General features: G+C 49.5%; 2 protein-coding genes across 3 annotated transcripts; both read left to right on the forward strand.

Moving 5' to 3' along the window:
* The first annotated feature begins 23182 nt into the window (after positions 1-23182).
* Positions 23183-82496, forward strand: REXO1 (RNA exonuclease 1 homolog). The gene is made up of 16 exons (XM_039515636.1): positions 23183-23311; positions 37510-39302; positions 44039-44140; positions 46489-46690; positions 51252-51415; positions 53852-53989; positions 55323-55446; positions 57107-57220; positions 58856-58993; positions 62310-62423; positions 64417-64490; positions 74284-74394; positions 75584-75699; positions 76745-76883; positions 80812-80932; positions 82340-82496. The coding sequence occupies exons 1-16, from the start codon at positions 23269-23271 to the stop codon at positions 82426-82428; spliced, it is 3582 nt and encodes a 1193-aa protein (XP_039371570.1). The 5' UTR covers positions 23183-23268; the 3' UTR covers positions 82429-82496.
* Positions 82497-97879: 15383 nt separating this feature from the next.
* On the forward strand, positions 97880-103024 carry LOC120391880 (diencephalon/mesencephalon homeobox protein 1-like). Of its 2 annotated transcripts, none has more exons than XM_039516104.1 (4): positions 97880-98159; positions 100829-101011; positions 101842-102017; positions 102445-103024. In XM_039516104.1, the coding sequence occupies exons 2-4, from the start codon at positions 100870-100872 to the stop codon at positions 102814-102816; spliced, it is 690 nt and encodes a 229-aa protein (XP_039372038.1). In that variant the 5' UTR covers positions 97880-98159; positions 100829-100869; the 3' UTR covers positions 102817-103024. The 2 variants fall into 2 exon arrangements, with proteins under 2 accessions (XP_039372038.1, XP_039372039.1); XM_039516105.1 differs by lacking the exon at positions 97880-98159 and adding an exon at positions 100415-100468.
* Positions 103025-124670: the final 21646 nt, after the last annotated feature.

The following is a 124670-nucleotide window of genomic DNA, read 5'->3' on the forward strand; positions in this document are numbered from 1 at the left end:
TATCTTTGAAAAATCATGGCGATCGGGGGAGGTCCCGGATGACTGGAAAAAAGCTAATGTAGTGCCCATCTTTAAAAAAGGGAAGAAGGAAGATCCAGGGAACTACAGGCCAGTCAGTCTCACCTCAGTCCCTGGAAAAATCATGGAACAGGTCCTCAAGGAATCAATTCTGAACCACTTAAAGGAGGGGAAAGTGATCAGGAACAGTCAGCATGGATTCACCAAGGGCAAGTCATGCCTGACTAACCTAATTGCCTTCTATGATGAGATAACCGTCTCTGTGGATGAGGGGAAAGCAGTGGATGTGCTATTTCTGGACTTTAGCAAAGCCTTTGATACAGTCTCCCACAGTATTCTTGCCAGCAAGTTAAAGAAGTCTGGGGTGGATGAATGGACAGTAAGGTGGATAGAAAACTGGCTAGATGGTCGGGCTCAACGGGTAGTGATCAATGGTTCCATGTCTAGTTGGCAGCGGTATCAAGTGGAGTGCCCCAAGGGTCGGTGCTGGGGCCGGTTTTGTTCAATTTCTTCATTAACGATCTGGAGGATGGTGTGGACTGCACCCTTAGCAAGTTTGCAGATGACACTAAACTGGGAGGAGTGGTTGATACACTGGAGGGTAGGGATAGGATACAGAGGGACCTAGACAAATTAGAGGATTGGGCCAAAAGAAATATGATGAGGTTCAACAAGGACAAGTGCAGAGTCCTGCACTTAGGACGGAAGAATCCCATGCACTGCTACAGACTAGGGACCGAATGGCTGGGCAGCAGTTCTGCAGAAAGGGACCTAGGGGTTACAGTGGACGAAAAGCTGAATATGAGTCAACAGTGTGCCCTTGTTTCCAAGAAGGCTAATGGCATTTTGGGTTGTATAAGTAGGGGCATTTCCAGCAGATCGAGGATGTGATCATTCCCTCTATTCAGCACTGGTGAGGCCTCATTTGGAGTACTGTGTCCAGTTTTGGGCCCCACACTACAAGAAGGATGTGGATATATTGGAGAGAGTCCAGCGGAGGGCAACAAAAATGATTAGGGGGCTGGAGCACATGACTTACGAGGAGAGGCTGAGGGAACTGAGATTGTTTAGTCTGCAGAAGAGAAGAATGAGGGGGGATTTGATAGCTGCTTTCAACTACCTGAAAGGGGGTTCCAAAGAGGATGGATCTAGACTGTTCTCAGTGGTAGAAGATGACAGAACAAGGAGTAATGGTCTCAAGTTGCAGAGGGGGAGGCTTAGGTTGGACATTAGGAAACGCTATTTCACTAGGAGGGTGGTGAAGCACTGCAATGGGTTCCCTAGGGAGGTGGTGGAATCTCCTTCCTTAGAGGTTTTTAAGGTCAGGCTTGACAAAGCCCTGGCTGGGATGATTTAGTTGGGTTTGGTCCTGCTTTGAGCAGGGGGTTGGACTAGACACCTCCTGAGGTCCCTTCCAACCCTGAGATTCTATGATTCTATGATTCTAAGTCACTTTGCTTCTCTGTCAGTCACCAAGGGGCAATGAGCATGCAGTCCCACAATGCCATTTTTTCCATAGTCACTTTTTGGAGTCAGACTGTATTGTGCCTCAGTTTCCCCATCTGGACAATGGGTGTAATGAGTCTGACTCGCTGCAAAAAATAAGCCATTCATATTTATTACTAACCATGACTCGGTGGAAATTAATTATGTACAAATCATTCCATCCTGCTTCTCTCAGAGCTATTCTCCCTAAATACAGTGCAAGCTATCCAGGGCAGGAATCAAGGCTTCAAACCTGTCCATAAAATGACTGGCCTAAGAATGGTGCTATACAGATAAAAATTAATGAAGATAACCAGTGGCTTCATCACCAAGTTTTCATTTTATTACTATTAGGAAGTATGTCCTAATTACTTTCCAAACATTAATTAATGTAAGTGATATTACCCCTTATTTACAGATGGGGAAACTGAGGCATGGCAAGGGGTGTTTGTGTGTGTGACTTTTTGACGCAATCTGATTAAACTGTGGAACTCCTTGCTGCAGGAATTTGTTGATGCCAAGAACATCATAAGATATAATTAATGGCAACAGACAATTTGGAAGGGATATTGAGCCTCATGCTTCAGGGCTTAACCCAAGCTCTATTAGAGAGCAGGATGAGGTGGGTGGGTGGCAGATTCGCCGCATCTGCTACTGAGGGGTTCTTGCACCTTCCTTTGAAGCATGTGGTCAGAGACAGTACACCTGGGTAGATGGACCCTGAGTCCGATCTGACAAAGCAATTGCTTTGGTCCTATGACTTTTTCAAGGTCACAGACAGAGGCAGCACTGGAGGAGGAAGTAGAATTCAAGGTTTCCTGGCAGTGGGCTCAGACCATACTTAAGTCAAAGCCAAAATGTCTGCCAGGAAGTTCTGCTTTTCCTGGAATTTTGGTCTGAGAAAAATGATTAGAAGGAAAAGTGGAGAATGGGGAGAGAAAAGGGAAAGAAGGAGAAATGAAAACCCAAAGAGGAATTTAGGCATTGTTGCGAGGAATTTGACTTACCACCGTTTGAGTGTAAGATTGAATGGTAGTTTGGCTCTTTCTAGAGCTTATTTTGGCCAAAGTGCCTGACTAGAGGCACTTTAAAGGACCTGATTTGCACTGGAGCGGCACCCAAAAGCATTCGTCCTTCTTGAAAATCTAGGACCCAGTATGCTGCACACTTCGCTGATCTGGCCTGGAAGAACAGGGACACAAAATGGCCACATGTGATCCAGACACTGATGCCCTGATCACCATATCTGGGCACCAAGGATGGGAGGTTTTTTTTCCTTTCTTCAGAACATCTGGCAGCGGCCCTGGCTGGAGGTAGGATGCTGGACTGGATGGTCCAATGATCTAACCCAGAATGGCAAATCCTCATGTTTCTCCGCTCCTTGGAAAGGAAGCAGTAGAAGGCCAGGCATCCTTGATTGTTAAATTTCGGATAAACTTTCTGAACTGGAACCAGTATAGGGTAAAATATTGTGGCTTAGGTTAGCTTTTTGCACGGTGCCCAGTTAGCTAGCGGCACGCCTTGCCAAAAAACCTCCCTGAAGCCAGGAGCCTAGCAGGGTTCCAAAAAGGGGTTGATATGAATAATGAGGACAAACAGAGCTAGAACTGTAAATATTAAAAATAATCAAGAATGTGGCAGGGAGATTAAACCCTCCTGCTTCAGGGCACGAACTGACTTCCAATTAAGGGATGTCAGGAAGATTCTTCCTCTGGGGGCAGGTTACCCCCTAACTGCCACTACAGGGGTTTTTGCACCTTCCTCTGGTCTCAGCCGGGGACAGCGTACAGGACTGGATCCAGTCTGACAACGCCCGTGTTCCCATGAGAACAGCCCAGGGATGAGGAAAACCGCAGTACAGACCTGGGAACGCTAGAGGGCGCCGATGGAAAGGTACAGGAGCAGACCCGCAGGTGGGAGCTGTGACATTGGGTGTATCTGCTTGAGTGAAGAAGACACTTTAATCCCTCTCACCGCTGGCTTCCTTTGTCCACGATCCAACCGAAACACCCACCGCGCCCCTCAGAGCTGCACCCCGAAATACAGCTCTCAGCGCACGGCCTAGCACCACTGCCCCCTCCTGGACGGAATCAGAACCGATGGGCTGCTTGGGGTGGGCTAACATGCTGCTCAGAGTTTATGGCAGGGCCGGCTTTAGGCTGATTCCCCCGAATGGGGCCCCACGCCGAAGAGGGCCCCGTGCCCTAAAGACGAGCGCTTAACTTAGGCGCCTTTTTAATTTTTACTCACCGGCAGCGCTTCGGCGGCGGGTCCTTCACTCGCTCCGGGTCTTCGGCGGCACTTCGGCGGCGGGTCCTTCACTCGCTCCGGGTCTTCGGTGGCGCTTCGGTGGCGGGTCCTTCACTCGCTCCGGGTCTTTGGCGGCGCTTCGGCGGTGGGTCCTTCGCTCGCTCCGGGTCTTCGGCGGCGCTTCGGCTGCGGGTCCTTCGCTCGCTCCGGGTCTTCGGCGGCGCTTCGGCTGCGGGTCCTTCGCTCGCTCCGGGTCTTCGGCGGCGCTTCGGCTGCGGGTCCTTCGCTCGCTCCGGGTCTTTGGTGGCCTTTCGGTGGCGGGTCCTTCACTCGCTCCGGGTCTTCGGTGGCATTTCGGTGGCGGGTCCTTCACTCGCTCCGGGTCTTCGGTGGCACTTCGGCGGCGGGTCCTTCACACGCTCCGGGTCTTCGGTGGCACTTTGGTGGCGGGTCCTTCACTCGCTCCGGGTCTTCGTCGGCACTTCGTCGGCGGGTCTTTCACTCGCTCCGGGTCTTTGGTGGCATTTCGGTGGCGGGTCCTTCAGTGCCACGGAAGACCCAGAGCGAGTGAAGGACCCACCGCCGAAGTGCCGCCAAAGACCTGGACCGCCGCCAGGTATTTGAATCGGGCCCCACACTTCCTAAAGCCGGCCCTGGTTTATGGAAGTGTCTACCACCCACCTGAGTGACTAGGGCCTGTGCCGTAACAGCAGGAGTATTTGTTGTGTTAACTGAACCATTCATCTAGGTTCCCAGCTAGGTTCCTGAATTCTCTGCACTGATTAGGCCTCAACTGGAGTTGTGTGTCCAGTTCTGGGGGCCACATTTCAGGAAAGATGTGGACAAACTGGAGAAAGTCCAGAGAAGAGCAACAAAAATGATGAAAGGTCTAGAAAACATGACCTATGAAGGGAAGATTGAAAAACCTGGGTTTGTTTAGGCTGGAGAAGAGAAGACTGAGAGGGGACATGATAACAGTTTTCAAGTATGTAAAAGGTTGTTACAAGAAGGAGGGAGAAAAATTGTTCTTCTTAACCTCTGAGGACAGGACAAGAAGCAATGGGCTTAAATTGCAGCAAGGGAGATTTAGGTTGGACATTAGGAAACGCTTCCTAACTGTCAGGGTGGTTAAGCACTGGAATAAATTGCCAAGGGAGGTTGTGGAATCTCCATCATTGGGGATTTTTAAGAGCAGGTTAGACAAACTCCTGTCCGGGATGGTCTAGATCAGAGGGACTTGAGGTCCGGTCCAGTTCTGTGATTCAATGCCGGGCGCAGCAGGAGAGCCTGGGATCCAATTAATTGACTCGGTTTTAAACCATGTGAATTCTGCCCAGATACGGAGGTAATGGCTGTAAATGCTTGTGAGAACAATTTGAACTGTTCCCATGATCATGGAGACAACTTGATGGCCCTGTAAAAAACTCCTCTGAACCCCCGTCAGTCATTCTTTGCCTACCAAGGGCAATATGCAACACCCTTTCATAGTGTACAGCCCTGCCTTCTACTGGGTAGAATCTGAACCACTCGACGAGGTGTCACAGGTTCTACCCCACTAAACACTAATGGTGATTCTCCTTCGGCTCCTGAGGCCTCTGTTCGCAAGCCAGCGGGATCTGGATTCGATTGCCATGACTGTTGTGTTGTTCCGGCATGCAGCACAGCGACAACCAGGAAGTTGGTAGGTGCCCTGAGATGTATCACTGTGTTGTGTGTGTGAAGAATGGCTGGCCACAGTTTTAAGACTTAAATATCTGGGATGTGGATGTGCCATTGCAGGTATGTGCCCGGCAAAAGCAGCAACTATCCCAAACTTTACCCTGTATCTGAGGGAACATAACCCACGAGGGAAAGCCCACCCCCCCAGTGAGAAAGCAGGAGAGAACTCTCTAATCAGCATATTAACTGAGATCACCTATTTCATATGTTCCACCCAGCCCAAAGGAGAATGGAGAACAGTACCACTGTATGCAGGAAATGTCTGTTATACAAGCAGGATGTATCTATTTTTATCTGGTGGCTCCAGACGATAAAGGAACTGTCAGGTCCACCTACACACGCATTGTGTATTCAGCACCACTTCAGAGAGAGGCTCTGAAATCTCTGGCTACTTCCTGGCATCTCCCACCTCGCGGAGGATTGCCGGCTGCCACAGCTGCAGAATACCAAGCAGCGAGCCGCGGTTTCCATTGCTTGGGAGCAAGATGCCCTGCGGTAACTAGGGTTGCCAACTTTCTATTTGCAGACAACTGAACACCCTTGCCCCGCCCCTTCCCAAGGCCCCGCCCCTTCTTTGAGGCCCCTCTCCCCTCTCACGCCCTCTGTTGTTTGCTGTCCCTCACCCTCGTTCACTTGCGCATTTTCACGGGGTAGGGGGTTGGGATGTGGGAGGAGGCAGCCGAGCTGAGGCTGGGGATTATGGTGCAGGAGGGGGTGAGGGCTCTGGGCTGGGGGTGTGGGCTCCAGAGTGGGGCCAGAAATGAGGGGTTCAGGTAGCAGGAGGGGGCTCCGGGCTGGGGCGGGGGGTTGGGGCGTGGGAGGGGGCGAGGGGTCCAGCCAGGGGTGCGGGCTCCAGGGTGGTGCCAGAAATTAGGGGTTTAGGAGGGAGCTATGGGCAGGGGCAAAGGGTTGGGTGTGGGCTCCAGGAGGGGGTTTGGGTGCAGGAGGGATCTCAGGACTGGGGCAGGGAGGGGCGTGGGCTCCAGACGGCGCTTACTTCAGGCACCTCCCGGGAAGCAGCAACATGTCCCTGTAGCTTCTAGGCACAGGGATGACCAGGGAGGCTCCGTGCGCTGCCCCCGAGTGCCGGTTCCGCAGCTCCCACTGGCTGAGAACCGTAGCCAATGGGACCTGCGGGGGTGGAGCTGGGGGGAGGGTGTGGAGTCCCAAGCACTGGATCTGCAGCTCCCATTGGCCCAGAACCTCAGCCAATGGGAGTTGTGGGGGTGGAGCTGGGGGGAGGGTGTGGAGTCCCGAGTGCCGGCTCTGCAGCTCCCATTGGCCCAGAACCGCAGCTAATGGGAGCTGCGGGGGTAGAGCTGCGGGGAGGGTGTGGAGTCCTGAGTGCTGGCTCTGCAGCTCCCATTGGCCCGGAACCGCAGCCAATGGGAGTTGCGGGGGTGGAGCTGGGGGGAGGATGTGGCATCCCGAGTGCTGGCTCTGCAGCTCCCATTGGCCCGGAACCATGGCCAATGGGAGCTGCGGGGACGGAGCCAGGGGCAGGGTGCAGTGACTTCCTGGCCACCCTTGCCCTAGAAGCTACAGGGACATGTCGCTGCTTCCCAGAAGGCACCTGAGATGAGTGCTGCTTGGAGCCCAATCCCCGAACCCCCACTCCCGGGCCCCAGCCTGCCTGGGGCCGATCAGACTTGTAACGGCCCGGTCAGCTGTGCTGACTTGAGCCGCCAGGGTCCCTTTTCAACCAGGCGTTCTGGTCGAAAACCGGACGCCTGGCACCCCTAACCCAGGCAGCCTCCTGAAGGATAAATGTCCTGTCTGTGTCCGGGGTAGGGAGATTCATTTTCTTTTGCAGGCGGGGGCGAGGTGGCGGGGGATGAGGTAGAAGAATGAATAAGAGAGGGCCTTTCTGGACTTCACCTGCTCAAAGAAGACAAAGAGGCCTGGTAAGCATACCCCTGCTGCAGGAGGAGCTAGGAACAGGGGGCACATTTGGACCACTGGGCGGCATCTTTTAACCCTGTAGTCAGCCCGTAGACGCCCCATGACCAGTGCTTTAGGAACACTGCCCGGCCAGACACCAACGGTGGTGGTGCATGATATAAAAATACAACAGTCCAAGTACAGAACCCCATCTGTTGATTCAGCTCCCCCAAAACTGCCTGGAGGACTAATGTCCTCTGGTCATTCCCAGAGACAAGCGCAACATGGTGCGTGCCAGGGTGCATTCATCCCCGCCGCCCCATCCACGTGCCTCCAACCTGAGCTGGAGGCAATAGCCCTAAAGGGGAGGAAGGATGGTCCAGTGGTTACAGCACTAGTCTGAGCCCCAGATTCAATTCCCTGCTGTGCTGCAGACTGTCTGTATGACTCTGGGCAAGTCACTTTGTCACTCTGTGCCTCAGTTTCCCATCTGTACAATGGGGATAATAGCCCTGACGTGCCACACAGGAAGGTTGTGAGGATAAATACATCACAGGCTGTCAGGTGCTCAGCTACTGCAATAATGGAGAACCATGTAAGATACATACCTCTGTCTCTCAGGAGTCGAGACTGCAAATTAGTCTCCATTCGGGGATGTTTTTGTGCTATGCACTCTTGGGAAACTGAACTGATGCAGCCAGCTAATGACACACAAGCCACTTTAATGAACAACCAGTCTGGCCACACCTGAGTTGGATGCAATCTGAACTAGCAACTTCGCCTGCGTGCTGAGTAGGGCTAGTCAACATTTCTCATCAAAACAATTTTTCAACAGTATTTGCAGAAAATGGTCAGTTTGCTTGATATTTTATTTTTTAAATGAAAATCAGGGACCTGGGACATTTTTTAGTAAAAATATTTGTCTTTTGGGGAAAAAAATTGGTTTTGGGGTTTTAAAACTGATTATTTTTACTGATCACGGTTTTTGAAAACCAAACATTTTTGGTTTCATTTTTAATGAGGGATAATGAAACATTTTCAGGGATTTTCTTTTTGAAAAACAAGTTTTTTTTGCAAGTTCCTGTGAAAAACAATTGGTGGGTTTTGACCTGCTCTAGTATCGGGCGGGCCCATCTCACAATCTTGGACTTGAAGACCCAGAAGTGGAAATAGGGGTGGGCCTCCTCGACACAGCCCTAAATGGTAGCAAAACATCACTATATTGAGAGTGCTGATTGCGTGGACAATTTGATGGCACTTTACTCAAAATCCACTGACAACCCTTAAAGCACCCACACTCCCACAGAGACTCAATATTTCCAATAAAAGGATGAAAAGAGAAAGAATTAACAGAGAGCTAAATTGTAGTTATTAAGCTTCAGAGTAAACACCCGACTGATATGAATGAGGATAGTTCATGTCTCTCAGAACTCAATCTCTGTAGACTCAAGACAACGGCACGGCATCAAGTCACACACAGAAGCTCTTCCTTGCAACCATATGGGGTAGAAACAGGATCCCATCTACACTACAGGACACCTGACTGAAGATGCTTTCCCCCAGCTCAGCTACATCCAACACACTTTGTATCTGTAATGTGGATGGGACCGTACTGAGTTCCCGTAACTGGGCTAATGCTGGTGCTGGCTCTTAGTTCTCATCTAGAACAGCGAGTGCACAACAGAACTTTCCCCGCCTGCGGTGCGTTCGTAGCTTCTCTCCCACGTGGACACACCAAGTAGGCGCGGTGGTTGAAGCTTTTCCCACCGTCAACACACTTGCTCACTCGAGCGGAGCCTCTCATGTGTAATAAGGTTGGAGATGTGACCGAAGCTTTTTTTCCCCCATGCGGGTTGTCCGATTACCATCAGGGGCCACGCTGGCACAGATACTTCTCCCACACTCGGGAGATCTCCCTCCCCGTGTGCACTCTCTGATGTTTTCAGAAAGCGCAACCGCCCGTGAAAACTTTCCCCGGTCGGGGCAGCCATCGAGTGTCGCTCCTGTGGGATGTTCTGATGTGCAGGCTCTGAGCTCTGACGGAGGCTCTTCCTGCAATTGGGGCATTGATGGAGGGTTTCTCCTATGGGGATGCTCTGAAGTTCTTTTGGAGGATTTCCCCACATCTATAGGATCTCTCTCCATCGTGGGTTCCCTGACATGTCACTGCCAGCCCCGTCCACTTTCAGTGCTTGCATTTTCTGTCTCTCCGTTGTACTTCTCCTTAAGCACTAAGACCTCTTCAAGTTCCTTGAAACTTCCTTCCTCCGGAGTGGATTTATCCTCGCTCTTCCTGGGTGAGTTTCCCTGCTGCTTCTCCAACCTTCCCTGATTTTTGCAGCTTTCTTCCTGGCAGATGTTCCCCTTGCACCTTCCCAAGACTGTCCTGTGTGGTTCTGCTGGCTCATGCTGTCCTGGCTGGGGATTTCGCCGTCCGGTCACCTGCTGCACTGGTGCCTTTCAGGATCTCCCTCCCCCCACAGATATGGGAGTCATGGCTTGTCCCCTTGCTCCATGAGTGAGATCAAGCTGGGTTTAGGGATGGGGGATCCCAGCGAGGCCACAGTCACATAATTCTCCTGCATGACTTCCCTGTAAAGGGCTCAGACCAGGTTCCAGCCCTGCCCTGCGGGGAAATACACAGCGACCTCAGGGCTGCTGCAGTCATGTCCCTTCCCCATCCTGTGGGAGGACGGGACGATCTGGAGTGAAACTTGGACACTGTTGTGCAACTGGCTGGAGATTTTAGTGGGTTCTTGTGCAGCTTATGCTCCAAACCCCCATGGCTGGGGGGATGGGAGGGGGAAGATGCTGCCTGGCTCCTAGTGCCCCCAAACTTGGGGGGAATCATCTGTAGTCCTTGATCCAGAGGGGTGCTGTGGGGCTCATTTCCCCTTTCCCCCCCCTAGTGCAGTAGGCCCTGCTTTGGCTGCTTCTGATCCTATGGGCTGGAGACTCCCCCTCCCCCACTCCAAACCCTTAGCCTTTTGCCCCTCTCCCCTCTTATCTGCCTCCTCTTCCTCCCTGTCGCTCCCTGCCCTTTGCTCTGCCTCTCCCTCCCCTTCCCAATTGCACTGTCCCGTTTCCTTCCCCTCCCCCTGCACCCCATCTCCCTCCCTTCCCCTCCCTTCCCCTCCCCCTGCACCCCATCTCCCCCCTTTCCCTCCCTTCCCCTCCCCCTGCACCCCATCTCCCTTCCTTCCCCTCCCCCTTCCTTCCCTCCCCTTGCACCCCATCTCCCTCCCTTCCCCTCCTCCTGCACCCCCATCTCTCCTTTGCACCCCTTTCTCTCCCTTCCCCTCCCCTGCATCCCATCTCCCCCTTTCCTCCTTGCACCCCATCTCCCCTCCCTCTTTCCTGTCCTTCCTCCCCTGCACCCCATCTCCTCCCTTACCCTCCCCTGCACCCCACATCTCCCCTCCCCTTTCACCCTCTTTCCTTCCTTCCCCTCCCCTTGCACACCTATGTCCCCTTGCACCTCCTTCTCCCTCCCATCTGAGCTCGCCCCAGGAATTGGGGTGTTCGAATTTACAGGGGGGCTGGTTGGTGAGTGTGGGGGTGGATGGGGGAGTGGTAGAAAATCCCTGTCACCCTCATCTCCCCCCGCCCCGAGCCACTCCCCCGGGCGGGTTTCCAGTCAGGCGCGCCGCGGGCAGCCCTCTCCTGGCAGCGGCGTCGCCGGGGTCCTCGGCCGGCCGGGCCCGGCTCCCCAAGATGGCGGCGCTGGCGGGGCCGCGGCCCGGGTTGTCCGTGTGAGGCGGGGACGGAGCCGCCCGGCGCCCCGCGGAGCCGGCGCGATGCTGCGACCCAGCGGCTACTTCCGCGGCATCGACTGCCCCTTCCTCGGCGCCGGCGGCCGGGGCCCGCCCTGCAGGAGGCCGCACTGCCACTTCCGCCACCCGCCGGCCGCGCGGCGCCGCCCCGGAGCCCGGGGCCAAGCTCGGCGCAGGTACCGCGACCCCCCCGCCCCGCCCCCGGGCCTCGCCCCCCGGGCCTTGGGCCCCCGAAACGGAGCGACAGGCGCCCCCCCCCCGGATATGTACTGACCGGTCCTTCCTCCCCTCCCCCCCCATATATACTGACCGGTCCTTCCTCCCCTCCCCCCCCATATATACTGACCGGTCCTTCCTCCCCTCCCCCCCCCCGATATCTACTGACCGGTCCTTCCTCCCCTCCCCCCCATATATACTGACCGGTCCTTCCTCCCCTCCCCCCCCATATATACTGACCGGTGCCTTCCTCCCTCCCCGCGATATGTACTGACCGGTCCTTCCTCCTCCCCGATATCTACTGACCGGTCCTTCCTCCTCCCCATATATACTGACCGGTCCTTCCTCCTCCCCATATATACTGACCGGTGCCTTCCTCCCTCCCCGCGATATGTACTGACCGGTCCTTCCTCCCCTCCCCGATATCTACTGACCGGTCCTTCCTCCTCCCCATATATACTGACCGGTGCCTTCCTCCCCTCCCCGCGATATGTACTGACCGGTCCTTCCTCCCCTCCCCCCCGCGATATCTATTGACCGGTCCTTCCTCCCCCTCCCCTGATATCTACTGACCGGTCCTTCCTTCCCCGATATCTACTGACCGGTCCTTCCTCCTCCCCGCGATATCTACTGACCGGTCCTTCCTCCCTCCCCATATATACTGACCGGTGCCTTCCTCCCCTCCCCGCGATATGTACTGACCGGTCCTTCCTCCCCCTCCCCTGATATCTACTGACCGGTCCTTCCTTCCCCGATATCTACTGACCGGTCCTTCCTCCCCTCCCCACGATATGTACTGACCGGTCCTTCCTCCTCCCCTCCCCGCGATATCTACTGACCGGTGCCTTCCCCTCCCCGCGATATCTACTGACCGGTGCCTTCCCTCCCCGCGATATCTACTGACCGGTGCCTTCCCCTCCCCGCGATATCTACTGACCGGTGCCTTCCCCTCCCCGCGATATGTACTGACCGGTCCTTCCTCCCCTCCCCGATATCTACTGACCGGTCCTTCCTCCCCTCCCCATATATACTGACCGGTGCCTTCCTCCCCTCCCCGCGATATGTACTGACCGGTCCTTCCTCCCCTCCCCGCGATATCTATTGACCGGTCCTTCCTCCCCTCCCCTGATATCTACTGACCGGTCCTTCCTTCCCCGATATCTACTGACCGGTCCTTCCTCCTCCCCGCGATATCTACTGACCGGTCCTTCCTCCTCCCCATATATACTGACCGGTGCCTTCCTCCTCCCCGCGATATGTACTGACCGGTCCTTCCTCCTCCCCGCGATATCTACTGACCGGTCCTTCCTCCCCCTCCCCTGATATCTACTGACCGGTCCTTCCTTCCCCGATATCTACTGACCGGTCCTTCCTCCTCCCCACGATATGTACTGACCGGTCCTTCCTCCTCCTCCCCGCGATATCTACTGACCGGTGCCTTCCCCTCCCCGCGATATCTACTGACCGGTGCCTTCCTCCCCGCGATATCTACTGACCGGTGCCTTCCTCCCCGCGATATCTACTGACCGGTGCCTTCCCTCCCCGCGATATCTACTGACCGGTGCCTTCCTCCCCACCCCGCGATATCTACTGACCGGTGCCTTCCTCCCCGCGATATCTACTGACTGGTGCCTTCCTCCTCCTCCCGCGATATCTACTGACTGGTGCCTTCCTCCCCTCCCCGATATCTACTGACCGGTGCCTTCCTCCCCTCCCCGATATCTACTGACTGGTGCCTTCCTCCCCTCCCACCCCACGATATCTACTGACCGGTGCCTTCCTCTCCTCCCCGATGTCTACTGACCGTGGCGCCTTCCTCCCCTCCCCTGCGATGTCTACTGACCGGTCCTTCCTCCCCTCCCCATGCGATATCTACTGACCGGTCCTTCCTCCTCCCCGCGATATCTACTGACCGGTCCTTCCTCCCCTCCCCGCGATATCTACTGACCGGTCCTTCCTCCTCCCCAATATATACTGACCGGTCCTTCCTCCCCTCCCCTGCGATATCTACTGACCGGTGGTGCCTTCCTCCCCTCCCCTCTGATATATACTGACTGGTGCCTTCCTCCCCTCCCCCGAAATCTACTGACCGGTCCTTTCCCTCTCCCCTCCACGATATCTACTGACTGGTGCCTTCCACCCCTCCCCATGATATATACTGACCGGTCCTTTCCCTCTCCCCTCCCCTCATGATATCTACTGACTGGTGCCTTCCTCCCCTCCACCTGATATATACTGACCGCTGCCTCCTTCTCCCCCATGATATATACTGACCTGTGCCTTCTCCCCGATATATACTGATCGGTCCTTCCCCACCCCTTGCGAGCTATATTGACCGGTTCCTTTCTCCCCCGACCCCGACATATACTGACCGGAGCTGCCTTCTCCCGAAATATACTGACCGGTACCCCCCCTGCGATATATACAGACAGGCGCCTCCCCTTCCCCGCGATATACTGACAGGAGCCTTTCCTCCCACCCCTGAAATGTAGTAACAGGCGTGCCCCCCCGTGAAATATACTGACCAGTTCCTTCCCCCCCCTCCCGATATATACTGACCGGTGCCTCCCTCCCGATATATACTGACCGGTGCCTTCCTCTCCCTACCCCAAAATATACTGACGGCTGCTGCCTTCTTCTCCCCCCTGTGATATATAGTGATAGGTACCTCCCTCCCCCGAAATATACTGACAGGTGCCTTTCCCCTCACCCCAGAAATATACTGACAGGCATCTCCCCCCCCCCCCAACCTCCCAAAATATACTGACCAGTGCCTTCCTCCTCTCTTGAAATGCAGTGTTTGGTGCCTTCTCCTCCCCGTAGTGACCGATGTTTTCCCTTCACTGCCCTGAAATATAGTGACCGGTGTCTGCCCCCCCAATATAGCAACTGGTGTCTTCCCCCCAAAAATGTAGCGACAGGTGCTTTTCTTCCCCCCCGAAATGCAGTGACAGGTGCCTTTCTCCCGAAATGCAGTGACAGGTGCCTTCCTCCCCCCAAAAGGAGCGACACGTGTTTTCCCTCCCCCTTCCCCAAAATGTAGTGACAGGTGCCTCCCCCCCCCAAAAAGGAGCGACAGGTGCCTTCTCTCTCTCCCCAAAATGTAGCAACAGGTGCCTCCTCCCAAAAAACGTAGCGACAGGTGCCTTCCCTCCCCCAAAAAGGAGCGACAGGTGTTGCAACATTTCGGGGGGGGGGAGGCAAGTGTCTCCCCCCATATAATGACAGGTGCCTTCCTTTCCCCCACTAATATGTAGCAACTGGTGCCTTCTCTCACCCCCCCGAAATACAGTGACAAGTTCCTTCTCTTCCCATCCTCCCTCAAAATGTAGTGGCAGGTTCCTTCGCTGCATTCCCCCCAAATAGTGACAAGTTCCTTGTCTCCCCAAAATACGACAGGATCCTTCTTCCCCCTCTCCTCCCAGCATAGGGACAGGTTTCAGCTCTCCCCAGAGTGACAGCTCCGTTGACCAATCTTCTTCCCCCCTTCCCAGCCCTTGCTCCTCAGTGAGAGCTCCATGTATCCCCCAGCCACAGTCACCCTGTCCTTAATTACAGGTCAGCTGAGGGGACAGTTTTCTTTCACTTCTTAACTGCAGCCCCACTCAGGGTAGCCCCCACCCTGTTATGCTCCAAGGTCCTTTATTAATTATCACACAGGTGATAAGCATAGAGGAGACCTGTTCGTCCTGCTGCTTTTGTGACTTTTCTATATACCTAGGCTTCGCAGAAGTCAATTTTTATTTTGTTATAATTTCAGTGGATACATTTGAGGTTGATTTTTAAGCATCTTCTTTGATTGTCATCAATTTAAAATTTCCCAGTTGTGCAGAATTATGGGTTTGAAGCATTTTTAAAATTAATTTAAATTTTCACAGTTGTGGGAAATTATGGGGGGCGGGGTCAGACAGTAATTATTTAATGCCAGTAAATGTTGAGATTCAAAAGATTAAAGCTTTATAACAGTTAAAAAATTAATTGCCGACATCACAATGTGCAAAAAAAAATAAAAATCCAGTGTAAATATTCTTAAATCAAACTCTAATAAGTTCTCAAGCAGCATTTTTCTTTCTTTGTCTATCTGTACATTTTGATTATTATCGTTGGAAATATTTGTCCGTCAGTTTGTGTGCATTTTCAAAGGAGCCTAACTGACTTAGGTGCCTGGGACCAACTCTCTGCTCTCCCCCCCACCCCCCCAATCCAGACCCAACTTTATTCAGGTATTTGTGCAGTGGTATGTGAAGCAATTTTTGTAGTACATACAGCACTTAGAGTTCCTTTTGGATGATAGAGGATCTGTACATTCATGTAGCATGATGTTTGAAAGATAACCTTACTTTTTTGATCATTCTTCTTGTGAGGGATTCTTTTCAGCAGAACCCTTTTATATATGTGGATTTGGGTTGAGAAGTGAGAGTAATTATAAATCGACTCCAAGGCGTTACCTTAATAGGAGGCTGCTGGTACTGCTACTGTTTGCGTGTGTAATGCCTTTAAGAACAAAGTACTCTATACTTTTAAAATCTGGGGGAGGGAACAACCCTTTTGTTTTAGCTCGTTTGATCGGAGATGGATTTAGACTAAAGAGACTATGCTTTGATTTAGTAGAGAGGTGAAAACATTAGCTAGTTTCCTTTCATGTGCAGTATTGTAGTTCCCCTGATCTGTGAGGTTACATTTAAAATTTACACTAGAGGGTGGTGTTTTCTCTGTTGTATTCTGACTTTCTTTAGCAAGCAACCATCTTTTTGAGATCAGACAGTTTCTCTTATTCAAGATGAGTTGCTGTCTGTCAATTAAACTGCTTGTATTCTAAAGGAGCCTTACGAAAGATCATGAAAACATGAGGCCAGACTCAGTATCTCCTTTTATGCCCATGTCATGATGTTTACTAAATAAAATGTAAAACCATATATTTTGTAAGCCCTGGGCAAGAAGAGCAGTGAAAAAGCAGCCTGCAAGCAAATAGTTTTTTTCCCAAGGGTGCTATCAAGGATAAAGAATAATATGCTCTAACAAATCCAGCGTATAGAGGGTGTTTGCTTCTGAGGTTGAGGTCGACCATGATGCCCAAGGAGTACACTGGGCCTGCCATTACTATTGTGCCACCCAAAAAATATTGGGTAGTTTATCCAATGCAGATCACGGTGTGGAGGGAGGAAGAGAGTGAGTCCGACTGACTGACTGCAGGCAGGTCGCTGAGCTTTTAAAAGAAAGGGTCAGATCATCTTAGTAGAAGATATGAACCCCAGGCAGACTTAGGTGAAGGGAGGGCATACGAGGGAATGCCTGCTTCATGGCATCGTTCCCCTTCCCTCTTCAACTACAGGTAGTGTTGTGTTCCCCTCCCCCCCGAATTGTTGATGGGGATAACATTAAAATATCTGTAATTTACACAGCGCACTCCCAGTGGGCTGGACTCCTGCCCTCTGAAGGGTGACAAATGGAGGAGCCTTGGCCTCCAGAAGAAGAGCTTCTAATATCTGCAGGTTGTAAGGGTAAACCCCCTCCAGTCTTGCACAGAGCTTGCAAATGCCAATCGTTCCCTCCCTGATGTGAAAGCACCCCAGCAAATGGAAACGTGGGGAGTTTCCTGTCCCCTTACTTGTTGGGAAAACGCACCTATGATTTCTCACCGAGAAATCTTCGTTGAGCTTAAACACAAAAAGGAAGCTTACAAGAAGTGGAAAGTTGGACAGATGACTGGAGAGGAGTATACAAATATTGCCTGAGCATGCAGGCGTGTAATCAGGAAGGCCAAAGCACAATTGGAGTTGCAGGTAGCAAGGGATATGAAGGGTAACAAGAAGGGCATGTTAGCAACAAGAAGGTGGTCAGGGAAAGTGTGAGACCCTTACTGAATGGGGGAGGCAACCTAGTGACAGGATGTGGAAAAAGCTGAAGTACTCAATGTTTTTTTTGCCTCAGTCTTCACAGACAAGATCAGCTCCCAGACCGCTGCACTGGGCAGCACAGTATGGGGAGGAGGGTGCCGAGGCAGTTGGCTGATGTGATTGCAGAGCCATTGTCCATTGTCTTTGAAAACTCATGGCGATGCGGGGAGGTCCCGGGCGATTGGAAAAAGGCAAATATAGTGCCCATAGTTTAAAAAAGGAAGAAAGAGACCCTGGGGAACTAAGGATCGGTCAGCCTCACGTCAGTCCCTGGCAAAATCATGAAGCAGATCCTCAAGGAATCTGTTTTGAAGCACTTGGAGGAGAGGAAGGTGATCAGGAACAGTCAGCATGGATTCACCAAGGGCAAGTCATGCCTGACCAACCTGATTGCCTTCTGTGATGAAATAACTGACTCTGTGGAAAGCAGTGGATGTGATATACTTTGACTTTAGCAAAGCTTTTGATACAGTCTCGCACAGTATTCTTGCCAGCAAGTTAAAGAAGTATGGATTGGATGAATGGACTATAAGGTGGATAGAAAGCTGGCTAGATCGTCGGGCTCAACGGGTAGTGATCAACGGCTCGATGTCTAGTTGGCAGCCGGTATCAAGTGGAGTGCCCCAGGGGCCGTTTTTGTTCAACATCTTTATTAATGATCTGGATGATGGGATGAATTGCACCCTCAGCAAGTTTGCTGATGACACTAAGATGGGGGGAGAGGTAGATATGCTGGAGGGTAGGAGTAGGGTCCAGAGTGATCTAGAAAAATTGGAGGATTGGGCCAAAAGAAACCTGATGAGGTTCAACAAGGACAAGTGCAGAGTCCTGCACTTAGGAAGGAAGAATCCCATGCACTGCTACAAGCTGGGGACCGACTAGCTAAGCGGCAGTTCTGCAGAAAAGGACCTGGGGATTAGTGTGGACGAGAAGCTGGATATGTGTCAACAGTGTGCCCTTGTTGCCAAGAAGGCTCACGGCATATTGGACTGCATTAGTAAGAGCATTGCCAGCAGATCATTCCCTCTATTTGGCACTGGTGAGGCCACATCTAGAGTATTGCATCTGGTTTTGGGCCCTCCACTAGAGAAGGGATGTGGACAAATTGGAAGGAGTCCAGCGGAGGGCAATGAAAATGATTAGGGGGCTGGGGCACATGACTTATGAGGAGAGGCTGAGGGAACTGGGCTTATTTAGTCTGCAAAAGAGAGGAGTGAGGAGGGATTTGATAGCAGCCTTCAGCTACCTGAAGGGGGGATCCAAAGAGGATGGAGCTCGGCTGTTCTCAGTGGTGGCAGATGACAGAACAAGAAGCAATGGTCTCAAGTTGCAGTGGGGGAGGTCTAGGTTGGCTATTAGGAAACACTATTTCACCAGGAGGGTGGTGAAGCACTGGGAATGGGTTACCTACGGAGGTGGTGGAATCTCCATCCATAGAGGTTTTTAAGGCCCGGCTTGACAAAGCCCTGGCTGGGATGATTTTGTTGGGATTGGTCTTGCTTTAAGCAGGGGGTTGGACCTCTTGAGGTCTCTTCCAACCCTAATCTTCTCTGATTCTATGATTTGGCCCAGTGAAAGGAAGTTTGAACTGGATGCTGAACTATATGAATAGTTGGAGTAGAAATATTAATTTCTATTTATTAACCATTAGGGTCCATTTGTGCAGTAATAGAAATAGTGCCTGGTTTGAGGGGAGTATCTCTAAAATATTGTCTGGAAGGTGGGTAAGTTACTGGGGGTGATGTGTAATAGACTTGAAATAGTATATCAGATATGCCTCTTGGGAGAAGGCATTGTGTGAAGGATTGAGCGCAGGATTGGGAATCAGGAAATCCTGCGTTCTAATCCTGACTTTGCCATTGACTAGCTGTGTGACCTTAAGTGAAATGATTTGCCCTAACTTTTCCATCTGTAAAATGAGGGCAATATCCACTTGGCACATTAGGGGGCGTGTGAGGATTAATGAATGTTTGTGAAGTGCTTTGAAAATGTAGGAAGCAAAGAACTGTCTTTTTCCCCAAAGCATTGCTTTCTATAGCTGTGGTTTGGGGGAACCCCCCCTCCCCGCAGCTATTTGTTCAGTTTTTCTGTTTTGTGAAAGTCTAGAGCTTGTGTGAGCTGAAAAGACATAAAGCATAACAAAGATTTTGCTTGTGAACATTTAACAAAGAAAACTAAACCTTATTTTCTACTTGACTTTTTTGATCAGGCCAAGACCATGCTCAGAAGACTGGTGCTCTCTTTCCTGGGTTCAAAACCAAGCTACAATCCAGCTATGGATTTCTAAGGTTCTCATCACCTATGCGATTCTGCTATCAGAGTAGGATTGAAAGAGCAGAAGTTTTAGCATCTAGCCTGGAAGCAGTTACATTAGAACAATACATATGGATAGTTACATTGTGTAGAACCACTGTATGGTAGTGGACCAGGCTAAGCCAAGAGAAAGTCTCTTTGCTAAACAAAGATCAAAAACCTGTGGTGGTTTCTTGTGCTGTGTGGATTATATATTTAGAATGCTTCCAAGGATTTTGCAAATTGTTTAGATAAAATATGCATCCTTGAGAATTCCTTTAAAGGAGGGAGTATAGTCTAGTGATTAAAGCTGCGGACAGTAGGAACCAGGGCTGTTGAGTTCTTTTCTTGACTTTGTCACTGTTGCACTGTGCCCTTCACTTCACGTCTGTTCCTCAGGTTCCTTATCTAAAACAAATACTTACCTCACGTGAAAGTTGAGGGTTAATTATAAAATGCCAGAGGCTTAGATTGTAGAAGTGCAGGGTAATAATAAAATACAGGAGATAATTTAAATATTTAAACAACTTGGCAGTCTCCCTTTAGGAGATGCTGCAGAACTTTCCATTTTGGCAAAGCCTTTCAGTCATCACAAGAATGACATAATAACCCCTCCTTCTGCCTGCCCCTTCTCCCTGAAACCCCCTCCCAAACACAAGAACAGACACCCAAAATTAATAGATCAACCAACCAAAAACCTAACCATACCCCAAGCAGAAATTTTAATAAAGCAAAAAGGGATTCATGAAGTTGCCTAGAAACTCTGCTGTTGCCAACCAGTTTTACATAGAAGGTTTGCAGTTGCTATGGTGATAGAAGCAGCATATTACCAAACTATACAAAATATTAAAGGATAAAACTATTAATAGAAATATTATTACTACATTTAAAGAATGTCCATGAAAATACATACACCATTTCCTGCAGTGTGTGTACTGGAAACTTTGTAGCATTTTGCTAAAGTAAAAACCAAGACGTTAAATTAACCTGGTTTTAGAGACCTAGCTCAGTGAAATGAAGAATTGGAAAGAGAGAAATAAATTTAAATCCTTTATTTTAATAATTGATGTGTTAGTAACACAAGTGAGAAATTTAAGACCCTTTACTTATATCTTTCAGTGGGATAGAGAGCAGGGAATTAGCTGCTGCTTGCATGGACAAGCTTGATGACACACCTTTGCATTTCTTTCCTATACATTTAAATTAAATACTTTTCTTAAACCTGTTATAAACTTTAGGAAAGAAGTGAGTGAAATGCACACATTTAAAAACAAACAGAAAAACTTGTATTCTTTGTGGAGGAAAAAACATGAATAGTGAGAAAATCCACAAAAGCATGCTGCGAAATGCAAAATATTTTCCTGATTCTGGAGACGCTTACATATGTGCTTAGCTTCACTTGTGTAAGTAGTCCCAAGCACATGCATAAATGTTTACAGGACTGAGGCCTCTGTTTTATCTGTCTGATCTCTCTGTTTTCTAATATATCACATATTGCAATGGAATCTGAATTAATACTCTGTGGGCTTATTACATTCAGTAATGTATTTTGGGAATGCCCTCTTTATTTTTCCTAGGAAACTTTTTTTTAGGTGCCATATGGAAAGGGAAATAGAATGAACAGAAATGGTAAACTTTTCTCTTGCAACAAACGTAGGCTGCGTCTTCACTACAAGCGAGGGGTGTGATTCATCTGCTTGTGGACACATACTCGCAGTAGCTCTCCTCAAGCCGTAATGAGTATAAATAGCAGTGTAGCCACAGTAGCACGTTTGGCAGCAGCAGAGGCATGGGCGCTGGTTTTAGGTGGGTTTGAACTTGGCACAGCTAAGCGTTGGTTCTGTTGCCCGTGCTGGTGCTGCTGCAGCTACGCTACTGTTTGTACTCCCACTACCATGTGGACACGAGCAGGGGAATCACACCCTTAGCTCGTAGTGTACATGTAGCTGTAGACTAGAGTTCAGATCAATTAAATGCAGGCTTTTATTGTGGATGTTCATACTTACGTGGATTCCAAGACTGGGTAGAATCTTTTGACAAGGCTCTCTAAAGACTAGAAAATCATGCTGGCTGGTAGCTCCAAAGGCTTAGTATCTGTCAGCATTCAAGAAAGTAGTTCAAAAATACTGTCAACTTAAGATAGGTGATGATTACAGCTGTGATTTGTGAAATGAAGACTGGAAAAACCACTTGACAGACCACTTGATAGCAAGGTCAAGAGCATGTCTTTTCATTTAATAAACTGATCTTAATATTGGTCTTCCAGTAGTCAGAGATTTCTTGTCATTTCATTATATTGCCAGACAGGGTAAATTATGTAGCAATGTTACATGGCAAAACAGTTGCGATTTCAACATGTTACTTGCCCCTTGGAATGTTTTATTCTTTTGTAATGTCTCTCACTTCCCCCTGAACGGGGAATGTCAAGGTACGGAGCTTTTAAAATACCTCACTTTTCAGAGTGGCTGCATGTAGTGCCCTCATTTGGTAAAGATGCAAAACAATTTCCATTCAAACTTCTGTTTTCACATGTTCATAGCTTCCTAAACTGTTTATTTTGGGGGGATGAAATCTTCCATGTTTGATCTCTGCTAGAATGTGAAACTTACTTGAAGCAAAATTTCTTCAGCTGGTACAGACATGATGCGGTCTGCAGTTCCTGGAAGCATTACTACTGTGCCACCTTTTGCAAACGTGCAATACGTGCCCCCCCAGGGAAGTCTCCACTGGTGGAGGCAGATCCCTGGCTCTCCCCACCCACTTGGGAGAGATTTGTCCTGCTGTCACAGCTAACCTCATGAAGTCCTTGTGCTTAGATTCATGCAAGGACCAGATTATGTGCAGCCTCTTCTCAGGGCTGTAGGGCTGTGGTGGAGAGGAAGGCTCATTGTGTGTTTTTCTCCCTCATACCTTCTCCCTTTTTACACTTGCATAAAACCAGGCACAATCCAGCTCTGATTGTTCTAAAGACTTTTTTTGGCAAATGTTCATTTGGAAGCATTTATTCAGTACTATCAGGGGTGTTATCCTAAATTTATTTTATGCATTGTAAAAGGTCCATTAATTAGCCTCCAGTCCTCCAAACACGTACATGCATCCCATAGCTTTACTTAGGCAACTAGTTCCATTAAACTGAATAGAACTGTGTTTACATTTTGTAATTTTGTTGTCAATTGAGACCTGCCTGTATGATGTTAAATGGACACACTTTCAGGTAATCTAAGCTCAGTAATTAGATTTTGTGCATGTTTTTTAACAAAAAGGCTTTTATAGATCCCTCTAATTAGAAATATTTTGCTTCATACTTAAATGGTTCCCGTGTAATTTTCACAGATCAAACCTTGCCACATTGCATTAATGCATGACAACCAAGAAGTGAAATTGACTAGTCAATTTTCAGTGTCTAAGCTGAGTGACATAAAAAGTAAGTAGAGTAAATATTGAAAATAAATTAGATTTTTAAAAATTCCGCTAGGTGATATTAATAACACTGATAAGGAAACCAGGGGGCTGGGCAGGAGGCGGGAGAAACTGTCGTAGAAATGATAATTTTGCTTTAGAGTAAATGAGGGTGAGGGCGGGACTTCAGCAAGTTACTATGTCCTGCCCTCCTGCCACAATTATCTTTGCGACCCAGAAGGTGCTGTCAGTACACTGGTCAGCAGCACATTGTGACATAAGCATTAGTTTAAGTGCCTTGACTATACAAAATAGATATTAAAATCCTCAAGCAAAACATGAACAAATATCTTCATTATTTATTAACCGTGGAGAAATCAGGTAATTCTTTGACATTTTTATTATTGTATATTTGGAGTTGGCTTGTGATTTGATGTGGATTTCAGTACATGAAGCAGTTATAGAGAAATGCTTTCTACGAGCAAACTTTTGTCTGTTGAAGTATTTTTGTGTATTAACATCATACTTCTATCACTCAGAATAGAATCACGTCTAAATAAATAACTACCCAAAACCTCAGTCCTGTTCTGGAGGTTATAGATATATAATATTTCCCATATTTTTTAAGATCTGACCCTTTTCTTAGAAACTAACTCATAGGTTCCATACTTAAAACCACTTGAAGAATGTTGTACTTACTAATTGTGGTATCTGGAAAGTTTGAGCTGCAGGTGTTTGAAAATTGTAAATCAGTTACGTTGTTCTAATATAGGCTTTGAGTCAGTGAAACATGTGGTGTCTTTTATACAGTTTGAGTTTTGTTTTTAGTCAGACTTTTTCATAGATACATTTTTAAAAAAATCAAGGTAACACTTTCAAGTTTGAAAACTGCTTTTTTAATATGTCAGTTAACTTTAGTTCTGCTCTTCTAGAAGTCTGAATAACTGACTTTCCACTGAAGTACTACATCTTTTTAATTAAGTGCTGCACAAAACATAGAAAATAAGGTTGTTTATGCCGTAAAGAGTTTAAAAAATAAAAAGCAGATACTGAGAGGAAAGGACATAATGAGAAACCCACAGGGAGGAATTGATTTTGAAGATTAAACAGAGAAAAAATTGTTGCTTCTGGTGGCTGTTGTGGCAAAAATGAACTTCTAGGAGATACTTGAATGAGAAGAGAGGATATCAGAATATTTAAAAGATCCTTATTTTGGTTCCTCTAATTGTAACGTACTAATAATTATTTGAAGTAGCTGCTTTAAGTTGACATGCCGTTTCTGTAGTGGGCTCTGAAAACTTTACAGGTGCTTTTGTTTTCTGGAATCGGAGAAAATTACTCTCAGTTCATGCTTTTTCAAAATAGTTTCTTTAAACTTTAGTTTTTTAATACTGGAGGGAAAATAATTGTTTTTAAGCCAGACTAATTGGAAGTCTTTAGATTTGCTTTTTAAGAATGTAAACCTATTTAAGATCCTGTCACAGGGCGTAAAAAAGTTACCAGACAACTGCTAGTCTGTCTGGTACGAAAGATTAGGGTAGGAAGGCCACTTTGATCTAAGGGCAAAAGTCCCAGTATTTACTTGTCTTCCCTTTGTGCACTCTTTTTCTGTTAAGTACACTAGCACTCTTCAAATATAGTTTTATATTTAAATGCTTTGTGATGTTCTATCCCAACTTTGAAAATTTCCTTCTTACTGTGAGTCTCCTCTTTGGAAAGATTTTTTTCCCGCCATAAAGCTTGACATTAATCTGGTGGGTTTTGTATACTTGTGTCATTCACATCACCACAGCTCAGGGACATTAATAACTGCTGCAATGGAAGGAGCATAAACTATTGTTTTGTATATGCCTGACAAACAATGGAAGCTGTCAGTTATTTTTGTATCTGTTATTTTGACCTCTTGCATCTTTTAGCAATAAAGATTTAGCTGACATTGAGGAGGTCTGTGTGAGGCAGCGTAGAATGCAGCAGCCTCTTTCACACCAGTATTATCTTTGAATGTGCCACGAGAGTAAAGCAAGCACTTGGTTAGATATGCCCTCTCGTGGGAAGCAAAAAGAGAACTGTCACGGAGATGTTCTTGGTAGAGACTGTTGCCCGTGCTCCCTTTGGTGGCTTCTTAGGCCTTATCTGCACTAGGAAAAAAGGTGGCTTTTTACCACGTGTTAGTGAACGTATGGTAAAATATAACGTTTATTTTGACCTGCTAACATGTTAAAACCCTGCCTTGTCCACAGTAAGTTAACTAAGATGGGAGGAGGAGATGCAAACTAAGCTTTTTCTAGTGTGGCTGCTGTGACACTGCACCCCATATTCTTCATAGTGATACTAGTATGATTAATTATATCATAATTATGTATTTTATTCAAGGTCAGGCATGTGAGGTGTCATTGGAAAGGTTATGGTTTGCTGAATATGATAGCCTATGTCTATGCAGGTATCATTTTTGTATCTGAAGTTATAAATATTGTCTGTGTATCTATTTCACATGTAGCTATTCCTGGGCAACGGCCACTAGGCAAAATGCTCTCACTCTAGATGGCTGGCTGGGAAGGGCCCATTCGGGTTAATGAGTCATTAGGAAGAAACAATAGGCCTTAGGAGAAGCTTAGCTCCCACCTGGTGAGCCTTCCTGTGAGTGCTCCAAACAGCCCATGGGGAATGGCTGTGGGACATGTGACCAGGTCACCTGGTGCTGGACTCCATCTTGGGATGTCAGTATTTTTCCACTACTGGCGTGGGAACCAAACTTTGAAACAAAGAGTCCCTGCCATTTGCAAAAGCTACATTAGGCAGGGGAGTGACATTATCTTGGTTGTCCACTCACTCCCCACCCAAGAAGACTCTTGGAAATACCTGAGGAACAAAGACTGAACTGGGGGAAGTGCTGGACTCAGGCTAATGGGATTTTTAGCCTGTGACTGGAACACCTGGGGATTCCAAGCTGTAAGCAAGTGTAGCTTCCCCCTTAAGAATCTGCAGCCTGCTTGTGTCACCACTTAGAGTGCGGATCTGCTCTTCATATCCAGTCTGTTTAGTATATTAAGCTTAGTTTGCATTTTTGTTTATCTGCTTTGATCTGTTTGCTATCCCTTATAATCACTTGAAATCTATCTTCTGTAGTTAATAAACTTGTTTTTGCTTTATCTAAAACCAGTGTGGGAATCATAACTCGGGGAGAAAGCTGTTGCATATTCCCTCTCCACATTGAGGGAGGGGGCGAATGTTATGAGCTTACGCTGTACTGTTCCTGGTGCAGCACAAGATAGTATAATTTTGGGTTTATACTCCAGAGGGGGTGTGTTCCTTAGGAACTGAGAAATGCCCTAGCTAAAACCTTCCCATGCAGGGGCTGGTTAAAGAACCTGTCTGCATGTACTGTAGCTGGGTGTGTCCCTACCTGTATGTATGCTGGTGAAAGTGCAGGCTGAAGCCTGGAAGGCTTGGCAGCTTGTCAATAGCAGTACTGTACAGTGAAGAAGGGAGCCCAGGCTGGTGGGTTAGGGGGCTCAGTTGTACCCCAGTTCCAGGTGGCACCCTGGGGGGAACCTGTCACAGATGCACCCTTGAAGCCTGAGTTTAAAGGGGGCGCTGCCACTTTGAAATCTACTCAGTTTAAAACATAAGTTAAATAAATGAGATACTGTGTCTGCCCAGACTCCCCTGCCAATGATTTTACAATTACACTTTGCCTTTTTAAAAAATAATTGTGTTTCTCTGTTTCCTGTTGCTGTGTGAAAGAGCCACACAAACAGGAGAAACTGCTTGTCTATACAGGAAAAAGTATGGAACTTACAATACACTAAGTGCTGTCAGATGGGCTAGGTAAGCAAACTTGAAAAAAAATATAGCGATATTTCTCTAATCTTTCACTTAGACACGTTCGGTGTTACTTATCAGAGGGGTAGCCGTGTTAGTCTGGATCTGTAAAAAGCAACAGAGTCCTGTAGCACCTTATAGACTAACAAATGTATTGGAGCATAAGCTTTCGTGGGTGAAAGTTATATATACACTCCTAGGTTGCCTTTAAACAAAGCATCTATTGATGCAGAATGATTCATTGTAAAATAAGCTTTTAAATCAAATAGGCGACATTGTACTGGCTGCATTATGTTTAATAAATAATGTCAGTCTTTGTTTAGTATCTTCATCTGTGTTGCAAAAACTAGAATGACCATTATACTGGAGAAGATGCTGCAGCCTTTTGCTCCTAGCCTAAATGAAGCTATTTGAATAACATTGCCATTGCAGAATTGGCATCCCCCCTAACCCTCCTCCCCCCCCCCCAAACCAACAACACCATCATTACTACAACTAAAGGGAAAAAAAACCCCTAACTTTCTGTGGAAGCCTGTTCCATATTTTCTATTCTTCTTGTCCAGAAAAGCTGTTTGTTTTAAGCGGGATTCATTTCAGAGCACACTAGTTTCTTCTGGAATATATCTGAGTTTAGTACATTTTCTGGTTTTAGTGATAAGCATTTATATAGGGCTATAACATGGTTTTTAAAAGGAATGATTTTTTTTTCTGTTTTACTTTTGATGCACTGGAAGATGTATTTTAATATGTTCATTCTAAGATGTATTTATTAAAATAATTTGATTTTTTTTTAAAAAAGTGTCTTGATCATAATTAAACTAACAGTCAGACAGGGAGTTGCTATCTCAAGTTTGGTTGCTCTGTGATATTCCTGGGAGGAATCTCTCTTTGTCTCATCAAAAAAGAGAAATTTCGTTAAGTAATACCTTTAATCTGCCAATTTTGTTTTAACAGAATTATCATAGGGTTATTGTATAGCTGAAATAGCAGAAACGAGATAACTGCAAAATAAGTTATCTTTCTTAACTATAAAGATTTTTCTTAAATGTTTTATGTACTGAACTGAAAGTAACAAATACAAAAGCAAATGAAGATTTTTTTTTTCTTTTTGCATTTAATACAATGTCCAAGATTTTTAAGCATCTAAAGTTAGGTTCCATATTAAGTCTACAGTATGGTGCTTAAATAAGGGCTTGTCTACATTACCCGCTGGATCGACAGGCAGCGATCGACCCAGTGGGAGTCGATTTATCGCATCTAGTCTAGACACGATAAATCGATCGCTGAGCACACCCGTCGGCTCCGGTACTCCACTGGAGTGAGAATTGGAGGTGGAGTCGACGGAGTAGCGTCAGCTGTTGACTTACCACAATGAAGACACCAGAGTAAGTAGATCTAAGTATGTCGACTTCAGCTACGTTATTCATGTAGCTAAAGTTGAGTAACTTAGATTGATTTCCCCCTCCCCCCGGTTTAGACCAGCCCTTAGTGGCCTGACTTGAGGCAGCTTATTTAGTTTGCCTTACTCTAGACATTCACTCTTAATGCACTAGAAATACAAGCAAAGATTTTTTTATCTGCAAACACATCACGACTGAAGGTATCAGCCCTAATTACTATAGTGGAGCTCACTTAAGCAAGTGCCTTATATAGGACTAAAGCTGATCAGATACCACATTTTCTGTGTAATCCAATCAAACCATCCACCAACACACAAAAGAGCTCTTTTAAGAGGAAATCTCACAAGACCCTTGATATTTTCAGGGTTTATTCTCTAGCTCACAAAGATCGTTCCAGTAAAGTAAAATGTGTAAAAAAAAATAAAATAAACTGATTTGTACATTAGAGTATCACAATACAAACTGCATTCGTCGAAAACCTGGTCGACATGTAGATTTTTGTACTGGTGTAACTGTTTCAGTTAAAGGGGTGGTTTTTACTTATACAGTCCTGATGTGGATGAGTTATCCTGGCATAAAGCTGCCTTATGCCAGTCTAGCTTAGGGCATGGCTACACTTGTGAGTTAGAGCACATTAAAGCAGCCCCGGGCACCCTAACTCACGACGCGTCCACACTGGCAAGGCACGTGGAGTGCCTGGATTCCATGGCTGGAGCGCTCCTGGTAATCCACCTAGACGAGAAGCATAACGCTTGCTGTGCCCCGGGTAGTGCACCGAGGCACCAGTGTGGATACCCTGTCTATTAATGCACTCTGATCGGCCTCCAGAAGTGTCCCACAATGCCTGTGCTAGCCACTCTGGTCATCACTTTGAACTCTACTGCCCTGCCCTCAGGTGACCAACCGTCAGATCTGCCCTTTAAATTCTCTGGGAATTTTGAAAATCCCCTTCCTGTTTGCTCAGCAAGGTGTGGAGTGGTCTCAGCGAATCTTTCCAGGTGACCATGCCTCCACGCGCCAGACGATCCCCAGTATGGAGCAATGGCGAGGTGCTGGACCTCATCAGTGTTTGGGGGGAGGAAGCTGTCCAGTCCCAGCTGCGCTCCAGCCATAGGAATTACAGTACCGTTGGGCAGATATCAAGGGACATGATGGAAAGGGGCCATGATCGGGACGCACTCTGTTTCAGGTTTAAAGTGAAGGAGCTGCGGAATGCCTACTGCAAAGCCAGCGAGGCAAACGGCCGCTCGGGTGCTCCCCCCGCGACCTGCCGATTCTACAAAGAGCTGGATGCGATACTTGGGGGTGACCCCACCTCCACTTGGAGGACCACCATGCACACTTCAGAGCCCAGTTCAACAAGGCAGAAGGAGGAGGAGGAAAGCGGGAGTGAGGGTGCTGAGGAGGAGGGAGACAGCCCGGCATCCCTAAATGCATGCAGCCAGGAGCCGTTCTCAAGCCAGGAGGAAGGTAGCCAGTCGCAGTGGATGGTGCGTGGGGAAGGACAAACACCAGAGGTGGTGTCTGGTAAGCGGCTTTTATTTTGGGAAGGAAGTCGCTCGGTGTGGGCTCTTGGGGTGAGGAGGATTAGGGCTGCATGCGTGCCTAGATGCGGAATAGGGCGTTGATGTGCTCTCTCACATTGTGGTAATCGGCCTCACTGATCTCTTCAAAGGACTCATGCAGAAGCTGGGCAATGCGCTTGCGCAAGGTCCTTGGCAGAGCTACTGTGGTCCTTGTCCCAGTCAGGCTAACAGTCTGCATCACTGTGCCATGAGGGGCGGGGGGACCATTGCTGCACACAGGCAAGCTGCATATGGGCCAGGGCGGAAGCCGCATTGTAGTGGAAGATTCACCCTTGCTTCCCAGGTCACCCTCAGCAGCGAGATATCTTCCAGGACAAACTCCTGTGGAAAATGTGAGGACAGTGTTCAGTATAGGGGCCCCCTGCAGCTGTTAGCTCTCCCCAAGGTACAGAAACCCAGAGGACAGTACGGCTGTGAAACAATCAGTCCCCCTTGCCCCTGTGCTTACCATTTTGGGGCTCTTGTGGGTTATGTGCGCTCGCTTTAGGATGGACAAATTCTCTTATTGTGTAGACTGTGCTTGTCTTTAAGTACAGGTGAATCATTGCTCTGTCTGGTGTGAACAATGCTGCTTCTGTTAAGTGTTGCATTTTGGCTTTACAGATGCAACCTTGAGATCTCAGCCGTCCGTGTTATCACCGGCCGAAAGACTCCAAAGAATTAGGAAGAGACCACGTAGAAGCAAAGAGGAAATGCTGCATGAAGTAATGCAGCAGTCACGTAATGAAAATAAAGCACAGGAGTGGCGGGAGAGTAAAAGGAGGGTCTGCCAGCAGAATGTGGATTGCCGGCACCAAAGCAAGGAGCGGCTGCTAAGCATTATGGAGCGCCAAGTGGACTCGATACAGGCACTTGTAGCAATGTAGGCGGAGCACTACCACTCCCCCTCCCCCCGGCAGCCCTTGTCCCAAAACTCTTTCCCTTGTGCCCCCATGTCACCTCCAACCCACTTTCCCCCACATCCGGGTTCTTATCACCACCAGCTGCCTCCAACACCTGTAGCTTCACCACCCAGCCCTGCAAACTATCACCCTTACCCACAGCACTCAACCCCCATCACCATGCAGTACAGCCAGCCTGAAGTGCAGCACTCATTGCACAGCACTCCAGACAGGAAGGCTGAGTATGATAACAGGACATACGCAAATCTGTGATTGTATCGTTCCCCACCCCACCCCCTTGCCCTTTCTGTTTCCCAAGCAATTGTGTTTCTTTTCAATAAATTAATTTTTTGGCTTTGAAAACATTCTTTATTATCGCATAAAGTAAGATACCTTAGCTCAGGAGAGCAACAGGCACTGCAAGTCAGCGGAGCAAACAGAGATTCCTACTAACATTGGAACCACTGCACTTCACTCCCGTGCAGAGCACCAGACATTACTGGTGGCTTTCTGCCTCAAATTGCTCCCTCAAGGCATCCCTAATCCTTGCAGCTGCGCTGGGCCCCTCTAATAACACTGCTCTCTGGCTGTTCAAATTCAGCCTCCACGTGTTGAACCTCCGAGTTCCATCCCTGAGTGAAGCTTTCACCCTTTCCTTCGCAAATGTTATGGAGGGAACAGCACGCGGATATAACCGTGGGGATGTTGTCATTGGTCAGGTCCAGCTTCCCATACAGAGAGCGCCCGCGGCCCTTTAAATGGCCAAAAGCACACTCCATAGTCATTCTGCACTGGCTCAGCCTATTGTTGAACTGCTCCTTGCTGCTGTCAAGTCTCCCTGTGTAGGGTTTCATGAGCCACGGCATTAAAGGGTAAGCGGGATCTCCAAGGATCACAATGGGCATTTTGACTTCCCCTACGGTGATCTTCTGGTCTGGGAAGAAAGTCCCGGCCTGCAGCTTCCTAAACAGGCCAGTGTTCCAAAAGATGCTTGCGTCATGCACTTTTCTGGGTCAGCCTGTGTTAATGTCAATTAAATGCCCACGGTGATCCACAAGTGCCTGGAGAACCATAGAGAAATACCCCTTCTGATTAACGTACTCGGAGGCTAGGTGTGCTGGTGTCAGAATTGGAATATGCGTCCCATCTATCACCCCTCCACAGTTAGGGAAATCCATTTGTGAAAGCCAGCCACAATGTCATGCACGTTACCCAGAGTCACGGTTCATCTGAGCAGGATGCGATTAATGGCCCTGCAAACTTGCATCAACACGATTCCTACGGTCGACTTTCCCATTCCAAACTGGTTAGTGACCGATCAGTAGCTGTCTGGAGTTGCCAGCTTCTAGATTGCAGTAGCAATCCGCTTCTCCACTGTCAGGGCAGCTCTCAATCTCGTGTCCTTGGGCCGTAGGGTGGGGGCGAGCTCCTCACACAGTCCCATGAAAGTGGCTTTTCTCATCTGAAAGTTCTGCAGCCACTGCTCATCATCCCAGGCTTGCATGACGATGTGATCCCACCACTGAGCGCTTGTTTCCCGAGCCCAAAAGCGGCGTTCCATTGCGGTGAGCATGTCCGTGAATGCCAGGCAATCTCGTGTCATATGCGTTATGCGAGTGTACATCGTCAGACTCCTCACTGTCACTTTGGATCTTAAGGAGTAACTCGACTGCTATTCGTGACGTGCTGGCGAGGCCCATCAGCATATTCCTCAGCAGTTCGGGCTACATTCCCGCAGACCAAAAGGGAAGACAGAGCGTGCAGCAGAAAAAAGTTGAAAGATGGCGCCAAATGTGGACGGAAGCACAGGGATTGCTGGGATGTGAACCGATGCATCAGGGGGTGTTGGGATAGGACCCAGAATGCCCCGCCCTCTTCCCACAAGCCACAGCGCCAGAATGGGAAGAGGTGATCTATGGGATAGCTGCTCATAATGCACCGCTCCCAGTGTTGCTGCAAGTGCCACAAATGTGGTCACGCCAGAGTGCTGTCAGCTGTCAGTGTGACCACACGGCAGCGTGTTCCCTGCTGCGCTCTCCGAGGGCTGGTTTAACTCACAGCGCTCTACATCTGCAGGCGTAGCCATGCCCCAAGTCTCTTCCCAGTTTTTTCTCTTTAGACTGTGGCCTGGTCTACACTTAAAACGTATACTGGCATCAGGGGCGTGAACCGTGCCACTCCCCACCCGCCACGCAACATAGCTATGCTGACCAAACCCCCAATGTAGATGCAGCTAACATCGTTTGGGGAAGTGGTGTTCTCTGCTGGCAGAAAAACTCCTTGTGTTGGTGTACGCTGCATCTCCACTAGGGGGCTATGCCGACACAGCTAGGCCAACATTAGCTATGCTGGCATAGGCTCTGTAGTGTGGACAGAGCCTGAGAATTTGGTCTCTGTCTATCTTTGGTTTTATGTACTACCTCTCTCTGAGGTGTCTTCTGCTTTGGAGAAGGGGACACTCAGGCCTCATCTACACAGAAAAGCTACATCAGCTTAGCTGCGTCTATCGGGGTGTACACAGCACTAGTTCGATGGCGGAGTTGTTTTGCTGACCTAGCTACGACTTCTCGGGGAGGGGAGAACCCCTCCCGTTGCTGTAGTGAGTGTCTACACTGAAGTGCTACAGTGCTGCCGCTGTCGCATAAAGTATAGTCTTAGCGTGAGACTCTCCATAATCACCTTTTAAAATCCCCATAGGGCTCACTCAGCCCTTCCTTCTCCCGAGGAAGATAAATTGAGTTCAGTTCACGTGGTGTAGCTGTCTTCTCAGTTACGTATTAAACACAGAAGTTCTGTCCACCATGTGTGGACGTGAAAGATTTTACGGCTGGTAGATTGCCACCCTTACCCAAAGCTGGCTGCGTTGCAGAAGTGCTGCCTCTATTTGGTTTGCAAAGCACTTTGGGATCTTTCAGGGGGGAGGATGCTATGTAAATGTAAAATAATACTCATTCTTTCAAAGTAATGCCTTGCGTTCCTAATGCTGAAGACAGTTTGAGCTGTCACTTGGATCGTAGTGACATACCGCCTTTGCCCACACAGTCCCTGCGCTTTCAGACTAATTATTTTGTAAAAAGCTTTGAGAGACTTGGAGTGTGAAAGGCATTTCATAAAACTCGTCTCTCTATTCCACCCACTCGTGGGCTCATTCTGTAAGGTGCTAAGCACCCTCAGTTCTTACTTTCAGTGGGAGATAAGGGAGCTCAGCACCTTTCAGAGGAAGCACACAACCTTGTATGGTTAGGCTTGTAAGCGTTTGAGGAAGAGATGGAAATTGCCCATATCAAAAATTATTATTTTTTTTGATTCTGTGATTCCTTTGCATCACTATTAGGGCCCTGATTTTCACCTCCTTTATGTACCCACCCGTGAGAGCCAGCTTTGTTACTGTCCCTCTGGTGAAGGAGAAGAGGACAGGGCTGCTTTAGAATAAGAGCATCCAGGTTTCACAAGAGAAGCCACAGTGGCGATTTGTCAGCAGCCAGAGGGCTGCACCCAATTTGCGTAACTTACCTGCAGCTTCAAGTAGTCTGTAAAATTGACTGTGTTTTTTATTTATAGTAGCAAGTTCATCACAGCTAAAATTGTGAAGCTGTGTGCCAAATGTAGTATGCCGAACCTGCCACTGAAAAGTGTGCCAAATTTGGATCCCCTGGTTTTGAAGGGGGACGGGGAGGGGAAGAGCACCTATGGATTTGCCAATGCTGCCTATGTGAAAGATATAAAACCTCATCTTTCCACAGGGGATGGGATAGGCCTGTGGGAGTGGCTGGAGAGGAATGTGTGTTCCTGTCATTGAAGATCTGGCACCGAGGAGAGGCGTAGGTGTTTGACAACCATCTGTGTGTCTTCCTCTGTCCTCTGGGTTGCTCCTCCTTCCTCTGCTAGAGCAACCCCGTCCACTGGCTGACCTGTCATTTTGGAAATGTATTGTGTTGCAAAGGTTACTCCTGTTGCCATGTTTTCATAGGGTGGAACTGCACTTTCCAAAAGGAAGTGCTGTGCAGGACAGTCAGAAGTAACAATACGACGTTGCCAAAATCCATTCAGTTTCTAAGGTGCACAGTAGTAAATGCCATCCCTTTTCCACGCTGCCTGAGAAGCAATGTCACATTTGCACATGCTGTGAGCAATATGACTAACTTGGCAATAGCCAGCAGAAAACGTGTATAACAGGACTTTGGAAACAGATTATTACAGGGGTGGGCAAACTATGGCCTGGGGGGATGCATCCAGCCCTTCAGACATTTAATCCGGCCCTTCAGCTCCCGCTGGGGAGCAGGGTCTGGGGCTTGCTCCAGTCGGGGAGCGGGGTCGGGGGCTTGCCCTGCTCCTTGTGTACTGTAGCTCCGCGCAGCTCCCGGAATCAGCGGCATGACCCCCCTCCGGCTCCTACAAGGGGCTTGCCACGCTGCCCTTGCCCCAAGTGCCATCCCTGCAGCTCCCATTGGGGCAATGTGTGCAGAGCTGCCTGGCTGTGCCTCTACGTAGGAGCCGGAGTGGGGACATGCCGCTGCTTCTGGGAGCCGCTTGAGGTAAGCACTACCTGGAGCCTGTACCCCGACCTCCTCCTCCCACGCCCCAACCCCCTGTCCCTCCTGCCCTCCGAATCCCTTGATCCCAGCCTGGAGCACCCTCCTGCACCCCAAACTCTCATCCCCACCCCAGAGCCAGCACCCCCAGTCAGAGCCCTCCCCCCACACCCCAACCGCCTGCCCCAGCCTGGAGCCCCCCCCCCCCCCCACTCTGAACTCCTCATTTCTGGACCCACCACAGAGCCTGCACCCCCCCATCCGGAGCCCTCGCCCCCTGCTGTACTCCAACCCCTAATTTCGTGAGCATTCATGGCCCTCCATACAATTTCTATACCCAGATGTGGCCCTTGGGCCAAAAAGTTTGCCCACCCCGGATTAATAGCGTGAGAGTAGCTGACAAATTTTGATCTTTCAAAGAGTTCATTACCTAGGATTTGCCTCCATCCTATGCTAGGGATTAAAAAAAGATGATTTATCCCGGGAGTGGAAAGCATAATTGCCCTGTTCTGTACACTCCCCTGAAACTCTGGTGTGGTATGGTATCGGATACAGGATACTGGGCAAGATGGAGCATGGTCTTATAATTGGCCATAAACAATAAATCCCATGAAAGAAGTTTCTGTCTCTTTTAGTTTTGAGTCAGTTGACAAGATTAAAACCTAAGTTAAGTCTTCGCATTCATGCATTTTCAGTTTTTGCCGTTTGTTTTAATGGACTGCCTTGAGTAGCCCTTGTTCAGGAAGCAACGTGAAAAACCATCTTGTTTTTCATTTCTGCAGAGCCCTGAGCTCTAGCCATGTTCTGCACAAAAGCTTAGCCAGTGGTTTCTTAATGTGACCAAACTCATTATTTTTATTGATTTATTTTTAAAATACATCCTGCTTTTGGTATAAAGTAGTAAGTTTTTCTTAAGTTAATGTCGTGGGTTCAGCAGAATCATTTTGATTGAGATCTTGGTTCTTTTTTTAGAAACGTATGGGGATGAACAGGCCAGTTTAGTAGCACTTAGTGGCCCTGAATCATGATTGTTATCATGAACTTCTGTTAATTACAGAGGAGAAAATTATCTTTCTCTGTGCCTGGTACTTAGCAAGGGAGCAAGTTGCTTGCTGACTACATAATTGCCACAAGATTATGTACACTGGTTAGAATACGGGTGCCTTGTGATCAGATTAGACATCAGGCTGTGCTTTACTGATTTTCTTTGACTTTCATGTCTCAGCTGAAAGTTGCTATCTCCTACTTGGATAAATAGATGTAAAATTTTCAAGTGATGTGCAAACTACTTATACAGCAAGAGTAAAAATGCATTCACCAAAAAATCTCCCCAGCAATTCTTTCGTCTCTATTTCTATGTAAAAGATAAAATGGAGTGGTAGGATGTCGCTGCAATTAGTCTAAATGCCAAGGTGGATTGTGCAGAGTCCGCATGCTCCAAGATTCTCACACAGTTTTAATGTTATAATTATCTGAGGAAATTGCAACATCTGAAAAGAGATTTGTGGAAAGACAAATGTCAAACATTTCTGGTTATCTTTTAAATTTTGTGAGAGTACTTAATACACCTGTCTTAATATCCTTGCTCCATGAAATTGAAGTGTAGTTTTACCTTTCTAAAGGACCCGTTAATAGTGGTACTTTGTTCCATTTCAGTGACTTCTGTGTCACATTTGCTCAGTTTATCAGCCAGGGTAAGGTTTTCTCCCTCCCAGTCACAAACCTCAGTGGACTACAAGTGAAATTGGATATGTTTGATGCTTCAGACACTGGCATCATCGGTAAAAAAAAATTAAAACTTGGTTGGCAATTTTTGTCTCAATAAAATACAGTTCTTGTGCAACCATGTTCACTCTGCAGTGCTTACAGTAATAAAAATAATTTAAAAACTCATTAAATTAAGTAGATAGGACACGGAGAAATAGAAGGAGCAAATATGTGCAGTAACAAGATAGTTTTAGTTATCATTTTGATGACAACTGAACTTTAAATTCACAAATGAAAATTTTACCTATAGAGCTTTTCAAAACCGTAGTAAGTAATAAAGGCATTGGATTCACAACGGTGCATTATTCATAGGCTTTAAGACCAGGAGGGACCATTGTGATCACCTAGCTTGACCTCCTGCTTCACACAAGCTGAAGAATGTTGAGCAGCTAGTGTGTCCCATTCCGCATGCAAGAGCATGCTTTTGGTTTGTTTTTTTGTTTGTTTGTTACATGTCTTTCCAATGCTGGGTTCTGATGATAGTGGAACTTCTCTTTTAGACTTTAACAGACATTTCATACATAATCAAGGATAATCTTACTTTAGAAAAATTGCTGGATCTAAGATACTTTTTTTTCCCTCCCCTTACAGAGCTTGGTTATGATCCATATAACCCTGAGCTTCCCAAGCCTTCGACCCAAATAGCGAATGGTGCTTTGGGTGACATTACAGTGTCAACCCCTAGCATTCTGCAGCTGGAGTTGGTCAACAAGGCCATTGAAGAGGTAAAATATGAAGTCGAGAGAGAGCAGAAAAAGTATGAGGAGCTATTGGAGACAACAAAGGAATACAGCACATCTGAGGCTAATTCGCTTATTTCCAAAACACCTGTGTCAGCTGCTGTGACAAAAACAGACTCTTTAGAATATAACCCAGGTAGCTATAACTTGAATAATAACACAGACTACAACCCTACGCCTTTGGCTGCTGCTAGTTCAAGTAAATACACCTTGGATACTTTTGATAATGCAAAATCCAAAGGTAGTTCATTGGAATACGTTCCCAAAGTTGTGGCTCAGCCTAAAAAATACAGTAGCATTGTCACGAACAATAAGTATGTGATTGATGACTCCAAGCCTTCTACGGACTTGGAATATGACCCTCTTTCAAATTACTCAGCAAGGCTTTTGAGCAAAGCCAGCACAAAGGAGCAGAAGGGGACCAAAAGGAGAAAGGTCTCTAGTCGTGGAGAATCTTATTCTCCTTCATGCAAAAAGCACTGTAATGTATCCAGTAACTACGGAACGTATGCCAAATTCTCTGACTCTGAAGAGGATGCTGACTTGGAATATCAGCCAACCTCTGTTGGCCGTTTACAATCTAAAGTCAGTTCTGAAAACGAATCAAGTGATGGGTTGTCCATCAAAGAAAAGAGCACCAAACTGGAAGATCTAAATTCCCGGGAGATGAAAGAAATGGCAGTGCAGTATGACATGGAAGATATTGAAAGTCCACGGAAAAATCTTGTCAAAGACTTGTCGGAGAAGAATACAAAATTGGCAAAGGCATCTTCTGGCAAGAATGATCAGGATGCTGAAGAGAGAGACAGCAAAGAGATTGCAAAAGACAAAATGAAAAAGAAAAAAACAGATGGAAGGAAGCCCCCTTGCCACAAAGAGATGGGCAAGAAGGAGAAAAGTAAAAACACAAAGAAAGAGAGTATAGTCAAGAAAGAAGAAAAATTAAAAATTAAAAATGGAGAAAAAAACTGTAAAGAGAAAAGTATCAAAGCAAAACCAGACGGGGATTCGAAGAAATCTGAAAAAGAGAAATTGGAAAAAGTGGCTAAGAAAGAGAAGTCTAAGTCCACCAGTTGTGCAGCCAGCTCAGGGAAAAGCAAGAATGAGGGGCCCTGTAAGGGAGCTAGCACAGAGAAGCTGGAAGGTAGCAAGAAGGACTCCATGCCAAAGGCAGCTGATCTGAAGAATGGCAAACAAGCCTCTAGTGATAAACACAAAGACAAAGGGGGCAAGACTTCTGCCTCCGATCGTCCAAAAAAGAAGGCAAACCCTGCGAAAGTGGGGAACTCAAAAGGCAAGTGTAAGCCAAAACAGCAGACGTTGAGCCATGTTGACCTGTTTGGAGATGAGAGTGGGGAGGAGGAGAAGGTGGGCCAATCTCTGGCTCCATTTCCAAACATGAGCTCAGACTCCGATGGAGATGATGGCTCCTATGGTTTTCAGAGTGATAATGAAGGGACAAAGACCATTCAGCGCTCCAAGCTGTGCAAGTCATCTTCATCCTCCTCAGCCTCTGATGACATTGATTATTCCGTCCTGGAGAAAGATTTGGATTATGACTCTGACCCCATGGAAGAGTGCCTCAGAATTTTTAACGAATCCACGGATGTGAAAACGGAAGACAAGGGAAGGCCACGGAAGCAGGTAATGCTCATTCTGAATTCAGCACTAGTCAGTCATTCCCCTGCCTCCAAATCTAGATGTTAAACCAACTGGCTTTAGAGTCATTATTCTATTTTTGTTACCCATCCCAAGGAGTTGCGGGGGAGGGGAGAGTGGGGATTTCCCCCCCCAAAGAGTTTAAATTGCTGTTCCATTTATAATTTTGACCAATGCTTGAAAGTATTTATGGCTTGAGTGTGCTATCTATTTCCATTTCCATCCCACCAGTAGTTAATTGGGTATCGGAAGTATTATCTAGTTACTATTTTTCGGTGTTTTGCTATACCAAACCAGAACTTTGGGAGATGGTTCCTTCCTGCCACAAGATGGACACAGCACTGGAATCTGAGGGCTGGTCTACACTGGGGGCGGGGGGGGGGAAATCGATCTAAGATACGCAACTTCAGCTATGCGAAGTCGAAGTATCTTAGTTCGACTTACCTGGTCCTCCTCACGGCAGCAAGTTGACTGCCATGGCTACCCCGTCGACTCTGCCTACTCCTCCTGCCGAGGTGGAGTACGGGCGTTGATTCGGGGATTGATTTATCGTATCTAGACGAGATGCAAGAAATCGATCCCTGATGGATCGATTACTACCCACCGATCCAGCGGTAGTGTAGACGTGGCCTGTGTTTTGACATCCATCAGTTTTGATGTGCCTCGCCCTAGCAGAATTGGCAGGTGTTTGGGTCTCCAGCAAGTGTAATGACAACCCCAGCTGTCTAGCTGGATACATCAAAAGTTTCAGAGAGAATTTCTGGGCCTTTCAGAGGTAACCCAGGCCAGCATCGTTGCTGTTAGCCAGGAGACCCCCACTCCTTCATGCAACAGGTTCCACTGAGTGCAGCATGACCAGAAACAGCAGGGCAATCTCTAAGGCAATAAGTTGATGGTGAAAGTAGGCTAGTGTGGCTGACGCTTACTGAATTGAGTGGAGGACTGAACGAAAAAAGAGCCCTCCTTAGTGAGGAGGCAACTGGCCAGGTAGGGATTTGGTGTGTAGGAAACCCAGGGACCTAGACAATTCAGCCAGGTAGCCTACTCCCTCCTATAGCATTTCCTAGCCCATAACCAATATTTAATTGGATATTGGGATATTCTCTAGTTCAGGGATTCTCAAACTTCATTGCACTGTGACCCCCTTCTGACAACAAAAATTACTACATGACCCCAGGGGGAGTGGGGCGGGCAAAGCTTGAGCACGCCCGAGCCCTGCCACCTCAGGGGGGGAGACAAAGCTGACCCACTGTTTGAGAACCACTGATCTAGTTGATACTTTTAAAGGGAACCTCTGAAAGCCTACATGTTTGCCATTTTAAACTCTCATAGTTCAGTTCCTGCATAAGGATTCCCATCCATCCATCCATGAATAGTGTAAACTCTTAAGTGGCGGGAAGAATTACTCAGCATGAGACACAAGGTATTTGGAGGAATAAAGAAAAAGAACATTTCTCTTAAAAGCTGCATAACAGTGAGATCCCTATGGTTGTGGCATGGTCTCTTAATTAAGTGTAGAAAGCCCCATCCATGGAGACATTTAAAACTAAGTAGGGCAAAGAACTAGAAAACACGCTGTCAGTAATAATCCTTTAGTGGCCTCTGGGATGATAGGGTAGAAATAAATTAATCTTATCCTCTATCTTTTTGACATCTGAGTTAACGAGACAATGAGAACAAACCCTCAGCTAAATGTGTGGCTGGCTGTAAATGAACAGAAGCACTTGATTTCAAGTCAAACATAATGCTGTTAAGTTTTCTATTGGGGATCACTTCATTTGCACCATAGCAGGTGTTTCTGGAAATCAAACTGGGAATAGACTCTAGAAAAAACCTGACTTCCTTTATTCAAAGAAACCCCGAAACCCTTTATTGCCAATATTATATTTTAGGCCCATCTGACTGCAATGGAGAGTACCAAAGAGTTGCATTTAGTTGAGACAGGTGTATTGTATGGGCTCACTGTGTCCGGACTAAGGCTTTGTAGATGAAGTTGAGATGATTAGATGCATTCAGCATGTGTTGAACAAAGCATGATATTAAAAGACAAATGCTCCTAAGCACCTGAAAACTTGCTGATTGGCTTCAACTGAAGCCACAACTGCTGTATGGAGAAGAGACTCTTGCCCCATGAAAGACTGATTGGCTAATAAAGCTTCTGATTCTAGATATTACTTGCTGTAATGGCACTGTTCAGAGCCTAATGTTCTCTCTTGCTGACAGGTAATGACATTTGTGACACTGATGTTAGGGCCTTGGTGGAAGAAATTATAAAGGAGGTTTCCCTGTTACTTGATTCTGCTGGTTTAATAGTTCAGAAGAAAATGATGACTGCTTAAACACAGGCGTTCTTTTGATGGTATTTAGGAAAGGGTAGGTGAGAGTTGTTTAATTGTCTGTGTTCCCATTGTCAAAAGCCTCACGCTTTAATAAGAAGGTCCCAACAATAGCAATAAACTTTACAGTGCCAATTTTAAATGAAAGGAGTTTAACAACCTGCCAGTTTGTTTATAGCAAGGAAGGTTTATCATCTTCTTCGAGCTTTCCAAATGTTGCATAGTGCAAAAATGGTGGCGTTCTTATAACTCTTATTCCCTTGAAAAAGTACTGAAATGAGGGCTCTAATTCACGTCAATGAAACTGTGCAAATGCAGTGTTATGGCGCAGAATGGAAATGTTCATAGGGCAACATTCTCACAGCAACTAACGGGTCCTTGCACACACAGCATTTTATATTCCTTCATCAAGGCTTTAATTTTCCCTTTTTGGAGAAGGATTCCTTCCCTTGCACCCCATAGCTATTGAAGATTAAGAGGAGAGAAGATTTGTCTTTTAAGAGAGAGAGATACCTCTGAGTAGGTGCTTATTTAGGTGTGTTCTGCTTTAAAAAAAAATCTATATATCTATGTATCTATATATATACAAGTATCAGAGGGGGAGCCGTGTTAGTCTGGATCCGTAAAAGCAGCAGAGAGTCCTGTGGCACCTTATAGACTAACAGACCTATTGGAGCATGAGCTTTCATGGGTGAATACCCACTTCATCGGATGCATGCCGACGAAGTGGGTATTCACCCACGAAAGCTCATGCTCCGATACGTCTGTTAGTCTATAAGGTGCCCCAGGACTCTTTGCTGCTATGTATATACATTATATCTATATGTAGTATGTATGTAAGATTGCACACTGAAATAATACCTATTTTTATTTCAGGGGGTGGGTGGGTTCTGGCTTCTAAAACCAGCCCAGAGCCCCATATCTCAGTGAGTTGTTAATTTTGAAGGTATTTATAGGGCCAGTTTTTTAAAAGAGCTCAGCACTCAACAGCTCCTATTTAGGAATCTAACAGGATCATCCTGCTGGGATTATCTGCGTGTATCTCATCTAATCTGTTCCTTGCCATTGCAGGGGCCTCAGGCATAGGTCTTTCCTGTTCTCTGCCTGTGGCACACAGTTTAGTCTCTCGAGGACTGAAATGCTTTGGTCTAACTCAAGTATTTGGGCTTAATATAGGGGTATCTGGATGAAATGTAATGGCTTGTGATATGCAGAAGGTCAGACTAGATGATTTAAAGGTGTCTGCTGGCCTTAAACGCTGTGGAACTCTAAGTGGTCAGATTTAAGAGAAAAAATTAATCTCCTCTTGAGGCCCCTAAGTAATTAGGACCTGACCAGTTTTGAAAACCTGGTCATAAATGTCACAGTGGGAACTGCTGGGTGCTGAGCGCTTTTGAAAATCTGGCCCTTGTTTAGATGCTTAAGTGAGAACTGAGCTTTTCCTAAGATCACGTCTATAGCTTTGTCTAAACTAAATTTTCTTTGTAAATGTCAAACTTAGCTCCTTTGAGAACTCTGCTAGTGGCACTTTTGGAGTGTTAAAAATAAGAGCGATCAGAGCATGGTTACGGCTCTAAAAAGTTAATCTGTGCAACACTCATTGTACATGCCTGTAAAACTCAAACAGCTAAAGTGAGTTTTATCAACATTTCTAAACAGGTTTGTTTGTTTGCTGGGATCAAGCCTGAGGAGTCAGCCCAAAAGTGGCTTTTTATCGATCAAATCAAGCGTCTGGAAACAGCAGCATTAAAAAAGCATCTTCTCTACTGCAAAGCTGTTGTTCTATCCTGGGTTTCTGCCTTGTGAACAAAGCATCTCTGCCTTTGGCACCCCAGTCCCTCGATGGATTAGTCTTGTATGTAGCTGCAGGGGTGCATTGTTTCTTAAATGCAGAATAGTGACATTGAGGCTCAGTGCTCTGCAGCTTTTCAGGGCCTGCTCTGTGAGAGATCATTATGTGGACCAAGAAATTAACTAATCTAGAGTTTAATTAAATTCCTGGGCTTTAAAAATGTTGCTAACACATTGAGGTATGTAAGCGGTTGGCAGGTAACCAGCACTGCTGAAGCATTCAATCTTTAAGGGCGGCCAATGGAATAGTGTCTGTAATAGATTATACCAAGGCATCCTATTGTAAGGTCCGTGAATGGGCTGCATGGGTGGGAACAGTAATGCTGTTATTCATTTGCTTCACTGGTGCCTCTTATTTTGAAAGCTGGTTCTCTTTCAGTAGTTTAGCAGCTGGTAGTAGTTTGTATTCACCTGCTGTCTGGAAGCAATTTCCTTTTATGATTCCATTATCCCAGAGGGAGGCTTTCCAAACATCCCCATGGAGCAGAAACTTGAGTCGATTCAATTTTGGAAGTTTGCTCTTTTGCTTTGTAGCCACTGAAAGAAGAGGCAAGTGAAGAAACGGTGGATGACGCTTTAACCACTCTATTTCCTGGCCAAAAAAGGAGGATCTCTCACCTTGCCAAGCAAGGAAACGTAAGTGTAAACCTCATTAACAAGAATACAATTTGGCGAAAGTGTTAATAAGATTTCTTTCCCATCATATGACCACAATGTATTAGGAAACAGCACAGGCTGTAGGTGAAACAACCAAAACATAGGGAAGTTGACTGATATATTTGCAGTGGAACCCTGTTACGTGGAAGTTCTTTCTTTTTCCCCCTGAATAACTTTGCTCTGAAATACAGTTTGACTTCCAGTAAAGTTAATGGCAAAACTCCCATTGGCCTTCAGCAGAAACAGGTACCAGCCCTGTAACTGGAATTGCATTCTGCATGTTGTGATGCACTGACACAGTCTAAGATTTTTCGTGTTCCGTCAGCATAAATGTAGCTTCATTAGATCAAAGTTAACTGTACACAGGTTACCCTGGGTATTTAAGAAAGCTTATTAAGTTTTTGTCCTGCGAAAGCAAAAGGGTTAACATAGCATATTTGCCTGAGTCTGAAGCACTGCAAATCTGAGGGGTTGTTTTCCTTGTTTGTATTTGCTCCATTTTAACCAGCTGAGTATCTCATTTTACATCTCTTTTCTACACATCTGAATTTAAAGTATCTTCAGAAAACAAGAGAATAGGCCATAAAGACATCATCGTTTTCTTTCATTCAGATTTTTCATTTGTTTGCCATAGTTTTTCCCTCCAGCTGCTGAAGACAGATTATTCAGTTTTATATTGCAGCAGGAGAAGAATGAAGGTTTAAGCGTTGATCTAACCAGGATTTCCAAAATGAATTATTTTTCCTTTCCACGCAGTCTGGAAAAGGGTGTTTTTTAACCTTTTAAGCCCTGAGGTCAGTGCAATGCGTTTTAGTTAATTACATATCTTCAGCCAGTTCGCTTGTTTGATCAGGCTCTTTTTTATAAACTAAGGAGATAAGAGATTGAAGTAAATGGGTTGGAAATTCATTAACTCAAATATTCATTGTAAATATGTACACGTTAGGCAGTTATGTATCTTTAGATAAATGTTCTTAATGCAGCTTCTGACCCAAAGCACTTTTCAGAGCCGCGAGGTAGCCATAGTGCAGTCACTGTCTAGGCAAACAGCAGTCTTGGTGTGCTCAGCAAGGGTTTGCACCCAGACTTGGACATCAGAACCTGATGTATAAAGAGAATGTCGACTAGGAGGTGGTGTTATTGCCTGCTGCTTTCATGTCATGCCATAGGATCCTCAACTTCTCCTGTTAATGTCAGAAAACATTTACTATGTGTATGCATGCAGAGTTAGATTCCTGATATTGCTACATGCATCCAAATGGCCACTTACATCTCAAGAACTTAAGTAGAAACAGAAGAAAAAGGGGGTGTCTTTTAGTTGAGTTTGAGTGCAGAATGAAGGGACTGGTGAGGAGGTAGAAAGCCATTCACATCCAATTCAGTAGTAATCTAAAGTTATCATCTATTCTCTGTTTACTCTGACACCAGTTTCCAGAAGACACTAATTTGCTCCCTAGTTTGCGGTCTCCGCAAAAAGGCCAGGTAATTAATGGGTTGTAGAGACTGCCCTTCCTTCTGAAAGACACTAGATGTGGACACCGGGAGTCAGGTTTGAGGTCCATTGGCTGGGAGGTGTGGGGAAGTTTGCATTGCTACTGCCTCTTTGGTATTTGTTCTCTTGCTAGAAGGTTTCGGTCTTCACTGCTGTCCATTCTGGCACCTTTCCTGCATACTGAATTCCCGCATCAAAGAAAATGCATATATAACTTTGTTGTACATGAGTATTGTTTTTCAGAAGGGTGCTGTTCCTATGTATGAACAGACCTCTGAATTCTAGTTGTCCTGATGCTGTAAACACAAGTGAATTGGGTTTTGAAATAAACTAAAACTGAAGGGAGCTGCCTGTAATGATAACTATTCTGGAAGACTACCATGACCTCCACTTCCATCAGCTGACACACACAAACCTTTATAAACAAAATAAGGCTATGTACACACTACTGCTTAGGTTGGTATAATTTATGTCGCTCAGGGGTGTAAATAAGCCACCCCCCTCAGCAACGTAAGTTACAACAATCTAAGCGCCGGTATGGACAGCACTATGTCGGCAGGAGAGTTTCTCCTGTTGACATAGCCACCGCCGCTTGCGGGGGCTGGAATAATTAAGTCAGCAGAAGAGCTCTGTCCCGTTGGCTTAGAGCGTCTACACTAGCAGCACTACAGTGGTGCAGCTGCATTGGTGTAAGCTCCATAGAATAGCCATAGCCTAAATCCTGGGACCTAGAGTTGTAAAAGAGCTTCTACCCTTTTCTACTCTGAATGAAGGCCAGGGGTCTGGACTTCAGCGGGCAAACAGATTGATTTTAGAATACTTTGTATCTGTACAGGCAGATGTCCCAAGCAAACCAGTCATCCGGCCGTACCGCCCACCAACTGCCCAGGAGGTCTGTTACCGGCGGATTCAGCTGGCACAGCAGCAGGCGGCACAGCTGGCTGTGGCAGTCCGAAGGGCCTCTCTTGCCTTGCCAGGAGAAAAGAAAAGGATTGCTCACGTGCCAAATGTAGCGCTTTCCGCAGCAGCAAAGCAGAGTAAGTCACCGCTCGCTCCATTAACCGCTGTCCTTTCCCTTTCTCCTATTAAAATGACACTGTCTCCTTAAGAGAATGTGCTAAAGATAATAAAAGCGCCAGGTATTTTGCAGCGAGAATACAGGAAAACGGAAACATTCCTCCATTTGAGGTAGCATTAGCCAAGTTCAGATCTGTGTGTGCTGGGCCAGAAGTCAGGAATGTTGTGATTTTTTCCTTTCCTTTCCCCTCTCCTCCAAACTGAAAAATCCCATTTAACAGGGTTCAGAAAAGAATTTCATGGAGGATAGGTCCATCAATGGCTATTCGTCAGGAATGGGTGACAGGGGATGTCACTTGAGGATTCCCTGTTCTGTTCATTCTCTCTGGGGCACCTGACATTGGCCACTGTCGGCAGACAGGATACTGGGCTGGATGGACCTTTGGTCTGACCCAGTATGGCCATTCTTATGTTCTTATGGTCATTGTTGTTTTCTGAAAATTAAAAAACTTTACGAAGCGCACACACGTTTTATGAAATGAAACAAAATGCATGCTACGTGATCCATGTCATAAGTGTATTTATTCCTCAACCATGTTGTCCAAAAGAAAAAGCTTTGCTATTCTCTTAGCAAAACAAGAATGCTGTTAGTAACTTTCCGCTCCCTTGACTAGTTAGATCTAATGCACTTTTGTTTCTGCCCTTACATACCGATACATTTTTACCAACTTATTTGCTTTTTCAGTATCTAACACAGGGGTAGGCAACCTATGGCACGTGTGCCGAAGGCGGCACGTGAGCTGATTTTCAGGGTCACTCGCACTGCCCGGGTCTTGGCCACCAGTCCAGGGGGCTCTGCATTTTAATTTAATTTTAAATGAAGCTTCTTAAACATTTAAAAAACCTTATTTACTTTACACACAACAATAGTTCAGTTATATATTATAGACTTATAGAAAGAGACCTTCTAAAAACGTTAAAATGTATTACTGGCACGTGAAACCTTAAATTAGAGTGAATAAATGAAGACTCGGCACAGCACTTCTGAAAGGTTGTTGACCCCTGATCTAACATACAAAGTTCAAGACAATTTGAATATCCTAAAAGCATGCTGGACTCATGCTAAGCTGGTTGAACAGGAGTTCAGATCTTCTAAAAATTGACAAAATTCTGAATGCAGTTGGTCCTGTCTTCTGTGACTTTACTTCCTCAGTTTTCCATCATTTTAATTCAGTGACCAGTGGTACTATTGCCTTCACAATCATAGTTACGGGGTAGAAATCTGGATCTTCAGTTTTAAATGCTGGAAGAGAAGGAATGAACTTACGTTCCACCTGCCATGATTTAGCCACGTCTCCTGTTCAGGGGTTTAACCTATAACCTTTGTATTTGGGATCAGTAATATTGGCAAAATAATAAAAAGGTTCTGTAATTTCTCTGAATGGCTTTTTGATTTTATTTTTGTGTAGTTCCAATTTTTTTTTATTTGTTCAAGCCAAATTTTCACTGAGGCTCTGACAGTGGTATCATCCGCCTGTAGTCTCCCAAGCCCCCCTGAAATATCTACTTTTAAAAATGTAGTGCCTTTCTGTTGAGTCCCTTGTCTGCATAAAACGTGTATTATGCGTTGTTAAGTTTTCATGCTCATTGGAAATGTCAACATACTAGTTCTAGTTGCATGCCAGTGTATAGAGTTCCACTAGGCAGGGCATCTGTCAGTGTGACTCTTTCTAAAGCTAGTTAGCAAACCAAGCTTCCAAACAATTCATAACTCCACCTACTACATTCTCTTCAACATTCAGGGATCATTGAATCCTCCCGCTAGATACTCTTCTCTCTCCAGTCACAAATGACTTTGTCCATTCCATGTTCACATAAATACTTCAGAATGGCGCAAGTTCAAAAAGTAGAAAAATCTGAGTTGACTTTTTTTCTGGATAAAAGTTTTCATAGCACTCTAAGCATTACTTTCCCATTGTAAGACCCTCCTGGGTATTGTCAGTACTACAGATATCCTTAGCCCATGCTGACTGCAAAGAAGATCTGGAGATTATAATCTAGAATCCTCTATTTAGGATTTTTTGGATGAGAAAAGATGTTTTAAAAATTATTGGGTTGTTTCTTGGAAAAACAAACTCTGACATCTGTATTTCCTTCTGCCTACAAAATCTACCCTGCCATGTGTGAAAAGAAAGCCAGCCACTTCTCCATGTGTTGTGTGAAAGCAACATCCTCAAACAGCATTTTAAAGGGGGGAAAATTGCCCCAATATATTGGTGGCAAGACGCTCTTCTTGCAGATGTGTTTTAGAAAGGCTGTTTTTGGGGAAGAGGAACTACAAAACAATCTTCTTAGTCCACTAAGGATGTTAATAAACTTGGGGTTAAGAGGGATGTTGGCATATATTTTTTTTCAAGACTCAAGTCATTACACATGTGAGATATAATATGAAATGTGCTCAGCTGAACATTGCCAACTGGATTTAAGGGAATACAGAAGGTGGAATTCTGGCCCCACTGAAGTCAATGGGGGGTTTGCCATTGATTTTGTTGGGGGAAGGTATTTCACTGCCAGTGTGTTCACCCTATTGCTTTTCTGTTACCATAATATTGACTCATCATGAAGTGGTTTCTGCTACCTAGCTTTCATGTTGCAGATGTCAGGGTATTCTGTGTCCTTCCTCTCCTGCATTTGTTGCATCATTGTAATGGCTTTTCTGGTATCTGAGTGTCCATGGTAGTGACTGAGTCCTTAGCTTAGCCTCTCTGAGCCCGTCCCTCTTGCTGTATCACAGAAGGCATTATTTCAGGACGTGGACAGGTACTTCCAACAGCAGCCAAGAACTCTTCTGGTTAGGTGATGAATGAGCCCACCTGAGACTCTTCAGAACACCTTCCGATGCTGTTAGGGCTTATTCACTGGCTCTATGGATATGGGGAAAGCGGTGGATGTGATATATCTTGACTTTAGCAAAGCTTTCGATACAGTCTCCCACAGTATTCTTGCCAGCAAGTTAAAGAAGTATGGGCTGGATGAATGAACTATAAGGTGGATAGAAAAGTGCTTAGATTGTCGGGCTCAATACGTAGTGATCAATGGCTCGATGTCTAGTTGGCAGCTGGTATCAATCGGAGTGCCCCACGGGTTGGTCCTGCGGCTGGTTTTGTTCAACATCTTTATTAATGATCTGGATGATGGGATGAATTGCACCCTCAGCAAGTTCACAGATGACACTAAGATGGGGGGAGAGGAAGATACGCTGGAGGATAGGGATAGGGTCCAGAGTAACCTAGACAAATTAGAGGATTGGGCCAAAAGAAATCTGATGAGGTTCAATAAGGACAAGTGCAGAGTCCTGCACTTAGGAAGGAAGAATCCCATGCACTGCTACAGGCTGGGGACCGACTGGCTAAGCAGCAGTTCTGCAGAAAAGGACCTGGGGATTACAGTGGACGAGAAACTGGATATGAGTCAGCAGTGTGCCCTCATTGCCAAGAAGGCCAACGGCATATTGGGATGTATTAGTAGGAGCATTGTCAGCAAATCGAGGGAAGTGATTATTCCCCTCTATTCAGCACTGGTGAGGCCACACCTGGAGTATTGTCTCCAGTTTTGGTCCCCCCACGACAGAAAGGATGTTGACAAATTGGAGAGAGTCCAGTGGAGGGCAACAAAAATGATCAGGGGGCTGGGGCACGTGACTTATGAGGAGAAGCTGAGGGAACTGGGGTTATTTAGTCTGCAGAAGAGAAGAGCGAGGGGGGATTTGATAGCAGCCTTCAACTACGTGAAGGGGGGTTCCAAAGAGGATGGAGCTCGGCTCTTCTCAGTGGTGGCAGATGACAGAACAAGGAGCAATGGTCTCAAGTTGCAATGGGGGAGGTCTAGGTTGGATATTAGGAAACACTATTTCACTAGGAGGGTGGTGAAATCCTGGAATAGGTTCCCTAGGGCGGTGGTGAATCTCCATCCTTAGAGGTTTTTAAGGCCCGGCTTGACAAAGCCCTGGCAGGGATGATTTAGCTGGGGTTGGTCCTGCTTTGAGCAGGGGGTTGGACTAGATGACCTCCTGAGGTCTTTTCCAACCCTAATCTTCTATGATTCTATATTCTTAACTGCTCTTCCTGCCCCATTTTAGGACATCACATTCATGCATTCCTTATTAAATAAAAGTGACTATTTTATCACATCAGGTAGTGTGGAAGAAGAAAAACCCAAGAGCATTTACACGGATCACAATGAGTAGGAGTGTGACTGGATTTAACTTCTGCCACTGCTCTTTGCACTGGAACCAAGATGTCTGTAATTCTGACACTAACTCCCAAATCAAAGACTAACTGTGTAGCACATTGCAGCAGAAACTTCCACCGCCATCACTGCACGGGTTGGACACATCACCTAATTTGACAGACCCACTGAGTTCTTTCTCCATTGACATGGCAGATAAGCACAAGGAATGAAACTTGCGACCATTCCTGGATCCCAGTGTGCAGTGCAGTCTTTGAGCTCTGTGTGCTCAGTCTGACAAGTAAAAATGTGGATGGAATTTCTGTCTAAAATCATATTTTCTGTACCTTGTAGTCACTGTGGGCATTAAGAAAACCATTCCAGTCAGCAGCGTTACAGCCCGCAATGGCTCTGAGGCACCTGCTCTTACTCTGAAGGCCCGTACGCTAGCTGGCATGACGTCTAAGACCACTACTACTGCTTTACAGAAAAGAATAGCACACGCTCCCAGTCTACAGGTAAAACAAACTCTTGGCATATCAAACCCATCTCCATAGTATGTTTTTTCCCTCCATTCCACACTGGTTTGATTGCATGTAACTGTGTGCTGCTGCAGGCTCCTGGAGCAGTGAGATTCAGCTAGCTGCTTCCATGTTCTAACTGAGTTTCCCACTCTTACTGTGTTTGCCCTACCCAGGATTACGTAACTGCAACATTTAGTGGGGTGCAACGTATAAACATACAAGTACTTCAGCAAATGCTTCTCTCATCATTCAACTCAGAGTGACATTGAGGGCAGAAGTGGTTTCTGTCCTAAAAATAACCTTTTGAAAGCCACCTGGATGTATCTGCAACCGAATTCTAATGTTTAAATATACTGTAACCTTATACCAATCTCTCATCTTGTGCCTGTACCCTGCTTGTACTGTCTGTGTAGATTTGTAGCTGTTTGGGGCACGAACCTTGTCATCCTGTGTGTTTGAAAAGTGCCACTTATGCTGCAGCTCTCTGTTGTTGGGCAAAAAAGGTGCATTTTCATCTTGTTAGCTCACTTGAGTGAAGTCTACACAGAAAAGCTTTAGTGTTTTTTAGTTTTACATAAGGTGTGAATTTAAACTGGACTAGTTATACCGGTATAGCCCTTTTTGTGGACACTCTTATTCCAGAATAAGAGTGGCTTTTTTAAATTTAGCTCAGGCTGTCTCTACACTGCCACTTTCAGCGCTAAAATTTTAGACTTTCAAGGGTGTGAAAAAACACCCCCCTGAGCAACGAAAGTTTTAGCACTGAAAAGCGCCAGTATAGACAGCACTTTATCGCCGGGAGCTGCTGGTTCAGGATGGTTATTTTTTATCGCCAGGAGAGCTTTCCCCCGGCGATAAAGCATGACTACACTGCCTATGTCACAGCGCTGTGTAGACATACCCTCAGACTCCTTCCCAAGTGACATCAACTAAATTGGAAAAAGGCACATTGAATGAGTGTCCACACAGGAAGTTATACTGGTATAACTACATCTGTTGAAAGTTATACCTTAGGTTATGTTGGAAAAAGTTTCCTATGTAGATAAGGCTGTCACTTAACTAGCAGTATGAGTGATTTTCAGTGGTGTTAAGTTAACTTCACTGAACAAACATGACTGACAGAAGCACCCTTTCTGCCTATCAAGACAGGGCCAATGGCACTCTGTAAAACAAACTTTCATCCTCATTGGAGCAATTGTTGCTGCAGGTCCTTTTCACCCCCCCAGTCTCTCCTGGTGCACCTCAGCGTTAACTTACAGCACATGGGCTATTATGTTCCTGGGTTTATGTTGGGTGGTGGTGTGATGTGGGCATACAGTTTGTGGGAAGAGACTAAAAGCATATCACTTGTGATGTAAGCTGGCATTTAGAGTGTGTCTACATAGCAGTTATTAGGTGTGATTGCAGCACAGGTTGGCATACCCAAGCTCGCTTTGATCTAGCTGGCTCGACCAACAATAGCAGGGAAGCCATGGCAGCACAGACTAGCTGCTGGCAGGATCCTGGGCAGGGTTGTACCCAGGTAACTAGGCTGTGCCTCTGCTCATGCTGCTGTGGCTTCTCTGCTATTGTTGTTCAAGATAACGAGCTCAAAACTGGCTTGGGTGTGTCTGCCTGTGCTTTAGTCACACCTCTGATTGCAGTGCAGACGGATCTTTTTAGGAAAACGGCAGTGGTTGGTTGTACCCTAGTCAAATACAAAGAGTATTTTTAGTCAGTATTCCAAGACAAAAATCGTTAGGCCATAGAAAGTGCAGATCCGTTACTTAAGGGTAAAAGTCCTTACAAGCACGTTGTAGTTGGCACACACAAAAATGTACAAAGACAGGAAATTCAATGGCGTAATTAAACTTACGAGAACCCCAAATTGCAAGTATGGAAATTCAGTTAGGTTGCCAAACTATCTGAATTCAGCCCCTTAGCGTGTTGCCAGCCTCCCATTTTCCCTTCTTTGCAGGTGGAGTATCGGAAATGTGCACCACAGACCATTGGTTTTATGTTTGGTTTCATACAGTCATGTCTCCGATACGAAGTGTGATGCTTTGTCACCACACTAACCTTGACTCTTTTAATGTAAGTGCTACTATTTTAATGGTCTGGGAAGCTTTTCTATGTAGACATACTAGCTGTGTGTCTAACGCCACTGAGGCTACTTGGCTGCCTTGTGGAATCTTAAGGCCCGATTCCACATGGCTGTAACAAAACATAAAAATCTCAATACCTCTTTATAATAAAAATACTGTGGGGGACCAGAGCAGTTGCAAGTGTTATTTTTGCGACTGCAAATGACACACGTTGTATTGGGGTTTGAGAAGGTTTTCAGAAAGGAAGTCACAGCACTATTAATAACACCTGGGAAACATGAGATACCCAAAGCAATTTGTTTCTCAAGCCCTGCACAACCTTTTATTCCTTTCTTTTTCTCTTTAGAGCGCTAGTTTAAAGAGGCCCGTTATTCCCACTGAGTTTGGTGCCAAAGTCCCAACCAACATTCGCCAAAGGTACCTCAATCTCTTCATTGACGAGTGCCTGAAGTTCTGCTCTTCCTCACAGGAAGCGTTTGACAAGGTCTGTGTTGGCATTCGCTTTTCAGTATGAAGTTTAGAGTGGGGGATTTTCTTCTGTTTGTCATAATCATTTTGGGTTTTGTTTTCTAGCTGTGCTGCAGCCAATGCTACTTATTCGGGGTGAAGTAGGTTAAAAACGCATGTGATCCATAGAAAAATGGCAAAGATTACAATTCCAGTGGAATTTCACCTCGCTCCCTGCTGGGAGATCAATGCATAGAATCATAGGGTTGGAAGGGACCTCAGGAGGTCATCTAGTCCAACCCCCTGCTCAAAGCAGGACCAATCCCCAGACAGATCTTTACCCCAGTTCCCCAATTGGCCCCCTCAAGGATTGAACTCACAACCCTGGGTTTAGCAGGCCAATGCTCAAACCACTGAGCTATCCCTCCCCCCATGCATGGTCCCAGGGAAATCTCTTCCAGGTTTCTGGCCGAGACTTTGAAACAACCAGAGCCAGACTAGAAAATCCTTCCCAAGTTTTATCCTGAACCCAGAGCATGCTGGTAAAGGCCTTCTGGAGATTCAGTCTGTACAGATATGCATATGGTGCAGACATGATCTGTAAAGCTCATCATTCATGTTACCTTACTATTGAGTCTCAGTGCCTTGATTTTAAGGAGCCTCACAGTGACCTGCTAACATATCATCAGCATTTCCTGAGGCAGAGTTGAGAAAATCATGTGCTTTACTTTGAGAAACCCTAACCACTGAGGTCAGTTGGGTAAATTCAAAATAACATGCCCCGCGTGTCTGGTGCAAAACCAACTCTGTGAGGATTTTTCTTGTGGCATCTCTCCTTGCCCACTCTCAGTAGGAAATGTTCCTATTGCAACCAGGGCGTGGCTCTGAGGTGAATGGGTTCTTATCTGCCGTTCTGGATAACCTCCCTTTTTGCCTGCTTCATACCTCTGTGCTTTCATGCTGCTGCAGGAGGACTAGTGAGCAAAAAACGAAGACAGCCTGTAGGCGGTGCTGTGAATCTAGCTGTGAATGTCTAGAGTTCAAATGCATCCCCTCCATGACCTGCTGTTAACACTGTTACCCCACAAGTAGGAGGACCCAAGACAGTTTCTGAACTAGTGTCTCTTGCCTTGTATCTTGGCACATTGCTTCTGAAACCCTTTGTTGGTGCCAGTTGCATGGCCACTGTCAGTAGACAGGATACTGGGCTAGATGGACCTTTGGTCTGAGCCAGTATGGCCGTTCTTATGTTCTTATAATCACCTTGCTATCACAAGAGGGTACTGTGTTCAAGAAGACTCACGCTCTCTCACGCAACTAAAATCGAACACGTTAAAGGAGCAGGTGGTAACAGACTACGTTATTTGCAGGCTCTATCAGAGGAGAAGGTGGCTTATGAACGCAGTACCAGCCGGAACATCTACCTGAATGTGGCAGTGAACACATTAAAGAAGCTAAGAAGTCTAGTGCCCAATTCCCCGCCTTGTGTAAACAGTACGTACTGCACTGTGGATTTTCAGATCCAAAACCATGATGGGATTAGAGCCAGCAGAGTGAAACACATTGAAAAGACAGAGCTATTTCTCAGATGCATTAGGCTTGAAAGGCAAGCAACTCGAGTTAGCTTTTATAGCCTTGCAAGCTGTAATAGATCTCCTCAAGAGGAAAATCCTGCAATGCTTTGTTGGCTGTCTATACCTAAATGGAGATAATGCCAGGAGGATGGGTGGTTTTTTTAGCACAAGTTCTTTAAAATGAAAAATCCTGCTAATGGAGTAACTTTCACATGGTGCCTTCAAAGTGAGAGACTCGTCCATCACCAGAAATCTGTTACACGCATTAAGCTTCAAGAGAGAAAAGAAGAGGGTTAAGACATTTCATTATTGGCTCTCGAGAGGGTACATTAAACAATCAATTTGTGCTGTTCTTGTGAAAAAAATTTCTGATCTCAGCCCCCTCCCTTCACTCCCCCCCATTACTTTCACAGCCATTAGTCAGCGAGGCTGAACTTTGGGAGGCTGTCCTTTTGGAGGGCTGCCAGTTAATGATTAGTAAAAAGCACCTGTGAACCATTATCTAATGTGTTGCACATATTCCCAAGCGACGAGGTTCTTTTTTAAGAAGGGTGAAAGATTCAGGCCCTGTCTACACTACAGGGGAAATTCGATCTAAGCTACGCAATTTGAGTTACGTGAATAGCGTAACTCCAGCATAGCTTAGATCTACTGACCGCGGGGTCCACACTATGCGATGTTGACGGGAGGGACTCCCCCTACTCTTCTCGATCCGGTGGAGTACAGGAGTCGACGGGACAGCGATCTGTTGTTTATTTAGCGGGTCTTCACTAGACCCGCTAAATCGACCGCCAATCCATCAATCACCGCTCATGGATCCCCTGGTAAGTGTAGACAAGCCCTCAGTGTGGACGTCTGGTCAGCAGGGACTTGGTGGTGGAGCAGCCTTGGCCCTCTTGGTGGGCCATGGCGATGCCGTTTGTCAGTAAAGGAGGTGGGGGGTGTCTTTGGCAGAAATGCTGCAGAGATGAATTCTTCCTCTCCTCCCTGCCCGGGAGCTTTTCCAGGAAACAGCCTCACTTTCCTAGCTACACAGCCGCTGCAGTGCGTTCTCCTCCGCATTGCCCCCTTTCACTCGCGGCGTGTTTCTGCCAAATGGGAGTGCTGTGCAGCAGCAGAGGTCATGGTTCCCAGGGCTGAAATAAAGCCTGCAGCGTGGTTGCAATGTCCCCTGTACGCGAACAAGTTTGTGCTATCCTGTCGCACAGGATTGTGTGGTACAGAGCAGTGAGCATGCGGCTATCGGTGGTATACTGTAGAATGGTACAGCTATCCTGGCTGCCCCTGGGAAAACCACAGTAGGCTGACAGTATAGGCAGCAGTTTTCCTGTGACAGATAGGAATATTCCAATGAACAGGCCAGCCCTGAAAGCATCCAACAAATTCCAGCTCCTGAAGTAGAGAGAAATTCCAAGAGAGTAAACCGAACCATCCTTTCTCCAGCTACCCAACCTGTCTGTACCCAAGCTTCCCTCTGTGTTGTGCCCCAACCCCCAGAATAAAGACTCTACTGTCAAAAGGTGGCAGCTGCGGATTTGATCCTTTATTGTTCCTGTTTCTCTTCTCCCCTCTCACGGCAGAGACCAGTAACAGGAAGGTGGTGTCCCATGAAGCTGTGCTAGGAGGGAAACTCGCTGCTAAGACGAGCTTTACGCTAAACCAGTCAGGGAACTTGCGGGCGGAGGACTTGACGGGTAAGTCCCTTTTTCTCTAGTTCCATATCTTGCAAGTCAGCGGTGAGAGTATAACATAGCTGGAATAGGGGAGGGCGGCATCTTGCCGATCCATGAAGCAACGTGACTTCATCGTCGGGTCAAAGCTTTGCACGTTATCACTTACCGAATGGTGCAAAACCTAAACTGGGTGCTGAAGTCCATATAAGAGCTGCAGGCTTGTTCGCGCCAGTGGCATGTTTGGCATCCACCCCCAGCCCTTGAGGAAAAAGGAATCCACCTCTGGCTGATGTGCACTCTAGCTGCCCTCCCTCTTCTGGGCCGTACTTTTGAGGTGAGTTCATTAACCCTGTCCAGGTGGTTTTGATGTAACATCGACAGGTGGTCAGAAAACTTGTTTGATGTGTTTGGATTTGCAGATGCCTTTTGGATGCTCCATATCATCCATTTCCAGCACTGGGGGTTGCTTTTGCCTTCTTGCCCCAGAAGGTGTGCTTTGCATGTGGTTATTTTGGGTCCATCACCGTAAGGGGAGATTGTTTGTATTCAGTGTTAATATGTCTCCATATGTTCTGTAGGGGCTCTCTTTCAAATGGTTTACCAACATTGTACTAAAAGGCCCAATTGTATGCAAAGGATTGTGCCACTGGCATTATCGTTGTTGGGTCGAATCGGTTGTGCACATCTCGGTTGCCAAGAGATGTGCAGTAGACAGGCTGTTGGGGAAAGCCGAGAAGAGCCACAAAAACTACTAAGGGGCTGGAGGGATTGACATATGAGGAAAGCTTAAATGGATCTGTGTAGCTCAGGTAAGCAACAGAGTGTCTTCTTTGCTAAGAAGGCTAACGGCATATTGGGCTGCATTAGTAGGAACATTGCCAGCAGATCGAGGGAAGTGATTATTCCCCTCTATTTGGCACTGGTGAGGCCACATCTGGAGTATTGTGTCCAGTTTTGGGCCCCCACTCCAGAAAGGATGTTGACAAATTGGAGAGAGTCCAGCGGAGGGCAACAAAAATGATTGGGGGCTAGGACACATGACTTATAAGGAGAGGCTGAGGGAACTAGTATTTGAAGGGTGTAAACACAAAGCATAGAGGGGAATTACTGAGTTTGGTACAAGGAGTTATATCTAGGCATAATAAAATGAAATTAACGAAAAGAAAACCTAGGCTGAATATAAGGAAAAAACTCCTGAGAGCAAGATCTTAAATGGCTGTGCTTAGCCTCCCAAGGGATGTGGTGGAAGGCATGTTGCTTGACACACTTAACCATATAATGGTGAAAACATTTTAAAGATTGAAATAATGTATCAAGCTCCCAAGTGTACAATCTAGCCACGGAGATGTTCTGCAGTCAGACCCTTTTTGAAATGCCTTAACAGTTCTAGGCCAAAATTTTGAGACCTAGGTGCCTAAAATTAGTTGCTGAAGAACTATACAAATCAGGTCATATATGTACGTGCCCAGTGTTGCCTTGGAGTCTATTTCCCTGGACTTAGAATGGTTTAAATGCTGAATAGAAGACGTAGAAGCAAGTTTGAGACAATGGGACTCTCTATGTGAGATGTGATGAGTAGCACAGCTGCTGCATAGAAAATGATTAGTACTCCTGCTGCTTCAGTGTTGCGACATCAGCATTTCCTTTGGTACCTAGGAGCTGCTTTGTACAGAAGACTGAAGGAGTATCTCCTGACAGAAGAGCAGTTGAAGGAAAATGGTTACCCAATGCCACATCCAGAGAAAGCCGGCCGTGCTGTCGTTTTCACGGTGGAAGAGAAGAAAACGACTGACTGTAAGCTCCGCTGGCTATTGTGGTCAGGTTTCTTAGCCAAAGTACAGCCTGTACGCCCCATGCCGCCTGCAGCCACCCTCGAAGGTGCAGCCCGAGGACACTGCAGATCACAGCGTGTGGTCATTCGCTTTCATCAGGATAGAACTTCGTATGCTGGGACCAGTGTCTCTGCAGGCTGCCCCTTCATACTGAAGATGAGGGTGGCTGCAAATGACTCCCTATCTTTCTGATGCACCAGAGGTTCCTAAGGCTTCATGTCCTCGAGAGCTATTTTCACTACAGGGTATATGCCCTTTGACCTCACCACAGCCTCATATGCCTTGTATGGTGGTTCTAGCTGCTGTCAGCGGCAAGAATCTTTTGGTATCCCTTCCTAGGCCTGCTGACTCTCACGTCCTCAGAGGAGATGGCCAGGATTGCAGTCACTTGTTCTCCACTGCGTTGTGGAGCCACTACTGGGTTATAAACCTAAAAAATTTTTTTAAATTGTTCGCTCCTCAGGGGTTAGCATATGTAGGTGTCTGATTTGATATCCAGCTTTGGCTGCTGTTTTGTCAATCCTGAGGGCAGCAAAGGTTCTGTGTTTTGGGGAACAAGTATCTAGATCTCAGCATTAGGGGGGAGCACATTTTAATTGAGTTCCCACTTGGCCTTCCTCTCGTCCCGTAGGTCCTCTGAGTACCTGTCTACTTCCCACTCCAGAAATAGTGAGCATCGCTGGTTGGAATTCAAAATATCCCAGAGCTTGCAGGCCATCCCTGAGGAAGGCAAATGACAAAATTGTTTCACAAAGAGCCTTTCATGGAGCTGCTTAAGGGGTTTCCATGCGGGCATTGAAAACCAAGTTCATGTCCAAGGGAATTGAGGGAGACATACTCTGGTACTCAAACAGCTGTAGCTCCCATGAACTGCTATGGTGGTTTAATAAACTGCAGGAGGTGCCTGATTGGGTTCCCAATAACACTGCAGCATGATTTAGAATAGTGCAGTTTTCAGTTCTGACACTTGGGTGCCACTACACATAATTTTAAAGGCCCTTTAATAAGCGGTGGATCTGATTTTCTGAAAAATGGTGTTCGTTGGGAGGACTTAAACTTCTTCTTTTTAAACTAAGAGGAGACCAAAGTCCTATAGATTGAATAAAATGTCAGGCTAAAGTGAAAAGTATAAATGCATTATCAGAATGTACAAGAGCAAAAAGGGGACTTGAGGTATCTTGTTCAGTGGAGTCAGCCATTTGGTTATGGAGGGATACTTAGTGTTAAGTATTCATCCATTTAACACCTTGCATCCACTTTTGTACTGTGAATATTGTTGCATCCTGCATTGAAGTTTGTTGGCTTTAATGCTGTCAGGTACTGTATTTGTTAAATGCTTTATCTTCTGAGCTGACCAATCACCTACCCTCACGTAGCTCAGAGTTCATAGTACCTAGTGTGTGTCTGCAGTTTCTTGTAGGTGTATTGGGAGCTTTGGTTTTGATGCTGTCAGTAACTTAAGCCATTGGAAACATACATCATTGTTATTACAACCTATTGAGTGAAAATATAAAGTAGATAAGTAGGACACACAGGCTGTACAGACCTGTTAGCTAAAATGATATTATGCTTTTGGGAAAATTGTTCAGACTAGAATGCAAGGAATTATTGTATGGAGGTTAGAGGTCCTGCTATCAACTTTTTGGTTTTGGAATCTCCCTTGTAGTCTTTTAATAGTGAACAATGCAGAAAGCACAACAGAAGATCACCCAGTACTCTGGTTTTGGGCATTCTTCCTTTCAGGTGATGCACAAAACCGATTTTTTTAATCACTTGTGGTCATTAACGATCCTATGGTACATTTTTGGAAAGAGCAGGGGTAATATTTCAGGGATTTGGGCCAAGTTCTAAATGGTGAAATTAACGTTGTGCTTATCCTATATACCCTGTGAAGTTCTATTCTGGTGTTAGTTTGTGGTGTGCTGTTAGTGTCATGTTTCACCCCAGAGGGAGCTGCATTTCCCTATGCCTGCAAAAGTGTTACAGCATTTTTAGTAGGAAATGCAACAGTTGAGACTGTTCAAGTTTCCATTCTAAACCTTTTCTCTCCTCCACCCCCCTTTTTAGTTTAACTTTTTCAAATTCCTCTTGAGCTGAAACTTACAATACTTAGCCTCAGTCCAAAATTAATTTTTTTTTTTATAAGTTTGACCCCCTTTGGATTGATGAGACCAGGGTGGGAGAAATACTCATTTTTCCCTGTATATTCTAATTGGAGACTGTGTGCTTTCAAATACACCTCTACCCGATATAACACAAATTCAGATATAACGCGGTAAAGCAGCGCTCCGGGGGGGGCGGGGCTGCGCACTCTGGTGGATCAAAGCAAGTTCAATATAACTCGATTTCACCTATAACGTGGTAAGATTTTTTGGCTCCCAAGGACAGCGTTATATCGAGGTAGAGGTGTACCTGTTACTTAGAAGATTCAAACAAGGCTTGTTTTAAAGTTTGCTACAAGGGAACAATGCAAGCTGAGTTTGAGGAAAATTGGTTCAATATTTATAAAGTTTTAGGAACTTCAGAATCATGATGTTCACGTGTTCTCTTACTACCTTTCTCCATCTTTGTGCTATGCAGTTTCTAAAGTGTTTGGCACGTGCTTTGGTTTTGAGTGCTCATACATACTTATGGCCATCTGAACACAGGCCATGGTACCAAAGCGACATTTTTCATGTTTACATTTTTTCTTTTTTGTGAAATCAGGGAAATTAAATGCAAAACCTAAACATTAATGCAGAGTTAAGGTTGAGAATTCCAGCAGGCAAGATTCAGGAAAATCGGTTAACATTTCAACTGCAAAGTTGGCTTAGCCATGGGGGTGTGTGTGTATGTGTATATCTATATCTATATCAATATAGATATAGATATATTAAAAAATAGTATTTTCTAACCCTGTATTTCCGTGGTTGTATAGCTGTCTCAAAATACACAGGCTGTGTGTGTACTAGGCCAGAACTGAGAGTTCAAAGCAATTAACAAACATTAAGCCTCATTAACATCTCTAAGTTGGTATGTAAGCGGCACTATACCCATTTTATAAATGGGCAAACTGAGCTCTAGAGACTGGATTTCACAAGGTCACCTCCTGAGTCTTTGATGGGGCATATGAATTCTGGCATCCTCATTCCCAGTCTTCCCTGTTCTAAACACTAGGCAAAGCTGTCTCCTGTTTCTTTTTGACATTGGAAATAGGAACAAGTTTAACTTACTGATTGCCCTGTTTAAACTGGCTGAAATGTAGACTTTCCAGTGAGCTAACTCCCCTTGTTTTAAAGCTTCATGCAGGGTTTGCTGCCGCTGTGGTACTGAATACATGGTCTCAGCATCTGGAAACTGCATTCGCAAAGAGGAGTGTCTCCATCACTGGGGAAGGCTACGCAAGCAGCGAGGTAAGGGCTCTGATGAAGGTATCAGCAAAACATTAGCTGCACTTTGCCATTTAACATCTGACCTATTATTAAACTTGACTCACTACAAAAGCCAATTTGGTTTTGTGCTTTGTCATTTTTTTTTGTTTTCTGTGGGTTTCACCAAAGTTGTGCATTGTAGCTGCAAATTGTCAGTATGTAATTTTGCAACTTGGTGGCGGAACACATTACAAAAGAGAGGACTTGGCAAAACACCATGGTAGCAGGTGGTGGTGTGATCCATGAAATGTAACGTTGCAGCTGTAGCAAAGATTTAATTTAAAGAAATACTACTTCTACTCTACTCAGCACTGATAGGGCCTCAAGCTGGAGTACTGGGTCCAGTTCTGGGCACCACACTTTGGCAAAGATGTGGACAAATTGGAGAAAGTCAGAGGAGAGCAAGAACAGTGATTAAAAGTCTAGAAATCATGATCTACAAGGAAAGATTATAAAAATTGGGTTTGTGGGGGGACTTGATAACAGTCTTCATGTATGTAAAAGGTTGTTATAAAGATGAGGGTGATAAATTGTTTTCCTTGACCGCTGCCACTGGGCTTAAATTGCAGCAAGGGAGATTTAGGAAAGACGTTAGGAAAAGCTTCCTAACTGTCAGGGTAATTAAACACCAGAACAAATTTCCACAAACTCCCTAGGTATCCTTGGAGGTTTTTAAGAACCAGTTAGACAAACACTTGTCGGGAATGGTGTAGATAATACTTAGTCCTGCCTTAGTGCAGGACTAGATGACCTATTGAGGTCCTTTCCAATCCTACATTTCTATGATTTTGTATTACCCTATGGCAATTCTCTCCCCTCCCCCACCTCCCTAGGTCTCATGTCTTCCTTTATTAAACCCATTGTCCTTTTAGGATAATGGCTTGTGGGCTTTCAAAATAGGGTCAGGCCAACTCTAAAAATGATTTCAATCTGTTTGGAGTCAGTGCAAAGGCATGTACTGTACTGGTGGGGGCAGAGCTGACTCGCTCGGTCAACCAGCTGATCCTTATTGTGCGTGGGATTCTGCGTTTAAGCTAATTTCCTTTCTAGAAGGCAGCTGTGGGGGCAGTGTAGCAGAAGGATGCACTAGCCGGGTCTAGAGATAGTTATATCTCTAGAATGAGTAACTGTTGGAAGGGGAACCGATGGGTGAAAACAGGATCTGTTAAGAAATAATGCTGGTCCCTGACGGATTAATTGTATCCACTGAATCAGTCTTACTGTTATTACAGTAGCTTCCTGAGGCCCCAGTGGGGCTCCTTGTTTATGAGGCGCTATGTGAACGGTACAGAGTAGTGGTCGCTGCCCCAAAGAGCACAGTGTTTTCAATCGAATTCTTTCCCAGAGAGAGGCCTTTCTAATTTAAATCTTTGCTGTAGCTTTCAAAATACCCCTTTGCACACAGAGCCTTCGTCATCCATGCCTCTGTTTCGCAAGCCTGTTTGCTAACCAGATCCACAACAAAGCTCCAAAGCATACCTGCCGCTCTCGCACCCTGCTGCTGAACTTGGTTCGGACTGGCTGGGAGGGGAACACTTGAACCCTCTAGGTTTGGGGACTTTACGCCTCAATCTTTTCCTTTAACTGCTCTAGAAATTTTAGCAAGTGACCCTGAAAGCGTTGGGTCGCGTCTACACAGCAGCCGGGAGGCCTAATGCCCAGCTGAGGTCGACATGCACACTCTAGTTCGGCTACAGCTAGTGCCTAAAAATAGCAGCGTGGCCACAGCAGCACCTCGAGGTAGACATCCGAGCACGTGCCCAGGGGGTCGTGTGGGATTGTACTCTGGTGGCTACCTCGAACTGCCGCGTACCACTGTGGCCAAACCTTCCTTTTTAGGCACTAGCTCGAGCAGATCTAGCATGTCTGCCTCCCCAAATCGGGATTACGCCTCCTGCTGCTGTGTAGATGTACCTTTAGCTAACAAGGTTCCCTGCCATCTCCGATGTCTGACTCTTGTCTCTTGCCGTTTCAGTGCCGGGGGGCTGGGAAACGCACTACAGCTGCTGTTCAGGAGCTGTGGGTTCACCAGGATGCCAGGTGGCCAAAGTAAGTTGTGCTTCTTTTCCTCTCCATGACCCTGATCCTCTGTCGCTTACTGTCTTGTGTGCGCTTTCAAAAGACTCACCGCTTTCTTTGGGAAAAGCGATTATACATTCAACCTACTCGGTTATTAAAAGGTTGGAAATGTTCTTTAAAAAAATCATGAGGCGAGAGAGGGGTTTCTGCCTGGAATTTGACTGACTGATTCTAGGCAAACCATCATGCGTGACACCCTCAAGGAGTTACGATCTGGTCTGCTTTTAGGGTGTGTTAGAGCTAGAGTAAAAGGGAGCCCAAGAAGGTTGGTGCACTCGAGCTACAAGTACAATCACTGCTATTCCTGATGCTTGGAAACAGCTACGTGGCACAAAGCAGCCTGGACAGAACTAGTGTGTCTCTCACACAGATTTTCCCTTGGCCTTCCCTTCCTCACACACCTATAAAAGCCACTCTTGGTTTGAGGAGGGGCGGGAGTGGGGGGGGGGGGAGTATGCGGTTTTCTTCCCTCTACAGGGCACTTCCATTACCCTGGCTTGTTCTGTCCTCCTCCATATCAGTGCTCAACGCTTCTTCCCCCCCCCCCTGGAAAAGTACTGGATGGGAGAGTCCCTTTGGAACCCATAAATGCTGCTCAAATCTTGGGGGCGCAGCAACTGAAAGTGGTTCTAGCACCTGAAATCCAAGTGGGTAAGAAACCAGCTCAGGAATCGAGCTCTGGTCTCTTGCTCCAGGGAGCAGAATGTTGCTCCCAAAGGCTTAGTTGGTAAAAGGTGCCTCTTTCCATGTGCAACTTGTAAGTGGAATCCTAGCCCTGGCATAGGACCAGTCTTGGGAATGAATGACTGTCTAAAGCGAGCACCCCTGTCCCATCAGCTCCTCCCGTTGGGTCTGCTGAGCTGCTTCTCAGTCATCTGCTTCACTGGCTTCTCTGTACTTTCTTGTTGCTAGATATTTTGTTTCCAGACAAAGAAACGTTGTCTAGAACCAAGCAAGAGGAAACACAGAAGGAGCTTATCGAGTTTTATTGGGCCCCAAATTTAATCAACTTCAAAATGTCTGACGTGCCCCATGTCTTTAAAAATCTGTAGCAATAGAGCTCATTTTCTCTCGCCCTGTTTTTGAGGCCCTTGGCTGGCCCAGTAGCAATGATGAAGTAATGACTGGAGAGGTCTGTACATCCTGTGAACCTGATTCTAGCGCTTGCAAAGGAGAAACAAACAAAAGGCAGCCATATTTGATGGCAGGAAGTACGAGGGCAGCTGTAAAACTCAAGGTTTTGCAAAACAGAAAAGGCTTCAGGGGTGTGTACTGTACAGAATTATCCTGCCCTGGCCCTCAGGGCAGAGACTGGATTTACTAGGCTTTTGCTCTTTCTAATTTATTATTACTCACATAGTAGAAAAGAGACAATGTTTTTTAATCATCAGTTATATCTGACAGTGTTCTAAGGAGAAATACAGTGGGAGGAAGTCATAGAATCACAGAATATCAGGGTTGGAAGCGACCTCAGGAGGTATCTAGTCCAACCTCCTGCTCAAAGCAGGACCAATCCCCAACTAAATCATCCAGCTAAGCCAGAAGACCTTGACAAGAAGTTATAGAAACATGACTTCTGTGAAAGCTTCTGTACTGTTGTTTGAGGCCATCTTAAGCCATAAAAATTCACAGCCTTTCAAGAAATATTCAGTCTCCCTAGTAGCCTTTTATTCCCATGAAGCCTGCTGCAAGGGCTCTCTGGGGTTGAGGCATCCTCCTGCAACCGCCATCTCCTGGTTGCTATTGCTACACAACAATCATCTCTTTTCTGTTTTCTAATCAAAGTGGGTGAGTTTTCACAGCATCCCTTGACTGCAGAGCCAATATCCGTGATCCCCCAGCAGGCGTGTGATGAGGGAAAGTAGAATGGGTGTGTTTGGCAGGAGAGGGAAGAGAGCTGTTCTCAGCAGCTCTGAAGGCAGGCATTGTAAACAACAAGTAGCTGTAGGCAAGGCCTTATGAATGGGATATTTGGCTGTTCTTTGCCCTGGTGAAATTTCTACATCTTTTCCTGCCAAACATACTTGAGATGCACAGGCCATGAGCTGCATTGCAGTTAGCAAAGCTAACAGCAGATGGCAGACTGTAGCTGCACAGACAGGTTTAGCTTTCCTATGAATGTGCATCTGGAACTGCTGTACTTCACAGTAACTGTTGAGGGCTGGTTCTCCTCACCATCTAAACACTGGAGATAAGAGAGCATGGGGCAGTAAAGTCCCACGTGACACAGTCAGACAGCCATTAGCTATCAGTGGTCCCAGCATATCTGCTAGGTTATTTTACTGACCCCAGTCATATTGCAGCCCTAGTTGAGGGAGAAAAAAACCCACTTGATACCCAATGACCAGTCTTTGTAAGTATCTGCATCCTCCCATTTCTTAGCAAAAGAAACCTGATATGTGTGCACCGATGCAGTGCTGGCAGGTCTGGCCATCGACTGCGTGGACATGGTTGAGCTATTGTACACAGGAATAGTGTTGGCTTTGAAGAAACAGATACTGAGGAGAAATTTTGGTAACGCGAGGTTGCTGTACAGTCACTGATGCACAGCATAGTTCATTTCCATTCATGCGGTTTCCTGCGCTGTGGGCGTGTCTGATTTGCAGCAATCACTTGTTTATGCAAACATGCAACTCTGCCTTTATTGGGTACTTGTTAAACATCTGCTTTGATTAGCCTACTGCCTTTGGATCTCTTCATCTGTGCGGCCACCTTGACTTCTAACTCTCTGTACCCAGTCACCAAACCTAGTGCCAGGCGTAATCTATTTCCTTATGGGACAAGGAGGAGCCAGAGACAAGTGAGGTGTGTTGGTGTATGGAGGAGATGAGGTATTGAGGCAGCCGTGTTGGTTGTGGGCATGTAGCTGGAGAGTTGAGGGTGGTAGCCAGGCAGAGCTTAGTAAATTACAGAAGCCAACCGAGAATGGGAAGAACATAGATGAGAGTTTCCAGGACGCAGTAGAACAGTCCCACTCCTGGTCTGACAGCCTCTGTGCTGTTGAAGAGGATGAAAGGGAAGGAGACCATCCAACTGGAACAGAGGGAAATGATCCCATAGTTGGGATCATCCTTCCAGATGATGTCATGGTATCCTCTCACACTCTGGGGCAGGGAACTCCAGTTAATAGGACGAGACAGGTAATAGTTATGGGGGGGATTCGATCATTAGAAACATAAATAGCTGGGTTTGCGATGACCAGGAGAACCTCATGGTGACTTGCCTGCCTGGTGCAAAAGTTGCGGCTCTCTCAAGACATCTAGATAGACTTTGTGTAGTGCTGGGGAGGGGTCAGTGGTCGTGGTACTTGTATGTACCAATAACATAGGGAAGGATAGGAAAGAGGTTCTGGAGGCCAAATTTAGGCTGCTACATAAGAGATTGAAGTCTAGGACCTCCATGGTAGCATTTTCTGAAATGCTTCCAGTTCACGCGCAGGGTCACTTAGACAGGCAGAACTGCAGGGTCTCAATGCGTGGATGAGACAATGTATAGGGAGGAGGGGTTTAGATTTATTAGGAACTGGGGAATCTTTTGGGAAAGGGAGAGCCTATACAGGAAGGATGGGCTCCACCTAAACCAAAATGGAACCAGATTGCTGGCACTTAAAATTAAAAAGGTCGTAGAGCAGCTTTTAAGCTAAAGGCTGGGGGAAAGCTGACAGGAGGAGCACATAGTTCAGACAGAGACATCCTTTAGAGGAGGATATGTTAATGGAGATTCTCTACGTCCTAGTAAGGAGGAGAGGATGGAAAATGATAAAATATGGGTAGGATCTGATGAGAAACAGTCAATTAAAAAAGAGGCCCATTCAGTTACATCATGTAATGGCTGGCAGCTAAAAAGTGACAAGTTTTTAAAGTGCTTATATACAAATGCTAGAAGTCTAGATAATATAGGTGAACTAGAGTGCCTTGTATTAAATGAGGATATTGATATAATAGGCATCACAGAAACTTGGTGGAATGAGGATAATCAATGGGACACAGTAATACCAGGGTACAGAATATATCAGAAGACCAGAACAGGTCGTGCTGGTGAGGGAGTGGCACTATATGTGAAAGAAAGCATAGAATCAAATGAAGTAAAAATCTTAAATGAAGCAAACTGTACCATAGAATCCCTATGGATAGTAATACCATGCTCTAATAATAAGAATATAGCAGTAGGGATATATTAGCGACCACCTGACCAGGATGGTGATAGTGACTGTGAAATGCTCAGAGAGATTAGAGAGGCTATTAAAATAAAAACTCCCCATATTGACTGGGTACATGTCACCTCAGGACAGGATGCAGAGAGTTTCTTGACACCTTAAAGGCCTGGTCTTGGAGGTCTTTGGAACCCACACGAGGAGAGGCAATTCTTGATTTAGTCCTAAATACAGCACAGGATCTGGTCCAAGGGGTGAATATAGCTGGACGACTTGGTAATAGTGAACATAATATAATTAAAATTAGCATCTCTGTGGTGGGGAAAATTCCACTGTAGAATTTAATTTCAGAAAGGGGGACTACACAAAAATGAGGAGATTAGTTAAACAGACATTAAAAGGTGCAGAGCCAAAAGTGAAATCCCTGCAAGCTGCATGGAAACTTTTTAAAGACAGCATAATAGATGTTCAACTTAAATGTATACCCCAATTTAAAAAACATAGTAAGAGAACCAAAAAAGTGCCATTGTGGCTAAACAAAGTAAAAGAAGCAGTGAGAGGCTAAAAGGCCTCCTTTAAAAAGTGGAAGTTAAATCCTAGTGAGGAAAGTAGAAAGGAACATAAACTCTGGCAAATGAAGTGCAAAAATATAATTAGGAAGGCCAAAACAGACTCCAAAAGTAATAGCCAACATTTTTGTAAGTACATCAGAAGCAGGAAGCTGCTAACCAATCAGTGGGGCCACTGGATGATCGAGATGCTAAAGGATCATTGAAGGACGATAAGGCCATTGCAGAGAAGCTAAATGAATTCTTTGCATCAGTCTTCACGGCTGAGGATGTGAGAGAGATTCCCAAACCTGGGCCATTCTTTTTAGGTGACAAATTAGAGGAACTGTCGCAGATTGAGGTGTCATTAGAGGTGGTTTTGGAACAAATTGATAAACTAAACAGTAATAAGTCACCAGGGCCAGATGGTATCACCCAAGAGTTCTGAAGGAACTCAGATGTGAAATTGCAGAACTACTAACTGTAGTTTGTAACCTATCATTTAAATCAGCTTCTGTTCCAAATGACTGGAGGATAGCTAATGTGACACCAATTTTTAAAAAGGGCTCCAGAGGTGATTTTGGTGATTACAGGCTGGTAAGCCTGACTTCCGTACCGGGCAAACTGATTGAAACTATAGTAAAGAACAAAATTGTCAGACACATAGATGAACATAAATTGTTGGGGAAGAGTCAACAAGGTTTTTGTAAAGGGAAATCATGCCTCACCAATTCTTTGAGAGGGTCAACAAGCATGTGGACAAGGGGGATCCAGTGGATATAGTGTACTTAGATTTTCAGAAAGCCTTTGACGAGGTTCTTCACCAAAGGCTCTTAAGCAAAGTAAGCTGTCATGGGATAAGAGGGAAGGTTCTCTCATGGATCGGTAACTGGTTAAAAGATAGAAACAAAGGGTAGGAATAAATTATCAGTTTTCAGAATGGAGAGAGGTAAATAGTGGTGTCCCCCAGGGGTCTGTACTGGGCCCAGTCCTATTCAACATATTCATAAATATGGAAAAAGGGTTAAAAAGTGAGGTGGCAAAATTTCCTTGCAGATGATACAAAACTGCTCAAGATAGCTAAGTCCCAGGCAGACTGTGAAGAGCTACAAAAGGATCTCACAAAACTGGGTGACTGGGCAACAAAATGGCAGATGAAATTCAATGTTGATAAATGCAAAGTAATGCACATTGGAAACGATAATCCCAACTATTCGTATAAAATGATGGGGTCTAAATTAGCTGTTACCACTCAAGAAAGAGAGGTTGGAGTCATTGTGGAGAGTTCTGTGAAAACATCCGCTCCATGTGCAGCGGCCGTCAGAAAGGCGAACAGAATGTTGAGAATCATTAAGAAAGGGATAGATAAGAAGACAGAAAATATCATGTTGTCTCTCTATAAAGCCATGGTACGCCCACATCTTGAATACTGTGTGCAGATGTGGTCGACCCATCTCAAAAAAGATATATTGGAATTGGAAAAGGTTAAGAAAAGGTCAACAAAAATGATTGGGGTATGGAACGGCTTCCATATGAGGAGAGATTAATGAGACTGGGACTTTTCATCTTGGAAAAGAGACGACTAATGGGGGGATATGATAGAGGTTTATAAAATCATGACAGGTGTGGAGAAAGTAAATAAGGAAGTGTTATTTACTCCTTCTCATAACACAAGAACTAGGGGTCACCAAATGAAATTAACAGGCAGCAGGTTCAAACAAAAGGAAGTATTTTTTCACACAATGCACAGTCAACCTGTGGAACTCCTTGCCAGAGGATGTTGTGAAGGCCAAGACTATGAGAGGGTTAAAAAAAGAACTAGATAAGTTCCTGGAGGATAGGTCCCTCAATGGCTATTAGCCAGGATGGGCAGGGATGGTGTCCCTAGCCTCTGTTTGCCAGAACTGGGAATGGGCGACCGGGGATGGATCACTTGATGATTCCCTGGTCTGTTCATTTCCTCTGGGGCACCTGGCACTGGCCACTGTCAGAAGACAGGATACTGGGCTAGATGGACCTTTGTTCTGACCCTGGCTGTTCTTATGTTCATGTCAATATAATTTGAGGGAGGGTGTTTCCTACTAACTCAGTAATAACTGTATTCTGGGCTAAAACTCCTTGATCTTAGAGCTTTAGTTCAGAATAAGGTTATTGCTTCATAATGGGACAATAATTTAACACTTTGGAAATTTGCTCATAAGGCCAAGAAGATAAATGGAAGGCAGTAGCTCTTTGCTTTTCACATGGTCAGTGTTTCTGTGCGTTTGTCTGCATGGCCTGGTTTTGAAGTAAGGTAACTTATTTGCACTGACTGAGCACAGTATCTTGATTTCCTTGCACTCCCTTATACCTGGAATGATGATAAATGGCTCTTTATATGTTGTGCATAGCTTTAAATCGAGACGGTAGCCACCCAAGATAGGGATATGATGCCATAGAAGGGATTCTAGGGATGATCTAATGAGCCTGAAGCTGGAGTGGTTCAGTATGAGATGCTCACTATGGAATTTCCCTGCATAACTCTTTTTCTTTAAGAAGAAAGAGCAAATGTTATTTATTAGCATTTTCTCCTCATTTTATACCTGTTCCCGAATGTGTAACTTGTCTCTCAGGCATGAGCTACGGATGTGATGCCTGAACTTCTCGATCCATGTGGATGTGAGATTCTGGTTGTACATGGCCAGGTTTGCCATCGGTGGTAAAGTTGTCAGAAGCAGTGGATCACCATGTGGTGTGAGACTGCAGAATACCTGCATTTTTCCAGTCTGTTGCTGCCCCCATGCCTTCAGCTTTGTGTATTTGCTGTAGTATAACAGCACTAATTGTTCATAGAATCTCAGGGTTGGAAGGGACCTCAGGAGGTATCTAGTCCAACACCCTGCTCAGAGCAGGACCAAACCCAACTAAATCATCCCAGCCAGGGCTTTGTCAAGCCTGACCTTAAAAACCTCTAAGGAAGGAGATTCCACCACCTCGCTAGGGAACCCATTCCAGTGCTTCACCACCCTCCTAGTGAAAAAGTTTTTCCTAATGTCCAACCTAAATCTCCCCCACTGCAACTTGAGACTGTTACTCCTTGTTCTGTCATCTGCCACCACAGAGCACAGCCGAGCTCCATCCTCTTTGGAACCCCCTTTCAGGTAGTTGAAAGCAGCTATCAATTCCCCCCTCATTCTTCTCTTCTGCAGACTAAACAATCCCAGTTCCCTCAGCCTCTCTTCATAAGTCATGCGCTCCAGCCCCCTAATCATTTTTGTTGCCCTCCGCTGGACTCTTTCCAATTTTTCCACATCCTCCTTGTATGCAGGGCCCAAAACTGGACACAGTACTCCAGATGAGGCCTCACCAACGCCGAATAGAGGCGGAATGATCACGTCCCTCGATCTGCTGGCAATGCCCCTACTTATACAGCCCAAAACGCTGTTAGCCTTCTTGGCAACAAGGGCACACTGTTGACTCGTATCCAGCGTCTTGTTCACTGCAGCCCCTAGGTCCTGTTCTGCAGAACTGCTGCCTAGCCACTCAGTCCCTAGTCTGTAGCAGTGCATGGGATTCTTCCGTCCTAAGTACAGGACTCTGCACTTGTCCTTGTTCAACCTCATCAGATTTCTTTTGGCCCAATCCTCTAATTTGTCTAGGTCCCTCTGTATCCTATCCCCGCCCTCCAGCATATCTACCACTCCTCCCAGTTTAGTGTCATCTGCATACTTGGTGAGGGTCCAGTCCATGCCATCCTCCAGATCATTAATGAAGGTATTGAACAAAACCGACCCTTGGGGCACTCCACTTGATACCGGCTGCCAACTAGACATGAAGCCATTGATCACTACCCATTGAGCCCGATGATCTAGCCAGCTTTCTATCCACCTGATAGTCCATTCATCTGGCCCATACTTCTCTAACTTGCTGGCAAGAATACTGTGGGAGACCGTATCAAAACCTTTGCTGAAGTCAAGGAATAACACGTCCACTGCTTTCCCCTCATCCACAGAGCCAGTTATCTCCTCATAGAAGGCAATTAGGTTAGTCAGGCATGACTTGCCCTTGGTGAATCCATGCTCACTGTTCCTGATCACCTTCCTCTCCTCTAAGTGCTTCAAAATGGATTCCTTGAGGACCTGCTCCATAATTTTTCCAGGGACTGAGGTGAGGCTGACTGGCCTGTAGTTCCCCGGATCCACCTTCTTCCCTTTTTTAAAGATGGGCACCACATTAGCCTTTTTCCAGTTATCCGGGACCTCCCCCGATCGCCATGAGTTTTCAAAGATAATGGCCAATGGCTCTGCAATCACATCCGCCAACTCCTTTAGCACCCTTGGATGCAGCGCATCCGGCCCCATGGACTTGTGCTCGTCCAGCTTTTCTAAATAGTCCCGAACCACTTCTTTCTCCACAGAGGGCTGCTCACCTCCTCCCCATACTGTGCTGCCCAGTGCAGTAGTCTGGGAGCTGACTTGTTCGTGAAGACAGGGGCAAAAAAGAAAAAAAAGGCATTGAGTATATTAGCTTTTTCCACATCCTCTGTCACTAGGTTGCCTCCCCAGTTCAGTAAGGGGCCCACACTTTCCTTGAGCACCTTCTTGTTGCTAACATACCTGAAGAAACCCTTCTTGTTACCCTTCACATCTCTTGCTAGCTGCAACGCCAAGTGTGAATTGGCCTTCCTGATTTCACTCCCACATGCCTGAGCAATATTTTTATACTCCTCCCTGGTCATTTGTCCAATCTGCCACTTCTTGTAAGCTTCTTTTTTGTGTTTAAGATCAGCAAGGATTTCACTGTTAAGCCAAGCTGGTCGCTTATTGCTTTATGAAACATTTTCCTGTACAATTGTATAATCGCTGGCTGTTGTGTAATTGCTGCCTTTCTACAGGGTACCTGCTTGGTTGAAACCTTTTGCCAGCCAATCCTATTCTTCATTTGTAATTGTTGGAAATGTAAAGAAATTTGAATCTGAGATTTGATCTGTTGGAAAGTTAGTTTTGAGTTTTGTGTCTGGCTTGTGATGGGATTTCAGGTACTTTCTTTTGTCTTACAAGTGTGTGTGGATTTCTTTTTAAAGCAACATGTCCAAGATGGCCGGAAGGAGAACCTGGAGGGTTTTGTGAAAACTTTTGAGAAGCTGCCTACTACCAATGGCTATCCAGGGATCTATGCTTTAGACTGTGAAATGGTGGGTATCCGGGAGCAGAAATCCTAACTGAAAGGGGAACATGCATGAAATAGGGCTGGTGGGAAGCTTGGGGTGGAACAGGGCAGCTCTCTGCAGTGCTCTCCTGTAGAGATCTGTTTCCGCTTGTCAGTCTCCCAGAAGAAGAAAAGCCGCACTTGGGATGCTGCATGTTGTTCAACAGTTACTCTCTGAGTGGGAGTCTTATCCATCAGCAGTGGGAACAGTACATTCTAATCCATTTGCAAGAGGAGCCAGGACTCAGGATGTAACTGATCAGGACGATCTAATCCAGTGCTTTCAAGCATCCTTTTGATACCGTTTATTAAGAGCAAGCCTGTTCAGGATCACCGCGTATCAAGTTATTTTAAAAAGTGGATTATGAATTGTAGATATCCTCTTTGTGGAACTCTTATTAATATTTATACCAGAAGGTTCCCTTGCTGTATGAATAACTGATTCTCCCCTGATGCTGTGCTCCAGAGCTCACGTACTGTAGACCTGCCTGTCTATAGGCCATGCTGTGGCATACATATACAACTCCTAGATACTTTTCCTTCATCTGCCATAGTTAGCATCAAAGAAGACTCTTCTTTTTTTCCTTTGGCAGACGGTGTGATTATCTGGCTGTATGATGTCACAGCACATTCTGGGGGTTAGTGGGAGATGTATTTTTAATTGGTCAGCTGCTGTTCATACTTAAGATGATAAATTTCTTTTAAAAAATAGCATTGTTCAGGGCTGCCCAGAGGATTCAGGGGGCCTGGGGTCTTCGGCAGTGGGGGCCCCCTGCCATCGAATTGCCACCGAAGACCTGGCACTTCGGCGGCGGGTCCCAGAGCGGAAGGACCCCCCCCACCGCCGAATTGCCGCTGAAGAGCTGGAGCGGAAGGCGCTCCGAGGGCCCAGGCCCCGTGAGAGTTTTCTGAGGCCCCCAGAGCGAGTAAAGGACCCCCGAAAAACTCTCATGGGGGCCCCTGTGGGTCCTGGGGCAAATTGCCCCACTTGCCCCCCCCCTCCCCCCCCCGGGCGGCCCTGGCATTGTTAGCCAATGCATGCCAGCCAGCCGTGCAGCAGCGTAACTGTCGTAATTCAGGACATGCTAGTGCTAACATGTATGGGTGGTACATAAATACCTGGGCTGCAAACACCATGCTAAGACCAGCTCTCTTTGCTTGTTTGGGGTTGACAGTGTTACACCAAGCAAGGACTGGAGCTGACGAGAGTAACTGTGATCAGCTCTGACCTGAAAGTGGTCTATGACACCTTTGTCAAACCTGACAACAAAGTGGTCGACTACAACACCAGGTAAGAGCAACCCCTCCCCTGGATGGAGTGTGGCCAGAGCCATTAAAAAGGCTTTTGACTCTGCTTTCTGGGGAGAGTTTTTAATAATAAATGACTTCAGCAGCCCAACACTGCTATCTCGGCATGGCTTCTCCCCCGTAGCCTGTCAGCACCGCTCTGTAGCTGGCTCGAGAAGTGATGACAAGGCATTTCTCAAGTCCCCTCCAGCTATTCCTCCCCAGCAGCTGAGTTCGCTGCCTCTGCAGCGTGTGGCTTATGATTAGAATTTGAAATTGCAAAGCTCATTTGTGGCTGCTTTTCCTCTCGTACGGAGGACATGAAGACTTCCCCTCAAGCCCAGCCACTTACTTGCTATGCCGACTATTGTGGCTGCCACTCAGGTGAAGCCCTGATTTCAGTGGATCACGTTGTCGTAACAGACCAGCAGCTGTGCTGAACTGGCCCAGAAACCATGAGTGAGGCTACAATTTTATCCACAAAAATTTTACTGCATTTCATGGCAGAGGTGTGGGAAAACAAGCACGTGTCTTGGAAAGCGGAGGAACAGGGGTCCTGCACGGGTGTGGAGAGTGAGCCCACCCTGCCACAGCAGCTCCTGTCCTGTGGGGCTGCACCTGGCCCATGAGGTTGCAACGTTACTCAGGTTTGGTGCATCCGCCTGCCCATCTACTTCTGGGGGGTGGGGGGGATGCACCAAACCCGAGTGGCCCAGTGATCACGTGGGCCAAGTCGCAAGGCCTTGAGGGCAAAGGAGCTGCCACTGTGAGCGTCTCAGACGTGAATCACAGTTAGCACAAAGACCAGGACCGCCGCACCAGACCTGCAGTCTTAACCAAGAGCCGTTTCAGTAATGGGGGCAGGTGCCAAAAGGTGCCTCTGTCACCATGTCGTGCTACAAATCTCAATGGTCTGAATCACTTGGCTGAAAGCTTCTTGAGAACTTTGAGAATGGAAAGTTTTCATTGCCTCAAACATGTGGGTGTTGCTAGGGCGTGGCAGGTTCAGCCTCAGTAAGGAGAAGTCCTCTGTTGCTGTCGCACTGCAGGTTTTCAGGTGTGACGGAGGAGGACCTGGAGAATGCAAGCATCACCCTGCGAGACGTGCAAGCTGTTCTATTAAACATGTTCAGCGCAGACACGATTTTGATAGGACACAGCTTGGAAAGTGATTTATTTGCACTAAAGGTAACAAAGCCTGTCCCCTCCTTCCTTTCCTTGAATCTGTGTTTACCGTTTCACCATTACAGAAAGAGTTTGCCTTCATGAGAGCAAGAAGATCACAGGACAGCCTTGTCCGAGCCATTGAAGGCTGCCAGATCGGTTGAGCAGGGGCACAAGCAGTGTTTCAAGTCACTAGTGATCTGTACCAAAGGATACCATCTAGCTCTGTCTGACTGGGGTTGCTTTGCGAGTCTGTGAGCTATCCATGAGGCAGCTTTGTAGTATGGCGCAGTGGTTAGAGGCTGGAGGGGATTGGTTGTATGCCATTAAGCCCCTGAGTGAGCTCTAAGTTGACAGGCATCGTTAGAAAGGAGAAACACCATCCCCAGGGGCCCAGATTGTTCCCTTGTTGATGCGCTCAGCAGTGCGGTCAGGGATTGGATGAGCCGTGGAAAGAGAACCCCTCTTTTACTGTCATGGAACCACCCCAGAGAAGGGCTGGCCTGTCAAACTGTCTCCTGAAACCAAGACTGCATTCACATGAATTATTTAATTTGGTAAGAGTTTTGGGCAGGAGGGAGAGGACTGGCTACTAGAACTCCTGGATCCTAGCCCCTGGTTTGCCACTGACTTCCTGTGTAACCCTGATCAAATCATTTTAGCCGTTCTGTCTATCTGGGGCCAGGTCTATGCTAGCAAATTAAGTTGGCTTAACGATGTCGCTCAGGGGTGTGAAAAATCCGCACCCTGAGTAGTGTAGTTAAACTTCTCTACCCCCAGTGTAGACGGGGCTAGGTTGACGGAAGAATTCTCCTGTCGACCGAGCTGCTCATAGACTCATAGACTTTAAGGTCAGAAGGGACCGTTATGATCATCTAGTCTGACCTCCTGCACAATGCAGGCCACAGAATCCCACCCATCCACTTCTATAACAAACCCCAGCCTATGTCTGAGTTATCGAAGTCCCCAAATTGCGGTTTGAAGACATCAAGCTGCAGAGAATCCTCCAGAAAGTGACCTGTGCCCCATGCTGCAGAGGAAGGCGAAAAACCTCCAGGGCCTCTGCCAATCTGCCCTGGAGGAAAATTCCTTCCCGACCCCAAATATGGCGATCAGTTAAACCCTGAGCATGTGGGCAAGACTCACCAGTCAGCACCCAGGAAAGAATTCTCTGTAGTAACTCAGATCCCAACCCATCTAACATCCCATCACAGACCACTGGGCATACTTACCTGCTGATAATCAAAGATCATTTGCCAAATTAATTGCCAAAATTAGGCTATCCCATCATACCATCCCCTCCATAAATTTATCAAGCTTAGTCTTAAAGCCAGATATGTCTTTTGCCCCCACCACTCCCCTTGGAAGGCTGTTCCAGAACTTCACTCCTCTAATGGTTAGAAACCTTCGTCTAATTTCAAGTCTAAACTTCCTAGTGTCCAGTTTATAGCTGCCTGTCAGGGAGGTGGGTTGCCTATGCCGATGGTTAGGCAGTATCGGCGCAGCAGTGCTGCTGTAGCATTTTGAGTATAGACAAGCCCTAAGGTGCTTCTCTGGCCTTCATCACTGTAGCATCTGGAATGGTTCCCTAGGGAGGTGGTGGAATCTCCTTCCTTAGAGGTTTTTAAGGTCAGGCTTGACAAAGCCCTGGCTGGGATGATTTAGTTGGGGATTGGTCCTGCTTTGAGCAGGGGGTTGGACTAGATACCTCCTGAGGTCCCTTCCAACCTGAGATTCTATGATCTGAGCTCCTCAGTCTTTCATCCTCACCACTCCCCTGTGGGGCAGGGCAGGGCCGGGCCATTGCCCCACTGTACAGAAATGGAAACACAGAGAGACTAAGTGACTCCCCCAAGGTCAGGGGATTGGCACTTGGTTCAAGCCCACAAATCACAAAACCATCCTTTATCCATGTAGCCCTATTTGATAAAGGGGTAATAGTTACTGACTCATGGGGGCGTTGGGAAGTTTACTGCATTCATGCCTGTAAGCTCTTTGCCTTTCTATACCACCCTCCTTCCCAAGATCTCAAAGTATCAGTGATCACAATAAAAAAATCATTTACGGTCTCATCAGCACAAGATGACGGTGTTGGCCTCTTAAAGTCATTATTTTCTCTTAGCATCGCAGAAACTGCCAAGAGAACGAACCCAAAAGCAATATAGCAAAGCTTTACAGGCAGTGCCGTGCAAAGTCATAATCTCTAAAGGCTCTGGCAGTAAAGAAGACATCCCAATAATGGCCACAGCAAGCTTCAAATAGCAATAGCATTTCAGTTTTATATTTAAAGCTGTATTATCCCCTTTCCTCAGTCTCCCTGATCTACATAAGTAATTATTCTGCTTGGGCTGATGCCAGACTTGACTGTGCCAGAGAGGAGATTATCCATAATGTTTGGCAGTTTTACACTTCAAAGAGCGCGGCAGGTTGTTTCCATTAAACTGCAGCTGTTCTAAAGCATTTCCATAGCTCAGCTATGAAACGATTAACGAGTAAGTTGCAAGTTGTCACGCAACATTAGCAAGCGCCTAGACAAAGTAAGGGGCAGGCGGGCGGCTGGTGAGTCAAAGGCCCGTTCAAGTCATCCTGTCTCGTGAATCAGAAACCTAAAGAAGAGAGCCCTCCAGGAAGTGCCCTCGCTGGCCAGACGTACAAATTAACCTGCACTGTCCCTATGATACTTAACCTCTCTCTCACCCTGGCTTCTTCATAGCCCCTGTTAAACACTCCTCTGGCCAGCACAGAGACTGAACGTGGGAGCTCTCCAGTGCATAGCAAACTTGAGCACGTGCTGTTTCAAAAGCACATGGGCTCTGTCATGCTGGATTGAACCACTCATCCCGCTATCTAGCCCGGGGGTAGGCAACCTATGGCACGGGTGCCGAAGGCAGCACACGAGCTCATTTTCAGTGGCACTCACACTGCCTGGGTCCTGGCCACCGGTCCGGGGGGCTCTGCATTTTAATTTAATTTTAAATGAAGCTTCTTAAACGTTTTAAAAACCTAATTTACTTTACATACAACAATAGTTTAGTTCTATATTATAGACTCATAGAAAGAGACCTTCTAAAAACATTAAAATGTGTTACTGGCACGCGGAACCTTAAATCAGAGTGAATAAATGAAGACTCGGCCCAGCACTTCTGAAAGGTTGCTGGCCCCTGATCTAGCCATTATCCTGACTCCAGCTCTGGCCAATGCTTGATACTAGAGGCAAGTGAACTCTCTGCTCCTGTTATGTATGTGAGTGGCAGGAAATTCCTTCCTGGCCTCTGCAGTGATTTGCTTGTGCCCTGCCCATAAGATCTGCTCACCTTGTCTCATCCTACATTAACTACAAAAGACACATGATCGGAGTATCCAGCCCTCTTCAAATCCATCTGCAGATAGAGCAGGAACAGAACCATTCAAGCTAATATGAAACTCTCAGAAGTGATTCCCTTGCAAAGCTCCAGCCCCAACTTAGAAATCAATGGACTTGTCTCTAAAAGAGGCAAGAGTCTGCTTGTGCAGAGGTGTGGCGGGTAATGGGTTAAGTCCAAGTCTGTTCCGAAGCACAGCTCATTCTGGTTAAAAGGGCCCCTCTCAAGGAGCTGCTCTGACTGTGTAACAAGCTGTGAAAAGACTCCTCTGGAAGCGTCTCTGGTGCCAGGCTAAGTGGACTAGCTGCCCTGTTGCTCGGAGGAGTTTTAATGGCTGAGTTGGATAGAAGCAGCTTTGCCTGTGGAGAGGAGTTCGTGCATTGGCCGGGCAGGCAGTCTGGCTGGCAGAAGGTGCTGTTCAGGACACTTCGGTTCAGCTCAGAGCCGCCTGGGGAACTGGTTTGGTGGGAGCGTTGTGGAGGTGGCACCTGAGGGTGTTCAAGGTCTTACCTGTGGGGTGTGGTTAATCTCAGTTAATGCACTGACTGCTCCGAGGAGGAAAACAAACCACCCTGTTTTCCCTCCCCCAGCTTATCCATAACACAGTGGTGGATACTGCAGTTGTCTTTCCCCACCGGCTGGGTTTGCCTTACAAACGAGCACTCCGGACGCTGATGGCCGACTACCTCAAGCGCATCATCCAGGACAATGGTGAGACTTCAGAGACGGGGGAAACGGGAACGCTGCTTCCCATCTAATTCCACCTCCACTGCGAGCTCCTGTCTCCCCTTCTGCCCTTACCACCACGTGTGTCCCACCAAGCTGCCTCTGCACAGCTGAGATTGGGGCCTCGCTGTGCTAGGTGCGGTGCAAACTCCTAGTCAGACAGTCCTTGCCCCAAACACCTTTCACTGTTACAAGGCAATACAAAGGGTGCGAGAAAGGAAGCGTTACTGTCCCTCCGTTACAGATGGGAAATGAGGCAGAGAGTAAGTGACCTGCCCAAGGCCAGTGGCAGCCTGTAGCAGGGCCGGGACTCAATCCCACGTCTCCTGAGCCACCCTTCCTCTTTGTTCCCCCGTCTCGAAGCTGCAAGTCATGTCCCCATTCACACGGAGACCAGCCTACTGACTAAAGCACAGCAGCGCCTCTTCTGAAAAGCCCCGTAGCGAGCCTGCTCGTGAGCCATGTTCACAGGTCCGTCTCACTGCACGGGAGCCATCGGGGTCTCTAGACTGTCAATCCCTTTGAGTAGGGATCAGGGCTGGCAGTTGCTAAGTACTCTGTATGTTTTCAGCACTACATAAATAACCTTGCAGGGCAGAGCAGTAGGACGTTTTTCAGAGCGCTCTCTTGATCTTTCAGGCAGGGGAGAATTGAGGAGCCAGGGGTGAGATCTGGTCCTAAATTACCCTTCCCACTCCTCCGCTTTTGTCAGGCTCAGAATGCCTCAATCTGAGCCTTGTTCTGGTGCCAGAGTCAGGCCATTCTGATGGGGCGGGTGCAGGCTCCAGAGGGCGCTCCTCCTCTGAGATGTCTGCCGGCCCCACATCCAGTTTCTGTAAGGCAAGTGTCAGCGGTTGCCTTCTCCTTGTGCGGAGGGGTCTACCGAGCTGATGGTGGTGCTGAGATGTCAGGGGAATTCAGTTGCGTGAACCACATACCCACCCCCCTGTACTTCTGCCCTGCTCTCGGGTGTGTGAAACTCCTGCTGGCATCTCTCAGCTCAGAGTTTCCCCTGAGGAGTGTAACTGTGTCTGCTGCGTTTTGCTCTGGACTCCTCCAGGAGACCGTCCTGAGGCCTCCCTCTGACACGAGGTGCTCCAAGGATGGGCTAGCTCAGCGTAGAACAGCTGTCACTCAACAATGTTATTTCTCTGTTTGAACCATGGAATCTGGCCACCCCCAGTGCAACTAGAGCAATGCTCATGATGTAACTGCAGGGGCTTTTGAGGCCACTAGCTCCCAGTTAAGTGTCTCTGAGTTAATCCCCCAACCTTCTCATAGAACCTGGACCCCTAATGTACTCTAGAATCTGTGCCCAGGAGCCGGGCCTAGGACGCCTGTCCCTTCTGTCCCGCTGTGGCTAACTGTGGCACTTGTGTCTCTCATTCCCAGTGGAAGGTCATGACTCCAGCGAGGACGCCAGCGCTTGCATGGAGCTGATGATCTGGAAGATCAAAGAAGATGCTAAAGTGAAACGATGACTTGCGCTCGTTCTCTCTCCTGTTCTTCCTCCGCCTCCTTGAAGCAGTGCAATAAATACTCAGAGTAACACTGCTCACCTGTACCCAGCAGCATGCCATCTTCCAGATCCCCTATGCACTCGCTGGTATCTATGGAACGTAGAGACTGCTGCTGGCACAGCTACAGGGTACAGGCTCTCAGCGGGCAATGGTCACGTGGCCGGGTAGTGGCTCTGAGATCCTCTCGATTCCACCAGAGAGATGCTCTGTGATGTGGTAGTTGCCTTGTAGGCATGGCAAGGCTGCTTTGAGTAGTACAGCCAGAGAGAGGCTCTTTATTCTCTAGGAGAAGCGTTCAGAGGCACGTTGGATACATCTGAAATGATCTTTTCTATGAAGCTAAAGGTAGACGACTCTCTCTTATTTCTGATTTAGATTTGAAGGGTGGCACAGCATCTGCCTCTGTCTTCTGAAGCAAACAGCTGCCCCCAGTGGCTGGACAGTGGGAAACAGACAGAAAAGTTGGGTAAGAAGGGTGTGAAATGGGAAATGTTTGGTAGCTGGCATGTGAATTGCAGACAGGCTGGTGAGTAGAGAATTGGGTCGCCCAGAAGGGATCGTAGCAAGAGCCCGCTGCAAGGGAGTATGGCATGCCCCTGAAAGGCAGCGAATAGAAACAGCCACGCTGGGCAGAAGAGGAGGGGTGGTGATGACTTTCACCAGACTCACAGTTGCTGTGCCCAGATCCTTCTGAACAAGCGCAGGGCTCTGTAGATCCTGGGTGGCAACAGGTGAAGAAGCCAGAAGTGTCTTATGCTCCATGGACAGCTAGGAAGCCGTCACCACCTGCTGCTGCAGTCAGTTTCAGTGCTACAGCAGGAAGGTGGACAGGACTGTGAGGAAGGCTCTGAAGCCATATTGCAACTTACAGCTGTCAAGGACAGGAGGAACTTAGACTTATTGACTGGGTGGGTGGGCAGGTGATGTTAAAGGGGCTGATTTACACTCTGGCTGGCTAGGTTGTGGCATCCAGCAAGTGCTCCTCATTGTATCCTCTGGGTGACTGCAGGATGGCAGGAGTTGGGCTTCCTCCAGGGTCACCCTTTGAGCTGCCAGAGCATCTCCATTGTGTTGATCAGAAGCAAGGCTCAGGGGTTGCCAACGGGAGCTGGGTGGTGGTAGCACTGGCTGTTACTGGGTAGGAAAATGTTCAGGGGTCCCTGCAGATTGATCCCTTTAGTGGGAGACTGACTTAGCAATAGGTGAAAATAGAGCTTTTAAAACTGGTTTTCACGGAAATTGGGGTGTTTTTTTTTTAAAAACCAAATCCCCCAGTTCACTTTCTCTTCCTCTCTCTCTCCTCTTTTACAGCCCTCCCCTCCCCATCTGTCTCTATACTCGCTCAATACACTATCAATATTTATTGATGAATAGTAACTCTAAACCAATAGTGCACAGGAATAGCAAGGGCTTTGATGGCTTGACTTTAAATGTACCATATTCATGGCGCCCCCTTTCTAGTCCCTTTGCATTCAGGGCTCAGAGAGAGAGAAACGGTCGTTGGCTCAGAATCTTGTCTGAGCTGAGGTCGGCGCAGCAGCTGAGCCCAGCCAGGGCTGGCTTTTCGACGGGCAGAACGCTGCCTTGCTTTCCCCGCCTCCGTCAGCGACCAGAACGGAAAATCGCTTCCACTAGCTGCCGTCCGTTTGTTCCAGGTCTCTGCAGCCCCGGGGGGTATGTTCTAGAGTGAATACCGCACACCCTCTCTTCCCCTAGTTCTGCCCACGCTGGGCCTTACCCGAAGACCGTCTGCTCCCTGGAGGCCATAGCACCGCGGGCGTGGGGCGGGAGGGGGATCAGGCTGATGTGTGGGACTGCGTTACTACAGTACATCCTGCTGCATTGTTCCCTTTATAGAGTGGCTTGCTGTGAATACGACAGATGAACTCTGTCCGAAGGAGTAACTTGCCACCGATACATTGTGAGATGTATTTCCACCCCCCCGCCCCATGTAAAGTCTCTCTATTTTAGCTTCAGTTACCGTTCATAGATTATAACCTCACTGCAGACTGTATAACCCTGCTGCTTCCCTGCGACTACAGCAGCCTCGGCTGTATTTCCCATATCTTCCCCACGTCCTTGCTTGCAGTGGGGGTTGGTTGGGGTGACAATGGTTCTTCGTTTGCAGCATTGCCCTTAGAAACCTGCAATCCTGAGCAAAGCCATCAGCCAGAGGCTCCATCACTTCCCCACCCTTCCCAGCTGCTTGTGGTGGAAGCAGGCTTACGGGGCTTGAGCCACTTTCTCTGAAGATCCTTCCCCAAGTGGCTCAGCCAGTCCACTTTGCCCATCTCCCCTGTCGCTAACAGGCCGTGTCCCAGCCCCTCCCTCAGCGCAGACCCCTCTGCTGAGCACGGACTTGCTGAATTGGGTTCTTGCTGCATTTTGGGAGGCATATGTGTAAAGGGGTGTCCTCAGTCCCCCGCCACTCTTCACAGCAGGGGACCTTGGCTGTCCCCCGTCCCTGCCACCTGCTATTCCAGACTCTGAGGCATTGGCAAGGCCTGTCTTTTGCTAGTGGGTGGGGACGTGTAGGAAGTTACTGGGGAGGAATGGATTTCACTACTCCAGCCCTCTCCCCACCAGAGGTACTTCCTAGGAACTGCAGCTTAGGTTACACCATCTTTACTGCTAATGAGCTTCTCCTCTGGATTGCCAGTGCGAACTGTTACCCGTCTGGTTCTGTTCTGCTGGCTCTAGAAAGGGGCGAGCATCACAGCCCCCGTTACTGCCGGGAACCGCACTGTTTAGCAATCAAGCTTGGAGCAGTGCAGGATTTGAGGCAGGTTCTTGCCTTCAGGACGTCTTTCCAGTCAGCTTTTCCTTTAGGCTGGAACACCTCCGCTTTTCGTTCACGCCCCAGCTGCTTTCCCCCCGAAAGGCCCAAGTGCCTTTGTTCCAGAGCAGAAGTGGCCCGGGCAATGGACATCCCCACCCCTCAGAGGACGCCGTCCCATGCGGGCAAATGGCACAAGGGGTGATTCCCCAACTGGGCCGGCTGCACAGTGTTTGTGTGGGCCCATGTAGCAGTGGGGGGTGGGGAGAGGAGGGGTAAAAGGCACATCTGCTGGGCTGAGCTGCCCTCGTTAATGGCTAGAGGATGGAGTCCTCGGGCCTGTTGCGCCAGGTTTCCAGCAGCAGAAATCTTCCCTTCCACCTTCAATTTTCAGTCCACCGTGATGGGCTTCAGTTGTAAAGTAGCCCGTGCTGGACGCTGGTCTAAAATGAGGTTTCTGGCTGTGTTCGTTATAGGGGCTTGGAATAGTCCACATTGCTTTATATCGTTTGCAGTCCCTCTTTCCTCCCTCCCTCCCGCTCTGTCCATTTCAGGAAGCAGCTCTGGGGTGCCAGGCATCACTGTGCTGATTGAAACCAGGCCTCTTGTTCACTGTATTGTTACTAACCCTATCTCTTCCCTCCCCCCCATCTGTGTTCTCTGCCCCCCCACCTCCCGCCCGGAAACGTGGCATACTGTAGATGCTGCTGCAGGTAACCAGCTGGCATGGGGGTCTCCCCCCTTGCCGTAATGCTTTGAAGCACGTGGGACACTGGAACAGCAAAGGGGATAGATTTTTGGACTGTATATAAACATTGTAACCTGTTCCTTTTTGTAATTCTTTTTAATAAAAAGGTGTTGAATAGACCTGTGGGCTGATTGCTCTGGGGCTCCCGGAGGGTATGTGTTCCCCAAACTGAACTGTTCCTCTGCCATTGCTGTGTTCTTGTCAGTTCAATACCATGGGTGGGAGATGCCCAACAGCCCCGCCCATTGCTCGCTGAACTTCTCCTGCGGCGCATCCCTGGAGGTGATCCGGTCACGCAGTTGGCACCACTGCATATTTGAATAGCATCTGTCATCTCTTGGGGTTGCAAAGTACATTGCAAACAGTGTCCTTTCAGCACCACGCAGAGCAGTGGGTGCAGGGAAGGTAACCAGCATGTATTGCTCTGGACAAGAGGGTAAATTTTGACCAAGGCCACTAGGCTAAGTATGTCTAGGGCTCTCGGTGTCTGTAGCGAGCACCTGTTCTCATGGGTCCTCTGAGAGACTGTCCACCCCATAAACTGCCTGGAGTTTAATTTCTTTCTTGCTGAAGTATAAAAGGTGACGTTAGCTTTCATCAGGCACCCCCAAAACACTAGGCGAACTGTATGGAGTGAAGGATTGTTTCACCCATGACTGAAATGCAGCCAGCTCTGGGGTGGAACGTCCTTTCTCAGCACAGCACACAACAGGTTCGGCTAAAACGCAAAGAACACAGAGTCCAATCGAAACTCCAGGCATGATATTTAGTAAACAGCAGAAACTGCCCGTAACCCCCCTGTAGGCTGTTTGGTCAGCATGTCTTGTCCCATCCAGCAGAGCGCCCCCTCCCCCTCTCAGTTCATACCTCAGGCCCCGGGGCTACATTCTGTCATTAACTCTCCCAACAGCTTGATTTTACTTCTACCTCTCACATCGGTCTGACTTGTGGCCAGTGCTGCTACCTTCTGAGCCCAGCTGGAGCCGTTGGGACTGCGAGAGAGGCGCTCCGTAGAGCAAGGGGTCCGGCGATCAGGGTTCTGTTTCAACAGGACCGTTGGCTGCATTACAAAGAGTGTGGTGGCTCTTCCACCTGCAGAGACACTGGGCCTTTAGGTCCAGCCTCGCCCTGGCAGTCAGGACTCCTGGGTCCCCCTCCCAGTCCTGCCCCAGGCCGGCCGTGTGGCTGTGGGTAGCCCCATTGGTGTCTGTACAATGGAAGGGGTGATGACAGAGGGCTGGGAGGAGGAGGAGTGTTTGGAAAGGGCCCTGGCTCTGCGGTAAGGGGGAGGGACTGAGCTGCAGTCGGCAGTGACCAATGCTCTGAAATCCAAGGGTGTGATTGGCCCAGGGGAGCTCAGCAGAGGAGGATGCTGGGAAGTGGGGTGTCTCTGACCTCACCATCAAACTCCTGTTTCATAAGAGGGGACCACAGCCGAAGTGATGCGCTCCAGCATGAGGGAAAGGCTCGGCTGTGCACGAGGGCGTCATCCTGGGCAGCACGGGGTGGGGTGCTCTGCCAGGGGCCCCGATCCTGTATTAGTGGGAGTGCTGCTGTCCTACCGCGTGGGCGAAGGGAGGGTGGAGCTCAGTGCAGCCATAGCATAAGGCTCCTGCATCACCCCCTGGTTCCTCAGATGCCCCTGGCCTGCACTTAGGCCCTGTCTTGATTTTACCCTGGGCCATAGGGAGACCGGTGTGCCAGGGCCTTGAGACTCACCCACCCGGCACTGGTGCCTGTGTAACACAGGCACCGCACCACACCCTGCAGCATCACAGCCAAAGGAATTGCCCCCATCAGCCAAAGATCTCAAAGCACTTGCTGGGCCATTAGCCCTGCCTGGGTCGCCAGGCCAGCGCACTGCCTCCCAGGCCTCTGCGTCTCTCCCAGATCTAGGGGCAGAACCCAGGAGCCCGGCCTCACTGCCTCTTCCTCTAAGCTGTGGGCCAGACCCTTTCCCAATGCAGGGAATGGAAGCCAGGACTCCGGCCTGCCAGTCCACCCCCCCTCCCAGGTCCCCTGTGCTCACCGCTCGCTCACACCCAGTCCCAGAGCTGGGCTGAGCAACCAGGAGTTTTCACCCCAGAGCCCCTGCCCCTGTTCTAGCCACTCGACCACGCTCCCTTACTCCTGCCCCATCAATCTTCCAAATGGGGGAGAAATTAAAGTGCCGGCTGGGGAGGCTGATTCAGCGCTGAGAAAAGGTTAAGGCAAAAAGTTCAAATTAAAAATAATAGGCCATTAGATGACCTCACCGGCAATGCGTTTTATTGAACACGCTCGTTATGGCTTTGATAATCTCACTGGTTACTTAGGGTGCCATAAAAGTCACGGCTCACCTCGAGCTCGGCCCCCCGTGTCTGTGTCTTGTCCCGTCTTGTCAGCCTTCATGGGTCTGGCATTAAACTCTCCGGCTCCCCTAGCTCCTCCGGAGAAGCTTTTCAAGCCCAGGCCGGGTCTGTACTTTGCTCTTGGCTGTTGGCTGACTCTCCAGGAAGCCGATTGTACGGAAGGGTGTTTGCCTACCTAAGTGTGAGACCGAAACCGTGTCCCTGGGGTGACGGCGGGTAGGTCAGGGTTACAGGTGACCTGCAAAACCCAAGTCTGCTTCTTTATATATGACGTTGGGCAAATGGAGTGGGTCACCCTCCTGCGGTGGATAACAGCCTTCTATTGCTGTTAGCTCAAAGGCAGAGGCTGGTGCTTTAGAAGCTGAAGGTCCCTGGTCCTGTCAGCAGGGGTCATGAGGAGGATTGGGACCATCGCCCAGCCCCTCCAGTAACTCCTAGAGCAGAAAAACAGCCCGTCCTGCTTTACAAACGGTCCGTAGGCTCTCGTTCTCGCTGGGGGTTAGAAACAAGCCTGGTCCACCCTGTCTCGTGCTGGAACTAGCTGGGTGGTTGCAAAACCCAATTAAGTGGGCAGGGGAGGGGGAGCTCACTCAAGCTGTTGAAAACCCTTTGTCGTTCTTTGCTTGTTTTTACCCGAACTCCTTTAACTCAAAATACCTGAGTAACAGTTGGGAGCAAGGGTCTCTGTTACCCATCCAGAACCCCCTCTCTCCGTGAAGGATAAAGGCAGCTCCCAAGATGCATCTCTCTGGGTCCTCCAGTGAGCTCTCCAGCAGACCCGGGAAGGTAAGGCCTGACCTCCCTGCTGTTCTTAAGTTCAAAAAGCAGGAGCAGATATAGTCAGGGGTTCTGTATTCTTCATAAGACACCAACAAAAAGACCTAAATCCAGCAGTTCTATACCCAGGGGCGGCTCCAGGCACCAGCGCACCAAGCGCGTGCCTGGGGGGCACCCTGCCAGTCGCCATGAGGGCGGCAGTCAAGCTGCCTTCGGCGGCATGCCTGCGGGAGGTCTGCTGGTTTCGGCGGTGGGTACGCTGAAGGCACGGGACCAGTGGACCTCCCGCATACCACCAAATCCACGTTACCAGCCGAGCTCCTGCAGGCACGCCACTGAAAGCTGCCTGACTGCCGTGCTTGGGGCGGCAAAATACATAGAGCCACCCGTCTTTACCCTCCCTTTTCCAAGTCACTGTTATAATAATTTATTATGTGTCTTGCAGCAGCCGCTAGGCAAGCCAGGCCCTGCCCCAAAAAGCTGGCTGGCTGAATAGAGAAAGGAAAGCTGCTTCTTCCCATTTCGCTGGTGGGCAGCTGAGGTGCAGAGATTAAAAGACTAATACAAGGTTATGCAGTGAGTTTGTGTCACAGCTGGGAATTGGACCCACATCTCCTGAGTCCTGGCTCTGCGGTTAATCACAGGAGCAACCTGCCTTGTTTTAAACTCACGGCCAAACAGCACCTGCCAGGATGAAGACACAGCACAGGGTCTCGGAGAAAGGATTTGTGTCGTCTTCCGACAAGAGGTGCTAAAACAAACCTACTTGTCTCCCGTGTCTGTGCCTGTTGATTGTGGCATCAGGGCTCCCTCTGAGGTCAGAGGTGACGGAGCTGATCAGGCCGGCTAATAGGGAAGCCCCGGCATTAACCTCCCATCCCTTTGTCCTGTCGTGCCGGCGCTCCCAGTGCCTCGCCGTGTGCAGAGTATCGATCAGGGAGGCTGAGCCTGTCTTAAAGCCTGTCTTTAGTTAATTTCCCAGTGTAAGCTCTTTACTGGCCAATTCGTGCCACTGGGAGCCCTCTGTCCGCGGGGTTGTCACGGATGCAGCGACCTGCTGGGGGATTGATCGTGCTGTCAGGGCTCGTCTCTGCGGTGTCAAGTGTGTGCGGGTGGGCGGGGGGCTGGCACATGATCCAAGGGGACAGTGTCCCTTACTGAAAGGATCTGGGATTGTCATTAACCCTCCTGCCTGGTTAATCACCGTGCATAGAGAATTAATATCGTTTTAAAGTGTGTCTGGGAGGAGAGTTTCCAAAGCACGGATGAAGCCAGGAGCCCACAGCCTACTGGCTTCAGTGGTGGCCGAGCTGCTGTTTGTGTCCATGGAAAGCTAGGGACTTGGGACTGGGTTCGAGGCCCTGCTCTGCCACCGATTTCTGGGTAACCTTGGCCAAGTCACTTTGCCTCTTGATGCCTTAGTTACAGCCCTGCTCTACCTCCTGTGGGGGCTGTGAGGATAAACACATCAAAAGCTCTAAGGTGCTGGATATCACCGTGCCGGGGGGAGATCAATACAATCTGACCCTGGCGAGCTGAGGACAAGTGGCCAGACAGACGGAGCTCTCCTCAGCTGCAGCATAAACCGCCCCGGCGCAGCAGCCTCTGGATGCTGTAGTGACGGGTGCAATACAAGTGACGCAGGTAAGGGGAGGAGGGTTTTCGATTTCCACTCGGCTCCTCGTTTAAGGAACCCAGTGGGGTCAGTGCCGCTCCCCTTTCGTGGTGCGACTGCTGCTCGCTGAGCCCCAGCAGCTCGGCACAGCTCTAGCAACCAGCCAGCGGGACGCGGAGTCTGGTTTCCTCTCGTCCTGCACCTCGCGCGGTCGTTCACACCAGAGCAACCGTCGGCTGGGAGTCAAATGCAGCACCGGGTGTATGACTATGTCTATATGGGCGGGGGGGGGGCGGGTGAGAGAGAAACACGCGGCCCTCTACTGCCTGGCATTGGAACCGATCCCGTGTGTCACTGGCCCTTTACCGCTAGCAGCTAACGGTGGGATGCCACCCACTAGATGCTGCTTTAGCTCAGGCAATAGCCACTCGCCGCTCTGGGGCTGGACCTTGGGCGTGCGCTCCCTCGCGATGGTGTACACGACTGGATTCACTGGTTCTGCCTCTGAAGCAGGGGGCTGGGACTCCAGAGAGCTCGGAGATCAATGCTTGGTTCTACCAGCGTCTAGCCAGGTGAGCCTAGGTGAGTCGCGTCCTTTCGGGGTCCCCTCCGTGAAATGGGGGCAGCATTGGATTAACAAGTGGATTATAAAGCAGAGAACGTTTGCCAAGTGCCTTTGGCTGGCAGGGAGCAGGGAGCACTTCCCGGGGCCCTTGTTACACGCGGACGGACGCTGCTGTCACCTCCCTGGGTTGGTTAATTGGGGGCGGGGGGTGGGGGGGGTGTCGTTTCTCCTTTGGTAAAGAAAGAGCTGGCCTTGCTGGCTCAGCGTGAAGCCGGATTCCCGCCGCGCTGCTTTCACAGGGCGTCTGTGCAGCTGACCTCCTTCCATAGAGCCAACCGGCTCCCGGGGTCAGAGGTGAGCGGGGATGATCGATCCCATCTTTAAAAAGCCTTCAGCTCGTTTTGTCCGGTCCCTTAAGAAGCGCGAGCGGCTGGAAGGGCCCCCGCTAACGCCGGGGCGTGAAAGTGACAGAAGGGGAGGGGGAGACGGGAGAGTATTGATCAGAGATTGGGGGGGCTGGTGAGAAATCTGCTCTGCCCTGCGTGGCGGAGAGGGTAAGCTCTTTACCGAGTGACACCGGTGTGTCATGGCCCATTCTCCCATTGATTGGGAGCCCCAAACCCATCTGCTGTCCCTCCTCGCAGCCAGGCGAGCTGCTGCGTCCACCCTCCAGCCCAGGCAGTCGTCTTCCTCCGGCCCTTCGTTTTCAGTGGGTCCCCCCCCCTCCTCCTCTAAAGTCTGGCTTTGTTTTTTCTAGTTCAGAGGAGGAAGGATGAGTTTAGTGGACTGGGCCCAGGGATTCATTGTTTCAAAGACTCATAGACTTTAAGGTCAGAAGGGACCATTATGATCCTCTAGTCTGACCTCCTGCACAAGTTTTAAGCCGGAAAGGACCATCAGCCCATCTAGTCTGGCAGCCGGTATAACACAGGCCATTGGATTTCACCCGGAGCCTCTGTATTAACCCCGAAGCCTTTAGTCAGACCAGAGCATTTCCAAGCTCCCGGCCAGTCTGACCCTGGGGGAAATCCCTTCCCGACCCCAGATCTGGCCATCAACATGACCCAGAGCCTGTGAGCAAGACCCAGCAGCCAGGTCTCTAGACAGAGGGTTTTGTGTCCCACCTCAGAGCATGGGTCCACCCGCAGGTGTCCCGTCTCCAGCTGTGGCCGATCTCTGATGCTTCAGAGGAAGGCGACCCAGAATATGGCTTGCCAAATGTGCATCTGGGACAAAACATTCCTTCCTGACCCCTGCAGACAGCCCTGAAGCCTGAGATTGATTATCACCAGTATTTTTCTATTCCTGGCTCTGTCACAGACTCCTAGTCACTCCAGCTGCCCCGTGCCTTGGTTTCCCTCAGTAAAGTGGGGGGATACTTCCCTGCCTCCCAGGGTTGGGTTACGCAGCTCAGCCCCATCAGGGCCTGGAGGTGTTTGCATGCTGTGATGCTGAGGGTGCCAGAGAGAACAGCACAAGGGCTGCTTCTTATACTCCTATGGTCCCTTTTAAGCTGACCCCTAAGTACAAGGAAGTGGGGGAAAGTCCTGGGCGGCAGGTTACCCCATCACGGCACCTTCCTCTCCAGCAGCTGATGCTGGCTGCTGTTGGAGACAGGTCCCTGCGCTGGATGGACCCTGCTCTGACCCAGTCTTGCCATTGCTATGCCCAGGCAAGGATCTCAAAGCGCAGTGCAGCCTCCTTCGCCTGCCCCCTGCGAACTCTGCCATTGGGCAGCCACTCCAGGCTTGTATTAAACTCCCAAGGTTTCAGCTTCTCTCTGACCTTGGCTTGGTAAACGCTGCCACCACCCAAATGCGAAAAAAAAAAAACCCTTTGAAGCCTGGAAAGAGCATTTGGGAATTCCTCCCTGTGGGTACCCTCAAGCCCTCACCCCCTCTCGGGGAAGAGCTGAGAAAGAAAACAAAGGAAATTAGCTGTGGCTACCAGCTAATCAGAAACATGCACAAGCCTCTTAGGGCACCAAAAATCCAGTCCTGTTCTTAAAAAAGGTCAATTTTATTAAAAACAAAAAGGGGGAAAAAATACAGCTGGAACTTAGGCTTTTTGCTAGATCTTAAAAGAAACAATTACAAAACTTAAGCTCCCAAACCAGCTTTCTTGGGGGTTCAGCTTAAAGGTTACAAGCAAACAAAAGCATCTGGGGTGAGCACAGAGGAATCCACAAGCCAAAATAAAGAAAATAAACCTGATCGCGTCTAGCTAAACATCCCTAATTTATTTGCATTTTTGAGGGGGTTCAAGTCAGTAATTCTAGGTCTGAGCTGATGAATTTTCAGACCTGGTTCAAGCCTTACACAGCATTGCTGCTCTGTGGCTCCTACTCCTGAGAGCAACAGACAAGGGGAAAGTTTCTTTTCCAAATTTAGAAGTTCCAGCCTTCCCATTGGCTCTTCTGGTCAGGTGCTCACTCCTTTTCTTTTACCTGTGGGCTTGTTAACCCTTTGCAGGGAAAGCAAGCAGAGACCAGCCCCCAGGAGGGGTTTTACAGCTAACTGGCTGGCTGGGTGTCCATCAAAGGGAGCTCCCCCCACCGTCATTGGTCACAGGGACACTGAGGTACAGAGGGGTGGATGGTTAAAGAAGTAGCAGGTGAACTTTTCCGAAAGTGGGGTCTAATGTTGGGTCCCCTACGGGGCTCTGAAGCGAGGCCTTGTCTACACTAGAAGGGGTCACCCGTAGAACCAGGCCGGGCAGAATTTAGGTTCTATCTTTTACCATTTTGGCAGATAGAAATGTTCGGTTTGAAGCTTTTTTTTCTGATTTAAATGTTCACACTTGTGCAAAATTATGGGGTTCAAGCACCCGCGCCCTGCCCGATTTGTATTGATTTTAATTTTCGCAGTTGTGGGAAATTAGGGCGGGGTGGGGGAGGGTTCAGATTACTAAGGGGGCGGGGCAGACAATCATGATTTAATAACAGTAGATGTTGATATCCAAAAAGTTAACACTGTAGCCACTAAAACTCAAACTGTCAACATCACATGGCAAAATATACAAAGCAAATGCCCTTCAATCAAACTCCCCTAAGTTCTCAAACAGCATTTTTCTTACTTTGTCTAACTTTTGATTGTTATTGATGGAGATATTTGTGTGTGCGTGTTCGGTGAAATCGACATTTCATCGAATCCTGCCAAGCCGGTGGAGCGCTAAAGCGACAAGCAGTCCTGGGGGAGATGCAGCTTCTGCCAGTGTAGCTCAAAGCAGTTCCCTGAACAGACTCATCTATGCCGACAGAAGGACTCGTTTGGCTGGTTTTGCTGCGTCTACGCTGGAGCTCCTGCTGGCGTAGCTGTGTCGGGCAGGGATGTGGAGTTTTTTCCTGCTCCTAACAGACATAGTTATGTCGGGAAAACGTTGAAGTGTGGACCAGGCCTTTCTGAAAACGTGGGTGTAACTGACTAAGGTCCTGGAGCGTCAGAACCAGGATTAGAACTCAGCACTTCCTGGCTCCTAATCCGTACAACTCATGTACCTCAATACAAAGCAGGTACAGCTGGTACCCACCTGTTTGTGTGTTCTTCACGCAGCGCACAGTCAACTTGTGGAACTCCTTGCCTGAGGAGGTTGTGAAGGCTAGGACTATAAACAGGGTTTAAAAGAGAACTGGATAAATTCATGGAGGTTAAGTCCATTAGTGGCTATTAGCCAGGATGGGTAAGGAATGGTGTCCCTAGCCTCTGTTTGTCAAATCATAGAATCATAGAATCTCAGGGTTGGAAGGGACCTCAGGAGGTATCTAGTCCAACCCCCTGCTCAAAGCAGGACCAATCCCCAACTAAATCATCCCAGCCAGGGCTTTGTCAAGCCTGACCTTAAAAACCTCTAAGGAAGGAGATTCCACCACCTCCCTAGGGAACCCATTCCAGTGCTTCACCACGCTACTAGTGAAAAAGTTTTGCCTAATGTCCAACCTAAACCTCCCCCTCTGCAACTTGAGACCATTACTCCTTGTTCTGTCATCTGCCACCACTGAGAACAGTCTAGATCCATCCTCTTGGGAACCCCCTTTCAGGTAGTTGAAAGCAGCTATCAAATCCCCCCCTCATTCTTCTCTTCTGCAGACTAAACAATCCCACTTCCCTCAGCCTCTCCTCATAAGTCATGTGCTCCAGCCCCCTAATCATTTTTGTTGCCCTCCGCTGGACTCTCTCCAATTTTTCCACATCCTTCTTGTAGTGTGGGGCCCAAAACTGGACACAGTACTCCAAATGAGGCCTCACCAGTGCTGAGTAGAGGGGAATGATCACGTCCCTCGATCTGCTGGAAATGCCCCTACTTATACAACCCAAAATGCCATTAGCCTCCTTGGCAACAAGGGCACACTGTTGACTCGTATCCAGCTTTTCATCCACTGTAACCCCTAGGTCCTTTTCTGCAGAACTGCTGCCCAGCCATTCGGTCCCTAGTCTGTAGCAGTGCAGATGGACAACAGGAGAGAGATCACTTGATCATTACCTGTTAGGTTCACTCCTTCTGGGGCACCTGGCATTGGCCACTGTTGGCAGACAGGATACTGGGCTAGATGGACCTTTGGTCTGACCCAGTGTGGCCGGTCTTATGTTCTTATGACCGAGCCCTCTGTCAGCCAGGTCCTTTCCCACTGTGCTAGCCATTGTTGTATCAGTCCTTAAAACTCACTGCCCTGCTTCTCTCTGGGTCAGGAGCTCGGGAGACATAGGGCTCCCAGACACTCCCAACACAGGCACTGCATCAAGTCCTGCAGGACAAACTGGGACCAGCTCAGCCTCCAGGCGCAATATCCCTGCTCCCTCGGAGGGGTCTCACCCCAGAGCGTGGGGCTGGGGGGTGAATACAGAGGGCTGCCCTGGCCACCCCAGGGGGGAGGTGCTGCCCCACAAGAACCTTTGTGGCTTGAGTCCTTCCCCTCCCCCAGCCCAGCAGAGGAGGGAGAAGTTGGGGTGAAATCCTGTAAACCCCCCACCCCCGTTTTAAACAGCAAATCTTTGCTAATCCCCCAGGGTGGCTGGCAGACAAAGGCTCCTTGGCCCCTAATCCCACCTCTCCCGAAGGGCCAGGGGATTGTCAAGAAGGGGATCAGCTAATTGATTATTTAGCTGGAAGCTAATTTGCTCTGACAGCCAAAGAGCGGCCGCCAGAATGGACCGGCGTGATGGCCAGCGAAAGCGGCTCGCTGGACAGCCGCCATGAGCCAGGCGGGGGGCAGCGCGTGTGGGTAGGAACTGAGAGCTGCCCAAGGGGCCGGGGCCGGGCCAGACGTGTGGGCAGCTCCAAAGGGCACTTCGGGGGGGAGCTGTCAAGGTATTTGGGGTTTGTGCATCCCCCTGGGTCTATTGTTATTAAAAAAGGAAATAACCGTGGAGCTCAGAAACTCAAATCTATTTCCCTGAGTTCAGCCCCTGTCCCATTCCCCTGCCCCCAGATGACCAGAGGTGCATTGGTGTGTTATTGTAGGGTCAGTCGTGTGTGCGGGGCTGTGTACGTTGCTTTGCCGTCATCATGTTTTCAGGAGAATTAGGCTGCGCATACCGGGTTGTTATTGTAGGGTTGCTAATAAGAACTGGGCATGTGTTCTCTGGTTTGTTATCGTAGGGTTGCTCATCAGAACGTGGCCTCCATACACTGGTTTGTTATTGTAGGGTGGCTTGTGGGATCTAGGTTGAGTACATGGGTTTGTTATTGTAGGGTTGTTCAGGGGGTGCAAAATCATGCAAAAGGAAGCATCAAAAAATTCTGTATGAAATTCCATAAGCTGGTGACGCCTGTGGGAGCTCGATGTGGGGCGTGTGGGTGCTGGACTAGGAAAAAGGGGCGCTGGGTTCCCGGACTGTCTGCTAACTCGCCGTGGGACCTGGGGTGCCCCTGCTGGCCTCGAAGGAGAGGAGTGAATTAGTGAGTCCTTTGTCTTGTCCGTGTGGCTGGGAAGATCCAGGGGTGGGGGCGTGGGGGCTGTGTCTCAGTCTGGGCCTGAGCAGCGCCTGGTCTTGGTTGGGCTGTTACGTACGACTGTAAAACATCAGACTGACGCGGCGCTTCGAGAGGCTGTGTGGAAAGCGGCTGGCGAAGGGGAAGGGCGATTGTTTCACTAGCCAACCCGGAAATCCTCACTAGCTGCGACGGCCTGTGTCTGTGTGTCCCTGTTTGTGTGTGCGACCCTGGTAGGACTCCCTCCAGTCCAGCCCCACCCCTGCCGTGGGCCCTGCAGTGTGGGGGCAGCGTTTACATTCCCTCTCCCCACAGCACATCCGGGAAGGGGCTCAATGCTCGGCACTCTGCAGACACAAACTCCCAGCCCCATGCTCACCATGCCCATTCCACAGCTGGGCAAACTGAGGCCTGGAGGTGTGTGGGGTTGGGAGGGGAAGTGATTTGCCTGGGGTCACATGGGAGGCCAGTGGAGTAGAACCCAGGAGTCCTCGGCTGCCCCGTTCACTAGGCAACGCCACCTGCCGTCTGTTGAACAACCGAACCAGGAAAAGGGTGTGGGGGGAGGGGATGGTGGGGAGGAGTGCGGGGGGGGGGGGCAGCAGCCCAACCCTCTGCATTCTTCCACCCCTGCCCGCGTCTAATCCACAGCCTGAATGGGGAATAATGGGACCCCTGTGAGCAGAGCTCAGCTTAGAAACCATTGCGAGTCCCTTTGGCGAGGAAGAAAACCAAATCCCTAATCTGGCCCGAGGCTTCCTCCAGCCCCATTGGCTGGCGGCCGCTCAGGCAGAGGGGTGCCCAGGCTGCTCCCTCTTAAATAGCCCAGGGCAGAGAAGCTGGGAGAAGTTTTGGCCGTGGTTCCCAAAGCCCTGGGGCCCTGTCGTGGGGAGAAGAGGAGGCCAGCGTCCTTCCTGGACAGGTCAGGAGAGGTGAGAGAGCCCTGCGGGGTGATTGGATTCAGCTGAGATTTCAGGGGGTCCCGGGGTGTTTGGGGGTGATACTGTCAGCAGAGCCCCCAGGAAGCAGGAAGCACCAGGGAGATCAGAGAGAGCTGGCAGCCCAGCGCCCAGGGCAGGTGCTGATCACACAGGCCTGGACTCCCCCTGCCTGAGGGAGGGTGGGACAGGGAGCAGCCGATGCGCCGAAAGAAAAACGACCCTTTGTAACCAGCATGGGTTAGCTGGGGGCTTCCTTGGCTCCCCCCATACACCCAGCTCTGCTGATGCTCCTCACTCCTGATCCTCCCCCGCCCAGCTCTGCTGACGTCCCTTCAGCCTGAGCCGCTTGGGCTCAGAGAGGCCGGGGAGCTGCCTCTCCGGTGCTCGCGGCCGTGCGCCATCACAGCAGTGCGAGGTGGGTGTGAAAGCTTCCAGAGCAGAACAGTGATGCTTTGCACAGGCTGCAGGTCAATGGAGACTCGGGCCCCGGGTACCGAGGGGTAAAAGATATCCCAGCGTTATCCCCGTGGGAGCCCGGGAGCCCAGGCCTTTCCTCTCGCGTTGGTTCTACGTTGGAGTAGGGCTGCCCCACGGCCAGCCAGCCCCCTTGGCTATTCCGGCTGCCTCGGCTCAGGCCTGCAGGTGACAGCTGCCGCGGTGGAAAACTGGCCCTTTAAATGGGAGGGGGTGGGGGGCGTGGTAGGAAGGGTTGGCACTAGAGCCGGCTGGCATGGGGATTTACGTACGGAATCGAGATGAAACGTCGACGTTTTCAGCAAAACTGAAATTCCCAAACCAAGTTGATTTGGATCTCTCGATAATGTGGAAACGCTGCCCCGTGCTGGGAAGAACATTGACCAGGGTCTCTGTAAAGACAGCGTCATGTTACGTCCGTGTTTTCATCCAACCGAAACGTCTGAACGCGCTTGGCCCAAAGGGAGCCGCGAAGCAACGTCGGTACCTTATCGAACAAAACGGGGAGGCAACGGTTCGTTTCCAGACGCGCTGCTCTTCCCACGTCTCAGAAGAGGAGCTCAGACACCGAGGGGCCGTCTACACTGCACTAGACCCTGCGCGGCACCACGTCTCAGAGCCCGGCTCAACTCATTTGGGCTCTGAGCTCAGGATGGCCCACATGGCTGGTCCTAGCCGCGTGCTGCCAGCCTGAATCAGTTGACCCAGCCTCTGAGACGCGCTGCTGTGGTTTTTCGCAGTGTGGATGTACCCTACTCTGCATTGTAAACCCAGGTCTGTGGTATCAGGGTTTCCAAGCCTGTGCGTGAGCGTCCACACTGCTTTGTAAACCTGGGCTCTCAGTCGCTGGACCCGGGTCTCGCTAACGTCCAGATTGCGCTGCGTCCACACTGCGAAATGCAGGTCTCAGACTGAGTCGCAGGGAGGCTTAGGCTCTGCCCCACCCCACTGACAGGGTCCTAGGCCCTGGGTCCCGGCTGACTTGTGTGTGGACAGAGGGAGGGCTCGGGCTCAAACCAGAGTCAGAGCCTGGACTGGGTGTGCAGTGTGGACATACCCTAGGGGCCCACGGGGAGCCTGTGATGGAGCAGGGGATTGAACCAGGACCCACCCAGCGTCAGGGTTAGATTTCCTCTGCCCAGAGGTGCCCTGTCTACAGCCCCGGGCGCCACAGGAAGTTCTTGGAGAACTGGCTGGAGATCAGAGAAGTGCAGCAGAGCTGGTGGGTGGATCATTGGTTTGCCAGGCAGGGCTAAAGCGTCATCTGGAGCAACGATGCCCAAGGACAGTTCTGAGACAAGGGGGAATTGAGTGTATCAGTGCCATGGGGGGTCGGGGGGAGGGATGGTTTTGGGGAGTCCACAGGCATGTTACTAGGAATCCGGGGTACAAAGCGCCCCCCAGACATAGGCATGTGCACAGAACCTCACCCTCCATGTATGAACAGAGCACGCGGGGCGCTTGGGGAGGGGAAGACACATGGGATGTGGGTGAGGGGCATCGCTCTCAGCTGGCCTCGCTCCACACCCACCGCCCCCCACCCCTCGCTCGGATTGGGTCGAACGGTTCGCCTCAGAAAGGAAGGGGAGCTCGGGGACGGAAGAAGCCCAGGGCAGCATCCCAGCGCGTCACGTGCTGCCGGCCCGGGGGGGCGTTTGGCTCTGTCCCACCCTGAGGGGCACGGCGAGGGGTCCATTTGTATGTACAGGGCCGTGTGAGGGGGCGTCCGTGGGAGCGGTGTGTGCAGACACCCACCACGGGGGTGGATAGACCTGTGTGTAGCTGAGGGCTCGATGTGTCAGCTGTGACCTGCTGGGTGACCTGGGGTAAGTCACAGCCCAGCTCTGTGCCTCAGTTTCCCCTCCCACCCGTTGTCTGTCTGATCTGTTTAGACTGCCAGCTCCCGGAGGGCAGGGGCTCCCTCTCCCTGGGCGTACAGCACCCTGCATGCCAGGCCCCGAGCTTTGGCCGAGGCCTCTAGATGTTCCTGGAATAGAAAGAATAAACAATCATTCAGGCCACAAATTTGCGGCCCAGATCTTTGCATTAGGAGACCCCTGGCACGCTCTGCCTTCCCTCTCTCTGCAGGGCACAGCCCAGCTGCCCCAGCCCCCCAGGCATAACCCCGGCCGCTCCCCCCTCTCCCTACACGGGGGAGCGGCTGAGCTTCTCGCTTTTCTTTCCAGGGCCCTGGTGTGAGACCTCCGGCGGCTAGTGGGGCCCCTCCATGTACTACCTCAGCGGGGGTGCTCCCACCCTCGGCAGCATGACCCCCCTCTCCCTGCTCTACAGCCTGCACCAGCTGCCGCCCGCCCCGGCCCCCCAGCCCTCCTCCCTGCGTGCAGGCAGCGTGGTGGATCGGCTAGCAGGTAGGGTGGGCGAGGAGCGGGGGGGGCGGGGGGGTCCGGCATGGGGGGAGCAGGGCGCGGCTCGAGGCGTTGGTAATTTACCGGGGTCGTGAGGAGAACCACAGCAACGATTGGGAGCTGGAGGCTGGAGCAGCCGCCTCGCCCGGGGATGCAGTGATCTAAGAGCACAGGGCCAGGCCCCATGGACACACCCGGCCGATTGCAGCCACATTCCTTATAGGAAATGTACCAGATGGGGACCCTCGAGCTGGGCCTTGTCCGCACCTCTCCATGTGGGTCGTGTTCTGCACTGGGCGGAGGCCTCTCCCTGAGCCGGTTCCCCCTCTGCTCCCTGGTAGGAATAAACGGTTGGGCCTCAGGCGGATCCGGTCTGCAAGGAAAGCCGCTGGGGTGAGACGTGCTGCTGGCCGCAGGGGTCTGAGCCAGCCCCATCGGGGGCACTGTGCTGCGGGAAGGAGTGTCGGGTCCTTAAAGGTCCCATGGGACTTTTAATTTTTACATGAGCAGGAATATGAACTCAGGCATCCTGGCCAAATTCCAGCCTGGGCGATGCCATTGGCCCTGCCCAAATCCGCCCCCAGAAGTCTCCTCCAGCTTCTCTTCTAACTGGTTGTGCAGCATTGCTGTGGGCTGTGAAACAGCTGCCATGCCCTACCCCAGAGGTGGCTGCATTTCAGTGGTGGGTGGATGAGCCCAAGTGACGTAGGCGGAGGTGCTCTCTGAGGAGAGCTGCCCCTGGATCGTTTTTTGGCGGCTGGGCAGGCCCCGGCAGTTGACTCCACACGGAGGATTTTAGTTCTTTCGTTCCAGTCCCTTTCCTTGCTCCCCAGAGCTCCTGCTGGAAGTGCGCTACGGGATCCCCCAGAAACAGCGCCGGAGCCGCACGGCGTTCACCGGCCACCAGCTGGAGGCGCTGGAGAGAACCTTCGAGAAAACCCACTACCCCGATGCGGTGACCAGGGAGCGGCTGGCTGTGCTCGTCAACCTGCCCGAGGCCAGGATCCAGGTAACCCCACTGAGCGCCCCCCACCCACCCCCTGGGGACCTGCAGACCAGGCTGGATCTGGGCTACAGGGGTGTCTTGTCAGTGGCTCCCCTGGGAGCTGGGCTGGAGGAGTCTGGGTCCTTCAGGAATTTCCCCTTTCGTGGTCTTAAAGGCTCTCTGAGCAGGCAGAGACCACGGGGTGGAGGGGCGTGAGCCAGGCATTGGGGGCCTCCCCAACATTCCCTCTGCCTCCCCCCCTTGGGGCTGGCCTGCATCTCCCCCCCATCTAGACTGTGTGGGGCAGGGAACCAGGGGGCTGTCATGCCTCTGGTCAGGTCCGTGCCCCCCCTCAAGGGGGAAGAAGCGCCCCAGCAAGCGCGGGTGGGTCCCACGTGCACGGTGACGCTGGCTGAGTCATTAATCATCCCTTCGGCCCCTCCCCTGCCAGGTGTGGTTCAAAAACCGCCGAGCCAAGTTCCGCAAGGGCCAGCGCCAGCAGCCGGACCAGGGGGAGGCCGCGAGCCCCCGGGGGGCAGACGGCGCTGCGGGGCGCCCCCTGCTGGGGTCGAGGCTCCGGCCCGTGGCCAAGGGCAGCCCGCCAGGAGCAGAGCATCTCCCGGCCTCTGCGAAGGCCTCTGCAGCGCTGCCTTCCCGGTATCCCCCAGGGGACCTTCCGCCAGCACCCAGCAGGATTTGGCCTCCGGAGGGGACGTGGCCGGGGACAGAACTCAAAAGCGGAGGCCTCGCTGGGCCGAGGAGCGACCTGAGACTGAGCTACCTGCCAGCGTTCCCTTTCCCGCCCTACTGGCCAGCTGGGTAGGGTCCCCGGCCGGCCGGAGCGACCCAAACACCTGCCCGGAGCCAGGCAGGTGGGGGCTGCCCCGGTGCCGTGCCAGACCAGCTCGTCCCGCTACCACCCTGCTCCCTGATCCGCCACACCAGGCCCGCCCCGACCTGCCTTGAGCCCGCGAGCCTTCCCGTCGGGCTGGGCTGAGACCCAGCGGAGTCGTGTCACGTGTGTGAACTCCCACCAGGGCAGGAGCCCAGCGGCAATGGCTGGGCGTGGGGGGTTTCCTTCCCCGCGAGCTCCGTGCTGACGTGGGATGGGGGTTCGTGGGGTTGGCCGAATAGACTGTCTGTGTGTCACAATAAAATGGGTTTTCAGTCCCCTCCCGCACGGCTTCCATGGCCCATCCCCTTTCCTGAATTCCTCCCTTGCTCGTCTTTACCCAGCGTCTGGGTTCCAGGCCGCACCGGCTCTCCCTGCTCCCCACGGATCTGGCAGGGCAGGGCCCAGGGACTGGGGGGGCACTCTGGTCCCAGGGGCACTGGGGTGAGTTGTTCTGGCCCAGCCACTCCGCGCTGATGTTTGCTGGGGGGGGTTGCCTTAGTGCTCCCCCGAAGAGCCCAGAGACACCAGCTGAGACGCCTCTCTGAAGATACCAGAGGTGGGGGCGTATCTGGCCAATGAGTTGTGGGGAGGGGAACCAGGGCCCATGTAGGGGGGGTGTGAGTGGGGGAGGGGGGCGTTCACCCTTCCCCCAGCCCCTTTGGGGATAGTGGGGCTGGGGACGCTTGTTCTCCTTCGCTCCCTCCAAAGCAGCTTCCCAAGTTTTGAGGTTCAGGTTCCCAGCAGTCTGGAGCCTCTGACACACAGAGCAGCAGGGCCCGTTCTCTCCACCAGGGGGCAGTGGTGCAGAGGCTCCCGCCCCTCAGCTCATACTGGAGTGAAGCGGTCCTGAGAGGGTTAACCGGGGGCCGCAGCCGGCGATGGGATGGAGGGTTGGTTGGTCCCCCCACCATGCAGTGAAACAAGGCAGCGGCCAGTTCCCAGCCTGCAGTCCTGGGACCCGACCTTGGACAACAGTTACCGCGTGGTTACATCAATCGGTCGCCCAGGAGGAATCGTCTCCCAGCTGTTCCTGGGGGCTCCGCCGTGAGCGCTGAAAGGCTGGGCCGGCTGGAGCCAAGGGGGTGGGGGAGCTTGGGTCAGGGCGCTGGTACCCTGCACCCCAGGAGCCTAGAGGTCGGGCAGGCTGGTGCCGCGATGAGGGGTGCAGAGGCCATGGACACACCTCAGAGCAGAGGCTGGATCTGCAGGTGGAACCAGCATCTTCCCAGGTAAAGGGGGAGGATAGAGGCGCCCCCAGATGGGGATCCCCCCATTTTCTCATGATCTCTTCAGCTCCCACCGTGGCATCTAATAGCCAGCAACAGGGCAGGGAGGGGCTGGGGGCTCGGTTCTGTCCCAGGGAAAGAGAGTGAAAGTTGCTCCCGGCTGATGGCGGTGGAGAGCCGAGCTGCTCTCAGCTGGTCCCGGCCCCCAGGGCTGTCTGAGCAGAGGCTGAGGACTGGATGGCGGCTGCCCACCGGCACGGTGCCCCCAGCTCTGGACAGGGTGCATTGCTGGGTGCAATGGGCAGCTTGGCCACAGGCCTCCCGGGCTGCCCCGCCAGCCCTGGTCTGGGGAGAGCTGGGTGCTGCACGGAGCTGGGTCCTGGCATCGCTTCTGTTTGAGGCTAGACGCCAGGTGCTGCAGAGGGGCCTGGAGCACGGTCACCCGTCAGCCTCAGGGGGTGGGCACCTGACACGGCCTCTCCAGAGCCTGCGACACGTCCGGGTGGGCGTTACCCTCTGGCTCCCCGCGCACGGCCTGAGAGGAGAACTGGCTGCAGCTGGCTGAATTGCTCTGTGGGTGCAGGGAGGGAAGCCCCAGCCCTTCTCACTCCCAGCTGATCCATCCCCACCCGTCACACAGGGGCCTTGCTAGGGCATCTGCAGCAAAGCCGTGACTCCCGCTCATGGATCCAGGGTGGGGCGCAGCCCCTCGTGCTGGCAGAGACCTTTAGCATGGCCGGTTGGGTAGCTACCCGAGGCTCCGGGAATGTGGCAGTGTCATGCTGTGGGCCGAAGAGGGTATCCGGAGAGCTGGCGACGCTGCAGAACCTGTTCTGCTCATGGCTTGGTGCGGGACGAGAGGGCATTGGGGATGCAGTGTATTCACCCTGGCCAATATACCAGGAGCCATGGGACAAGAGACAAAGGGTGGGAGGGGAAACTGAGGCACGGAGAGGGGCAGGGACTTGCCCTAGGTCACCCAGCAAAGCAGGGGCAGGACCAGTAAAAGGACCCAGGGCTCCTGAGTCATTGCCCCCAGGCTGCGTCCACTGGACGATGCTGCCTCCAGCATGCCGGAGCGGGCCCACTTCATCCCTAGTGCAACCCACCCAAACCGTGTTGGGGGTGTTTTGCACGTGCAAAATGCCTGTTTGCACAGGCGGGTGTACATGTTATGGGCATGAAGTAGGGCGTGGGGAGGAGATCCTGGCCCCATGGAAGTCAGTGGCAAACTGCTGCTGACCTCAGTAGGGCCAGGAGTGGAAAAGGTGACCCCGGGCATTTCCTGGGCTGCTACATCTGATTTCAAAGCGGCTGTTCCAACCACCCCAGCCCCGTCCCCGATTCGGGTCCCTCGGGGTGGCGATCGGCAGTGGCAGATTGCGTCCGAGTGTCTAGGAATGGGAACTTTCTCGGCAGCTCCTGGACCCGCCCTAGCGCCCGTGCAATGCACGTCCCCTGCGCACACAGGGCTGCCCACCGCGGCGGTGCTGACGCCTCCCCTTGGCCCATCACCCTGTCGCTTGGCACCGTTGTGCCACCTGCACAGGCAGAAACGCAGCCGGAACCAGGTGTGTGGTGCTTCCCACAGTGCTCTTGGGCTACCCGGATTGGGCTGGGGGCCGGCCAGAGCCAAACCCAGCTAAAGACCTGCCCAGCGGCTCTCAGGCCTGACCGGTGACAGTCAGCGCTTGGCACTCTCTGAAGGTGAGCAGGGGCATTGTGGGATAGCTCTGGGAGGCCTTCCTCCAGCTGGCAGGGCGAGGTGTGGGATGGGCCTGCTGGCCACTGTCCAAGATGGGGCTGGATGGACCCTAGGTCTGAACCAGCCTGGCGAGTCTGATGGGGGGGGGGTCCTTCTGCTCTCACCACTAGACCATGCTCCCCTCTCCCGCTGGGAATTGAACCCTGGAGTCCCGACAATTGCCTGCTCCAGCCACTAGACAAGGCTGCCCGTGTATTGTAAGAGCCCAGGCAGGATTTCTTTGGGTGGGGCTGGGCTGTCTTTGCGCAGTGCTGGGGCCCTGCAGTGAGAGCGTCGGCCTGGCCCCCGATCGGTGCTGACTGCGGAGACACAGGGCGTGGGAATTCACTGGCTCCCCAGCTCCCCAGCTGAGCAAGCTGCAAGCCGGGGAGTGACGGTGGCGTCTGCGTGACCGTGGCACAGTCTGGGCAGGAGCGTCCCACCTCTAGCAGGCTCTGCGGTGGTTTCTCAGCCCCGTGCACAACCACACGTGCTCCTCCGGCTCCTGGGGGTTTCCCTGAGCAGCGACGCCCCACAGGCCGTGACACCCAGTCGGCTGGAGGGCTGGCGATAGGTACAGGCGGGAGAACCAGCCAGTCCATTGCTTCCTGGACGGCAGATCTCGAGCAGCAACCGCTTGGTGTGTTAACTCTGTCTCAGCGGCCTCTCCCCGTTCCTCTGTCCCATCTTGGGTTGTTTCCGCGTGATGCAGCGAGTGGTCGTGTGCGAAATGCGGAGAGGCTGGCTTAGACTCCGCCTGCGATGCGCTCATGGAGAAGCGTAGTCTAGTGGCAAGAGCCAGGGCCTGGGAGGCCGGACTCCTGGGTTCAGTGCTTGACTCTGCCCTTGCATTTGCCATGGGATCTTCCCCACCGTGCCGCCCCTGGGGATAACAATGGGCAGGGAAACATGGAGCTTCAAAGCGCTGGCGAAAGGTCCCGGGAACTCAGTTCAGGTCAGACATTGCCCAACGTCAGAAGCAGGCCTGGTGCCTCCAGCTCCACCCGCCCTGCCTGGATTCAGCTGCAAAGTGATCTGCACCCGCTGTTGTAAAGCTCTGAAGGCCAGTTTTGCATGCTCACTTTCAGAGGCCAGCAGGTTCCAGCCTGAAGGATGCTGGGATTTGGGGGGTTAACTGTCCCAGATGGAGCACATCAGGCCTTGGCACTGAAGGTCATAGAGGAGTGAGAGATCCAGGAGGGATGACGTGCCTGGAACATGTCCAGAACAATGGGAGGGGGATGCAGTCAGAAGATGGAGCGGCAGATAGGGCTGATTGGGTGCAGGGGTGGAGGGAAGGGTGTGGATGCCCTGGAAGGGGACCCATCCCAGCTGGCAGGGACCTTGCTAAGCAGGTTCTTAGTAATGAGCTTGTGGGTGTCAGAATAACCTGGAAGGTGCTGCCTGGGATAACCCAACCCCCGGGGAGGAGAGTGGGGTGAATCAGGGCAGGCGTAGGGATGTCTCCGCATTAGGAAAGCCAGGACTCCCTAATTCTCCACCGATGGCAGCTACCGACTGAGCTGGAGTGAGAACAGGGCAAAGGAGATCTGCTCCCCGGCGTGGTAGACGTTGAGGGTGGTAAGTAGAGCGAGGGCCTTGGGAGCCCAGCTGCGCCAGAGCAGCCCAAGCCCCAGGAGGGAGAGGCGGGAGGAGGCAAAGCTGGGCATGGTGGTGGTTCCTAGCTTCAGACGTGTGGCCAGGCTGGCGCCAGGGGGTCAGACCCCCGCTCCTAGAGCTGGGCACAGAACGGATTTTTTTCCGGCTCCCTGGAAGTTCCGAAGGAGGAAGACGAATCGGTTCGGCTCAAACCACGTCCAAAAATTGCAAAACAGGTTTTGGCAAATGAAGAACATCTGCTTTGGGCTGATGGAAACGAATTCCCGGCAGCACCGGTCTCCTGCATAGCCTGGAGCCGGTGTCGGGGCTCTCACCTGACGTGGCAGCGGAATTCGAACGCGGGTCATTCCTAGTGGCAATTCATAGGACTGCAGAATGACACTGACTGGTCACCGGGCCTGGCCGTGTGAGTGCGAATGACTCAGTCCCTGCTCCAGAGCCAGCGTGACTAGTTCTAAACACCAGCACAGCTTCACCGGGGAATGGGGCTCCCGCCTGCCTTTCTAGGGAACCCAACTTCCAAAGGCTTCTCCCTCTCACGAGGGTGTAACTCAGCCTGGAATAACCAATCGAGCAACATTCCCCCAGTCTTGGGTCTCATCCGAACTGGAGCTAGAAAACGGGTCCCCTTTGGATGGTGTCACAGCTGGAACCAGCCAGCTGGGTGGTGCCTGAGAATTCCCAGGTGAATTCTCTCCCGTCTGAGGAGTTCAGATTGCTGGTTCTCGGTGATCCAGGTCTCTCAGGACTTAGGAGCCATTTGGGTTTGGACTTTTATTTCCACCTGGTAAAAGGCCCCTCGCTCTCATGGGCAGGGGATGCAGGTGGGGCAGGGGAGAGGATGGGTCCAGATGTGCTTTCGAAGGCAAGGAGCTTGCTTTGGAAGGGCGGCTCCCTGTTGGTACTGCAGAGGGGTTAGGAGCTGCATCTCCTAGCTTGAGAGCTTTTCTTGCCCTTTAATACTCCTGCTTAGCGAATCTCCCCAGGGCCCACCCTTTCTTGGGCTCTGCCAGGACCGTGACGTTTCCAGCCAGCTGAGCCCGCCTGACCCACCAGCCTGCGCTCCCTTTACGCTGCATTGTCGAGGCCAAGCAGCCAAGCCCTCCCTCCGGCCTCAGACTGCACTTTACCGGCGGGACACACCCAGCTGCAGCTTCCCGCCGACGCTGAAATCAGCTCTGCCTGGGAAGGCTCAGCTAAGGAATTGCCCAGTACTCGAGTGCACCCCCCACCCAGAGGGTAAACCCCAAATTGCACCATCTCGCGCTGCACGGCGCAAGCGCATGAAATTCACCCGCTCCCTCGGTGTGGAGAGAGAGACGGCTTTCTGCCCCAAGTGCTGGTTTCCGCACACGCTGGCTTTACACAAAACAAAAGCAAGTTTATTGGCTACAAAAGAGAGATTTTAAGTGATTATCAGGGGGTAGCTGTCTCAGTCTGTATCCACAAAAACAACAAGGAGCCCGGGGGCATCATCAGTTATTGGGAGTGGACCACATCCATCCTGATTGAATTGGCCCTGTCAACACTGGTTCTCCCCGTGTACGGTAGCTGCCTTCTTTTCACGGGTCAGTATATTTATGCTGACATCTGTAACTTTCACTCCATTCATCAGAAGAGGGGGGTTTTTTACCCACGAAAGCTTACACCCAAATAAATCTGTTAGTCTTTAAGGTGCCACCGGACTCCTTGTTGTTTTTAAGTGATTGTAAGGGATAGCAAACAGCTCAAAGCAGATTACCTAGCAAATAAAACAAACACAATCTAAGCTTAATATATAAAAAAAACTGGTTATAAGCAGCAAACTTGTTTTAGGCAGGTTGCAGAGTTTCTTGAAGGCAAGCTGCATTTGCTTGCAGCTTAAAATTCCAGATATTCCTTTCACAGGCTAGAAAACTTTCTTGCCTGGGCTCAGCCCTTCTCCTCTTTCCAGTCTTTTAGTTCTCAGGTGTTTCCAGCAATCCTCTTTCTTGGAAGAACCAGCCCCAAGGATGTCACTCTCCTGCCTGAAATAGTTTTTGCGTATGGCGGGAATCCTTTGTCTCCCAGGGTGATTCCCACCCCCGGTCAGTGGAAAAATACTAGTATTATCATGGAGTCCAGCACCAGGGGACTTGGGTCACATTGACCCTGCAGCCAGGCTGTTTGTTGTGTCCCCAGAAAGACTTCCCGGTGGGAAATTAGCATCTTCAAAGACCTGTTGTTTTCCATATTGGCCCCTCCCAGCCAGCCAGCCAGACTGATTCCATTCTTTCTAGCGGGCATTCCCCAGGTGTAAACACGTTTGTAATCGATGCCTAGACAATATTCCTAACTTCAGCTACAAAAATGATCCATGCATACAAATAGGATCAGCATAGTCAGTAAATCCAAACCGTTCCCATGATACCTCACATGACCTACCTGGTATAAAATACATCCTCGTTACGCCATAATCAAATCCTAACGACATCTCGCTGAGGAATATGAGGTGTGATGCCACACGGGCGTTGACTCTAGCTGAGCACCGGCGCGCCTGAGCTAGCTTTGCTGTGATGTTCCTTTCAGCCATAGCCGGGCAGTGATTGCTTCACCAGGCATTTCCCTCCCAGGGCTTGGTTAATTACATCCCCGGGATTCTTTCGTTAATTGCAGGGAGCGATTGCTTGGCAAAAGTTTCATCCTCATTGGCCCGGGCCCAGGGTTGCCGGGACGACCTCAGAGGTTTTCCACAGTGTTATTGGTTCCTAAAGTCGCCTGTCAGAATGGCTTGCCATTATTTCCCCCCTCCCTCTGGCTCTTTAACCAAAAAGAGCAAGAGAGACTGTGAGTGTGTAGGGTGGGGGAAAGGGGATTGCAAGAGGGGTTGGTTTCCCCTGCATCCCCCCCCCCGCCCGCTGCTCCCAGAGGCTGAGGAGTGGGGAGAAGGGCTTGGAAGGTGGGGTGAGAGGAAAGGGCTTTGTGGGTGTCTGGCAACTTCCCACCGTCCGGTGCCTGATCATCTTCTGCAGTGACCGGTTGTATTAGACTCCTAGACTTTAAGGCCAGAAGGGACGATCCTGGTCCTCCAGTCCCACCTCCTGCACGTCGCAGGCCACAGAACCTTCCCCCCCACCCCAGCCCTCCCTCCGCCCCTCCTGTAACAGACCCAACCTCTGGCTAAGTTACAGAAATCCTCAAATCATGATTTAAAGCCTTCAGGTGACAGAGACTCCACCGTTTACATGAGTTTAAACCTGCAAGTGACCCGGGCCCCAAGCTGCAGAGGAAGATGAAAAACTCCCGATCTGACCCAGGGGAAAATTCCTTCCTGACCCCAAATATGGTGATCGGTTAGACCCTGGGCACGTGCGCGGGCCCCAGCAGCCAGACACCTGAGCAAGGATTCTCTGTAGTAACTCAGAGCCCTTCCCACCTAGTGTCCCATCACCGGCTGCTGGAGAGATTTGCTGCTGGCAGCCGCAGATCGGCTACACGCCATGGGAGGCAGACTCATCATCCCATCCCCTCCAGAGATTTATCAAGCTCAGGCTTGAAGCCAGCCTCTTGCTAATCTCACCTTCTCTGCGACGATCATGTGCTGCCAATATTTGAACCCTCAGGCCCCACCCCCCTTAGCTGTGATGCGCCCAGCGAGTTAGGGAGGAGAGGTGAGCGAGTATGAGCTGATTCATTCTTTTTCCGATTAAACCCACAAGATTTCCACATGACGGCCATGACTCAGGCAGTCCCGCTGAGCAAAGGGGCATGTTTCTACTAACATCCTTTAAGAAACCACAGCCGATCTGCTCCACCAAACAGCTGATCGGGGGCGTGTTTGGCGGCTTGGGGAGGGCAGAGAGCAGTGAGTGGCGGGCAGGCGGAGGCCTTGGGGAGGGGGCAGAGCGGGGGCAGGGAGAAGTGGAGTGAGATGGGGCCTTGAGGGAGGGAGTGGAGTGAGGGCGGAGCCTCAGGGGAGGGGGCGGAGCCGGGGCAGGAAGAGGTAGAGCGAGGTGGGGTGTGCGGGTGGAGCCTTGGGGCAGAGGGAGCGTGGAGCACCCCCAGGGAAAGCTAAAAGCCCGCGCCTATGTAGGCAGTGTCTTCCCCCCCAAGCCCTGAAAAACCATCAGTCAGACCTAATCCCCCTCTCCCAAAATCGCGAGATCAGTTTAAAAGTCATGGGATTTTACAAATCGCGTGTAGGAGGTCTGGGTTCAGTTCCCCGCTCGGCCAATACGTCCTGTCTGACCGTAGCATATTGCCTTGCCTCTGTTTCCCCTCCCACCCTTTGTCTATGCCAAGTGGAAGCTCCCTGGGGCACCATGTTAGCCTGGTCCATCCGCCGTCTCCCTTTGATCTCACAGGCTGGCGTGGAGTGAGCAGGCTGGCTGTCTCGGCTCCTACTCCTGTCGTCCGGGAAGCACTCGGCAGCTGGGCTGTCTCGGCAGGGGGGATTGGGGATGTCTCGGCAGTCTCAGTTTAGGGGTGTCTCTATAGGTCCTCAATAATTTATTTGATCATAAAGGGACCAGGGATGACACGTTCCCGTGGAAGAAGAGCCCTGTGGAGCTCTCAAGCTGGCCTCTCTCGCCAATAGGCGTTGGTCCAATAGAAGACGTTGCCTCGCCCATCTTGCCTTGCTCACGGCTACGTTTTGCTCTCAGCCTGTCTATCCAGCATCCATCACTGAGCTCTGCACGGCCCATCTGTTTATCCCCCCCCCCCCGCAGGGGGCAGGGCGGGGCTGTTACCCCCCTTGTACAGAGGGCGGATTGAGGAGCCGGGCTGGGCCAGGTGACACAGGGAATTTGTGGCAGAGGAGGGAACTGAGGCAGGTCCCCCCCAGTCAGAGGCGGTGTAACCACTGGAGCATCCTTCCTTGTGGGTGGTGCTATGGGCTCTCCTGCCCCCCGCCCCCCCCATACATGCAGTGTTGCCAAACTCTCCCCAAGATCGGGCTTCTGGCTCTTGCCGGCGCCTGTCTGCCCAGGTGCGGGAAGCTCCAGCCTTTGCTGATTTGCAGACGGCCCCCAGGGAAAACCCCTCTGATTGGCTGCTGTCCCCACGTCCCAGCCCCCTGGGGGAGAACAGCCAATGGCAGCTGCTGTGGGAGGCAAGGCAGGGCTCCGCCTTCCCCAGAGGAACTGAAAGACGTTTTCGGAGCGGGGAGAGGGAGCAATCAAGGCTGTTTTCAGAGGGAGGGCGGGGCACAGGGCAGCTCCGCCCCCTTCTCTCCCCTCCTGTCTGATGCTGCAGCACCAGGCCTGGCGAGGGGGGGGATCCCCCTTGGAAGTGCTCTGCCCCCCCCAGGCCTGGGTGTGTGAAGAACCACCCCAGGTGCAGGAGGACCATCGGTGCTGGGAGGCAAGGGGCGGGGGTGGGGCTGAGGGGCAAAGGGGTGTGAGTGCAGAATTGTTGTGGGGCTGGGGCAGATGTAAAAAGCTGGGCGGTGCCCCCCCAAACTCCTTTGGTTGGGGGTCCAGCGTTGATGTGGGAGCTGGTGCAGAAAGTTAATCGATGGGGGAGGGTACCGCACCCCAAATTGTCTCTCATTATCATTTGCCACCACGAACTGCAATACACACACGGGGGAGTTTTTAAAAAAATCAGGAGACACCTGAAAAAATATGAATTAAAAAAATTCTCACAATTTTTAGGGCCAAGCGCGGGATCTGTCAGGGCTGAGCCTTTGGGGTTGGTAAAAATAGATTTGCAGATTCTAAGGCGGGAGGGGACCATGGTGATCCTGTCGTCTGACCTCCTGAGCAGCCCAGGCCATAGGCCTTCCCTGAATCGCTTCCTGCTTGCACAAGTGCCAGGTGTGCATGGGAGGAGCTCGCCCTAAGAATTCCATCATCCTCCCTCTAGCCGCTCCTGCAAACACTCCCCTGCCACAACCCGGCTGCCTTGGCCACTGCCCTGCAAAGCACTTAGCGATGCTTAAGGCAGCTGGTGAACAATGATCAGGCGGCGTGCGATTGTCTTGCTCCCCCCTTGTGCTACGCCCCAGCCTGTCTGCTAGCTCCAATTGCTGGCTCATGCCTACGCTGACGCCGGAAGCTCTTTGGGGGCAGGGAGCGTCATTCGGTGATTGTACAGCGCCTAGCACTGTGAGGCCTGACCCTGATTGCAGTGTCGTGATGCTCACTGGGATAAAGCCTGGGTGAGGCGGAGGGGCTAGATCTGAACAGCCGGGTGGCCTTTGGTTGCAGAGGGGTGCCTGGCTGAGGGGCAGGGGTTGGGGAGCGGTGCTCCAAAGGCGTGGCACTGACCCTGGATCCTCTGTTACGCAGAGCATCCCGATGGGCCGGCAAGCTCATCGCCAGTCCCCGTGGCTGCTGGCATCAGGCAGCTGAATACAGCTGAAGAAAGTCTATTGTGTAAAGAAAAAACAACACCCATGTCCCAGCGGAGCTGGCCTGGGAAGGGGGGGGGGTGAGGTGGGGGTTGGATCTTACTGTGTTTGTGGAGTGCCACCACAACCCCCTGGGTCTCTCTGCTCTGGCAGGAGCACCAGCGCTGATCTGGAATGAAGGAGGTTTTGTTTGCACATCCGGGGGCAGGTGATCTGTGCAGGTTCGACAGCTGCCTCTGCTTTTGTAGAGATTCTGGGAGGAGCCCGACACGCCCTACTCTCTGCCTCCCTCTGGCTCGCCGCTGCATTGAAAAGCTCTGGGTGCCAGCGGGTATCTTTTCACTTCTCCTCTTCCACTCAGTTCCAGGTGGCTTCAGGACACGGGAGGCAGAAGGACTGTGATCCAGAACAGGACCCACTGAGACCCAGGAGCTGGTAAGAGCCGTGGCCCTGGTTGCTAGAGAGTTGTTCGGGCTCTGTTGTGATTTGCGTGTCTAGCCGATACCATCCATCAGCAGCATAACAAGGCCTTTGGGGAATGGAGCGGGGAGGTAGGGGCTGGCGTTTTCTGATGATACTATAGCAGTAGCTTGAACAGCACTGGTAAGCGGGAGTGTTTGGGGCAGTCTCTGCAGCAGGCTGGGGGATGTCACACAGGAGGGGACACTTGGAGAGAAGTCAGAATTGAAGTTATGCCCGTGATGCTGTAAGGGAAAGGGAAGGCAGCTACTGACTAGCCAGAGACTGGCATTAGCTGGGCGGTCACATCAGCTTAGCCAGGGAAAGGGCAGAGAAGCCAAGGAACTCTGGTAAAAGGCGGCTGGGGGTGAGGGTCTTACCATCTAATCCAGTGAATGAAGAGGTAACCACGAGCCGTCTATCATCAGACACATTATCTATCTATCTATCTATCTATCTATCTATCTATCTATCTATCTATCTATCTATCTATCTATCCCCATACACCTCCTCTATCTATCTATCTATCTATCTATCTATCTATCTATCTATCTATCTATCTATCCCCATACACCCCCTGTATCTATCTATCTATCTATCTATCTATCTATCTATCTATCTATCTATCTATCTATCCCCATACACCTCCTCTATCTATCTATCTATCTATCTATCTATCTATCCCCATACACACTCGTTATCTATCTATCTATCTATCTATCTATCTATCTATCTATCTATCTATCTATCTATCTATCTATCTATCTATCTATCCCCATACACCTCCTGTAGTATCTATCTATCTATCTATCTATCTATCTATCTCCATACGGCCCATCTATCTATCTATCTATCTATCTATCTATCTATCTATCTATCTATCCCCATACACCCCCCAATATCTATCTATCTATCTATCTATCTATCTATCCCCATACACCCCCTCTATCTATCTATCTATCTATCTATCTATCTATCTATCTATCTATCTATCTATCTATCTCCATACACTCCTTTCTGTCTATCTGTCTAATCATCACCCACTCTCCTCTGTCTGTCCATTCACCATGTTACACATTCCTCTATGTCTGTCCATCCACCTACACCAGCTGTGATGAGGATCCTTGTGGTGGTAGCAGAGCACCTGAATTGACAAGTTTTCCTTCAAAATTTTCACTGACGGGTGGGTGGCTTTTAACAGCCACTGTCCCCACCTGCCCCTCACACAGGGCAGATCAGGACACGTGAGAGGGTAGAGGCTGGCTGAAAGGTCTAACCATCAGCTGTGAACCGCCCAGTCTCCCGGGCTGCTACGGGATCAGATCGCTGTCGGGTTCAGTCCTTTTATCCTCCCACAACGCTGCAGATCAGCCAAGTTCTGTGATTTTTGTCTTTTGGACAAAGCCATAAAACCCCAGGTGCTGTCTGTTCTTTGTGGATGTTAAAGAGCCCCTGGTACTTTTAATAAAAGCAGGTGTTTTGTCCTATTGCTTTGGCCTTCCCCGCCTGCACTGTGATGCCACCTGTCCGCCTACCTTGTGTTCAGGGTGCTTTAAATCCTATACCTGAGGTAGGCATCACAGGACATCGCTTTTGGAGCAGCAGTGCAGCTCCCAGTGAAGGGCGAGGCGTGTGGGGCTAGCAGGGCTGGGTGAATGCCCTGCTCAGCCATGTGGTTAGTGCAATACATAGAGCCGGCGTCTATTCCTAGCTCTGTGACTAGCTTGCCGGGTGACCTTGGGCAAGTCACTTTCTGCCTCAGTTTCCCCACCTGTAAGATGGGGATGATGATGCTGACGGCCTTGGTGAAGCCCTTTGAAATCAGCTGATGAGAAGCGCTAGATGAGAGCTACGTTTTATTCCTATTTGTATTTTCTGGTCCTGTTTGTTATTCTGCTAATGTGCAGGAACTTTGCAAATAAAGGGGCTGAATTGTAATGGGAAGGGAGTCGGGGGGCAGGACGGGGGGCAACAGCAGCTCAGTGGGGAGCACTGTGATTGCATTCATATCCCTGGCAGGAGAATCCCAGGTGTCTCTCTGGTGCTAGTCGTAGCAAAGAGCATCTGCAGTTCCTTCCTCACACAAGGAGGCCTTACTCATACGAGCAGCCACCCTGAAGTCAACGTACCTCCTCCCTTGAGCACCAGATTGGCCCCTAAGAGACCCCAGTCCTGATGCAGGGGGCTTGACGGCTGGATGGGGACAGCTTGCTGCCCTGTGTCCCTGCACTGGTGCTGCTGCCGGGCTTACGGGGGTTCCTCCTGGTTTAAGAGCAAAGCCCAGATGTGTGGTGTTGATGCACCAGCATGTCAGTGTGACGGGTTTTCTCCGAAGCTCGGTCCCTCGGGCTGCGCGAACTCACCCACGCGGCACGCAGGAGGGTTCTGCAAACTCATTCTACCTTCCTCATAGATTCATAGGGTTGGAAGGGACCTCAAGAGATCATCTAGTCCAACCCCCTGCTCAAAGCAGGACCGATCCCCAAATCCCTCAGTGGCCCCCTCAAGGATTGAACTCACACCCCTGGGTTTAGCAGGCCAATGCTCAAACCACTGAGCTCTCCCTCCCCCCTTTTTCCTCGCTAAAGCACTAAGCGCCAGACTGTGACCCTCATGCGGTGGGTTAAATGTGCCCTTCCTTGGCTCCCCGGACCGCAGGCCGTAGCATTTGAAGGAGAGCAACCTGGGGCCCCCTCGCCCCTTTAGCAGCTGGCCGGGGAGGGGTAGAGAATGGGTGGAGCTTCGGCTGCACAGGCTGGGCTGCTGAGCCGAGACATGAGGGTAAACCACACTCTGTCCCGGGGACCGCGGTGTGCGAGGTTCGGAGACGACGCGTAGCTGTTGATAGTGGGGGGAATTGCAAGGTTCTGGTGATAAGCAGCGGGGTTCAGGGCAGGGCTTAGAAATACCTGGTGTTCCTCTGGCTAGGTTTAATAGGCTGCACTGCCCCTTTCTCAGGGCAGGAGGCAAACTTAACCCTAAATATGAGTGTCTGTGTTTGATACACCTTATAACGTCATAGGAGCCGTGCAATGCTTAGGCAGCCAGGGCCGCGTTCACACCCACGGTGAGCAGCTCCGATAACAGACTGAAAAGCTCACAGTCTTACTTCAGCCGTGAGTAGGGAAGGGGTAGGACGGGGGCCGGGCTGACAGCAATGAAATCCCATGGTTACGCCAGACATCGGCAAAGTTTGATTCCAAGTGTCTCAGTGTAAATTCCTTTTTAGTCTATCTAGCCCTCATTACTGTAGTGTTGGCACATGTCACAGTCACCACAACAATCCTATCAGCATTGTGCCCATTTTACAGATTGGAAACTGAGGCACCCGGCCGATGAAGTGATTTTCCCAAAGCCACAGTGATAGTCAATGGCTAAACCAGGAACTGAACCCTAAATTGCCAGCTTGTGACCAAGCTGCCAGGCCACCCCTCCTATCTTTGGGGGCAGGCACCACCTTTGGGCTCAGCCCTGTGCATACGTATATCTTACTCAGGCCCTGACTGGAGCCTCTAGGCCCTATTGTAGGCCAGTAAACAATAGCAGTGAGAATACGACCCGCTGTTATTACTGCCTGGCTTTGTGTGGCCACCACAGAAGAAGGAAGTGAATTGTAAGGCTGGATCTGAATGCTGAAGTGTCTTGGCAGAGCTCAGCTGGCTGGGCATTTTGCGCAGAAGAGGGGGCTGGTAAAGGCACGGGGAGGGTTGTGGGAGCAGGGCACCGAGGCTGGCGTCGCTGCTGGAGCAGGACGTGCTGCGGTAGGAGCCTAGGGGTCACATTTTTCAAAAGCACCTTAGGAGCCTAAGTCCCAGAGTCACTTTTGCAGTCGAAGGAAAGGGAGTGGGGGGGAGTGGGTAGAGAACTAGCCTGCCACTCCGGAGACTTGGGTTTTAGTTTTGGCTCTGTCGCTGGCCTGCTGAGTGACCTGCGGGTGTCACTTCCCTGCTCTGTACCTCAGTTTCCCCAGCTGTAGAACAGTGGTAGTGATGCTTACCTGCTTTGTAAAGTACTTTGAGATCTACTGAGGAAAAGGCCCATATAAGAGCTAGGTATTATTATAGTTCATTTAGACGGTTTGGAAATTTTACCCTAGGTGGCTAATGCAGATAGCTGGGTCCCCTACCTATTCGTCATTCTCCTATGACCACTTTGTGCCAGCTACGATGCTGCAAAGGAGCCACAGAGCAGGTGCAACCCCCTCCTAAGGACTAGCCCCCGGCCTCTGAATAGTGGAGAGGGAGTGCCAGCCTCCCCTCTGTCCCTGCGCAGGTGTGAAGTGAATTCCCTCTCCCACCCCCTTCACGGAGGGACATGATCTGGCTTGGTAGATGAGCCACCAGACTGGGTTCAGGAGATGTGGGTTCTCTGCCATTGACTTCTTGGGGAAGCCTGTATTTTTCCTCCTGCCCTTGGCCTGTCATGTCTGTGTTGTTTGTAAGCTCTTTGTGTACATGCAGCACCTAGCACAACGGGGCCTTGATCTTGCTTGGGGCCTCTGTGCACTGCTCTGAGGATAACGGGCTCTCAAACTTTCTACGACACTCCCGCAACAGGTGTTTGCCTGGTGAGATTTTCGTTCGTTCTGTTTATTTTTGACACATTCCTTTCTTCGAGACCACAGCATCTCTGTCCTCACTGCATGAGCTGTTTGGATTTGCTGCTCATTGATTGATTTTTCCGGCTGACAGGACTAGACGAGAGGATGCATGAATTTTTCTGCCTGGTGCTATGCCAGGTGGTGAGTATTGGCCTGTCCCAGTCTATGACGTCTGTTTCCTTAGCTCTGGTTAGCAACTGGCTTCTTCAGAACCAGTGAGGTGGTAAGTTAGCAAACAGCTTCTCTGGTCAAGTGGGGGAAGCGTAGATCCCAGCCATGTGCATCCGTGCAAACACCGACTCTCCCTGCAAGGGGGGCAGAGGGAACCCTCTGGAACAAGCACCAAGCTTAGCAGTAGAAGGACGTTTGTATCTAACCCAACACTGTCTGCTGTCCTCCGTCTTGTGCAAAGGAATGGAAAATGCTGCTGCCTCAGACTGAGGGCCATGCCCTGCGCATCGGCCGCCCCCAGTGCGACATGCCTCTCTCCGGAAAGAACACGGGCTTGTGCTGCTTTCCCCCCGGGCGAGTGCGCTGGAGCAGATCCGTGTTACTTGTACATGAGATCAGCGGTTCGCAAACTGTGGGGCGGGACCCCAAAGTGGGGCACGACGACCCTGTTTCAATCATAGAAAGTCAGGGCTGGAAGGGACCTCAGGAGGTCATTAGTCCAACCCCCTGCTCAAAGCAGGACCAACCCCAACTGGGTCGCCAGGGCTGGCATTAGACCTGCTGGAGCCGAAGCCCGAGTCCAAGCCCCACCACCTGGGGCCGAAGCCAAAGCCCAAAGGCTTCAGCCCTGGGTGGGGAGGCTCAGATTACAGGACCCCCTGAAGCCCTTGGGCTTGGCCCCCTGTCCGGGGTGGTGGGGCTCTGGCTTTGGCTTTACCTCACCCAGGGCGGCAGGGCTTGGGTGGGCTCAGGCAATGTTTGTTGTCAGAAGAGGGTGACGGTGCAATGAAGTTCGAGAACCCCTGCACTCGATCCTAGAGACTCCAACCGGGTTTGCCGTCCCCGTCACATCGAGGCAGAGGATCCCTGCTCCAGAGAGCTGCTGTCAAACAGACAAAAGTTGGGGGTGGGTGAAGAGAAAGTGATTTTCTCACAACTGTTCAGCAGGTCAGTGGCCGACCTGGGAACAGAACACAGCTCTCCTGGTTTGTAGTCACATGCCCTAACCACTGGGTGACACTGCCTCCCCAGCTCAGACTGTGACAGGTGGACGTTGTGCTGAAAATCCCCACACGTTCATCTTTTTTTTTCCGTCCCCTTCTCAACTGTCCTGAGAACATCCCCTCTAGATGTCTGACCAGGATTTTGGAACAGCCGAAGAAGAGATGGGTGCCCAGAGAATCCATCCTGGATGGATTTTACCCTGAGTTGGGACTTTGGCACTGAGACTATACAGTGAGACAGTGTGGGGCAGTGGCCTCGGAGTCAGATGTCTGTTTCAACTGTAAGCTCTTTGGGGCAGGGTCTGTCTTTTACTATGTATGTACAGCACCTAGCACAATGGGAAAGCATCTCAGTTGGTGCGTCTAGGTGTTACTGTCATGTAAGTAACACGGTGCAGGTCTGAGTGACAAAGCTCAGACTGATGGTGCCTCGCTGCTGAGTCTCAGTGCCGTTGTTTAAAAGGACCTCACACTTTTCCTTGCCTTTATTTCCTTCTTTCCCTGCACGGGTTCTGTTGTAACAAATCCATGAATTGCAGCCATTACTCTGTAGCTCACACACATGCTCGCTCTGTAGGGAGCCCAGACTATCCGTCTAGCCAAGGTATTTCATTGTTCCCCCTTCCTCCATTACCACAGGATCTGAGCATGTCATAATTTGTAATGTTTTATCCCCATTGTACAGACAAGGAACTGGGGTATGGACGGCCAAAGGGGCTGGCTCCAGGCCGTGCAGGAAGTGTGTGGGAGAGCAGGGAACTGAACCTAGGTGGGCAGTTAGTAATGGGCCATTCGTTCTTATGCTGTCTCCAAATAAAAGTCCAGCTCCAGCGTCCAGCTCCATGTTCTGTAGCAGCTTGTGGCAGACCCTTCTGTCGGGTCTGGGGTGTTCGGCAGGGCTGTCGATTAATCACAGTTAACTCACGCAATTAACTCAAAAAAATTAATCGCGATTAATCGCAGTTTTAATTGCACTGTAAAACAATAGAACCCCAATGGAAATTTATTAAATATTTTGGATTTTTTCTACATTTTCATATACATTGTATTCTGTGTTTTAATTGAAATCAGTGTATATTATTTTTTATTACAAATATTTGCACTGTAAAAATGATAAACAAAAGAAATGGTATTTTTCAATTCACCTCATACAAGTACTGTAGTGCAATCTCTTTATCAAAGCGCAACTTATAAATGTAGATTTTTTTTTGTTACATAACTGCACTCAGAAACAAAACAATGTAAAACTTTAGAGCCTTCAAGTCCACTCAGTCCTACTTCTTCTTCAGCCAATCGCTCAGACAAACAAGTTTGTTTACATTTACAGGCGATAATGCTGCCCTCTTCTTATTTACAATGTCACCAGAAAGTGACAACAGGCATTTGCATGGCACTTTTGTAGCCGGCATTGCAAGGTATTTACGTGCCAGATATGCTAAACATTCGTATGCCCCTTCATGCTTCAGCCACCATTCCAGAGACATGCTTCCATGCTGATGACACTAGTTAAAAAAATAATGTGTTAATTAAATTTGTGACTGAACTCCTTGGGGAGAATGGTATGTCCCCTGCTCTGTTTTACCTGCATTGTGCCATATATTTCATGTTATAGCAGTCTCGGATGATGACCCAGCACATGTTATTCATTTTAAGAACACTTTCACCGCGGATTTGACAAAATGGAAAGAAGGTACCAATGTGAGATTTCTAAAGATAGCTACAGCACTTGACCCAAGATGTAAGAATCTGAAATGCCATCCAAAATCTGAGAGGGACGAGGCGTGGAACATGCTTTCAGAAGTCTTAAAAGAGCAACACTCCGATGCGGAAACTACAGAACCCAAACCACCAAAAAAGGACGACTCAGATAAGGAAAATGAACATGTGTTAGAATCATAGAATCTCAGGGTTGGAAGGGACCTCAGGAGGTCATCTAGTCCAACCCCCTGCTCAAAGCAGGACCAAACCCAACTAAATCATCCCAGCCAGGGCTTTGTCAAGCCTGACCTTAAAAACCTCTAAGGAAGGAGATTCCACCACCTCCCTAGGGAACCCATTCCAGTGCTTCACCACCCTACTAGTGAAAACGTTTTTCCTAATATCCAACCTAAACCTCCCCCTCTGCAACTTGAGACCATTACTCCTTGTTCTGTCATCTTCTACCACTGAGAACAGTCTAGATCCACTCCTTTGGATTGTTATGGAGCAGAACCTGTCATCAGCCTGGACACATGTCCCCTGGAATGGTGGTTGAAGCATGAAGGGACATATGAATCTTTAGCACATCTGGCACGTAAATATCTTGCGACATCAGCTAAAACAGTGCCTTGAGAACGCCTATTCTTACTTTCAAGTGACATTTTAAATAAGAAGCGGGCAGCATTATCGTCTGCAAATGTAAACAAACTTGTTTGAGCGATTGGCTGAACAAGAAATAGGACTGAGTGGACTTGCAGGCTCTAAAATTTTACATTGTTTTATTTTTGAACGCAGTTATTTTTTGTACATAATTCTACATTTGTAAGTTCAACTTTCATGATAAAGAGAGTGCACTACAGTACTTGTATTCACTGAATTGAAAAATACTATTTATTTTGTTTTTTTTAAAGTGCAGATACTTGTAATCAAAAATGAAGTGAGCACTGCACACTTTGTATTCTGTGTTGTAATTGAAATCAATATATTTGAAAATGTGGAAAATGTCCAAAAATATTTAAATAAATGGTATTCTATTATTGTTTAACAGTGCGATTAATCACGTGATTAATCGCAATTAATTTTTTTAACTGCTTGACAGCCCTAGTGTTCAGGTTACACTCAGATAGAAGCCATGAAGGGACAGATCATTACACATGCCATTGGGCTAGCATAGACCAGTGCCATGTCTGGCCAGTGGTCAGAACCTGATGTTATGAGAGAAGGCAAAACATCTGGCTCTCATCATGACCGGCATCTAAGTGAACGCCTGGTATTTATTTCAAATACAATTCAAATTGCACATGAGATTTGTCTGCAGATCAGTTTTATGGCATAGGTATCACCACCCCAGGGCGGTTTTTTGATAACAGAGGGGAAACCCTTTGAATGCAGTTCTCCTGTGACCCACAGCAGCTGTCTGTGTCCACCAGCCTCAGCACAGAATCACCTTTAGGGTCAGTCCAGCCTAGCCCAGCCCTGTGGGTCCTTCACCGTGAGCGATGTTACAGATGGCACCTAACGGGGCTTTTTCAGCTCTATCCTCTGTGCTTCAGTGTCAGGTTCACATTACATCACGGGGACAAAATCAGAGTTGATTCTATGGATTTGAAACAAAAATGACAAAGGGGGGCTGGCCATGCTCAGAGAGCAGAGCCCCATCCAAAGGCTAGAGAAATAGACATTGTCCAGCTCTCTGCTTCTCCCTACCCCTGCAAGAAGAGGATGATGGGCCTTCCTGTTAAAACTGATGCAGGCGGGCGAGTGAGCCGTAAGTGGTGCAGCTAGGAAGACGCTATGCAGATTTAAAAGGCAGCTTCCGTTTCTTTGCACAGCCCTGACTTTGGCGTGGTTTCCTTACTTTGTTATAAAGAAAAACTTGATATACAGAAGTATTTTTCGAAGCTCTGCTGTTAGTAGAAGGGTAGGAGGCAAGTCCCTGCTAGAATCCGCAGTTACAAGCAAGGGGCATCAGGGTGGAGGAAAGGTAAAAAAAATCTCTGAACTGTTATTAGTGAGACAGCACCTGCAAGGCACCGTCAACTGTAAGGGACAGTCCCTGTCCTTAAGAATGTACAATCTAAGTAGCCGAGATAGAAGATTATTATCCACACTTTGCAGACACAATAAGGCAAAGTGACTTTGGAGCAGTGCTGGGAATTGAACCTATCTCTCCAGAGTCCCGCCCCGTGCCTTAACCCCTCTATTTCAGCCTGCAGTACTGACACATGGGTGACATGGCTTGAAAAATTTGAGCGGTTGATGAGAAATAACGACTAATCCACAATGTTTTCTGCAGAAAGATTCCCTTCCTGCAGGCACCCAGGGGTTAACGCAGCTCGAACCTGGAAGCTCTCTGTACCCGTCAGGAAGCAGCGGTTCCTCCCCGCCTCCTTCATAGTCTGGGGGGAGGGTTGTGTAACTGACCCCCCCTGGGAGTGCTGGGGCTCACGTCTCCCTCTAGGCATCTGGCCGCAGGCTGGGTGTGCCGTGCGCGCTGAGAGTTCCCACAAACGCTCTGGCTTCCTTTGCTAGAGCGCCGCGGCTTGAAAATAAAAGGTGCATCTACCCCAGGCACGGTTTCAGCAACGATGCACCCAACAGCTCCTAATCCGGCCCCCTAGGGGCAGCCCTGTGCAGGGATATAAGGGTGACAGCACCCTGTGGGTCTCTTCGGGCCTAGTGCCAGGGGTACCCCCTGCAATCCACCCCTCGCCCAGAGGCAATACAACTGTAGCTTGCAGATCCCACTGGCCAGAGCTCAGTTCCTTTGTTCATAGTCCTGTCATGGCACCCGCCTCCTGGTGCCCATGTACACCCCCCCAGCCCCGTAGCTACTGCTGCCTCCCGGCTTCCCACAGGCTGCCGCCCTGCCTGGCTTTTGGCTTTCTGGGCCCAGCGCCGAGGCTGCCCGCTACCCGGCCTCGCCCACGCGGCTGCTCCCATGGCA

This window comes from Mauremys reevesii, linkage group 26 (assembly GCF_016161935.1).
Source record: "Mauremys reevesii isolate NIE-2019 linkage group 26, ASM1616193v1, whole genome shotgun sequence".
Lineage (NCBI taxonomy): Eukaryota > Metazoa > Chordata > Testudines > Geoemydidae > Mauremys > Mauremys reevesii.

Coding starts and splice junctions, on each gene's coding strand:
- REXO1 (XM_039515636.1), top strand. CDS start 23,269: ATGAACAAATATCTTCATTATTTATTAACCGTGGAGAAATCAG. Junction 64,491..74,283: donor CAGGATGCCAGGTGGCCAAA/GTAAGTTGTGCT, acceptor TTCTTTTTAAAG/CAACATGTCCAAGATGGCCG. Junction 74,395..75,583: donor ATGCTTTAGACTGTGAAATG/GTGGGTATCCGG, acceptor TGGGGTTGACAG/TGTTACACCAAGCAAGGACT.
- LOC120391880 (XM_039516104.1), top strand. CDS start 100,870: ATGTACTACCTCAGCGGGGGTGCTCCCACCCTCGGCAGCATGACCCCC. Junction 101,012..101,841: donor CGTGGTGGATCGGCTAGCAG/GTAGGGTGGGCG, acceptor CTTGCTCCCCAG/AGCTCCTGCTGGAAGTGCGC. Junction 102,018..102,444: donor TGCCCGAGGCCAGGATCCAG/GTAACCCCACTG, acceptor CTCCCCTGCCAG/GTGTGGTTCAAAAACCGCCG.